Here is a 144,179-nt window from a genome sequence, read left to right as displayed (position 1 = left end):
GTGATGGGCAGCATTAAAATTGGAGTGTGGGGTCATGTGCTCTGGTGTTTTCTCACTGCTGCTTTTTGCTCATTAGTGTCCCTGCCTTGGCATGTGCTGTCCATGGGCCTCAGTCCCTCAGAGGTCACCCCAACTCAGCACTGGTCACCTGCAGACAATCTTTCAGGAGTGTTCTTCCTTTGGAATGCATCTTTTCAAGAGTGCTTTTCCAGCTTGCTGGTATTATCAACAGAAAAATTTCCTGCTATCTAAGGAAAAAAAAGACTGTAAGTGCAAGTAGCATGGATCAGAAGGAGCAGATCTAAAATCCAAAACATTTGGTGTTGGGGATCTGATGTTTACTTTATTTTAGACAATCTATAACTTTGCCCTGTTGACTGAGTGCTCTTTTGCAGCTGGTGTGCATCAGGCGTCCATCTGACTTTATCTCCTATTTCAGTAATGTCTGGAAATGAAGCAGTTTGTGCACACGATGATGTGCAACAAAGAATGGTAACTGGACACAAATATGAGGTTTAATTTAAGAAATTTCCCTTGATCTGAATAAAATTCTTATGTGGATTGTATCCAAGAAGTCCCAAAAGAAAATCAATTACACATAAGTCACATATGGCAGTAACATTTTTTACTGCTTGAAACATGTGCATTGCAGAAAGTCTGAGACCAGTCTTCTTTTATATCACAACTATATATATATATATCTATATTCTTTTTTGTCCAAATTTATTGTCTCAAAGGAGTCTGACTGACTTCACTCTTCCTTGTAAGTATACATCCTTCAGAATACAATGAAATATTGTGTTTGGGAAAAGCACATGAAAAACTATAGTAAGATGAACACAGTTGCCCCAAAACGTCCTATACAGAACTCCACAAATGAAATTCATCAACTGTAATCCCAGTGAATTATAAACAAAGGCCAGGTCCTAATGTAGTGTCAGCTACACAGACTGCTGGATTGTCAGGACGGACAAAAAAGGAAGAAAAGAGAAAAAGGGGGAGAGTTCCTCAAAATGAAGTCTGCAGTGTTACTTACTTTGTCTGTAGAATTGAGAGTACTTGCACAAAATGTGTATTAAGATGCATAATTTAAACCACATATGCAGTGAAACAGCAGTCCTGTCTAAAGTAGGCTGTCATGATCACACACAGAGCTGGTGTAAAGCTACATGCAACAGCTGATTGAAATGCCTTTGATGTTCTGCAAATGTGTTGCTTTTTCTAAAATCTGTTAGTTTGAAACATAACTAATATGGCCTCATGTATCAGGCTGGTTTAGATTGCTATAATTTGCATTTTCTCATTGTCTCGTTGAGATTACTCAGCAGTAACCAAATAAAAGTCAGCATCCTTCAAGAGAGAGTACCTGGGCCCTGAAAGGTGATTCAATGTCAGCTATAATTTACTTCTAATTTGTCTTTAAGTTTCGTCTGGTATTACTCATAATTGCTGTTTGCTGACACTGACAAAATACCTCATAGCTATACAACTTTTTTTTTTTTCCTACACATGCAAGCAGAAAAGAAGGTGTCAGGAGGAAATGATAGTGTTGATACATACATTTTTGTGACAGATCAAAATGTTGATGGCTGTGTTGACTGGTTTGAAAACTGTCACAGTTTATTTGTTACACGTCAGTAATGTCAAGAAACATTTATTAAGAAAGGTACTGGTTTTGAAATAACCTTTAATGGACTTATTTTAAATTTTCATTGTGTACAATGGACATCTAATGAAAAATGTTACCAAAATTATAAAATATTTTCTGTTCTATTATGATGAATCATCTACCATTTTGTGAAACAATGCTTATATTTTTTCTCACTCTCACCATTAAATAGAAGTTATTATTTTTAAAGAATAAAGAATTCAAGGAGCTTTATGGATTTGAAAATAAATCTATATTGAAGTATTTTGGGCTTTATCAGTAAATGGAAAGATAATTACAGACATTTCACATCAATCCCATCTCTTAATGCCTTTTAGTTGTTAAATGAAAGTTGTGCTCTAACTATTATTACTATTTGTATAATTAGTTTTGTTTCCCAAATACAAAGAGAAGCATAAAGTTTATGACTTAAGAGAGATAAGTGAGGCTCATGTCCAATTTAAGGCCATATTTTAATGATAATTTTTTTTTCACTGACCTTTCATTTTCTGTGGCCAATCTCCCAGTAGAAAACAAAAGGACTAGGTAAAATCTAATGCATATTTTTTCCAGCAATGGTTTTTTTCTGTTTTTTTTTTTTCTCCATTTGAGAGATACTTTTCTCTAGTCAACAAATTCTCATCACTGACCTGAAGAAGAACATATATTATAGCTTGAATTCTAGACTCCCTCATTTTTCATCCCAAGAGAAAACTATACGCAGAAGAATGCAAAATAATTTCAGCAGGAAAAAAAAAAAGATAAAGAAGTCTGAAAACCTCCCAAATGCTTGTGCACATATAGTGATTAAAACATACCAATAATCATTTTTTCATGTTCTAAAGCAGTTTACATGCAAGCAGATACTAGCCTCCATCAGAAGATTGCAGATTAGGAAAGCATTTCATCAAGAAATAGAAAAAAGGCCACACTTATTAGGATGTTATTTCAATTACGCAATTGTTGTACTTTCTGTAAGGATATTTCTGTGAAAAATAGCTTTTTTTTTTTTCTTTGTCAGGCCACCCTAATATTCAACTTAATGTTATTAAGCATAACATTTTCATTACCAGTCTCATCTCTGACATTATCTGTCTTCTATTAAACCTAAACCCAAAGTAACCCACGAGTATGAACAACAAAATCAAAACAATGTATTTTTTACAGAAGATATGAATGTAAAAATACCTAACATATGTTTATTTAAAGGCAAATTCCATTTTTTTTGCCTCTCTTCTTCTGGAGATTTATTGAATGCCTTCTTTATTTTTGCATCATCACTACCTGATCATTTTATAGCTTTTATTTAGAAGCCACTCAGCTTTAGTGAGATAAAATGCTGTTTATTTACCCCCTGCTCTTCTCTATGTTTGTGAGGGGATGACAGGACATGTTGTGTTCTGCACTTACAAAACCCACTTATTCTTGGAAATTCAAATGCCTCAAAGATAAATTTATTTATTTCTTTTCCAGAGTGTAGCTGAACTTTATGTTCTTGATCTGAAGAAACATAAACATTTATATTTACTAAATTTTTAAACTCATCCATTTTAAATTTGTTTTTAGATATACTGTTACTGATGTGATTAATTAAGTACAGATGCCCCACATTTTAGGATTCTAAGTTTTGGAGGAAAACTCTGAACTAAATGTATAAATTCTCTGTGTTTCAATGGACAAGAAATCCAGTAATAGATAGTAGCGTGTTAGTAGCAACTACCACTTCTCCAAATAGAAAAGCAGTCTTCTTCTGTTATGTATGTACATATCTTATCCTCTTGCACTACATATAACATTACTCAGCAAATGGGAGAGCCTGATGATAAATGGCCCTAAACCTCACAGTACTTGTAACTTTTGCCAAGAATAAACTCTTAGCAAAATTCAAGATTGTTTTGATTCAGAACTCCTGATTTCTCTTCACTTCCTTTTTTTATTACTGACTGAAAAGTAATACATCTGCCATAAGGGAAAGTGATGAGGGTCAGTTTTCTTCAGCTTTGAAGTGGTCTCTATATTGTATATATCTGAAACTCTTAAGATTTAATGCCATCTATTTAAAAACAATAAATTAAGGTAAAATATGACACTATGTTAGGAAAAATGAATGAGGATAATTAAGTATGTGTCACATGCTGGGGGTAGGAGTGCCAAAAATCTTCTGATTCCATTATAAAAATGCTAGTAACTTATTTGTGGAGATATTTTCATTGGTTTGAATTGCAAATTAATAATTATTCTCTCTTGGAATTCCTCATGTCTTCTGTTTAGAGAAGACCTACTATAACAGTGTAATTTAATCTCTGGATATAAACTGGTAGTCTGAATTCCAGTTGGAGAAGTCTGTTTGCCTTTATTGATTAAGGAAGGCAGGAACTGGAGTTTCACACCAGAATTTGTTCCTTAACCCACAAGATGCAAAATCAGTGACTTTCACTGTAACTTCCTTTCAAAAATCACATCACTAACTTCCTTTCCAAATCACAGAACACTTCTCTGCTCTTGAGGAGATCAATGATGGGTACATGGAGGCTTGGGTGGAATCGGCGATGGAGAGATGGGAACGACTGAGCTGGACCAGAAGACAATTTTATTGAGATTACAAACTTTTTTATAGGGTATAAACAATTCTATTTTTGGTAACAATTTCTCATTGGTTACATGTTCTTAATGATGACAGTTACCTGGTAATCATTAAAATGTTTCACAACATGTCTTTTGGTCACTTCTACTCCAGGGAGTAGTTATCTGTGTCTGTCTCTCCCATGGTTTCTGTTTGATCAAGCCTAAGAGATGGGGGCATCCAAGTTTTATGCTTTAGGGAGGCCCTCAGGCAAATCCCTTGGTTAGGCTACATTTTTCTTTCTACAATGCATAACAGAAATTCCATTCACCCTCCTGGCAATATCAGAGACATTGGTACATCTATCTTTCATTCCATTCATTATACATCTTTGTATCTTGTGCATACATATACATATATATATATAATTGAATTTTCCTCGCTGTGAATTATGTGAGGATTCTGAAGCTGATACAGACAAATACATTTTGTCTTCAGTTAAGTCACCTGTACTAAAGCATGAATCCTTCCTCCATTTATCCCTGTCTGCAAGCAATAGCTGATAGTACAGAGGTCATATATGCCTACACTGGTGTTTTTCAAGGTAAATATATAAATAAGTATTGATTTTTTTTTTCTTTTGATGGAAGAAAGATTGATTTCATACAAAAAAAAATGTTCCTAAGATTCTTAAAATGTTCCTAAGATTCTTAGACTTCTTAGGTCTTTCATATTTATGCTAAGAAGATAAAAAAGGAGGATTTAGTTTATATTTTTCTTTAGGAAAAATAAGTACTTTTTTTTTCATTTTTCAGTAATTTTGGCAGACACTGTATATGGGATTTATATGAATATAGATATAAACACAAATATAAATACTAACATATAAATAAATATATAGAATGTATAACTGGTAAGAGCTGTAAAGAATTATTGATTATGTCGTTGCTGATTTCAAGATGTGCAAATAGTGCGAATCAGCTCTGATTTGTCACAAAACTTATTTACGTAAAATATTTTAAATTTTGTTTTGAATGATTTTTCAAGTGAAATTCTGAAACACTACAAGGAAAGTCCTGGAAGGCTTGCGGCTTCAAATACTGCCAGTGGCATATATGCCTTTGACCTCACTACTGAGACAAACGACACTGGAAAAAGTCCCTAAAAGAACAAAAAGCCAGAACAAAACTGACCAGAACTGGGCCATCTTTGCAACACTGCTGGAATGAAATGCCTCATTTCAAGGTAACAAAAGTACAGCAGCTATCCTCTCATGAGAAGCTACAGCTCATGTGCTAGGCGCACATGTATGCTAGAAGGAGCAAACCTCAAGGAAGAAGCCACATTTTATAAATAAGTTATGCTCAGTAAATTAATTCGCTAAAAACAGGATACAACTGTAGATAACATTTATTTTGAGGAAGTTGAATTAGTTACTTAGATGTATTAATTATTTTTTAAATGTACAATATTTTTTAAACTAAAATTCCTGAGATATATTTGAAATTAAAGCATTCACTTTTTTCTATTTCAAAAAGGTTAAAAATTGCTTTTATCATATTGTGAAAACTTCTTTTCCTAGTTGAAAGGTTGTAATAAAGTTTGTGCTTTTGGTCAGTAATATGTCGTGATGAAATATAATTTTATTACAAAACCTATTTAAAGAAATATCTTCTGTCTTTCTTCAGATATATTTAAGGATGATATAGAAAAAGTGTCTTCAGGTAGGTAAAGTTTTCATTCACTTTTAGAAGCAAAAGCAGGTCAGCTCTCTGGTTCCTGCTGGCTGACCCAAAAAAGGTAATTATTAAATTATTAAAGAATCTTAGTGGCTGGTTGAGGGAATGCTTGAAAGACTATTACTGTAGAATTATTTACATTAAGGTTCAAATTTAGATTTAATCGGATTAACTAATGAGGAAGTCATCTGGTACTACAAAGCCAGGTAAAATAAATTTAATTAAGTTTCTATAAAAGAGCATCTGAAATCAAAACCTTCTATCACTTAAGAATTCAAAAAGAGGAAGAGAATAAAAACTGATTTGAGGAGAAACCATCAGGAAACTGAGGAAATGTCACATTTAACTTAACTGGTGAATCAAAAGTTTAAAGATAAGCAAATCTTAAGCATTCAATCCAGAAAATACATCAGACTCACAATAAAATAACACTGTAAAATATATTAATACTTTATCACAAAAAGCTTAGATATGACACTTATTATTTTATCAATACATATTAGTACAGTGTGACCACATACAAAATGGAACTTTATGGATTCTGGTAAGCAATTTCTTTCTATCCCAAAAAATTCTCCTCAATGTAGATGGAATTTTTAGAAGGAATAGAAAGAAACGAGTTGGACCTCAATAAAGAAGATTACTGAGAAATATCCATTTTCTTCTTCAATACACCAAATATTACTTTATTAATCCATCTCTTTCATACAGATGTTAGTCAAACAATAGCAAAAACCTTAAGAAAGCCTGTTTCAAACTAAAATCAAGAAAACATATTATTTCACTGGTCTTAAAACCCCTATTAAATATATATCATCTACAGCTACAAAATCTTGGAAGAGCTGACATCAGAAAAGATGTCACAGCTACCTTACTTGAACCAAATTCTGTTGCAAAGAATTTAAAAAATACCATGGTTTTGTAAATCATTCCTTCTTGAACTGAAACGTTTGGATTATCTTTTCAGAAACTGAAATTTGGTTATGAAGTTTTCCACAGACATCACCTTCTTTTTTTCTGAGTGGAAACTCATAATAACATTTTAAAAAATTAATAAATTATTAAACTTTTCACCACTATGCTAAACAATCTTTAGTTTGAAACTGAAATTTCACATCTTCCCTCAATTTTTATGTCACTTTCCAGAAGAGTATCAAAATTTTACCAAAAGTATTTTCCTTTCATTGGGAAATATAGTGACATACTCTGTCTCCATTTCACCTCATCTCTTTGAATTAATGGCTGAAAATAATTTACTGGGGGAAAACAAAACTCAAAGTGAATATATTTTATTCAAGACATGATGATGTTTGAGGACTTTATCATCATATTAGTGAATTCCTTAATCTTGTTTCAATTGTTGTTGGATAACTGCCCTCTTTTCTTAGAAGTCTGATGAGCTATAGGTGTCAGGATGATGAAGACTGTAAAACAGAAGAAAAAAAAATGTTTCCTAATTGATCAGTCTCACAAAAGGCTTAGAAGCACAGATTGAAGAGAGCTGAACATTTAATGTGAAAGCACTGGAAAGTGAATAAGGCCCTGGAGACCTGTGTTTCAAGGAAAACAGTCTTAAAAAGTGTACAAATATGGGAACAGGAGGGAGTTTTTGTTGTTTTGCTTTTCTAGTGCATAATTTTATTTTTAGAGAGGAGAAAAATAAGCCTGTAAATCACAAATGGGCAAAATAAGTCACACTGAGTCTTAACAGATGGGCAAATCTTCTAATCCTTCATAGATCCTATGGAACTGTGGATGAGGCCTAATGGCCCCCTCAGTACTGGATTCACTTATCCCTCAGTAGCTGCAGGAGAATATTTTATTTCAACGCTCTCTTTTCTTCAGTACTCTCAGTTTTGTAGCAAAAAATACATTCCTTTCATGGATAATCTAATTCAGTGACATTCTCTAAACATAGTATTGAAAAAATGTTGGGGCCACAATCAGTTTCAGCTTCACCAGTATCCCATGCAGTGAGCTTGGAAAACAGCCTCAGAATTGGGAGTCGCATGTATGCTCTCCAGAATATGAAATTTAGCTGCCTTCACAAACAAACTCATTAGAGAGAATCCTTCAGATGGGAAAACAGGGTAACTCAGAGTGTTCTGTGCTTACAGCCTCTCAGAAGCAGCTATAAAAGTAGTGCAGACCTAGTCAGTTTAATACTGAACAAAGTGAGGTGTTGTGGCTAAGATTTGCCTGAAAGAAGATGAGGAGCTAAGCAGCAGCACTTTCATGCAGATGACATGTCATTATTGCTATGTCAGTGAGAACTAGCAATATTGCTTGGAATAAAAGCATTAAATCATAAACCAAGTTGCTTAGTAATAACTTCAATAAATATCTTTCAAGGATGGAGGTCTTACATTTAAATCAATTAAACTTGATTTCTAGTTCAATTTTGTAATCTCCAACCATTTAAAGCAAAGATAAAGCTGCTGTTTAAATGATGCCTTATGTATAGATTTATGCAACTACAAGAGAAAATTTAAAAAAAAAAAAAAGAGAGGATGAAAAATCTGTTATCAAAAGCAGCTGAAATGTCTCTGGCTGTCAATACATCTAGTTCAGTTGGATAGTTTAAAAAATGTTGTAATTGAAGCATTTATCAGTGATATTACAAGAGGTTCATTTTGTTTTCCAGTCTGAGGAACCAGGACATGATAACTTCTAAAACAGTCCAATAGTGCATTGGTTTGTAAACTTGTTTTCTCACAAAGGGGAAAAATACAGTCCCTAACAATGTAACTGATTCAAAATTTTGCCTCTTATTGAAGTAAAATAAACTAAAGTCATTGGTTTTTATAATAATTCTGGAAATATGTGTTGCACAAGTTTGTTTGCTCCAACTTATTGTATTAACTTGAACAGGTATTAACTAATCATTTTATTTTCTAGATGTAAAAATAATTGGACATATGGATGGGTTTCATTTATATCCCCCAAAACAAGCATAATAGAAAAAATTTCACTTTCTCCTAGAGATAGTCTCCTGACTTGCTTGATGATATCAGTTATTGAACTGGACCAATTCATTTAATTGTGACATGCAAAAATATAAGGACAGGAAGAAATTAATTAAAGTTCATTTCATGTATATGCCTTAGAACCTAATAAATATCAATGGCCAACAAATTACTACTGTTATCATTATTTGGAAAATGATCACTATGAAAAAAAATTGTCAAGAATTTGTATGAATAGCCTCGCTTTTGATTTATAGGATTTTTGACAAAGAAAAGTATGAATTATTTTTATAGCACTGCCTTTCCTGTTTACAAACTGTCTTTATTGATGTTTCCAGATGCACATAGTTTTAAACTCTGGAGCAGTTGTTAATTTGTACTGTCAGATAGATCAGCTTGTTATTGTAGATGACTACATTTGGACACAAGTGCCTAAAAATTTTTCTATACTTTTTAAAAAATATTCTCTGTGTTGCCTTTTAGCTATTCCCCCCCTTTCTTATACTAAAGTAAAATGTACTATTATAGCAGCTTTTTAATGGTTTGAGCTCTCCATGTAAGCAAAAGGCCCAGAACAAATGCCATGTGCCTTCAAACATAGTTCTTTGTTACTTTTTCATGCTGCATTTCTCATAAACATAGAGACTTAGAATACCTATTAAAGACATTTGTTTGACATTTTAATATTTTAGCAATAATTTTACCTTGATTTATTGTTCTTCTTAGCACCAGCTTTCTGGTTAATGCATCAGTTAGGAGACAGCAGAACTACAGTTTCCAGAATGATCTTTTACTTGTTTATCCAACAATGCATGCAGCTGTTATACAAAAGATGAGCTTATCTCCAGCCATATTCTGCTTTATAAACACTGCAACCTATGACATGTCAAGGCAAGCTATGGAAAGTTATACTGCAGTTGTAAACAGTTGTTTCCTGGAATAACCATTTCCATGTTCAGCGGCAGCCAGAAAAGCCAATGAGGTACACAGAATGAACAGGAAAGACATTAGGATGAAAAGATTGAACATTATTTCAAATAAAATACCAGCATCCAGAGATCTGTGTTTATTTCTGCTCTCCTAATTTCAAGAACTTTGAGGAGGGTGTAGAAGAGGTACAGAATAGAACAGCTATACACTGGCGTATGTTGTATGGATGTTGTAATTGACTTAAGAGTAGTGCTTAGCAAAGCTGCAGTTCTTGGAGAGCAGGCTGAGGAGAAATATGGGTAAGATTTAGAAAATCATGAAAGGAGAATAAACATTAACAGTTAGTTGCTAAGGGACAATTTGTGAAACTTGAAGGACATCAGTTTCAGGTATGTAAAGGGCGCCATTTCTCAAAACAGAAGTCAGGAAACACCCGAAATACACTGAACAAAAAAGTGTAGAGGTAGAAAAGGTCTATGAAAAGGACATATCCAAAAATCCAATTAAACGTCTTCCTTCCTTGTGGAGGGCAACTCCAAAACCACATTTCAAGCAGATTTTATTGGGCTTATGTGGCAGGATTTTTGTAGCAGTAGAGGTGGTGGTTACGGAAAGAGATCAGGAGCTGCCCCTGTGTGTAAGAAAGACAGCTCCAGGTGGCTTCAAGACAGATATGCCGCTGGCCAAAGTTGAGCCAATCATCAACTTTAACATACAATAATAACATACTTAACATACAATAATAACACACTTGAGAAAGGGAAAAAAATATACTGGCCTGGAGCTGTATAAGAGAGGAGTGAGAGGAAAAGCCCTGCAGACACCAAGGTCAGCAAAGAAGAAGGGGGAGGAGGTGTTCCAGGTGCCTGCATCCCATGGAGAAAACTGTGGTGAGGTGGGTTGTCCCACTGCAGCCTGTGGAGAGAACCACACCGAAGCAGATACCCGCCCTGCAAGCCATGGAGGTTGCCATGTTGTGGTGGGTGTGCCCTGAAGTAAGCTGAATTCCATAGAGACCCTGTGCAGGAGCACACCTTCAGGCAGAATCTGTAACCTGTGGGAGAGGTTCTTTAAGGAAGGACTTCCCATGGGAAGTACTCCACTCTGTAACAGAGGAATAGCACGAAGAGAAAGGAGCAGCCAAGACAAAGTATTGTGAATTAACCAGAACCCTATCCCATCCCACTGCACCACTCAAGGGTAGCGAGTAGGTGAAAGTCAGGAGTGACACAGATCCTTGGAAGAAGGGGGAGTGGGGAAGAAGGGGTTTTATTTTTGTTCTTATTTCCCATTATATTAGTCCCTTTTTAATCTGCAATAAATGAAATTGATCTTCCCAAAGTAAATTCATTTTTTCCTGTGTCTATAATTTGTGAGTGATCTCCCTGTCTTTAACTTGACCTGTGAGCTCTTTCTCATTATTTTTCTCTGCCTTTGTTGCTGAGCAGTGAGAGTGAGAGCAGCAGATGGATATCTGGAAGCCAGCCAAGGTTAACTTACGACAAGGACTATGCAAGGATATACTTTGTAATGCCCCTATTACAAGAACTCTGGATAGTGGAGAAATACAAAGGGAATGGAGCAAGCCATTATCTTGGCTCATGCTCTTTTCCTTAACAGCTTCCCCTCTTGTCACTCTCTGAGACAGCATATTTAGCTAGATAGATTGACCCAGACAGTCTGACCCAGTAGGATATTTCATATGCTCTGATATCATTGTGTGGTAATGGTAGAAGCACTAGACTTTTACTTTTTTTGGTATTTTAAGCAGTAGACTTACTTACTTTTTTGATGTTTTTATTACCTTTAAAAAAATTCTGGTTATGAAATGAAGCTGACTTGTGTAAATGTGGCATGATGTCAGAAAGACAGATACTGACAAAGATTAGATGTTGATATAGATAAAAAAGGCACAAATAGTCAGAACTTATTCTTCTGGGAGTGTTTTCAGTATGATAGATATAAAAGTGTGCAAACCTGTGCAATTTATACCAATTCACGGCATCAGATGTCAGGAGGTACGATCAGTCATTATTTCAGTCATTATCTTACCTGAACAAAGTGGCAAAATGCTTTGTTCTGCTTGACTTGGAATTAAATAAGGTAAGACTCAAAGGGAGAGGTAATATATTTTGTTCGACTGGGATAACTGAGAAAAATACTTAAATTTTTGTGCACCAAAGGACTTCTATGGCTCTACAAGAGAGTTTAAGTGGATTGCATTGTCTCCTCTTTTCTTATGATCCCCTTATTTACCACATGAGCTGATGTCAAGAGATACAATCTCAGGAAGCAGAGCTGCGTTTCTCTATTTATAAAAAGGACACATTTATTTCTACTGTCAGAGTAGTATTCAAACATTTTCTATGCTATGGAAAATTGATGACCAGAACAGAAGGAAAATTAACCCATTCTTTTCAGTTTCTTCCTTCTTAATGGCAGAGAAGAATGTCAGAAAATTATTGCTTGGAATAATTTATATATATTTTATTTATTTCTAGACAATAGTTCAGAATGGTCACAAACCATGATAAAGTTGAAATTTGAATTTTACATTGTAATGAAAGAATATGGAAATTCCCTTCAGGTTCTTGTGATAATAATATCACAGAGCAGTGAAGAAAGTATAGTCCATCTATCACGACTTTTAAAACAGTTTAAAGTCAAGGCTTTCTTTCTAAACCAGAAGAAAATATTACAAAATTTTATTAAAAAAAAAAATTTGTAACAAACCCATAGATCTTAAATCTGCTACTAGGGTGCTCTTGCCTCATCAGTTCATATTCACCAGTTACCACCACCTGGCTCCACAATGCATTTGTAGATAGATACATGACAAAGAGAAGTAAGCAGTGACTTCTACACTGATTTTCTTTCACTGTATAATCATTCTACTTGACATGAAAATAAAATTGAGCACTTGGTCATCCAGGTTTGGTTTATTAGCAAAACCAGCCAAGCACAAACAAGCAAACAAAATGCGAGCTGAGGTACTAAAATACAGCTGAAGCTTTGAAATGTTTGGCTGCTTGAACTTCTTGTAGAATCAAAACAATATCTCTTGTATATCAGCTTCAGGTTGTAAACCACATTGTTATTTTTGTAGGTGGTTAGAAGTGCCTAGTAATTTTCCTAGAACAAAAAAGAAAAAAAATTGGCAACTCCCCCACTATAACCCTATCGTCTTTCCCATCCCTAAATGCCCAAATAGTCAGCAAATTAACACAAATTCTATGGATGTCACAAAAAAACCCACAAAACAATGGGTTCTCCTTTAGAGGATAACACAGTACTTGCAGGTCAGGTTTAGTTGATATATCACTGTGTATGCAAAGAAAAGGCACTGTCAGTCAGATTGATGCATGTGAGGAAGAGTGGCGGCAGCCTTGATAAGGGTGGGTGGGAAACTGAGCATTACAGTCCTGTAACATGAGTTTGAGTTCTGTCCCTGGGCCAGTATGACAGTGGAAGCATGGCCTCATCACATTGTTTCAGGTCTCTTAAGGCTGCACTTGGGAAGAACCATACAACTTTGTGCAATATATTTTTTACCTTCTATATGATACTTTCAGGTGATTGTCACACTCATTATTTTAATCTAGCTCATAGAATTGGCAATCCAGTGAAAACTAGAGCTCTGCAGGACTCACAGTGGGAGGGGAATGAAAAATGGGAGTGTAAAGAGGGAAAAAAATTCCTTGTTAGCCATTCAATTAAAATAGAATGTATATGCAAATAAGAGAATACAGGTCTTGATATATTGTATTAAAATCAGATTGAGGTCGTCATCTGCACATCACTTAACCTTTATGGCATACTAACTTTGTATCCTATTAAATTTTAAAAAAATCTGTATTAAATACACAGACTTAAACAAAAGTATAGAAGAATGCTGAATTCCTCTTCCCCTCCCCCCCCTTTTATTTTTCTCTGGTTTGTAACTTTTAGTGTGGTTTTATGATCCCACAGCACAAAGTAAAGAAAAAAAAGTATCTTCTTCATACTGTAATTTGCATAGTACATCATATAAAGGATATTTTTAAACCATAAAATTTCCCAGGAGGGCTTTGCTTGAGAGCTTTACAGCATCTCCAGAAAACTGAAAATAATGTAAAACAATTTATATTAAAATCAGTAAAGGATGAAAAATGTTTTTAGGTTTGGTTCAGATATGCATAGAAAAATTGGTGATTTTTTTTAAATGTATCTAAATATAATAACTTTTTAGTTTATGAATCGAGCTGTAAATTAAAAAAAAGTCTCTCATAAAACTTGCATTTCCAACAGTAGTTTCAGCACGCTTGGAAGTCTGATAGTACTTTCTTTCCCTATCATATTTCACTCTTTCTTTTCTGAATAATGAACAAATCCAGACAGTGCAGATAAGTACACATACTGGGGAGGCAGTGGGAGTGGGAAAGCAGAGGAGGAAGTAAAATTTTAAAAACCTCACACATTAGCAATATTTACAGAGCTAATCAAATTTCTCCTTAAGTACTGAAATATCCTTTTAAATATGTGAATTGCCAGACTAATTTAAAGAGTAACTAGACCACAAAGAAGCAAATACATACTAGAAATTCTTAAGAAATTATTCTCTTGGACATAAAACATAGTCCCAGGTGCTAAAGAAAAACCAAAGCAACCTTGAAGTGGTAAAATCAGCTATCTATGACCATGAGAAAATACACATATTATGGCTTTTTGCTTTGTCCACTCTCTTCGCTTTCCACTCTCTATTCTCCATGTGGAAAAAACAATTTTCACTGGTTGCAATTTTGGTAAAAATTCCTTTTCAGCAAAGTGTAATTAGTTGACTTTTCCACCAAATCACAGCGTTTGAACTGTTTGGGAGATTGCTTTCTTACTAATTTTTCACCTTCCAGCTATACTTACTGGGGTCTAATGCAGATCCAAGTGCAAACTTTTATAAAACATGGATGTGGCTAATGTGCTCTTGGGGGTGATGGAATATCCACAAGCCAGTCTGTGTGATTTGACCTGTGACCAGGAAACACTCTGTAGCCCAGGAAGAGTGTGAAGTGTCATGTCCTGAGGAGGAAAGGACAACCTGTGATGGACTGATTGCAGCCCCCATTCCCTGTTCCACTGGAGGGAAAGGAGGTACACAAAGTGAGGAGTAAAACTGAGCCCAGGAAGAAGGGAAGGGTAGAATGCTTTTTAGGGTTGGTTTTATTTCTTATTATCCTAAATTTATTTGATTGGTAGTGAATTTATTTCCCCAAGTCAATTCTGTTTCACCCATGATTTTAATTGATAGTGATCTCTCCTTATCTTGTCCCATGAGTCCTTTGTTATATTTTCTCTCCACAGTCAAATTGTGAATGATGGAATGACTTTAGTGAAGATCTGGTGTTCAGCCAAGGTCAACCCATCACCCCCCTTTCCCTTTCCCTTTCCCTTTCCCTTTCCCTTTCCCTTTCCCTTCCCTTTCCCCTTCCCTTTCCTTCCTGTTCTCACATAAGTGTACTCTGAGGAAAAAAAAAAGCAATGAGTGAAAACAGGATTTCAAGATGAACCAAAAATGTTAACATGCTGAAGAAAATATATGTTCTTCTGCTTTGGTATTGTAGAATGACCAGGAAAAAGGCTTATAGTATTTTTTTTAATTATTATTTTTTAATTTAAAAGAAATTAACTTCTCTGCATAATTGACTTAATAGAATACCATTCTTATAAAGAAAGAGAAGTAAAATAGTCTTGTGCATATAGTTAGACTTTATTCTGACTAGGCTTGCCTATATTTTGTCTTCTTTGGTACCCAATCATAACCAATAATATTGAAAAACCTAATATTTTGTCATCAAGGTAATGCTATGGAAATAGAATTGGAGATAAATTATTCATGAATATTGAAGCATTTATTATTTTTCTCTCATTCATATAACAGAGAAAAAATCCTATATCTCACTGATTTCTGTTTAATTTGGAAATTGTACTTTTATATTTCCTAAGTAGCTTAAAATTCACAAGATTTACGATCCTGAGAAATTAGAGAACTAAAAGTTTTAAAGTTCAAATTTAGTAAGGAAATTTAATTGAGCTAGCACAGGCAGTGATATTTATCTAATTAGATTAGATATTTGCAATTAACAGCCATAGACAATCTCCTTTAAATGACAATGAAGATAAATAATTTTTAAGATGCAATTCATGTTAGCCTTACATCCATATTTTATCAAGTTAATTCATTGATTAAAAAGTGGTCTACTTCTCTATTTATATAGGGAGACTAGAATGCTTTTTTCAGCCCACTGAAGACCTTTAAGAAGGGTGATTCCTCCAAGGGAGTCCTCCCTAAATTGACTAGTTATCAAGCCATTACTCTTACCATATCTAGTGTATGCCAGTTAAATCTACACTTTCAAGGTTTATGGTAACCTCAAAAGATCTGTCGAATGTTCAGATCTATTCTGAATGGCACTACATTAATAAAAAGAGAATTGGGCTGTATCAGTAAACTTAAGTATATGTCTATCATCAGATCAATAATATATTTCAACTTTTTATTTTTATACAAAATATCAGAAATCATAAATCTGAACAGATTGAGAAATATAAGGTTGAGAAATATAACAGATACTGGAAGCTGAATGTCTTATCATAAACATAGAGAAGGCTTGTCCAGTTCAGCATTAGTGTTTGAAATGTCATCAGCTCACTGTGATTTAACCTACTCCTTATATGTTTTGATGTATTATTCTTCTACCTCATCTCCTCTAAACAAACTTGTAAATTGCTGTTTTCACTTTCATAATATTGTATTTTTTTCTGTGCAAAGGTCTGTTTTCATTTGGAATGGTCTGTTTTCTCAGACATTCATATATTAATTCAAAAATTCATTCCAAAATATAAGACTTAAGATTGATTAAAATTCATCACCTCAGCCTTTTCCATCAGCAAATTGCTAACGTAGTAAATCATGATCATTTCTGAAATAAGTCAGGTCCCCAGCTGATATGATTTAGAGTTACACTTTGAGGTGCATTGATCAACACCATTTGAAGATTTAGTTAATTCTTTTTAATGGATGAATGACGAAAGTATACTGCCAGTTTCTGAGGGCTTTTAAATGTCAAAAGGGGTACACAGAACTTGCATTTTCTGAAGAACTATTTATTGTGAGTGTACTCCTATATCATCAGCATCTATCTTGTTATACAAGATGCAAGAAGATTCAATGTAAACAAACTGTAACTAAAATAAATGTCCTGATAAAGTGAAAGTTTTTTCTCTAGTTTTCCCCTGTCAGCATTTTCAGAATAGAGCATAAGTAAATTAATATTAAAAGGTGCTTCTGGAAGATGATTCCGTATGTATGAGTTTTGTATCAATTACTTCTAAGAAGATTTATTTGACTGGTCTTTAGATAACTGGGGTTTTTATTTCTTGTTATATATAATAGATACACAACATAAGCATGAGTACAGCTACTAAGGAGTATATTTTTACAAGAGCTATGTGCAAAAAGACATAGGGTCTTTTTGTTAAAATCTGAAAAAGTCTAGAAAGTTTGATGTCCTCTGTGTCATGTTTATCATGCAGTTATGTTCTGTATGAAGTTCAGTATCCATGAAATCCTGTACTGTGAGAACTACAGCTCTGGTTCATTAAAGTCTCTTAAGCGTCATAGGCTTTTTTAAACATTCATGAATAAATGAAATCTAGGGCTGCTAAGTTGAAATTGTGCTAAATAGCACTTTCTTCTCTCCGGTCTTCTTTGCAAAGTACAAAATCCTCACATGGGTTATGTTAGTCTTTTGGGAAAAGGCAAAACTGACAGCACAGCAGGCTGTGCTGATGACCTAATTCAACATCACTTTCAAGGAATTACTTTTTCAGTACCATTGTTAGAGGATTTCTATAAAAATGGTATTCCTTCCAGAATTATCTTTTGAACAAAATACAAACCAGTGACCTCTCTGGCACTAATATGCATAACACACTGAATTATCTCTGTGAAGATAATTCTCAGCCATGCTTTATATTAAATTTGAATGTGTTCATTCATACTGAATAATCTGACGAGAACTTTTTCTATCTACAATGACCCAGGAACTTTCCTGTGTTTCTGTAACCAATGCTAGGTGACAATAATAATCTTAAAGAAATAATAACATATACATGACAGCAGAAAGGAAGACATCTTTCCTTTTCATTGTGATAATACAGTTGAAGAATAACTGACTTTTATGCAAAAACATATTAAGTTACTTAAGAAGCCTTTTTGATTTCTTTGGTTAATCCCTACTTTTTCTTTATACTTAAAGCAACAGTTAATGTTATACAAGCACTTTTGTTATAGTGCATTTTTTGCTGATCATTAGGGATTATGTAAGGAGCAGGGGAAAAAGAAGTTGCAGAAAAAGATTACCTGCACATTATTCTATTCTTTTAGGTAGGTAAATAGTAGTCTTTTAGGTAGGTAAATACTGAATACTGTCATAAAGGACTAGAAGTTCTCGGCTGGTGCTAGTTAAAGTGAATATTAAAATACAGAGAGAAAGCTTAGGAAAGAACTGATATTCAGTTCTTGAACAATGGACAAGTGGTCTGGCAATGAAGTGTTTTGTTTGCTCACCTTTTGCATAATTTAAAAAACTCTTAACCCTAAGAACAGGTATATTTCTTTCTTCTTTATTATTGAATATGCACTAAATAACTTTACAAACCTCCTCCCTGTTATAACAACGGCAGAAATATTAATATTTTTCTTACTAAGCATCTAGATTTAAAAGGATTTTTACATTGTTTTCCAGTAAAGTGCAGCATCTTCCTAACTTGATTTCCAAGTGCAAACCAAGGGAAAATATGATGAAAAGCATAAAAAATTTATTGAAGTGAAACCTATGAACAAAACCAAAACATATAACCAAATATTCAAAAGTATGACGAATGATGATATAAGGACTGTAAAACAGAGATTAGTACTAATTAGGAAATTTTGCAACTGTTAAGAAGATTTGCCTTTTCTGTTGTAATACTCTTATGTAGAAAAACCCAAAATGAAAGTCAGCTGAGCAGAAGTAACCAGAGAAAATGTCCTGGAACACAGGACTGCATCCTGCAGTTCAATGTCCTTACATTTCAGAGGAATTTAAGTGAACATATGAATTGTCTGCTGTGAGGCACATTAGCAACTCTGTCTCCCTACAGCATACCCCCAAGCATAATAATTTCTTTTAGTCGTTTCTCTGGTGTCCAGACAAGGTAATTGATTCCCTACAATCATTTGAACTCAACTCAAACTAACCCAAAATTGAGTTTTCTTGTAGCATGAAACTCTCCAGCCTTCCCTGTGGATTTTGTGAATGTTTTCCTGGAATTCCTGAGCCAATTCTGCACTAGAATTCATCCAATTCATGTTGCATTAAGAAGTCTCCTGAATATCCATTTCAGTGTAAGTGAAAAAGGCAATATTTTTTTGTGTGGCACATTAATTGAGACATCAGATGAAAGGCAAGGTCCAATTTTTATTTTTATATGAATAACCTAATGCTTGATGCAATTTTATCAACTTCTTTACCTCAAAAGATTCCAGTGATAAATTTTACTGAAATATATTTTCTCATAGCAGGTATTGTTAACTAAGATTATAAAGGTCTATTTCATAAGTCTGAACTATGGCATTTGAACTTAATTTTTAAGATGAAGATTTCATGTAAAACTTAAAAAAACTCACCTTATACTAGAAAACAGATGTCAGGTTTCAAGTCTTTTACAAAGTTTTATTTAACCATGGCTTTCTAGCATAATGAAGCTTGAGATGGTAATCCTATACGCTACCTTTCCCTTTGGATACAGCTACTTTCTAAACTGGAAATTACAGACCATGTTGGCAGCTTGGATCTTAGTTGGATCTGATACTCTTCTACATTATTGGAGAGGATAAAGAAAGTAGGTCACCCGTAATAGTTTACAGCAACAAAGCGCAAGAAAGAAAGCCTTGATTGTCCGAGTGTCTCGGCAGGAACACTTCATCCTGTTATCTTGCAGGAGGGCCAGGTTTGAGTGTTCCCTCTATTGGCTGACAAACAGAACTACCTTATCATCAAACTCAGCTGTCAGCAACTCTGCTCACTTTAAAGGAGAAGAGCGAGATGTAAGAAAATAGGAAAGAAAAGCAGGATCTTCTAAACCAACAAACAAAAGTTTCTTCTGTATCTCAAAGGACAAAGAATAAACATTAATAATTCTGAAATTTTTCATATTACAATGCAAATTTTCTGCAATAATTAAAACAATTCAAAAAATATATTTTATTATTCAAAACATATGACAATATATCTTCATACTGTAAAAGATGTCACATTTTAAATGTATTGCCTATTTAAACACTGAAGATATTTCTTTTCTAGAATAGATTGCAACATGGAAGAAAGTTGAGAGATGGAAGCGTAACACCACCTTCCATTATCAATCTGGCCCGTAATACATGAGAAATTAGTAGCAATGTAGCTGACAAACACAATTTACTTTACAAACCAAGCTTAGTGAAGATTTAGCATGCCATTTAGACACAGCCCAAAGGAAAAAGTGTTGTAGGACTTCACTGGTCTGGGTCAGTGTCCTGCAAGTTTCTGCCTGGAGGGGAGAATTATTTTCCAGAGTCCCAAAGTGTTGCAGACATCTTTTTATGAAAATCCTTTCTTAGGATTTTTTCTTCCTGAGAAGCTGAGAAGCTCCAGGAACAAAATGTAAACAATGGTTATCTGTTGCTGTGGAATGCAAAAGGTGGATCTGTGATTGGTCTCAGTGGATGTTTGGATTTAGTGACCAGTCATGGCAGAGCTGGCTCTCGCACTCTGTCCGAGCCAGCTGCCTTTGTTATCATTCCATTCTATTCTTAGCTTAGCTAGCCTTCTGAGATTAAACCTTTCCTTCTATTCTTTTTAGTATAGGTGTAATGTAATATATATATCATAAAATAATAAATCAAGCCTTCTGAAATATGGAGTCAGATCTACATCTCTTCCCTCATCCTGAAAACCCCTGTGAACACTGTCACACCAAAGTGTACAACTGGTTGGTAAACAGAGAGGTCAGACCATAGTCGTCTTTTTCTTTCTTCATTTTTCTTGCATTCATGAGTAGGAAGCACAATATAATAAGGACATATATGAATGCTTGAGGCTACATTCAGCTCTCTAAATATAAGCATCTGTAAACATTTTATACAGCCTTGGGTATTCTACATGACTCACAATTGCTTCTCCTTAAATTCAGGAGATCCCTTCAAATCATAGAGTCATAGAACTATTTAGATTGGAAAAACCCTCCAAGATCACTGCCCAACTCTTGACCAAACCCTACCATGTCACCTTGATACCGCAGCACTAATTGTCACCTCCCTTTCTTGAGCACTTCCAGGGATAGTGACTCCACCACTTCCCTGGGCAGCCCATTTCAATGCTTAACCACAATTTCAGTGGAGAAATTCTTCCTAGTGTCCAACCTCCCCTAGTGCATCTTAAGGCTATTTCCTCTTGTCCTGTTGATAGTTGCCTGGGATAAGAGACCAAGAGAACTTGAACACCTTCTGTCATTCATGTCAAACTACTTTGAGAGTCCCATTTTTCCCCATATACTCTTTCTCCTGTATCTATCTCTTTCTAACAGGTTTACAAAATGCCATTGATTTATAGATAACTGAAAACTTACAGAACTTTTTGCATGATTTCTGCCTTAGAATCTAGTCTCATGATTCTTTAAAAGGAAGGAAAATGAATATATGTGATCATCTACTCTTACTCGCTGGCTGTCTGAGGAAACAATTATTAGACTCATAGAAACCTACAGGGTTTTCTGTTGTGTTGTCAAGTAGATATTGCAAAGGTGTCTTTTGTTCCCCAAATTGTAGGCACATCTAAAATGGTAAAAGAAGTCAGGATCAGAAACCTTCCTCTGAACTGTTTATTTTAACATTATAGTTGTTGAATACAATTAAATCTAAATATGAAGTCAACCTCTTTAACTCAACCCTTGCTTTTGAATCTCTAGGATAATTTTAGAAGTGTGATTGTTCTCACTGCAGAAAGGTTTATTATTATTACTTTTTAGATGAAGGAATGTTCTAGATGAAGCTTATGTGTTGTCTGTTTCTGAAACATATAATTTTATTTTTATCATTAAATGAAAAAGCACAAAATGCTACCAACACATCTTGATTAATGGCCAGACCTCTTTCTTGGAGAAAATTATCTGTTTTCTTGTCATCTCCATGTGTCATTCTCAACGTTTTAACCTCCACTTTCTTAGTTGTGTCATCCCCACTGACTTCAGGTGTAATGAAAAACATTAAACAAAATAAATATAGGAAATATTTGTAGTTTTTAATAATTTTAAATTATTATACTGATGAAAAATTTGTGCAATTTCAGATTTAGACAAAAATAGTCTTTGACCTGAAATTACTTTTATACATATATACATACATACATTTATATTATTTATATACATATACAGACACCCACATATAAATTTCACAGGTTGCCTTTAGGCTCAGATTAGGATGATGTTGCAATATCCACACTCTGTCACAACAGAATCACTCTAAGAATTGCTAGTTTATACCTGAAAGCCATACAGAGAATGAGGGCAAGGCACAGAAGCTGATAATCCCAGCATTTTAGACTACTCATCACAGAAGCTGATAATCCCAGCATTTTAGACTACTCATGACTTTGTTCTTTTTGATTCTAGGATTACGTCTGGGTGACCTATCACAGGAGTGGCTGTCTGAGTTGCTTATGTATCTATTACATATGGATGAAGTGAAGCACAGAAATGGGCTGTCTAAAATAATATTCTCCAACTTTATAGTATCCTTGAAAGTCTCAGCCAAGTTAAAGACAGCAGTGAAAATATTTTATATTTTAAAGACAAGCACTCTATCTTTTAGCTCAGACTCTTTTGGGGTTTGAAAGTGTGTGAGCAAAAACTATTTATTATCCATTGATCTTATAGTGAACTAAAATGTGTCAGGTATATAATGGTATATTTTGTTTCCTTTTCCATTTACTCCATCTTTTTAATGACTTATAGACAAAATCACTGCTTATAGAACATAAAATGAATAATATTTTATGTAGAATTACAGTTTAGTCTTTGAGTTGAAACTATTGTTGGTAGGACCACAATGTTTAAGATATCCAAGAAGTAAAACCAGAAAGCAGTCTTAACAAAACAACCCCCCCCAAAAAAAAATTTAAATAAAACCATGCTACAGAGATTCCAAGTTGTTGTTGTCTGCATTGTGATTACTTAATAAATTAGATGGATTTTGGAAGTGATAAAATTTAGAAGAGGTTATTTAGTAGCAAGTGATACATTCAGCTGTTCATGAGAAAATATTTATTGAAGAGTGGGCTATATTTTGAAATGAAAAAAAAAAATCTAGCATCCTCTTTATGGGCTCTGTCTAAACCCTAAAGTAATTTTTGTTTTAACTCTTCAAATGCATCTTAATATTATAGTAGCATAGGGCTAATTACTGTATTTTTATCATGAGATGTGATGACATGCAGGGTTTTTAAACTGAATGTGCAAGAGGGCAGAAATATTTGGTTGAATCTTGTGAAATTTATAAGGCTTTTTTGCATCTGCACCACACTCTGTTGCCTATATCGAAGAGACTTAAAAAACTTTCTAATTCTCTTCCTATTCAATGAAGTTCCATTTCCAAATTCAAATCCAACATGTATCTGAAAATAAATCCTCTGACTGATTTAAGGTGAAGCCAATTTTAAATACTTACATCTAAAATTTGAAGAATTGTTTCTGCTACCCATGTAGAAGGCATAACCTAATCACTATCTTTATATACATTATCATCATGCAAATTGTTACTAGAGAAGCATCTGTATCAACAAGTTTGAATTTCTGTACTGCTCAGAGACTGTATTTTCTAGTATATAATTGATTTCATAGGACCACACCCCCACACACCCCTTTCAGTTCAATACTTTTACCATAATACTTATTCAAATCATATGGTGAAGCTGTCTCACTGTTAAGATTAATATTTTCTGGTTCAGAGAATTTCTATCCTTTGTACTTTTACTTTTTCATTAGCTTCATATTATACATCAGAATTGCTTAGGCATATGGTGACCATAACTCTTGGAAATGATGTGATGTTCTCCAGGTGAAGATTATCTCTCTTTGAGACTGGCCTAAATTTTTGTATAGTCTGTCACTATGAGGCTTTTGAATATTCTAAAACATGTCTTAACATTTCTTTTTCCTTCTTTTAAAATTGGGAGATGGTATGAGAGAAGTTGTAATAAAATTGGTATTTTTTGAGAACCCTTTTTCTTCAGATACTTGGTGATTTGTAGGTAATACTTACCATATCTTTATAAACACTTTCTGCTTGTACTTATCACTGAGTAAATTTAGCCTGAAAGCCAAGGCATGGTGATACCTGATTTTGTAGATCAATAGACTGGACTCATGTAATAAATGCTAGCTGAATGCAAACAATAAAACCACTTGGAGGTAAACAGAATCAACAACCCACCTCCATGCTCGCCCCCAAAAAGCCCCGAACCACCCCCTCACCAAAACCCCACCACAATAAAAGTGAAGATCACATTATTTCAAATTCTAAGACCTAATGGATCTATTTTCAGCCCCAGAAGAAAGTTCCCTCCTTTAACACACACAAAATTGCCTATGTAGAACACACATATATGCTCCTATGTAGGGCAATTTACTATTAGACACTAAAAGCACTCAGGATATTCCTGCAGTGCTGTTTGAAGATGGGCCCCAAACTCTTCTGGATATGTTTCAAATGTGCTGCTTGTTATCTATGTTACAAGCTGCAATAATTTATCTTTTAAACTGGATAAATCAGGTAGAGTTGTTTCTACATGTTATACCAACAGCAGATGGGATCCTACAAAGATGCTACTGACGTTTTGATGCCTATCCCTCAAAGCTAAATCCAAACATAATGTTTATCACTTCTAGTGCTGGAGGAGGTTTTACAGTCTGAAATGGTCAAAAAATTGTCTAAAGTTAGTCACTAGAAGTCACAGACTCCAGAAAATGCCTGAATCCCTGTCTCTTTACACAGCTCTTGCACCTCAATCAGATTAGCAGGGCTATATCTTCACCTAAGATAAAGAACACAGACCATTTTTTAATGGTTTTTTTTTTTTTCCTTCAGAAGGATTGATTACAAGATGTTACTCCCTATCTTTTATGTAATAGCCCAGAAACCTTGACAAAAAGTTGACATCAGGATTGTAGAATGTCTAAACCACATCTTAATTAAGAATTAGGACAGACATCTGTCCACTGAGTGTGGACTTTCATACTAAAAAAAGTTTCATTCTGTGCTTATAGATTTGGGTTTTTTGTTTCTCTGTTTATGTTGAGGTTTTTTGTGATGCTTTGGGAAGTTTATGTGAGATTTAATGGCAACTGTATCACTATAAGTATATATTACATACCAATAATCTTTATAATTAAAGGAAGGATTGTTGAAAGATATTTTTTAAATCTTTGTCATATTCCCATCTGTGTGAGGAATGTCATTAATTCATGGCTGATAATACTTATGACCTTGTTTTTTTAGTGAGAAATAGGAGTACAGAACAGTAAAATGCTTGCCAGAATGCAATTTTATTTTCTGCTTCGCTGTGGTTTTGGAATGATATTTTAAACCATTTTCATTATTTCAGACACTTGAAGAGCCATCCATGTGACCTAAAATTAACTATTGTACAGGCATTTGCTCTGATCTGTTTGGCCTGACTTCTTTTATAATTAATAGAAAAATAAGAGGCGTCTTGGTCTTAATTTGTCCAAATTATTTTACAGATCTGTTTTCAGGTGAGATGAATCACTCAATTATGCACACTTACATATATGCCACCCTTGTTTACTCATGTTGTGTGTTCTCCTAAGTATTTACTACTTTTTGCACGCCAGAAGCTTGGGGGTGTTAACTCTTTGCAGCCTAAGACAGATCAGCTAAAACATAAAACAGATTTCTGTATCCTTTTACAATAACTTCACAGAACCTTTAAAAGCATGTCCAGCAGTCCTGGCATCATCTCGTCTAACTCTTTCCACTACTGAAATGATAGGTATCTGATGGGTATCTATGGCAGCATTGGTGATGTTAGAAACAAATAATAGCTAGTTTGGGACTACTTCTGATCAAATAAATTTCTTGTTTTAAAATACATTATTGCCACTAGAATTGTTTTGCTAAACTGCAAACAAGTACAACATCTTCCTCTGTGAATTCAAGCAACCCTATAGCTGTCACTGTGATCATGAAGGTGACTGCTACTTGGGGCTTCTACTTTCTTAGTAAAATTAGTAGTAAAATTACTTCCTTAATAAAATTACTTCCTTAGCAATTAGTTTTAACCAATCACCCACCTTATAGGGGAAAGATGAGAATAGGCAGTATATGATCAGGGCAGTAAATAGATACAATATTTCTTGGTCCCAGAGCCTTGAATGTTCGAGCTCTTCCCATCTCAAGATGGGAAAATAAGTTAAATTTTAGAAACGACAGAAGTCTTCAATTGCTATCAACTGTCACCTAGAAGTACCAAGACTTCAAGATAGACAGAGCTCTGAACCACTTGTCATTCCGCCATAGATCTGTATTCTCATTTTCATTTTTAGCTTAAGATATTTTGTGGTTAGAGGCATATAAAAACATTGCAAGTTATGATCAGCAAATTACCTTTTATTTTCTTACTGACATTTTCTCACTGGGATTAAGAAATACATTTGATGTAACTATGGGTTGCTGTAAATAAGCCCTTGGGGAATTCTTCAGTGTCTCCAAACATGAGCTAACATGCACATACTGAGTTTGTGTCTTCTTCCTTTTATTTGGACATAGTACTATGACACTTTAGTCAATTGCTATTTCAGACTATGTGAGATCTTCCATGGCAATAATGGTAACTCCAACGTGGAAAAAAGTTTTCTTCTGCAAGCAACTGTACTGATTTCTGGTGACAGTGGAATACCCAAATGGACCTGGAGATCACTCAAAATATTTGTTTAAAAATAAGAGGTTATATCAAGACATATATTACTTGGCAAAACACTGTAGCTATCAATATTCAAGATAATGGCAAAACCTGATTTTATTTGTGAAGGCTCTATTTGTCTAGCAATAACAATTTGTTCCTTCTTTTCTGTAACAGTACTGCTAATACTTCATTTATCATGCCTACTATTTATTATATTTCTAGAGAGGAATTTATATTTGTTGATTATTGATTCTATCATCTGCTGGGGTTTTATATCACCAGAAGCTTACCTAAGCCATTTCCTGGAGTATGATTACTGATTAAAGTATCCCTAGGTATCCTTTGCTTCTACAGCCCCTTGTAAATACAAACAAAAGCACTTTTATGTGAAAAATATTTTTGATGGTGTTACTCTGAGTTCACTCTGTTATTCTACTCTTCCCCTAAGCATTTTCTGCTGATCACTGCCAGAGGTACACCTTGGTGGAATTTGATCTGTCTTTATTTGTGGACCAGATTCCTGAAGTGTCAGTTCTAGAGAAGGACGTTCCATATGTTCCATCAGGGCATAAAAACTGGGGCAAGCACCAGCTCCATCACCTTTTCATCCCCCACATTTGATTGACAATAGACTCCAAGAGGAATCAATACCTAAAACAATGAGCAATCATTCACAGAAGAGTTCTCTATGTTTTTGACCTAGTTTTTGAGTATCCTGTTCCTTTTAAAAGAAACACAGAGCCTGCCAGATGGCAAAATAAAATAAAAAACACTATAATAAATACAGAACAAACTAATTATATTTTTGCATCAATTTCAAAATCAGGTCATCTACCAAAATTGCAAAGGCATGCTCAGCAACTTGTATCAGCATTTAAAAATTCTTGGCACTGCTACACGGAAACTAAAGCTGATAAAACTGAACTCAGAAAGCAGCAAAGAAAACAACACAAAAGTTAATGAAAACAAGAGTATGGTGAGAAATTACAGTTAAAACTGAGGGCAGATTTCAGTCCCTACTGGAAGTGGAAAGAGGTGAGGCATAGTGTGGATTTCAAGTGGAGACAGCGTGAAGGACCAGGCATGAGCAAGTCAGCATCATTTGTCTGAAGCACTCTCACTGTTGCAACAGGAGAGTTCTGATTGGAAGAGAGGGTCCCATGGATGTAGGGCAGTGCTGTTCTGAGCTAAATTCCATTTACTTGCTAGAGTCTCAAGTTTGCCTTGAGACTCATGCTCAGTGCAGCTGCATCAAGGGAAGGATCAAGTCCCAGGTGCCTCAAAAAAAGAGGCTTCAGGACCACCACAGACTTCCAGCTTCCCCCAAATAACTTCCTGGAGGGGTCTAAAGGGCAAACTCTGCATGTGTGAACAATATGGCACAAATGGTGCAAAAAATCTTATTTTTCATAAGAGACATATATAAATAAGGTAAGCTGTAAACTGATTGTAAACTTTCTTCTCTCTCTCTTTCTTCCATTGCCTCCAGATCCAGACCATCCATGGCAGCAAGAAGGACATGGGATCTAAGGACTAGTCTTTTTCCTCCTTTCTCTCCTATTCTTTTTCTTATTCTCTTCTCTCTTGTTTTATCCCAGCAAGTGCAGCAATCATCTTCTACTCCTTACTTCATATCTGAACTTTGCTCTGAGAGTTGGGAACTTGGTAAAATTTATTATAACAGCTTAGAGCCTGTTAGCCAGCACTTTTGACACTAAATGGAAGGTTAGTTGCTGGAGCTAAGATAATTTTAGTAAAGAATAGGAGTTCCCTGTCACATGGATTGATGTTTTTGTTCAGCCTGTCAATTATTTATAATGAACATCACACTTGCTTCTGAGTTGTGACAGATGGTGATTGCTAACTTGTAGTGTAAAATAATCTGCATCTTTCACAGTTAGATACTAACACAGAATCATAAAAACTCAGATTGTGTTAAATGGGACTTGAAAGATTATGTAATTCTGATGATCCTGCCACAGACAGGGACACCCTCCCATTAGTCCAGGTTTCTCAGAGCTCCTTCTAACCTGGCCTTCCGGGGATGGAAAATCCATGGCTTCTCTGGGCAACTGGTTGCATCATCTCACCACTCTAACAACAATTAATTTTCTCTTAACATCTAGTCTAAACCTACCCTTTTCTCACTTTAAACCATTACCTCTTGTCCTAACTACATGCACTTGAAAAAAGTCCCTATCCATGTTTCTTGTAGGACTTGGAAGGCTGCAACAAGGTCTCCTCAGAGGCTTCTCTGGGCTGAATAAGCCCAACTCTCTCCGCCTGTCTTCATAGGAGAGAAGTTCTGGCCCTCTGATCATCCTCGTGTCCCTCCTGTGGATTTGCTCCAACAGGTACATGTTCTTCTTCTACTGGGAACCCCAGAGCTGTATGCAGCACTCTGGGGGGGCTCACATAAGGGAAGTAGAGGGGTAGAAACATATCCCTTGTCCTCATGGCCATCCTTCTTTTGATGTATTCCAGGGTGCAGTTGTCTTTCTGGGCTGAAAATGCACATTGCCAGATCATATTGAGCTTCTTGTCAAATATCACCTCTTTCTCCTCAGGGCTGTTCCCATACTCACTCTGATCATCCTGTGTTTGTGCTTGGGATTGCCCTGACCCATGTGTAGCACCTTGTACACTTGCCCTATTGAACTTCATGAGGTTTGCACAGGCACCCCTCTCACACCTGTCAAGGTCCCTCTGGATGGAAAATGTGAACTAGAAAAATCTCACATTAACAAGAAAGACTAAAAGTTATTTAAAAGCCAATTTTCAGTCAAGATGTTTAAAAACATCAAGATGATTGGAAGCAGTCAAATCATAGTGAACATCCTGAAAGCATCTTTGACACTAACAGCTGACCCAAGAAAAATGAGTATATTAACAAGCCTGGACACAGGGAGCTGTGACCCTCTAATTTAGCAAATATGATATTCTCCATGCTACAGGCCACAATACATGATAATACTCTGTGAGACCTTGGGACTAAGCCTGGGTAGGTGTTCTGTGTCTGGTCCTACTTTGGTCTTGGTTGGAACTTTGTTTCAGCTCATTTGGGTGCAGCACCTGTTGCCTAAACCCTGCGACTCTTACTGAACTTCATTAAAACTTTGTTTTGTGAAGCCCCATTGCAGCAATATTCTTAATATAGTGAAATATTAGTATAACTAACATGTAAAAAACACTTATTATGTGTAAAATAAATGCTCTGCAGCCCTAAAATTTAAAAAAGCAGTTTACATAAATGGAAATTTGTGATGACAGCAAATGCCTTGAAACTGTAGGCATGATACCAGAGGTTTGAGAACTCCAAAAACCACTAATAGCCATTGATTTGTTATAAAAGAAGTGTAACCTTGGAAGCTGGGCTAAGCCCCTTTTTTTTTTAGCAGTTACAGAGAACAAGTATCCAAAGTAAATAAACCCCAACATGTATAGTAAATAAAGCTACAATAAGGAATTGTGGCACAAAAGAGAAAGATTAAGGTACAGGCAACATTACAAAGGCATGAAATAACCCCAAGAGAACCTGTGGACAAGAAGCACTTCCAGATAATGCCATATTCTCATGGGAAAGGGATCATAAAGCTGACAACTTGGTGTAACACATCCTCACACCCCCTGAGGGCATCAGGCTTGGGAATCACACAGGCACTGGGTGAGCATAACAGCAGAAGGAAGGAGTAGATGCACAAAATGTAAGCACAGTAATTCTAATAAGATAGTTCAGGAGAAAGGTTTTTTGTCTGGCTTTGGTTGGTTTTGGATTTGCAGTTTATTTTTTCAATTTTATTTGCTTTTCACTAATAACTAGATCTGGATTAAAGATAATTAAACAGTTGAGATTAAAATTAGATCGACCATTAAGTCTTGGGTTTAAGTATAAAGTGTATTTCTTTTGTCCTCATAAATTGAATAACTCACAGTGCAATAAATTGCTGGAGAATACATGCAGGCAAAGATATAATTCAGATGCAGTAAGTCAAAACCAAAACCACAATAGGATCAGATGGGAAATCTCAATATTACCTAGGCTGTCTAGATTATATTGCACTATAAACTTAAACCTTTTAAAATGTTCCTTCAGTAGTGGAGACTGATGACAGTAATTCTGATAAACATATCAAAGCATTTGCACAATGTGGAAAGGCTTTAGTGAGGAAAAAAAGCAATCTAGAACATCTTTAATAGAAGAAAGAATTGGAAGAGGTCAGCTTCATCATCATTAATGATTGAAGATAGTGAGCAAACATCTAAAAGAAAGGGGGAGAATGTTTGGAGAAATGGATTTTGCCTTTACAAGTAGCCATTACATGTGATGGAGCCCTGCTTTTCTGGAGATGGTTGAACTCTTGCCTGGGAAGTCGAGAATTAATTCCTTATTTTACTTTGCCTGTACACATATCTTTTGCTTTACTTATTAAACTGTCTTTCAATACATGAGTTTTTCAGTGACAGATACATCCCATTCATCACTACAGGGAGATGAAAATCAATATTAAACTGCAGTGAAATCCACATGGACCATGAGACACAATTCAACTTCCAAGAACATCATTAACACATATTAGCCACAAACAGTTCACCCTTAAGTCCCCCAGTAAAAAACAACAAAAAAAATTTGTTTCTTTGATATGTAAATGTTAATTACACCTATTTTCCTTAGGGCTGTCTTTCCTTATCTTTCTCAATAGCACAGTGCACTGTGAGAAAAGCTGGAATTGTGTCAAGCTTCAAGAAAATTCATGCATCAGAAGGGTACAAATCCTTCGTGAGAGCTAAGCTCTTTTATCTACTAGCATATTTTCTCTAAGAGTTGAAAGCATTGTAGTATCATGTTCAGAAGGAAATTTGAAAGAAATGTAAATGGTATTTAAGTAGAAAGAGTCAATAGACTCCTCCTCTCTTGATAAATACAAACATCTTTTGTACCTGGTCTTGTGAAGTATTTGCCACTAAGGAATCCAAATAATTTTTGTTAGGCAAATATTTACAAAGTGAATATGAATAGCAGTAGCCTCAACTGACCTCGAAAAAACAGTACATTGTGCTTACTGAGGTTTTATTTGCTAACTTACCCCTTTTCAGTTGTGACTAAGGCTTAGGAAGAGCATTCATGTTCAAGTGTTGAAAGCAAAGAATGGAATCTAAAGTCCATCTACAGATTCTTCTATTGGTCATGGAAACAGCAGGTGTTTTGAAAAGTATGCTCACTGAAGAGCCACTGAGATTGTGAATAGAACACACTGCTTTATATCTAAATCATAAAATAGAAACTAGAGCTAACTGATATGCAATAGCTCAGGTCAATCTAATTCCTTTTCTTAATTTCCTAACACAGGATGGCCTTATCCAAATCAACTGTTGAGAAGAATCCTTGACCCATGTTTTATTCCTGACACCACAGAGTGGTCAGAGAAAGCATACACAGGGCAAGAGTATGTTAAACACAAATGAGTATGTTGAATTTAAGGAGAATGGAAGATTTATTTTATGCTGATGCTCAAGCCTAGTTGACCAGCTCTTGCTTTTTGACTTAGACAGGTTGGGAAGCTGGAATCAATTCCAGAAATTGAATCAACTACTTCTGCTTTTATTTAGCTGCATTCCAGTCACAGCTGTCTCATACCATTTGAGATGCCTAAGGACACAGTGGCTGTCATCCCAGTGCCATACTGAGAGTCTCCAATAGGCTCTATGCCAGATCTCCAACATCAATCTGTTAGATGTCTCAACTAACTCTATGCTTAGGTACATGAGTCAAGCCTCTGATCTCTGCTGACTGTGGTGGAAATTTAAATATCTAACTTATGTGCAGACTGCAGCATATAGGCATTTATGCAAAGTCTAAACACAAACTCCACTACAACTGTAGTTTTGATTTCTTTTCAGAAAAAAATCTTTAAAATGCATATCTCTTATGAACCCTCTCCTCCTATCATAGACTAAGCTTAATATTTCTGTAGTCTGTCAGTCATTTAGAATGTACAGTATTGACAGAATTGCTTGTTTATGTGCATTTTGATACAGACTTTAGTGATCTGTTTATACATTTCATTTGCTATCTAGTTGGAGTTTATACTGTAGTTTACTGATCAGCTATGACTGAAGATTGTTATTCTACTCATTGTTCAATTTGAAATCTCACAATTTATTCAGCTCACATTGTGTGAACACTGCTGTGAACAGAGAATTATGGACTAATGCACCACAAAAACAGTTTTTGCAGGCATCAACTACTTTATATTCACAACAGTGTTAAAAGAAAACTAATGCCATCCCATTTCTACAAAGGACAAACAGAAGCACCAATATTTAAGGTCAAGTTGCCTACCAGTTTTGAATAGCCAAATAAAATTACATGCTCTGGTGGTGTATGGAGCACACAGCAAAATGTATTAACTCTGTGTGCCTTCAAATTTTAAATTCCATTCAAATAATTCCTTCAAATCTTAAATTCCATTGATTTTTCAGTTACAGCTAGAAGTATTCAGTGATTATATAGCTTATGACAATGAGGAAACTCATGGATACAGGAAATTAGGAACACCATGATTAACAAGTCCTCAAATCACTTTTGAACAAATTAGTATATATCACACAGTAAGAAAATCTTTAGCATGAAGAACCTGGCTTAAGAGAGAGGTTGAATTTAGCTACTAAAATTTTCATAACATCTCAGGCCACCCAGTATACAAAGTTTTGCAATTTTCTAAGAATCTAATAATAATAGGGAACTCAAAGAAGAGACTAATTGCATCAGAATTTCCTAAGGGTAAACATTTTGTTGACTCATGGAAAAGTTAGAGTTGTAGTGTCTTGTCTAATTAGTTTTTTTTTTTTTTATTTTGCTTTTCAAAATAGATTAGAGAATTTTCTGAGGTGTGTAAACCTTGAATTTAAGTCCTTTTTCTGTCCCCAGAGTTGTTATTTTTTTCAACAGTGCCCTATTTGTCCAGTCTATGATTTTGGAGAGAATTTGGAGGTACCTCCTGAAATACAGCAGTGGAGATACTTCCCCCACAACAGGGAGATTCTGAGAGTGCATGAGTTTATCTCCACTGACATTTTACTTGCAAATCACCTCATGCAGATGTCACAACTCTACCTTTAAATTAAAAACCCCCTATTTTGTGTCTCAGGTGCCACCCTTTCTATGGTGTATGCATGCAGAGAATTGAAATATAAAGTTAAATAATTAATATTATTAGGACACATCAGATGTAGTAAAACAAAAAGAGCATAAATGCAATGGTTATATAGAAATACAAGTGCCAGTGGCATAATTCAAGTACTTTAAGGATTGATTTATATGTGCACTCATAAAACTTGGATATTTTATCTGTCGGACATATGATATAAAGTGAACTGTGAAAGAGGAAGGCAAGGCTCATCCTTTCACATAGTTCCTGAAGAATCAGAAAATCAAGAATAGGTATAATTTATTTGTTGTCTTTATAGGCTGAGATATGACGGGTTCCCTAAATACATAAATACTGATTAATTGCCATATCAGTAAATGGATGAAGTAGAATAGGAAGATTTTTGGAACAAAAATACAAATAAACAAATTTATTAGAAATCCAATATTTCTTTCTACATAACTTCACAAAGGCTGCTATACAGCAAGCCTCCATTTCTGTCACTTATAGATATATCTGACAGATTTACTAATTTAATAGAGATGACTGAGTCACTTCATTAAACACTGGGATTTAGTTCCAGAAGTGACACATACCTTTGTCATTAATAAGACACTGAATTTTTCCTTTTTGAGAAATAAATTTGGCTTTCTTTCACTTGATTGATAAAGCATAATAAGGGGTGATACCAGAGCTGATTTTTAAAATGCTGTGGGCTGATTCACTTCCTTGTGGGACTAATATGAGCTCCTTTGTAACAAGATGGTAAACAAAAAAGTATTCATTCATGCAGATAATATGGAAGGGTTTAAAATTGATTTTGTTAATGTTCTTTATGGGTTATATCTCTTATAATTTATTTTAAATAGTGAGAAGTTACTACAGGTAACAAATATAGATAGGTTTGACACTAAAAGAAGCAATGCCCATCAGTAAATTAGGGCTTTTGCAGTCATCAGTAACTTTTATACATTGAAGCACTATGAAAACTTATGGAGAATAAAATATTACTGAAAAGTTTGATAATTTTATTTATATTCTTAAGGCCTTAAAAGACAGTATTATCACTTGTACTTCAGGTAGCCACCGAGACACATCTATGAATTTTTTAACAGAAAATCAAATTTCTTTGTCATGAGAAAGTAAGCATTGAAAAAACATTACTTTAAGCAAAGGAATACTTTGTATTGTGTCTTAGCAGCATAATTTGTGTAATACTTTGCCAGTATATTTAAATGGAATATAGAGGCCTTCAGAAATTATTAAACTATCTCTCTAAATAAAGGTAGTGTTTTCTTACTCATCACATGACTGCATTCAGAAAATAATTTCTTCGTGTTTATATCTCATCTGAGGATAAAAACCAAATAAATTTATCATATTGCCAGCTGTAAGCTGTACCTGCATGCATATGCATTTTTTCCAATTTCCTCTTTCCTCAGGTCCTAACTGATCCTTTGCTTATGGCTTCTAAACTCTGGTCTCCTAAATTGAGTGCTAGCATTAACAAATTATATCAATTTAAGGACAGTATAGAGCAAATTAATACAAGTTGGGTAGCCTAATAACCAAAGTCCTTTTATTAAAATAGTGAAATTTTAAATAAAAATGTGTTACATTAAAATTAAAACAACTGTGACATTAGTCTGGTAATTATTATTTCTTTAAATTTGTTTAGAGTACATATAAATATTTACTTTCAGAATTTCTTTGCACTCTGTGTTGTATATAAGAAATTTCCTGGTTTCTTCACATTCTAACAGTACTGAATGTGTTAGAATTCAAATATTTTCACCGCATAGGTCTATTATCTAACTGCACACAATCAAGTCAAAATTTAATATCTTTGACAGATTGTCTAAATGAGTATAAATAATTATTTTTTATTCTTCAAATGTGTGTTATAAGCAATATTATTAAAACATCTAATGAACTTGATTTAGACTCTTATTTCAGAGGTACTAGTTGAAGAGTTTGCCAGAGAAAGAGAAGAAAGGAGTTGCAGCATGAAATTTTTTCTATGGCAAGGTGAGTGCCATATACACTTAGGAAGAAATGTATTTTTATCAAAGATTACTGATAGTTTACTTCAAATGTTTGAAAATAGTTCCATTGAGTTGAGCTGAGAGTTTGCATATCTCTGTGTAGCTCAGTTAAAGTTTTGGGAAGTATAAAATGAAACTCGGGTATATAGAACGAAACAAAGAACAAAAACACAATGAAAAGAAAAAAAAAATGACAGGACAGGTTTTTCTTTCTGCAACTCATGTGAGCATGACATTATTTGCAATAGAATGAACAGATCCTATGGCTCAGGAAAGCAGAAACTTTTTGTTACAGCTGACCTAAATTTCACTACAGATACTCTGATGGAGAGAGAAAGGATATGTTAGAGTCACATTGATATGTCAATTGGACAAAAGACACATAAGGTGCTTCAAGTGCTAAGTTGAATTTTGAAAAACCTAATAATGAAACTTTCATAAGATATTAATTTTCTCAACTTTTCAACAGAACAAAAAAGGATAAGTAGATTCATAGTAAAAAAAAATGGGGGTTTGACATTTAGATAGATCTATTGTTACAGGAATCCCATTACATTGCAAGTTTATTTGCCTTGTAACTGTGTAACTTCTAATATTTTTAAATAAAAATAGCTGGGAGTAGTGTTTCAAAAATAAAACTGAAGACTGGTATGGAAATGTGCATAAGTTAATTAATTTATCTTGATTTCTATTAACATTAACTGAGATTGTGATGAAATAGATGCTTCTACTTCTAAAGAGTGATCCAAATTAAAAAAAAAAGGGCCTATAATTTTTGTTCAAAGATAAAGAATAGTCAGCAAATGTTTTGGTGTCATACCACTGACCTTTTTTTTTCTTTCCTTTTATTTTTTTCCCAGAGATTTTGGTGACTTTTCATGTGTTTGATTCATACACTGTCTTTGACAAATTTTTAAGGCATTTGGCATCTCAGATGGACAGTGTGGAATAAGCTAGGAGAGTCTTCTCATTGCTTTTGGTATGAGGTTCTCTGAAGGAAAAATGAGATGAAGGAAGGATCGAGTTGGTAAATAAGTTGTAGGTTCCTATTCTCAGCTCAAAACTTTAAAGAGGATTTATTTTGCCTGAAAAAAAATTCCGTCTGAAAGGCGCTACAGGCAGGTCCTGCATCTCCCATACCTAAGGAGATACTTAAATAGAACTATTCACCATACAGTATTTTACCAGAATTTTCTTGCCCTTTGGGTTTTCTGTCACTTTCTTAAATTCATGTTGTTGCACATCTTCAAGATTATGCCTATTGTAAAGGTATAATTCTATGACTTAGTTTTGAGTTTGATTTGGGTTTTTTCTGGGGGGATTGTTGGGGTTTTCTTCAAAAATGTGCAAGCTTAGGAAAAGTAATAGCTTTGTGAAGGAAATACAGGTATCTAACATTTCTGTGCCACTTACCTTTATATTTGGCTTACTAAATTTGTGTTTTTACTAGCAGCTTTCAATTGAAATCATCTGAGTCCCTGTAATATTTGGCAAAGTATTCTATCAACTACAAAATGAATCTAAACTATAAGCTGGCCTAGATTTTTTTTTTGCTACTTCTATTATGATAATTCAAATCTGTATTATATCAATTCAAATCTGTATTATATCAATCAAATACACCATTGATTCAACAAGGAGAAAAATAAAATCCTAAGAGTATCGTGACCTACAATAATTAATTTGTGGGATTTAGGATGTATATTTCAGAAAATAATACTGTATGACTAATTTGCCTTTTTCTACATACAGTAAGTCTCATAGCGCTAGATTTCATTTAAATATTAAAACTCTAGTATTTTTCCTAAATTATGATTAATTACTGTTTACATCTTGCATATAAAGAAGAAATTTAGACATCACGTATAATAGAGTGAATTTTTTTTGTAGAATCTTAGCCATTAAAAAACTCTACTATCATAATCATGATATATTATGCTATTTTTCAAAGCAAGAAAACACTAGCAAATTCAGAATTCAAAATATGCAGCTGAAGAATTAGAAAATATGAAATAACTCAGCATTAGAATTAGGAAAAAAAATCTAAAATCTTTAAAGTCAACAGAAACGAAATTAAAAAAATATTCAGAAACAACAACAAGGCAAAACTAAAAGAATTATCTTTTTTTTTTTCAGGAAATCTGAGCTGTGTATTCTGTACCTCTGAATAAAATGCAAATTACTGTGATGACACTGAAAAGATACAGCTAGCCATTATTTCTCTTTCTTTCTCTCACTTCCTATACTCAGCAACCGTGAAAGCAGCTTCCACTCTGAAGTGATGCTGAAAAAAAAAGGAGCAGGTGCAGAGTACCCATGTCTGATCACATCGCCTTTTTTCCTCTCTCCGAGGTAGGACTGTGAGCAAGAGCAGTCAGCTTGCCATATGGCCCTTTGTCCCAGGAGAGCAGGAGAGAATTTAGGTCCTAATTCACTGACCTCTGAAATTACTGGTAGTCATTTCACTGATCTCAATAGGTGCAGGACTGAATCTTTTAATTATGGTCCATCAGTCAGAGGGGAAATTTAAACAGGCAGGATTTTTGTCCTGGCTGATGGCTAAAACATCTTGTCAGCTATATAAAAACCTAGGCACCTGCTCTCTGACTGTTCTTCAATCTTCTATGCTCTGCCTCATATTACCTCTTCTGACACACAATTAAAAGCCTCAGTTAAAGGGTTAGAGGTCTTATTTCAGATGGCAGCATAACATTTTGGTCAAAAAATTATAGTGGCATGAACTCCATAGCTGAAGATGCAAAGCTGAAATAGAGTAATAGTTAAAGCATCATTGAGCAGGAATATGCTCATAGAAACACATAAATCTTTAAAAGTGTAAGCAGCTCAGGCTTTACTTTAGCATGGATCTACATTTCTGTATATAATTTACATAATAGATGTGATTCATTTTAGTTAACTTCCATTACTATATTTTTGGACAATAATTCTTCATATATTATATATTATTATTATAATTATAAATAACATTTTCTTTATAAATTTTCTTCATTTACACGAAGAAGAAAAATGAAGATCTCCAGGGTAAACTCATACTTTATATATGGCTAAATTTAGGTTTAGGGAAACTAATTCTTCCAAATCTATTGAATTCTTATCCTAGATATAGCTCCCATGGACAAATGTGTACGTACTCTGGTGAGCACAAAAAGCAGGCAAACAAAAGTGCACCAGTAATCTACTTTAAGAACTGCACATCTTAGAGTATTTTGCATAGTATTTAAATAAATTATTTAGAAATAAACTATTAGTTATCCTTGATAAAAATACATTTCTTCCTCACTGTGTACAACATTCACCTTGCCAGACAAGAAATTTCATTCTGGAATGCCTGATTCAGCCTCACTAGAAAGAAGAGCCAAGAGTAACCCACAGCTGTGTGAAATTCAGCTGCACAGACTTTGCCCAGACTCATAACCTTCTTTTTGTCTATAACATACCAGTACTGGTGAGGCTGGGCTTACACTGCCTCCTGCCAACATGATTCTGCACCATAGGAAAAATGGTGCATATTGCAGTACTGTGTGCGCCTCCGCTTCTGGCCATCAAAGCTTTTATTTTGTCAACTGTTTTAATAGATCCTATCCCTCAGGGAACCTCTATCCCGCTGAAATGGTCAGCCCATTTTCTTAGCTGAAAATGTGTCACATCTGTCTCAAACACTAAGAGGGATGGCATTTAATCTTGTTACAGTCTCTTGATGAGGATAACCTTCTCAGAAGGATGAAATGGCAAATGAAGAGGAAATGACATAGCTCTCTTCTCTTTGCAGTTATTTGTATCTTTTAGTGAATTAGTCAGTCTTTTGACAAATATTTTTGTGTGTAGATGGAATTGAGAAAGCAGTATTCATGTCAGTCTATAAATAATAGTAAAGCCACTAGCACATTTTTCCTGAATTGTTGCCAGTGTCTTCCCTTTGCACTGAATGTGTTACTCACTTTTGGCAATCACATCTTTTTCACTCTGTGTGGATTTCAGTGACTATTGTTTTCATTAAACCTTAGTTTCATAATGGATTTTTTTTGTAAGCTCATAACTTCCATCATTTGCATTTATTTACATTTATCTGACATATTTTTACTGTGTTTCCTGAAGGGAAGACCCCACAACACATCAAAAAAGACTCCTCTCCCTAAGCAAAGTGAACAAAGATCTTAAAAAGTGGCAAACTGACTAAAAATCCCGTTTTGTCTCCCTGGGCTGTTTGTGAGAAGGAAAGAGGCTGGGGTGGGGGAAAGATATTTCTAAATGTTTATTTAAGTTCTCATTAGCATCTTTTAATTTTGTTAATATTTTGGTTTTTTATATCACTTTTAAACTTTTGGGCCTATTTTGCCCTTCAAATATTTTCTCCTAATCCTCATCTCACACCATAAGTCTTCTTTTCCCTTCATCTGCTTAACTATAGCCAAAAAGAATGAATAAATTGTTTTTATAGGTGCCCTGACATTTGGGGCATCAGCCCATCACAGTTGCGCATGCATAAATAATTAAAATTTTCAAATTAAAAAAATTATTTACACAAGGAAAATATTGTATAAGATACAGAATAAAACACTTCAATTTTATGAACTTTTATTTTTGAAGAAAATTAATTTAGGACCTTAAGCGTTTTTTGAAGTTAAACTTATCTTAAAAGGACCTTTTTCCCACTAAAAATAACTCTGAAATTTACTCTAGATACTTCAAAGTTGTCATCTTATTGCAAGGTTTCTATACTGTTTTCTCCTATCGCAAGAGTTTCATACCTTCTCAGGTATTTTCTCATGGGTTGGTCCTCTGAGCACCAACACTTTCTTCTTCACAAAGCAGCCAACTGACTCCAGTTCCCTTCTGGGCCACTCACCCCACTCTTTTATAGCACTCTGCTTCTCACTGGTTACAGCTGTGGCCTGTTAAAGTTCAGGCCTGCTCCTAATCTTTGATAATTGGCCCAGCTGCCACTCCTTAGGGGTAAGATTACTTTTTACACTATGTTTATTTTCTTATTTCTATCCCACTACACTTAAATGTTTTTAAATATTATATCCTTTTCTCCTTTTTAATTAGCAGAACTTATACAAACTAAAAATGAATGTATATTCTATCTTTTCTTAAAGTCAGTATCCAATTTAGACATCAGCTAATATTCAGCTGTGGTGGGTTGACCCTGGCTGGATGTCAGGCACTCACCAAAACTGCTCTGTCACTAAGTGAATGGGAGAGAGAAAATACAATGAAGGATTCACTGGTTGAGATAAGGATAAGGAGAGATCTCTCACTGATTAGCATCATGGTCAAAACAGACTCAGCTTTGGGATATTAATCTAATTTATTACTAACAAAATCAAGGCGGGATAATGAGAAGTAAAATAAGTCTAAAAAAACACCTTCCTCCCAACCCTCCCTCCTTCCCAAGCAGCTCTACCTCCTACCTCTGAGTGATGCAGGGAGACAGGGAGTGGGGTTTATGGTCTGTTCATCACACATTTCTGCCTCTACTCAGGGAGAGGAGTCCCTGATCCTCTTTGAGGTCCCTCCCATGAGAGACAGATCTCTATGAGCTTCTCCAATGCGAGGCCATCCCATGGACAACAGTTCTGCATGAACTGCTCCAAGTTGGGTCATTCTTCTCTGGGGTGTAGCCCTTCAAGCACAAGCCTGCTCCAGTGTTGAGTTCCCCACAGGGTCACAAGTCCTACCAGCAAACTTGTGCCGGTCTCCCTGCTCCACAGGATTGCAGGTCCTTGCCAGAAACCTGCTCCAGCACAGGTTTCCTAGGGTTCACAAGCCTCCTCTCAGGCATCTGCCTGCTCCATGAGTGTCCTCTGCAAGCTGAAGGAGGATCTGTGCATCCTCATGGAACTTCATGGGCTGCAGGAGCACAATTACTTTACCATTATCTTAACCATGGGCTACAGAGGTATCTCAGCTCTGGAACCTGGATCACTTCCTGCCCCTCCTTCTCCACTGGCCTTGGTGTCTGTAGCGTAGTTCCTCTCATATATTCTCACTCTACTCTTCTCTGGCCACAATTACATATGTTAAATAGCATTTTTGTTCGTTCTTAAATATATCGTACAGAGGTGTTCCTATCATTCCTGATTGGTTCAGCCTTGGCCAGCTGCAGGTCTGTCCTGGAGCTGACTGGCATTGTCTCTGCCAGACACAGGGGAACAAGATTCTAGCAGCTTCCCACAGAAGCCACCCTGTAGCCCAGCCCTGCCACTACCAAAACCACACAAACCTCATATATCAGTAGAGCTTGGATATTAATAGCATATCTGATTTTAAAATTTCAAATTTGTGTAGGTTGAGTAACAGTTGCTTAGGGTGCAGAAATGCATAGCCTGAAATATCCTCATGCAAATGTCTCAAAGCTTTGCAAGTCAAAGACAAAATGTTAAGATAAGAAGATGATAAAATACCCTGCTAATTTTAACATTTTTCTTTATTCCCTCATAGATATATTTTAATCACTGGAAAGATCTCTGCGCTTTGGAAATAAGATGGAACACAATTCATAAGGTAGCTCTTAAAATTTTAGCAAATCATTCTATGAAAGTTTCTGTTTCTCTACTAACAGAAGAAGACCGGAGAACAACGTTTCCTTGCCTGGTAGAAAAGGTAAGATTACACTTGATTATGTATTCTAATTGACTAGCAGTAAATAAAAAGAGCAAACCTGGTATACAGGATGCCCTGTATGTCTCAAAGAGGGGGATATATGATATACATATATGTATATACATATATATATACATATATATAGTTGTTGTTGTCATCATCATCATCATTTACACAGGGAAGTTTGTGATTTTATTTGGCGTGTCTGAGTGCATGGAACCAAAAATATATTAACATGTTCTGATTTACAATAGAAGTGAATCTGTAGAGAGAAATGGTTGTTCCCTATGGTCAACTCTGTGCAGCTTTAGAGGGTTCCCTTATGATGAGTTCGAATCTGATCACATGGACTGGATCATATTTAATCTGAACTAAAACTCTAATCAGACACTTGCAGTGGACACCAGATGACAGCTTCATGTCTGCTATCAACCTCCTGGATGACCTTATCTGAATCATTTTATATCCTGATGCTTCCTTTTTTCTCCCTAAAAGAGTGTTAAGAGCACAAGTAGGTAGAGTATTACCAGCATTACAAGATCTCTGGCAGAGTGGAATTTAGAGTGGAGTGGTAGTAATGTCCATGTGTAGGAGAAAAAAAGGCCAGCTAGCAACAGGTTTTTCCTCATCTCCAGTTTACTTTTATAGTGGTCATACAGGTGGAAGTATATTAGCAATAAATCTGGCAAGTCTAGCAGTTGTGGAAAACGGTTCCATGTGGGAGAAGAGGGTCTTAATGATTGTTTCTGTCCTTATTCATCCTTATGAGAATAAGTCAAAGATTTTCATTAATAAAAATTCAAGACAGAAATTGAATAAATTGACAGATGAAGGCATACAGACTTTAGCAGGGGAGAATTCTGCTTAGATCTCTCAAACAGGCAATTGAATCATCCATCCTCTACTTGGGAAGAAGGATCTTATTCCCTATTATAACCTTATTCAAAATAGTGGGAAAACTCATGGCTCTGCTCCATGGTAAAAAGAGTTATAGATTCATAGGCTTTGTAAAACCAGTCTTTTTTTGCTAAAATGTGTTGGCTCCTATACAGTGCTGCTATAGAGCTCAGGCATCATGACAGAGGGAACAAGGAAGAGCTCAATGTCAGTGAGTAACTCTTCCTGCTGATACCACTTTTTTTGTGGCACACAGCCAGGCATGAGTGATCCATTGCAACAGCAAGAAGCATGTAAAGGCCATGTACCTTCTATGACTCACAGTTTAAATTAGGTAATAGCCACGTTAACCACAGCAGCCTCCTGTTTAGAAAAGACATCAGCTCTGATTCTGCGACAGTTTTTGCCTTTTTTGGAGCTGTGCCTGTGTATTCGTATGTGATGCCTGCTGCTCTGTTCCTCCTGAACATTGCTGCAGACTAGCATGGATAATCTGCACTCAGTTCTGTTTGACTTCAAAATCATGGTAACATCCATGGTTTTGTATCACAGAATCAAAACCACTAATTATCAGGTTTTTTGGCATTCCATATGTTTATGGGAAATATGTAAATCTGACTATTTCCTTTTCCTTATGCTTGTGAAAGAAAGCCAAACAAAATAATCACTTGAGATAAACTTCAGGATATTTTATTTTATTTTTTTGTTTTACTTAGGAAATGGGCTGTGTTCTTTGGAAACATAAGCTTTCACCAGAAACTCCTTCTTGAATCTGCAATCAATTTTTTTTTTTGAGATTTCACATGCATCTAGAGAAACTGAAGAAATTTTATTGAGTTGATAGCTTTTTACATTGAGTGACAAGAGAATCCTTGCAGAATAATTTGCTGAATTTGCTGTACAGCCAAAGAATGTCAAGTGGTTGACCTTTTTTGAGTCTACATCAGTTTACAAAATATACACAAAACCCCCGAGAGTTTTTGCCAGGGGTTGCAGAGAATTTGCCTGGTAAGCCTGCTTTGCACATATTAATTTTGGATATTTGGGAAATCTTATTAAAAGCCTTAAAAACACTGAGTTCAAAGCTTTTTAACTGTTCACTTGCCCCCAGGGGAAAGTATCTACACCAATTCACAGGGGAAAAAAGAGACACTATAATTAAAGAACAAGAACACAGAAATATTCCATATTTTTTGCATAGAGTAATTAGCTGTGTTCCTAGATCTGAAGCTTATCAGTGTATGTTTCTGACAATGTAAACATTCTGCAAGATGTATCATGATTAACTTGAAATATAGGCTAATTATAGTTAAAAAGAAAATTATTCTGTAATTATCTTTGTAATCATATTACAAAATGCCTGCATATAGCCTAATCAAGCAAAATAACAACAGACATTTTAAAATGTTGTGTCTGAACATCTGTTTCTATATTTGTAATCAGGTAATGCAGCATATCTATATAAATATATATATATATGTTTGCTAGTAAATATTGAACAGTGTGGAAAAACCATAAAACATTAATTGAAACTCTGTCAGCTGCTTATGTAATAACCCTGTTAAAAGAGCAAAAGCTTTAAACAAAAAGGAAATTCAGATCACTGTGCTCCTCTTTCTATATCGGTAGATAATTATATACTCTTTAGTGAAATTATTCTCTGTACATATTCAACCCAACAAATGCAAATCTTTGCTTCAACAGGATCAGAAATTCTTACACAGGATTTTAATATTTTTTATTTGTAATTTAATTTCAAATGTCATAGGGAAAATTTGTCCTGCATTTGGTCCCATGATTAAGTTATAAGATATCAACGTGTTTATTTTTTTATATTATAATTTAACATAAAAATTCCTTTAGAAATTAATAATGTATATTTCAATACTCCCTGGTCAGCCCAAGAGGTATTACTATACCTAATTTCTTTCTTACTTGCAAATAACAGAGAAAACAAAGTTAAAATCATCAAAAAATTGTGTGCAGCCAACTTGAAACTATTTTGATGCGCTAATAGAACTGTATATAGTTATTTCCAAACATTTCAGTTTTCCACTATTTTTCAGTCCCAGCCTCCAAATTGACCATGTAGGACATGATAAGAGCCTTATATCCATCTGAGCATTTGAATTCTCTTAAGCCACCAAAGCAAATCTTCCCCTTTGCTGTTCTTTCTGTTCATTTGGCCATTTGCAGCAGTCTCCAGAATCATCAACTGAATCCTTCTTGACTACCCTGACTCAGAAGATATACCATAAGATATGCTTCAGCTGCAGAAGTTTCCAGCTCCCGGGATAAGATCCCACCAAGTGTGGAGTAATACCAGGCAAAGAATACAACATTGTTGTTCAATAACACCAAATATCTGCCAAGCCCAATTATGTTTCACATAGAACGCACTGCCTGTACTGGCAGAAGCAATGAGCCCTCCAGTAAGACAAGCAGTGAAATCTAGACAGATGATCAAACAACAGTGTTCATATTGAGGTGGTAGAAGCAGATTTCCTGTGTTGTTCCCATTTTGGGTTTTGGAATTTTCTTATTTCCAAGCAAACTGCTAATTCACTTGTCAAATCTGAAATTGTAAGCACTTTTCATTTTCTCCTTGTAGTCCTCTACCATATTTGCTACTGAAAATACAACTGCTTCAGTAAGCAAGACAGAAATCATACTTAGAAATAATTCCTTCCCTATGACACTAATTTCTTTTTAGAACACTATTTTGATCTGTGAAGAAATGAACTTCTGGGGAGCGGGAAGTGGCGGGAATTAATAATAATTAAAAAAATAAAAGTAAAATTTTATCTAACTTAGATTTCTTCCTGTGAAAATTGAACATCTACTTCAGTCTGTCTAAAAAAGTATGTCTCATAATGGCAAATGATTCTCTTATTGAAATAACCATAGAGACAACCTATACATCTAGATTAGACTACAAAGCATTATATGGATTAATTTTTAAGAAAAATTTCCAGTCCATATAATCCTATTAGCTGTTAAAAAATAGTTAGAAATTCACCAAGTAAAGAATTAATTATTCATCATAAGCTTTGATTCAAGTGTCTCCAGTTATGAAGTATTTGGTTTTGTTACACTCAGATATTCTTAGTTATGAAAAAACAATACTGCAAAAGATTGTTATATAGTATACTAATGTGAACATTTAGATGCTCAAATACATACGCCAGTTTCTTTATAACTCCAATTTCAAAAAAAATGTGCCAAAGACATTTGCTTGCTTTGGGAAGGATTGTACTTTTTTCCCTTCTAGTCCATTAACGTGTAATATTTAGTTCAACAAACAGTTAAGATTTCATCAAAGATGACAGGATTTTTACATCCTCACAAACAATTGTCTGGTTTATAAAGCTATTAAATAATTCTGATTTTTAGAACCAAAAATGCTATTGTCAATACATAGTAGCTTCTTTATAAGATATATAAAAAAAAATAGGTAACCAGCTTAATCAAAGTGTTTTTTCACCTCCACAGTCTCCTTCCTAGCTCCTGAAACATGCTTTTAAAAAATGTTGAAGTGTTCTGATCTATTTTTTCAGATAAGTTGTCCCACATTTCAAAAAACAGAGAAATCGTGTTACCATGGACTACATCTCCAGCTGCGCTAAAAAGCACTTTGAAGACACATCACTAAGTGGACAAGCCAATATGAAAGAGGCACCCCACCAAAGGTGCTTTAGTCACATAAAAAAAAAAAAAGGTGATCCATCTTCAGTATTCTCACATAGCAGGCAGGACTGATGCACAATAAGAACAGCCATCAGCATGCACAAGGTCAGAACCTGACATTAATGTGTATATTGCCAAGTCAATCATAGATTCAGACTAGTCAAAAATAAATGTAGTCCTGCAGATCTCTTCCTACAGACTTCAAATGGAGACTACATTTTATTAATACATCCTAAGATGAATTTTCATACACTGTAATAGTTGTATAAAATGCCTAGTCCTTTATCTTAGACTGAATGCACACGTAGGAACTGGCTGTGGGAAAATTCTTATGGAAAAATACACATTAAATACATAAACTTAAGATTGATACAGCCAGATGCATGTTCTCTCTAAATACCTTCATATGGGGTGCTTGAGATTATTCTTGTGAAAGGCATTTCCAATAAATCACAGTAGGTTGCTTACACCTTGTCCAAATATTACATGGTTTTGACATGAGATTCGTTTTCTGTTTTCAAAAGCAGAAACAATAGTACAGTACACAGCCATGTTGAATTGGCAATGGGATACTTGCCAAGTAATTTAGCCACACCAATCCATAGGGACTGAAAGTTAAAAATAAAAAAGAACAATTATTCATTGCTTGTTTATGTGGAAACAAACAAAACCCCCACAATTCTATAAGATACAAATGATAGCAAATATAGGAAGAATTAGTATGCTCAGTTAGGAATTCCCTTCTGGCATTTAGCTAGCCTGGCTGACTATAAACAAACTCAAGCTTTTCCAGCTTACCAGTACCCTTCAGCCAAATTCAATGTATTAATTGATTATCTGAAAATGTTTGTTATGTTTGCCTCTTAGATATTCTGCCTACTGACCACCCTCCATAAAGGAATCTTTCTTAAAATCCACTGTGGTTTTTTGTTTTGGTTTTTTTTTTTCCATTTAAGTGAATGTCCTTTACCTTAAAGCAATTTCTTTTATTTGGTACCATAGGATGCAACAGATCACCTAATTCAATATAATATTAATCTTATCTTAAATAAATATTTCTGTCTTTTCAATCAGAAACTTGTGTTGGCATCTAAAATAAATTGTGTTCATATTTTTAGAAAAAACTGTTTCTGTTGACTAAACTTGGAAGTTGTGTTAGGACCTGTTCACTCTTTGAAGAAAGATACAACTAAATTGAAGACGGTAACGGTAAAATGTTTTGAGTGCTCACCTGAATTTTGTTTCTACAGCCACATCTACATGAGTGCACTAAATACTTGGCACTGAAACTAGCTGGCATGGTGCAGTTTGTGCCTAGGCTGGCAATTTTCTCTGCCACGCTTACAATCTCTCTGTACACCTCGTGGCACAGGCCCCAACACGGTACGGCCCCTACTCATTTTACTCACGCATCAGTATAACTCAGCAGCGTGTTGTGCAATACACCCCTCCTTCTCTGTCTCACATGGCACATAGAGCACACTGAGGGATTTAAAGAGGCCCAGTAGCCACATTGTCCTATGAGGAATTACTCTTGGAATTGTCCCTCCACCCTGCTTGTGTTATGCAGGGACAGCAGATACCAGTGTTCTCTTTCTTCTTCATCTCTCTCCCATTTGGAGGAGAGTCTATATTTCTCACAGTCTATATTTTCTGACAGCAAAGACTGAAAACAAGCTTTATGACCACCAGAGCTCTCCCAGGGGCTAACTTTATCCAATCTGATGGCAGTGGTCATGTGGCAAAAAGTGGTCATGTGGCAAAGTGGTCATGTGGCAAAAAGCCTTCTGGCCTGCATTAGGAAAAGCATTTTCTGCAGGGTGAGGTGGGAATTAGTCACATCCTGTGGGGGAGAAGGTGCTCCTTCCCCCTGGTGAAGTCACATTTATTGTGCTGAGTCCAGGTCCAGGCTCTCCAGCAGAAGAGAGACATGGACATCCTCGAGCTGGTTGACTCAGGACTTAGAGATAGTCAATACAGGAGAAATGGAAGTGTTCAGCCTGGAGAGAAGGAGTCTGCAAAAGCACTTGATGAGGGGCAGCAAAGAAATTAAAGCCAGATTCTTCTGACAGGTGACAGGAGAAGAGTCAAGAGAGACAAACTGAAATAGATGAAATTGCATTTCGACATAAGAGCACTTTTACCACAAGGGTGGTCAAAGACTGAATGTGGTGCCTCGAGATGTCATGGAGCCTCTGTCCCTTGAAACCCAACAGGGCAGGGCCTTGAGCCACCTGCAGTGTTTTACCCTGCTCTGAGAAGATGGGATTAGACTGCATCATTTGCAGATGGCCTTTCCCAGCAACAGTAATTCTATGATTCTGGGATTCTACAGTTTCAAGCACTCCATGGTGTCTCCCTCTGCACCCAGATATTCAAAAAGATTTTTCTGAGGGTTGGCAAGTCTGAGGTGGTTCCAAAGGAGAAATCTGTAATCTCCAAATGCAGATGTTAAGCAATGAGGGGTTAGATAGCAGAGCTAAACATAAAAGCAGATATGCTGATCTGTTAAAAGTGAACCCTAATATGTCATTTTTACTTAAAAAAATTAAAATCTCTTTCTCTTCAGTAATTTCTGAGTGCTTTTTTCTCTGCCTGTTGTTTTGCTATTGATAAACTGATAAACCTAGCCAAAGCAAAATCTGCATCCCCAGCACACTTGGCCAATATCCCTGCAGGCTAAAGTGAGGGTGAACAACAAATAGGAGCATAGGAAATAGAAATGCACAAATGCAGTCGTTTGCACAGCAGTTTGTGCAGAGGGGCATATGGAAGGGATCCAGCAGCAAATTAGGACAGCACAGGACTGCTCAACATGTGATGTGCCACAGGGCACAAAACACAAGCCTCAGCAGGCACCATCCCAGCACACTGGAGACTTCCACTCAAAGCCTGACCTCCAGGGCACCCAGAGGTCTCCCACTGAAGCAAGGTGGTGCACTGAAGCAAGATGGTCTCCCACTGAAGCAAAATGGTATACATGCCCAGCATCTGTGCTCTGGCTGAAAAGCTGGGCTGCATAGCAAAAGCAAACAAACAACAACAAAACGACAACAACAACAACAATGAAAACAACCACAACAAAAACAAACAAACAAAAAAAAACCATCTTCTGGAAGAGATGAACAGAATGCAGCACCAGGAGAGATGAAAATGAGGTTGACGGGATCCTTACAGAGTGCCTGAAGAGACATGAACCCAAGTTCCAAGCTGCAGAAGGAGAAATAGCCATTAGATGTTCTAAACCACCAAATCATCTGCATAGAACTGCAGACTGGACAGAAGACTTTTGGTAGACATACATTAATCTGGAGGGGAGAAGCTGAAGACCAGGAAGGCTATTTCGTCAAGTCTGAAATTATTCTAGAGACTGATGTTTGAACAACTGAAGCCTATCTCTGCATTTGCTAGGAGTCTATTGATTTAGGAGCCCTAGAGACACTGGTTTGTTCTCTGCTAGAAACAAAAAGTGTTTACCTTATTCATTTTTTTCACATTTTATCCTAGAAATTGAAAACATAGGTGGAAATTAGGTTTTGAAAAGAAAGAGAATGCAGACTACCATGGTTCCTTAACTGGATCATGTAATCTGTAGATTGCAAATGCTTTTTGTCAAAGACAGAAATTAATCTGATTTCATGTCCATGAGTGGAAGCAGGACTTACTCAAACAAGAAAGGAGAAAAGGGATGAAAACTAGTGGTTTGGTCTTTGAAGTATCTCTTACTATTTGTTTCAAAGCCTATATTCCTAATTTTTCTACTTCTGGATCTTATGATTGGTCTCCTAACATCTCATCCATTCACTGCAGTAAATTATATATCTGTCTTCAGAGTCTTTAGAAATAATAAGAATTTGCTAACATTTTTTAAAATTCTACTTCTGGTTGAGGTATCTATAACAATAAGATATAGCACATTAGCTGGATTTTTTGGTGGTAAAGATTATGGATAATATCTTTATTTACAATTGTCAATAAAATATAACTCAAAGTATCTATCCTAAATTCAGATGTAGATGTTGTTAGTTACTGATATTTACTGCCTGCTGCTGAACAGTTACACAAAATTGCTATAAGAATGGGATTAATATCTAAATTCTACAGACAACTATTGTTGAAGGTCTTAAAAGTTAAAAAGATACTATTTTATCTTGTAGACAACTCACTATAAGGCTTTTTAGCAAGCACACAGTCATTTTGTGAACTGCAGAATATGAAACAGGTTTTTGGGTGTAAAAAGCATGCATCCCTCCAGAAAAGGAACTAAATTTACAGCTTTTGGAAAAGTTTATGACTAATGTGAATATGCCTTTGGAATTATTTTGCAAGGAAAAAAGTGAAAGTACAAGTTAATTATAACAAAATTGTTTTCTAAGGAACAATAATATAGATCCATGAGAATCTTCGGGTAACTGAAACATCTCAAGCTCATTGCAATGAAAGGGAATCTAATTCTCCAGGCTGTGACTTTTAATAAAGTATGGCTTATATTATTATTATATTTATATCATGTTTCTGATATTGCTAAAGGACTAAATTTTATGTGTTTTCCTTACATTAAAATAGATATGTTAAATCCCTGTCTTCAAATAAGAATAATAAAATTCTGGAAGTGATTGTCTCTAATGATACTAGATAAAGTATAGACAACTAGCATAAAGACTTTAAGTCACAAGAGAATATTATTGTAAAGGTAAATATTAAAAAGAATATATTTCTAAATAGTACTTTGAAGAAGCAAAATATTTTCTATTTTTTATGTTAGAATTGAATCTCATTTCAAAGTTTCCCTTTGAACCATTGTTCAAATGCAATTTGATATGTTATTTTTACTTCTGTTTACTTCTTTTGTGGAAAATAAGGAATTCTTCAAGCATTTTCCATTTGTTTTGCAAGCCTCAGGAGTTTGGCAGTGTGTGAAACAGGAAGATAAGTGACAGAACTTGATATGCACGAACCTAATGTACCACAAAACTGAAAGCAGGGAATATTGATAAAGACAGGGAAAAACAAATGGATGCAGTGAAGAAAAAAGTGCAAGAAGAAAGTGTAATTTCTGCTGTAACTAGTGTATTACTTCTACTTAATTAAAAATAACTGGTTATTTTACTTTTAGAAGTAAATGAAAATTTAGGCATGAAATCTATAGGATTTTTGTTTTTTAAAAGGTAGGCATGTGTAAAATTTGGGTTAAAAATAAAAGGTTTTCCAGAGCTGAAAACTTTTAAATGTGTCTGCTCAGAAATTTGGGTGAGCTTGCATCAATGATTAATCTCCAAGTGGAGAGGTTGTGGTACCCCTCAAAGCAGTGTGCATCTTTTTAGTTTGTTTTAACTGCTGAGGTTTTAAACTGTGATAATCTGAATAATAAAAAGCATACTTTTGAAAATTCATGAAGTGAAAAGATAAAAAGAGGGAAACAGCTCCAGTAACACATTAAGTGATACTGTTGTGATATTCCCTGACACCTTATAACTGTGACATGCTAAAAGTGGTCCTTTGCAAACAGTGAGTAAGCTGACCCATGCTGCTCTTACATATCTACTGCATTGGCTGTGTCATACAGACACAAAACTGCTGTATGGATTTCTTTCTAAATTATTGTGCTCCTAGTGCTGGAGGTATCTACAAACACTTTAAACCTTATTGTTGTCTAAGGCACCAAGAACAGTTAGAATTTCTTTCACTCAAGCTATTTTGTATCTCAGTGCCAGCCCCATTAATATTATCAGGTATATCACTAGAAGCCCTATAGAATTTTCCAGTCTTTCAAATGCTGCAGGATTTCCATCTGTCCAATGGACTTCTCTATTTACATTCTTGGAAAAATAAAGGAGTCCAGTCTATTTGCTTTAACAAAGGCCAGGAATCATTTGCTGTGCAATTGTTAGACTCAACTGAAGTGTAACTAAAGCTTCTTCTCAATGATCTCTCAGCACATGTTCTCTATGTATCATTCTCTGTGTATTATTTACTATTTTGTAGCTTTAACTTAGGCATTTCTTACATCCAGATGGTTTCTTATGCTGGTATTAAGTACCTTTGTAAGAGACTAAACTTGGGCTTTCACTTCTAAGGTGTATTAAATAGTTTTCTTTTCGCTGCATACACATACTTCAGGCTGATATTTCAAAACATCTGTCATAATATCTTGGATTTTCTCAAACAGGTGAGATTTCATATATGTGAGTGACAACATAAAACTGGCATTTTCTGAAACAAAATATATGGAAATTTTCAAAATAAAATATAAAAAAATGTATCTGCGTTTGAATAAAAACCCCTATTTTTTAAAGTAATGAGAATAGCAAATATGTAACTGGATGTAGTTTGATTTATATTAATTTGTTTTATTGCCTTATCTTTCTAGCAAAACACAGCAGAATGGTACTAGAGTTTGCTATTTATTGCAAGGGTTTGCTGACAAAATAATTACTGTTTGAAACCTACTGCACACTCAGAATAAATAAAAGGATTCACAGAAGAGCAGGTCCATTAACTAAATATCTGTGAGGAAGCATCATATTTTCACATGGATGAAACAATCTCAATATAATTATTGATCACTTTCTCAGTAGTCTGATTTGAAGATAATTTCCCCCTAATAATTTCACTTCAGCCATGGACTGAATGAACAGCAAGACACTGTTAGATAAAACAATTTAAAAAATGTACTTTTACAAAAAGGTTATAAAAAGGTGACCATAAAGCATATACTTAATTTGTAGACTCTTTGGTGCAATTAGAAAAGAGACAGAATATTTAGGATAGTGATTAAATATAGTTTTTTAATGATCATATCTTTTAAAAATGGAAAAAAAAAATCAAGTCCACTATTGCCCAGGATTTGGCTCTGGATTTGGCTTACAGGATTTTTTTCGTGGCAGACAATCTGGCTGTTTTAGGTTTATGACCAAATCAATGTTGATAGCTTACCAAAGGTTTAGCTACTGTTGAATAGTGCCTGCACAGGGTTAAGGTCTCACTCTGCCCCCAAAAAGTGGGCTGGGGGTTGTCAAGAAGATGAGCAGGAACAGAGCTGGGCCAGCTGACCCCAGCTGGCCAAAAAGATATCTCACAGAACATAACATCATGCCCAGCAATAAACTGGGGGGAGTAACCAGGCAACTGTGTGGGGACTTGCCTGTCAGCTCGAGTCAGCCATCACAATCAAGATTTAGGCAAAAGAAAAATTTCAACAATACTCATATATACATACCTTTAATGAAAAGGTGTGAGACTCATTTATGCTGACACAAGGTTCTGTCTACATCCACGGTGTGCAGTACTCATGTTTGGCCTGAACTGATTTGCTCTATTCTCTGAAGAGTTCACAATTTTATCGGTAGTGATGTCTCCTCTATTATTTTGTAGAATTTCCATTTTCTTAGATGTGTCATATTGAAATATGCTCCCTTCCTGCATTGCATTTTATACAACTGTGTTGCCTAGGGGCCCTTGTCACAGTCTAAGTCTCCCTTGAGCAGTACAAACACTGAACAGAAAGGTGAACTTATCCCACAGACATTTCACAAGGTAAATATAAAAGAAGTTACTGCAGCCTGATATAAGAAGTCTCATTCAGAATACAAAGAAGTGAGAAGGTATTAGTCATGATGTTAGATATTTGCTTTAGTGAATAAGCTCAGCTTTTAACACTTAGCAGTACAAATGGTAAGAACACATCCACAAGATCACGATAGTGTGGAAATGGGAAGAACAAGAAGGATAAAAGAGATAAAAGAGATTCAGTTATTTAGTATGAGTCATAAGGGCCCTATTGTAGCATACTTATTTATAAGTGCAGAAAATTTGAATCAATGGCTGTGACTGGCTCACTCATTTGGACCTCTTTGAAACAAGTAGTCATTTTATAGAGAGGGACTCCTGTGGAGAGGCCAATGGACACACACTGTGCCCCACCCCCATCAAGAATTTTAAAATTCCTGTTGGAATACTGAAGTTCAAAAGAAATTTAATTAATTTTCTATCTCAAAAAATGGCTAAAATACTTATATAAATTATTATATTTATTAAAGTATGCCTAAAAATATCAGGCAGGTCAGGTACTGTACAAACAATATAATCCCAGTTGTGTGTATGTGTGACACATAAGAAGGATGCAGTTTGTTTGATTCTTTCTTTAACTCCATGATAGTTTTATTCTTTTATATATATGGGCTTTAAAACTGTCTGCTTTTCAGATAGAAATATTTTTCTTTTTGCATGCTTATGAGCTAACATGAGGAAATCTCCAATTGCAAATGTCAAAAGGCAAATGCAAATGATATATCTAAACTGGGAAATATGGAATATGTTATGAGTTAAGTACGACTGTCATACTCTTTGCAATTGCCAGACAATTTCACAATGGAAAAAACAAAAAGTCAGGCTTATAAATGCAAGGGACCTTTATTATCTAACACTTCTACCAGGACATGTCACATCAAAAGCATCACCATCACACTCTCTAAATGTGTTGTGAAGGGACAAAAAGTAAGAGGCAACAAATTTGAGCTTCAGTCTTATCTGTGGATTTGAACCTTATGTTAATATTTTTCACACAGTATGACTTAGTAAAAGATCAATTAAAAAGTCCAAGGTCACTCAAAATTACATCTTTTTACTTTTGAAGCTGGTAAGGCTTTGTATTTCTACAAATAAACTGAAAAAGGTTATGAAGTTACATAAAAAAATCATATAGATGAATTTTAAATCAAAATCACACCAGCAGACAAAAAAAAAAGATTTTTTAAATATTTGAAAGAAATAAAAATAATGAAAGGAGGTGGAGTCCATATTATGAAAAGAAAATTCAAAGGAAGAGAATGAAAGTTAATCCAAGTTACTGCCTATCTGCTATTTATATATAAAAAAAAAACTTCAATGAGTGAATTGACTATTTCCTCTTATATCAAAATTGTACTCTTATTATATGATCTAACTTTTTTGCACTAGAAGGTGAAAGTTAAGCACACAAAAAGATGTGTATCAACTGCTTAGTGTGCTTGTATATTGTGTGGTGTTTGCTAAAGTATTTTGTATGAGTTTCCATTTAATTAGAATTACATACAGTCAATTTTTACATCTATAAATTAAATTCATTATGATTCAGCACTTAATATTTTTTACTCTAATATAACCATAATGTCAAGTTCAAATTATAAAAATAAGTCCCATGCTGTTGACTAGGTAATTACCACCTGAGAAAAAATACTTTTCAGATACTATTGCTATTGACATACGTTCTTGTGCACATAAACACACAAAAATTAACACAGAGATATCTGTGGTATTTGCATTTGAATATAATATAAGGAGGTTTAATACAGATTTTTTGTTCATTTGTTTGTTTGCAAACTCTTATCCTAAAAGATACATTGACAAGTTTTATAAAACCTCACTGGCATGAAACTTTTCCCAGGACACATAATTTAGAAGACCTTTTCCATAGTGCCTAAATTTAAGCATAAAAGTCCATCCACACATCCTATTGTGCAGATGATGGATATTAGTTTAGGTAATTCAGAGAAGTATGAATTTTCAATTTTGTTAGTTCAAATATGGGAATGCACAAAGCAATTAGAAATCATGAAAAATCAGAAGAGCAATTAAACTTTTACACATTTTTTTCCAAGTTAATTTTAACTCTGAAACTGAAATCGTACAAAACAGATGATGCTGCATTTTGAAGGTGGTGAATGTATCTGGAAGAGGTAATGCACTCCACTTTTTTTTTTTTTTCCTATTATCATAGTGACTGAGAAATTGTTGGAAGCTAATATAATGTGTCACAACTCTCTCATCTAGCACTGACAGCATGAGCTTGTGGCAGATGGATTACAGCACATGCCTGTTGTGAATGTTCCTAATGTTCTCAGTTCTCCCAGCTGAGACCTGAGGTAGAACTGATCTGTTTCCTATTATTATTAATAAATGAGGTAGATTAGTAGAGGTTATACAAGTCTGAGAATACTATAGAAAGTGGATATACCCGATGAATTTGCATATTTTATAATATAAAACACGATATAATATTTGAAAACTATTAACTAATGCTAACAATTGGAAAATAATATAATGGGGAAAAGATATTATAGCTACCGAAAAACTGATTTGTCACTTTGAAACATTAAAGACAAAATGGGTTTTTTGACTGGTAGGAAAAAAATTCTTTTGCTATAGTAGAGAACAAATGGTTGGGTTAGTAAAACCCATTACAGTGTAAAGTCACAATATCTTTCTTTTTTTTTTTTTTGTAGCTTTCTGTTTAGTCAGGAGGAAATTAATCTCTTACGCTGCTGTGTTTTTTGATTAATTGTTTCTGCAGTATGAATAATTGAAAACAAAGTATGAATTTTGTTACTACCTCTTTTTTAATAAGGGTAGATTGGTCAATGCTTGGAGTCATATCTTTAGAATATTATTGTGGATGGGTTTTATGGAAAAATTCAATCCATACTATATTCACAAGTAGGGCCACAGTCTAAAATTCTCAGCATCTAAGTATTTCTAATGTGACAGGATCTGGAAGATTTAAAAATAAAAAAATAGAAAAACCTTGCAAACCTCAGCCCTTTTCCTGTTGAATTGCTGATGAAGTGTGGTTGCTATACTTGTAAAATTCTTCAAAAATCAGACTAGGAAAAAGAAGACAATGAAAGTGCTTTTGAAGTACCAGTGAAATATGACTTAGGCAATGTAGTAGCTAGTGTACAGAGACAGGACGGACATGTGTCTTGAATTAAGTGAAGCTGAGTATAAAAATTAAGTTTTTCATCTTACGTTTAGAAAAGAAAGGCCTGAATTTCAAGTTACTTTTTAACATTTGCATTGTTTGTGCTTTCTTCCCTCTAAGTTTTCATTACCTTCAAATTCAGCATTTATTTACCACAAGATTTTCTCATTTTGTTGAAATGAAACTTACTTATCAGTAGTTTTGATACACTATAATTTAACGTCCTTTGTGTTTTAATCATTTGGTACAGTTTTACACATAACCAAATTTAGGTAACTATAAATTAGCACTCAGGCTTCTATTCTGTTTGCACAATGAAAAAGTAATTTCTGCTGCTTAGAAGGACGTTGAAAATCCATTCTTCAAATGTGAAGGTGTTAAGGAATGTTGGATTTGTAGCTAGAACATTTAATTTATTTCAACCACAAGCTCCTGAAGGACATGGGATATCTCTGTGCTGTCCATGTCCAGGTTTTTCACAACTTCCAAACCTTGATCATCGCTTAAGGTTTCTTCACCATAAGTGTTTTTCAGATCATGAAAATCAATTAATTGAAGTTCTATTACAAAATATCAAAATTAGTTCAAGAATGAGGGCAAATCTCTACCACTGAATTCAATCTCTTTATTTTTGCTGTGCTTTACAATCATGTGTTTACACATCATGAGTTTTCCTATTTACCCCATGAATACTGACATTGACACAGAATAGAAGAATTCATTTAAGCTATCTATAACCACCTAAAAATAATTCTTTAAATTTGAAGTACCTATCTTCAAAATCAAGATAGATGCTTTAAAAGTGTATTCTGTGAAAAAGAAAGATACTTGAGGCAACGATATTTTTAATTCAGACAACTCAGTTAAACCACAACACACTTCTCTTCATAAAAAAGTTATATTAATGTATTTTAAAATGAATCTTTCTAAATAAATAAGTAAAATCAATTTTTTTCTTCGGTGTTTCTAATGCTTTTTCTAGGAAAATGTAAGACTAAAAAGATGACTAATAATATTTGAAAAGTTTGTCTCTATCTGCTTTAATGAAACCTTCTTTCTACAAATGTTCACATCTTTGTGCCTTCTAATTAAAAGTTGCATAATGTGGACATCACTATGGTGTTAGATAAAGAGAATAATCATATATTGCATTGAATATTTTGATTTATGGATTAGCCTTTATGTAAGAATGTCAGCATACATGAATTATTGTAATTAAAAAAAGTTTATTTCAGGTTTCTGGCAATCAAGCATGCATACTCAAGCCTTACTTCTGTGCTCTGAGATTTCTGTGTGGAGTTGTAGCTCAGTATTTCACTACTTGTTTTCTTTCAGAAGGCAATACAATACTTGTGAAAGCTCTTAGAATCATAATACTGAAAAATTAATCTTTCCAACAACAGAACAGATAGAGCAGGGGCAGTGATGGACTACAGTCTTCAACATGTGGTCTGAGTCACTTTATGTCTTACTTACAACTTCAAGGGCAGCTGTTATAAACTGCTGATAAACTAATAATGAGGAGTGTAGAGGAGTGAAACTGCAAAAGTAATACCATTTTATTTCATCAATAAAGTCTGATTTTGTGAACTTCTCAAACATTCCTCCTAAAAGTATTAAACATAGAGATCAATATTCTTACATCTGTTTATGCAATGCAAAAATAAATAAACAAGCAAGCAAACAAACAAAAAAATCCCATAATCTTTGGTTACAAAAACATAATACTTTCTTATAGCAAGGAAACACTTTTGTACCAAATAAGCTAAATATTAAAAAATGGTATTAAGGTTAAAAAAAAAAACCCGAATATAACAAAAGAAAAAAAAAGAAGAATGTAACAAAAGTTTAGAAGCCTGTTGTTTCTTTATACTTTTGATTACATTCTCCTACATCTGGTAACCTAAAAAAGAATAAGAAACATGAGAAGGTAAGTCATGGCTTCTTTACTGTCATTGTAAAAAGTACAATCCAGAAATTTGGAATGTCCAGCATTTTCCTGGTCTTTTCTTGCATATTAAAATGAGAGAGGTTATTTTGTTTGAAGGAGCATTCCACAATCAGAGCAAAGGGTTACAAATACAAAATCTCTAAGTACAATAAAATCAATTTTGAATTTAAAAATTTGAGAAGTTATTTTAATGACCAGGAGTTCACCTTCTTTAAAAGCTGAGCAGTCCTTTAATTGCCATTATAGTTTCACCATCATTAATAGAAAGGGATGCGTGAGTGGAACTGTGAAACCTTAGGGGAAAAAAGCCGAAGCAAATATGCTACCAATAAAAAGAGGAAAAAAGGAAAACAAATCAAAACAAAAAAAAACCTAAGAAAAAACTGCCCCCCCTAAAAAACCCTAAAATACCCCAAACAAACAACCAACCAACAAAAAAACCCCAACTAACCAACCAACCAACCAACCAACTAAAATTTGAAAGACAGAATAAAGGAATAAAATTACCCAAACTGAGACTGGGACAGTTTAATTCAAATCAATGAGACCTTTAAAAATAAGGAAAAAATCAAGGAATAAATTAATAAATAAGAGGCTGCACATTCAAGTGAGCTTGAGAGGACCTGAAAGTCTTTGCTGTCATTTTTGAAATAAATTATCTGATTTAATAACAATGTCAGACAAGTCACATGGGAATCATTCCATAAACACAAACATCCGTGAAAGAATCTGCAGCATTATCCCTGAAATTGGTTTGATCATTTGGTGGATTGTTCTGTAAATATTTCTGCAAATATGTGACCTTTTAAGATACTGAAATTAGTGTCAGTAACATACTTTTGCATTTAAGGATGCCTGCACTTCTTTCCTCATTTAAATGTCAGCTAATTGGTCACACTTCTTTCTTAAATGAAATTAGAAAAGTAAATTACACTTTCAGGTGCAGGAACTCTACTGGCTATTTCTTCACACCTGCAAGCCAAGGGCCAGTATCTTCTGGAGGAAACAGGCCACATCTATGTTAGGGTGCTGGGCTGCAGCTCTGACATGTAAATATAATATAGGTTTCTTTCACTGAAAAATGTCTGAAATAATAGTACTGAGCAAACACAAGCCTTGTTTTCATAGCAGAAAATTAAGCACATATTTCATATGACGAAGTGATTGTTTATGGGTGCCAGGATGAGTAGAAGGGCTCTGTAGGATTGGGTAGATTTAAAGAATATGTAGAGTTCCAGTTATAAGAATAATATGGAATTTTTATGGTTGTTTTGGTTTTGTTTGTTTGTTTGTTTGTTTTTGTTTTGTGTTTTTTCTTCAACTAGAAGCCTGTTCTTTATCTTAAATATGTAGTCTGGGATTAAATGAACACCCCAGAGTATGAAAAATAAGATGATCTGGGGAGGGAGAGCTAAGGTCTTTGGTGGCACAAATAGATCTTTGGATTTGAGTTCTTTGCCATAAGCATATCTTTGTTGCATTAGTTAGGAACTAAACCTTTGAATAAATAGATCCTAAATGTTAAAAAGTATCAGGCAACGTACGATCTCACTCAGCAATCTCAGACACTATTATATACAAAGCTTTTCTACTTTGAATATTAGCCAAAGAAGAACCCCTATTATTTGTTTTTCAAGTCTTAATGTATTAAGGCTTCCTATAAACCAGCAAAATGTCCTTTTATGTTTACAGTGCAAAAAAGTCCTGTACTGTGACCTTGGGTCTGCTCCAGTTATTTAATTAAATTTTCGTATCACTAGAAAGAGTCTAGGAAAAGCATCAATTCTGTAGCTTTTGTTAAAGCTCTCAGTCCTGTGTTGGGAAACAGGTTCATGTCTTCATCCAGCTGGTGCTCAGCTGGTCATAAACTGTAGAACAATTTCAACAAGAGTACACAGAGAGAGAGAAACCTGCCTAAGAAAACAGATGAGCCTGTTCCTGGACTATATGCTTGAACAGCATGTGCAAATGTTTTTCAAGCATCCAGTTTCATTCTCTAAACCAAGACAGATATAGGGCTAATACATGTATAAACCTTTAAAAATAAGGAAAAAATCTAGAAATAAATTAATAAATAAGAGGCTGCACATTCAAGTGAGCTTGAGAGGACCTAAAAGTCTTTGCTGTCAGTGCAGCAGCTTGCCACTCACTTATAAAAAAACCAAACAGGTTTCTTAAATGTTTTGGTTTTGTTGGTTTTTTGGTTTTTTTTCCATTAAAAACTACCTTAAAACTACAGTTGTTGAAAATAGATGTGATTCTCATTAGCAAAAATAAAGATTTAACTGAAAAAACACCTCTTTTCCAGGGTCAATTTTTTGGTGTCTTCTTGGAGAAGACAACTTGAGCAAATTTGTGTAGAGATTATGTCTTCCTAAAATAATACCAGGCTGTTTTCTTCATTATGGTCTGTGCCAAAAAGCCTAGCAGAGAGTTTCTTGCAAAGGAGTATGATATTATTGACTTGCACAAGGGAAAACAGTCTACGTGCTCTGTCAAAATTAATTGTCTAAAAACCGAAATTATTTATAATTCTGTGCATTGCTGAAATGTTACTGTCTTTCAACTTCCCCTAGAGTTCCTTTTCTTTCAAAATAATTAGATTTCTCTCCATTTTTTTTCATCTAAACTTGACTTTACTATTAATAAATAAAGACATGAGATGCAAATTCTGCTGAAAGAAAGCTGAATATATCAGCAAAAATGGGCATCTGCACATTAAAATTGGATATGTGGTTGCCCAGACACATGAGGAAGTAAACAAGCTTGCAAGAACTGGTATAAAAATAGGTCCGCATAGTTCTTGTTATAGACAAGTAAATAAGTCCACCATTAGCAGTCAAAAAGTCATGAGTTTTGTATTGACCTGACAGTGCAGGCACTCAGGGCTTTCCTGAACTTGCCTTGGCCTAATCTGGCAATTGATATTAGTGTTTATAATAATATGAGAGTATTATTTTTGGGCCTTTTCTATATGAATTAAGACTGTGAAGGATAGTGTTATTGTAACAGGATTTATTATAATTGCTGCATTTTTATCATTCTGTTAAAATATTTATTGGGCTGTCAATAAATTCTTAGGTCCATAAAAGTTAGGTGTTCTTTTTCTCCACAAATAGATTTTGAGGTTACTGCAACAAATATTTATAGACTCTTTTGAAAAATTATTTATTTTAGTGGACTTTAATTGAAGTGGACATTCAAAGAGCACTTAGGTTCAGCCATGATATGGTGCCTGAGATGAGAATTGTACCTCATTCAGTATCATTCATCAGTGCCAGAAGTTTTACTGCACCCTGTCTTAAAAAAAAAGAAATTATAAATGCCACCAGCCCTTCAACAATCATAAATCTTGACAGCTTCTCATATTTCAAATATATTATATAGTCCATCTAAATTCCTAATATTGCTGTATCCGTATCAGAAAAACATATTATCAATTATTTTAATATTCATGTACTTGATGACCTAGAAGCTAAAGATACTTTATTATTTCTCTTTTACAGATGGGTAATTAATGTGCAGAAACAGTAGAGTGGGCTGACAGGGTCAAGTGTGTGAAATGAGATGAACTTCTTATCAAGACTGCATTCCATTGGCTTTTCAATGGGTCATCAAACATATACACAGAAATCAAAAATACATAGTTGCTAAAACTACATCTTATTGCTATCACTCATGGTAATATTTGTTCAATTAAGTATTTGATTAAAAACTGTTCATATCTATTTGTTTTAATTTTAATGTTTTCCAGATCCCTTGCATTCAGGGATCTTCCTTGAGTGCATGTATTTCACTTTAAATGAGAGCAACCATCGTTAAAACAAAAACCTTGCTAGAATACACACTTTAGTATTTGGCTGTTAGGATAGTAGGAAAAAAATTTATCAGAAATTAAATGCCAGAAACTTGAATTTTGTGCATGGTGCTGAAAGGTCACAGAACAAGATCAGTCTTCTAAAATATTTTGAGGGGTTAAAAAAATGATTTTTCTTTCAAACAATGATCTTTTGGGTTTTTTGATTTTTTTTCAGTGGTAGATCCTCTAGACATGGAAAGAGTCCAATAGAAAAAGACGTCTGACTCAGAGATGTACGGTACATTTGTGATTTAAATTAAAGTAACTAAATAATGTTATTAAATTCTGCTAAATTGTTTGACTTTACCTTATTTTGTATGCCAGTGTGTTACTAACCTTTGCACTACTGTATGAAGAAATACATTAAAACCTGTATAAACATACCAAAGAAATCTTACAGACTTGTTCTTGTGTTTACATAAATAGCCACAGAACACTGCCAAGCTATCATTCACTGCTAGATAAAGTTTAATTTTGTTGTAGACATTGGTACTACTGAAATGCTAAGTTCTATATTCTGTGTGTATAAATTTGTTTTGAGGAAATAATTTACCACTAGCATTTATTTCTATGAGAATATTACAGAATCACAGGATGGTTTGAAAGAGACCTTAAAGATAATCTATTTAAAATCCTCCTGCCATGGACAGGGATGCCAGTCACTAGAATAGTTTCCTCAGGGCCCTGTCCAGCCTGACTTTGAACTTTCAAGGATGGGGCATCTGCAGCTTCTCTAGGCAATTCGTTCCAGTGCTTTACCCCCCTCTGAGTAAAGAATTTCCTCTTAATATCTAATCTAAACCTGCTGTCTTTCAGTTTCAAACCATTGCCCTTAATCCTGTCCCTATGCATACTGCACTAACTATAAAGCAGTAAAACATTCTAATTGGGAAGACGGCAAACCACAGATTGGGCCACATTTCAATGGTTATCATCAGCAGATCATGCACACTGTTAGGGGCCTTGAATACCTGACATATTTTGCAGGCACTGGAGGCTCAAAATAGTCTAATAGTTTCCTACCACAGTTTGAAAGAGCTGCTAAGATAGTGCCAAGCAAACTCCTCTTGGTTGTAGCATATGATATAATGATGGATAACGTCTATAGATTCCAGCTTGGACATTTGGACAGTAGAAAAAGACTTTTGCATTAAGAGTTTGGATGAAATCTGAGTATGTTGCCCAAAGAAGTTGCAGAACATTGATCCTTGAAACTTTTCAGGAGCCAACTAGATAAAGCTGAACTGGTCCTGTACTAGCAGTAGTTCCTATATGAGTGGGAAGTTGTTCTCCATTGCCTTTATTTCTGTGATTCTTTATGAACAAAACAAAGCAAACAAAAAATCAAAACCAATCACCTTAAAAACCCAAACAAACCCCACCCTTAAAACCCTAAACCAACCAACCAACCAACCAACCACCCACAGCAACAACAACAACAAAGAGACTCAGATGTCTACCAGTTTCTTTTTTTTTCATTGACAGAATCACCAACAGTAAGCAGATGCCTGGAAATGATCTGAAGTTAACAAAGTCTTAACATTTCTTAGAACAGTATTGGTTAGTCTGGATTTCATTATGTGGACAGATTTATTATTTCATTGTTCATAGAAGAACAAGAATAGCAATTGTATCATTAAGCAATGAGACATGAGCAGAACTGGGCATCAGTACCATTTCACTTTTTTAGTAAAACTTTTTCCACTTTCAGACACACAGGCATTTCATGGGACTTATAAATGAAGGACAGTTCTAATTTTCTGACTGATCAGGCTCACTGACTTTGCTAAAAAAAAACTTATATTAGGACAACCATTCATCCCCAAATCAAGCATTAAGAGCTACAAATCTTCAAAAACAGTGGAGTTAACACTTTGAATATAAACCTACAAGTCCTGATCTTCATAAAACCATCAATGCAAGCAATGAGACGGTATTAAAAGTCTTAAGGAAGATACTGTATTTGAGGAGTTAGTGACCATGAGCAACCCATATCTGGACTATTGAGGCTTGTACTTAGGGCTTGAAAAGCCTGCATAACAGTGTGTGACCAGAGTGCAACTCTCCCCCAATATAAAACAGTAAGGGAATGTGCTGGGACACCCTGGATAACTGTTGTTCCTTTGTGAAATTCATAGATATATGTAGCTAGACATGTTCTAATAGACATAGAAAAGACCAGATTTCTTCTTGTCAAGACAAGATGCATAAATTTTGCTTACATCAGATGTAAGGAGCCATGGCAGGGGTGAAGGTGAACCTCTTCATGGATAGGCTATGCACAGTGTGCTGCAAGAGGATTGATCCAGTGTCCATCTGATGATGCACAAAATCAAGTTCTCAGAATCTGAAGGAAGATAAAATTTGGTAAAATTTACTTAGCCTCCCTATTTTTCTTCCTCTTCCTGTCTTATTATTAAAGTATTTGATTATTTATTTATTTGGGTTGGTTTTTGTTTTGTTTGTTTGGTTTTGTTTTGTTTTTTTACTGTGCTGTTTGGTGCTGTACCTTCCTTCCTGAGAACCAGCAAGGGTGCTGCTCCTTCTTCATAATAGACAGAAGAACAAATAATAGGCATGGACTAATATGTAACTCCTGAAACAGATTTAGAGACCCATATCTCTGAAAAAAAAATAGGCCTATATCCATTTTACCTCAGCAAATATGGTTTCCCCATAACTTAGTCAAACCACCCTAGTTTTTATGTAAATACAAAGTTAGAAAATAAATTACTCTCTTTGCTTTTCACAGGCTTCTTTTTCTATGTCATACGGATTTCAGAATTAAAACAGACGTACATAAGCTAGAGGTCTGGATATTTTACTTACATGGAGAAATAATTCTTGGTCACTTATTACTATAGGCAGCAGCAGCAGGAATAGTATATCTGGATATTAATATAACTCAAATTACAGTTTAAACCTTAAAAGAACAAATCATCATGTTTTTACTTAAAGTTATTACAGATAGGGTTTGGGATTTTTAATTTTTTTTAAAATGTCTTGGACTTTTCTTTAAAGTTTGTCAATTGTAATTTTTTAAGTTTCCTACTGAGAAAGATTGAATTGTATGATAATTTTCTCTGAACTGAAAAAGCAAAATTGCAATGCATTATTCCAAATTCTACAGTTTATTACATCCCTCTGAAAAGGTGTTGATCAAGCTGAAAATATTCAAACACATTTACCTAGAGCCTGAGGTACATATATTTCATTTTTAATTACCACTGGTCAGAAAATTTCTGCTTTATTCCAATGCTGTCTCTCTAAAAACTATTAGAAATAGATAAATCAATTTAAAAATGCTTTTGATGTGCAAAGAAGAATGTTGTGTAATGTGGTATAATTTTGCCAATGTTAGCAGAGGTGATGGCCAGCTCAAACTAATAAAAGCAAGGCCCAGAATTTTATACAAACATCTTGAGATAGACACAGTACATTCTTTCCTCAAGGACTGCCACTTCTTGCCGTTGCAAGACATAGTCCCGTATGCATGAGGCAAAGTTGTTCACAACATCTTACTCCTAGAAATCATTTTTTTTTGAATTATCATATCAGCACTAGTATATATTAATAGTGGTTGTTGTAATGAACTTTGGATTCACCTTCACTTACTTCAGGAAAAAGGTAAATTAATTTTTTATCCATACAGAGATTTTGTTTCTTATATTGTAGCATGAGAAGGGGAAATAATTTTCTGTTTCTTTTCCAAAATTAAAAACTTTCTGAAGCTGCATGTTGCTACTTTCAAACTTGAAAAAACTTTTTCAGTTTTCAGACATCAGCTTTCAGAAACTTTTCTTCTTCTTTTTGATAGATTATATGGCATAAGAATGACTTGTACAGTTTTAGTTTTTCTCCTCTGAAGTTGCCATTCTCTCTTCGTTAATAAAATTATTTTTCTTGTCTCAGTTTGACAGTAAGTTTGACAATCTCAGTAAGATTGTCTTACCAAATAACTTTATTCCCAAATGTACAAAACAAAGCTACTTAAAAATAAAATAATGCAACTTATGCTGCTTCCCAGTTGTATCATATTAAATGAGATATAAAAGATGATTTATAATGAATTATTTATTTGGTACATATGGTAATTGATAAAATTTACTGGAAAATCAAATTCTGTACCCAAAATTACATAGACAGAAAAAATAGTTCCTTTTTGCTAACATCACATCTACCATTACATCTCCACAACATCCTAGCTAAACTCATAAATTAATGTAGGACCCCATAGACACACTATTGGAGTTAAGGGACAGGATAAAACATTGTTCTCTAGACACAAAAAAGGGCTACATTCCATTCTTTAGTATCTTTAAGCTACTGTCACCTTCATCTATTTGGAGAACAATTTCATATTTATGAAAACTACCCTGGACATTGTCTCATGTCAGGACACTATCCACTTTGAGCGGTTGCATCTTCTCCAGCAGCGGCCATTCCCTGCAGTTAATAGCAGCATTTATTATACATTTTGTGACAGCCACATCACAGAACATTTGCAATATCTTTAAGCTTGCAATCTGTCACCTAAAACTCTGGTCATTAAAAAAAAAAAAAAAAAAGGAAAATCAAAAGCAATCCAGCTTTCTGCTGTTTAATGTACTTCAGCATTTCAGAATATTCAAGTGAGGTAACATCCATCTATTCCTTATCATTTAAATCACTGCTCTTGTTAAGTCTTCTATAATATTCATTCAGATGTATCAGAATCACCTTGGCTGTCTTCTTCCTTACTTCCCTTTTCTTTTTCTAGTTTAAACTTGCCTCATCACTGGAGTACAGTTATTATTTAAAAACGGAAATTAGTAGAATGACTGAAAATCATGTCACAGATTTTAAGGACTTCATTTAATAAATCTTTTCTTCTTTCCAGACTGATTTCTAAAAATTTTGATTCAAAAGTATATGGCCCAAATTTAAATACCTGCACTTTGCCATAATATTAGAATCTAGACATTTATAAACGTTACTTTGCATTAATGCCTAGATCCTAAGGGAAGCTTCCAGGAGGCTTTAACAATCCATCAATTTACTGCATATATCTACATTTTTAGTCCCCATTTCCAAGTTTAACCATGTGATCTTGAAGGAATGGACAAATAGTGGAGTTTGGAGCATGAAAACATTAATCTGTCATTCTTCATAACAGATCATCTCTATCTGGCAAGATGATAAAATTGTCATTTTCTATGGCCACAGCTCACAGGAGTCCTTTCTAAAGCTGATTCCAAATAATCAGCATCACTATATCTTCCTTAACACATAATCTTTGAAATAACTGCCATTCATTTTTCCTGCAAAGATAAAGTACTCTTGAATTAACAGAAGCAGCAATAGGGTTGAGTTTATTAATTTGATGGAGAAAATTCTATTTTAGAGAAAATTCTATTCTATTCCTTTTTAAGGCACAATGACTTCCTATCATCTTTTCAATACTTGGAATAATATCTGATTATATCTGAGCAAAATTTGTCAGTAGTCTTTATAGGATCTTATCATTGCAGCAGGCCCCCAGCCAGGTAATAATTAGCATTGACTCTATGATTCACGGAAGGCTGATAAATCTCTTTATTATATTATATCATTGTTAAGAAACCCATTGCTTTTATAGACAGTTACACCTGGATACTACGATTTTGTAGACAATACACCTGGACCTGATTGGTCCTCCAATCCAAACACCATCACCATTGGCTAATTAAGAAACCACCCTTTGGTAAACAAATCTCCATAGCACATTTCACATGTTCACAATACCAGGTGCAGCAAGTGAAGATAATAATTGTTTCTCATTCTTTTCTCTGATCTTCTCACACACTTTGCCCAGAAAGGACTGGGAAAGTTGTGTGCTGATCTCTATGGCCAGAGAGCTGCTGCCACAGGAGCTATCGTTTGAAAACATTGTTTAAAGAATTTAAAATCTTTGGGAAGTTGCCTCTCTTTAGGATAAGTCTAGGGTTTTTTGCCCTTAAAAACAACTGAGCAATATAAGTGTTAGTTGTTTTATTCCATCTCAAACGGATGGAAAACAAAGTCACAAAGGTCTAGCTGTGTCCAAATATATTAATCAATGGATCTCAGCATGAGCTGTCACAATCTACTATTTTTTATCTTGAATGACTAGAAGGGATGTCAGTTACTTCTATGGAAAATAGCTAGGTTTGAATTATAGGAGTACTACAACTCATCCTGATTTCAGACTTGAAGGCAGTCACTGTTGCATGCAGATAAAAGGAAAGTTTCTTGCCTCATTTATTCAAAAAAATGTTTATTTTCAAAAAAAAAAGTGTACTTGCAAATATTTTGAAACATTCCTGAATTAAGAGAGATATCTAAAATATTATCCTGGAAAAGTCTCAAAACAGCAGAGAGGATTTGGTGGGTGTGGGTTGCTTATTTCCCTTGCGTAGGTTACTCATTTAGTGTTAGGCTAATTTAGTCTAATTTTTGGTTTGACTTTTTTTTTTGAGGATTGATGAATGAAAAAAATTCACTCTGTTATTCACTCTGATTTAGCACTGCCACAAGGACATGAAGAAGCCCTGAGATTTGGTCAGTTGGTCAGAGCATGGTGCTCATAATGCCATGGCTGTGAGTTTGATCCCTCTATGGACCATTTACTTTAGAGCAGGACTTCATGATCCTTGTGGGTTCCTTCCAACTCAGTCTAGTCTGTGACTGTGAAATGCAAAGCTCTCAGCTCTATATATCTCTACAAGCTCCTCCAGTTAAACATCTTCAAAAAAGTCAGTTTCAGGAAGACATGCAATTTAATATTCAGGTTGTAGTTTGACCTCTGTTCTTTCTTTCATTATAATATTTATAGGCTTTATTAGAGGTTACCCACTTAGAGACCAAAAAGTCTTCTTAATATTTACTAGTTAATTAATTGGATCTTCTAAGTTTAAAGAGTCACTTGATTTTGAAGCTTTAAAAAGAACTCTTAAGTTGTTCACTTTTGGTGTGAAAATAAAGGATATCTAAGTTGGCAGTTCATTAACATCCTTGAGGCTTTTGTTCTCCTAACAATACTTTTATCACAAACTTTAATGCTCGTGTTTTCAGTGAAGAGAAAACAGTGAATAGATGATGAATTTTCAACAGAATGTGCATACTCCAAGTGAGACAATCAGAACTGCAAACAGGAATGCTACCTGTCCTGCTCAGCACCTTCTCATTCATTCTCAGAAAAAAAAAAACTAAAAAAAAAAAAAACCCTAAAAAAAAAAATATTAATATAATGCATTTATTGAGGAGTCATCTGATTTAAATGCCTGAGTGTCTACCTTGCTTATGCATAAATTGTCTTTAGATGTTTAGATGTCAGGCTTACATGCAGGCACTGCTGTGATGCACCCAGGTGTCTAAGTTTTGGGTTTTTTTAATCACTGGCTGCAAAATCATCTATTCTAGCTGAGACCAGACCACTCAAGTCCAGAGAAAGATTCCATAGAGGCCCTGACACAATGAAATTGTGAAAGTCTGGTGTAAACCTGGAAGTACAGCAACAAAATCTCTGCTACTGAACAAACAAGATGATAAAGAACTTTTATATTTCCTTATAATTTCAGTATTGGCCAAAAGACAGGGCATTCATTTCCCCTGGTTAAAATGTTATTTTCTACTGTAATGGTAACTTGCTAAGGGATATATAGCTTGAAAAAAATTGAGACCAGAAATCTATGTCTGTCTTACAGAACAAGGAATTTTTCATATGGCCAGGAACAGTTCCGAGGAATAGTTCTATTCGAATTTCTGTTTTTTCTTATACAAGTAAAAAGTAATCTTTACATTTGGAGAATAATTTTAAGATACCTCCTGTGTTGCAGTCTAAAAGGCATAATTTAGCATGGTAACCATGGCTGCTGGTCTAAATTGTCTTCTTGAGAAATAAGGTTATGATCAGCAGATGTGTCATTTTGATTTTGTATTTTCGTGTGCTTTAGATTTCTCATCTGAAACGTTTAGGAGTTTAATTCCTTAAAAGGAAACTCCCTGAAAGCCCCCTTTTCATCATAATTGCTCAGTCTTAAATCATTAGACTGCATTTAAACATTGTAGCAAAGCCCTACTACAAGCTTTGATCTTGCTCATTCAAGTGACTGTACTTTCCACAAAAGAAAGAACCAAGAGGCAAGAAGTATGGTAAGAAACACACCACTGCTGTGTTTTCCATTTATTTGTATTTATGTAATATTTATTTTCTCATCTGTTTTCTGCCTTCTGTGTGTAGAACAAAAAGCACAGCTCACTTACTGCTGCTTGCTACATACACATGCAAGCCTTATCCACAGCTGAAACACAAACAGATAGAAACTTTATAGATATATATATTAGTCTTCACTAACAAAAAAAAAAAAAAAAAGCAGCATGCTATTAAAATTATTTGCTTAATTTCTTCTGCTTCTTGAATGACTAAATATTTCATTACAAGCAAAAGTTAGGTAGCACCTGTAGTCATCATAAGAGATAAATTTTGAAAATACAGTACAGCAGAGGAATTGTACATTAAGGAGTTAGTCAGACAAAGAGTTTCTAATGGAATTCACTTAGCTGCAATCCTAACCAGGTTCTGTACATGTCCTTTTTGTTATTTCAATAGTTCCCTGGAACTATACAAAGTGGATTCCACAATGTGGGTGTGGTAATGAAAGTACTTACTTTACCTTTGAGACTTTCAGTACATAGAAAAACGAGTTTGCCTAGCTATGTATTATGAGCTGTATTAGCTATAGCAGTAAGGAGGAGTGTCACAACTCAATCATACATCACAGGGGCAGAGAGATTTATGAAAACAGGAATTAATTCTGTAGGCATGCATACTTCTTCTCATGCCCTGAGCAGGAAATAAGGAGTTCTGAAATACAAGACAACAGGTTTAAGCAACTCCTAAAATTTACTGTGGCAAAAGAGAGCAGAGAGAGTTTAGAGTATGCATTATTTACAATTTCTGGCATTGTTTTTCATATTGAGCAAAAATTTTGCACTCTGCTGTTTACTTCTGAAAAAACACTTAGCCAGCAATTGTATATACTAGGTATATACAAGGGTATATCAGATATAAATATTTCCATTCCAACTCCAAATACTATTAATGTCAATCATAAACTCTTCTTTCTTTTTTTTTTCCTTTCTTCATGATTACACTTTCTGTCATATTTATTATATGCAGTTAACACAAAACTGTGAAGATGTGTCCTTCAGTCACCAACTCAAACAGCTAACTAAAGTAAACTGGTTTAGTCACCAGAAAATTATATTACGAAATGAAGTAATTTGAATTGTAATGCAAAGAGTACAGCTCAAGAAAGCTGTCATCTGAACTACTGAATCGTTAAGTTATTTGAATTCCATCAGATTTTATATTTGTGGGTTTTTTAATTTAATTGTCAGCAGTTATTTAATCCCAATGATAGCTCTTGGATACATCTCTCTGGTACACTATTTACATTTGTGCATATTTCTGCCGTTATCTGAGAAATAGAGATAATTAACTTCTAAAAATTGTAGGTACAGAGTTATATTTCATTCAGTTATCTTTTGATTTGAATTCCATATAATTTGAGGCTGCAAATTATATGGATTCTGCAAAGAATATGTGTATATGTAATTGTTGTTGTAGTTCTTGTACAGATGAAGCTTTCACCCACAAGGTAGGATAAACTTCTGGAATTTTGAAAGTGAGTTTAGACATTTATACCCTCTCTAGAATTTATTGTTATAACATGCTAAACCAGATGTTCAACTTTAGAGCCTCAGTCTCGACCTACTTCTTATTTCAGGAATTGAACTTTTTCTCAAGTAAATCTTTCTTTTACAAAATTTAGGGGCGTGTTAGGTTTCCCCCTCCCCTGATACATTTTTGGGTTTTTTGGTTAGGTTTTTTTTTTTTCCTTTTTTTTTTTTGGGAGTGGTGGGGTTTTCTTTGTTGGGTTGGTTTTTTTTTTTGCACCTTCCCAACATTTTAAACTGATATGAAAGGCCAAATTGCCAAATTTGACATGTTTATTTCTTGGGAAACCACCATGTTGCTCATGATCAGACAAGAACCTAATAATAAACATTGTGTTCTCAGTCTGGATTATGTCTAAAGTAAAATATAAAAAAAGGATTAATTACGCTGAGTAATTCAAGTGAAATAAGTCATTCTTTTTCCCCACCATTTTTTCTGGAAAATAGAATAGTCATGGAGACATTATGGGGATCTTTTAGTCATGTGGGTATCTTAGAATCATAGTTCAAGATACATAACCTGCATTAGGAAGCTGAGACAGACTGACTGCTGAATAATCAGCTTGTCCCTGTTTGTTCATACAGCTGTAGTACAGGCCTTCAAGAAGAGTGCCAATGTCATCTGTAATGCTTTGGGACACTGAGTGGAATGAAACTAGGGGAAAAATATTGGTTCAACCTTTCTGAAGAGTTGTAAGTGTTGGAAAACTTTCCAGACAGGGAATGACATTACTGCAGTTTTGACTCCAATCTTAAGACATTGAGATGAATGAAGAAAATATTTCAAGGCCCTTATGAGGAAGTGAAGCTGGTACATCAAATCTTAAAAAAAGTAGCTCCACTTGTTTAGAAGAACATTCTTTGATAATATAATCCTGAATTATTTTTCAGACAACAGCAGATATTGAGAGAGATCAACATATTTTATGATTTTGTTTGGTTGAGTGCAATTTCTTTGGTCATTCAAGAACACTGTATTTAGTAAATTGTCAAAAGATTGGTGGAAAATGCTGGCATTGCCTTATGCTCCTGAAAAAAACAAAGAGGTATCTGAGACATGAGATCCTAAACATTGTTTCAATTCTGAAAACAGTGGTTGAAAAAGAATTTTCTGAGGTCCAGCATTTTAGATGGTGAAGTGACAGCTGTCATACGTAAGAGGTAGACATAATATCTTTATCATTTATATTCTATAGATTACACCACCTTAAAGAAACTTCCTCTATAGTACTAAATGTTGTCAGCTAAAGGAGGAGGGATAGGTTTATTGTATTGTCAAAAAAGATATGAGGGAAGGCAGTTCAGGGGAACATCTTGTGAGGGGTAGACCTGTGTCCTGTATGACAGCATGTCTGATTACAACTTTGCCTTGAAAAGCATGAAAGAGCCTTTTCCAGAAAATACAGGATGACAGATGTACAGGAATTTGGTGCCAGGTTTGTCTTCAACTTCAGAATGCTCTCTCATGGTGTTTGTAGGTCTGCAGATGCGCACTTCTGGCTGGACAGATGTGCCTGATGTTCCTGTTTCTCTCGTGTTTCTCTGGGGATAAGCATCACCTCCTTCTCAGTAGCTCTACCCTAACATGAACTCCTCTGTCATAAGGATTTAGTTGACTGCAGATCTGTATTTCAAAGTTCCTCAAAATTAAAAATATCTGTTCGAGTTTTTCATAGCATTTTACAGATATAATGTCTCTATAATTATTAATACAACTAATGGGATAATGCAATGAGCCAAGTCTGCATAGATCAACAGTGTTGTCAGAATGGTTTCATATTATATGTTACCTAATGTGTTTAATCACTGGCCTCCTTTACTCTAGACCTACTTTGGTGCATAGCAAACGTAAGGCACATGATTAGATGATTTTATCTCCACAAATGGAGCGCATCAGCATTTTGAGTTTCATACATATTTCAGGTGTGTTTCATCTAGCAGCTTTTTATGGCATCTCAGTAGAGAAAATCCAGATATTAGTAAATTAGAAGTGCAAGTCTCTGCTGAAATTCATATCTGGAGAGCTTTGTGAAAATTCAGAATTATTTTATGCTTCTTAAGAATATTTTGCTGCAAATCAGACAATATTTAATAGAAAACACATGAAAAAAAGGAACTAATTTTGAGAGAGGTAAGGTCTAGTAGTATCCCTATAATTTGACTTAGAGTTTGCAAACATTTCTTCAAATCAATAGAAGGATAGTGTGATTTATCATGCTATAAATAAGATTACTATAATAAATCAGTGCAAGTACATCATAGCATGGTCATTTTTCTCTATGGATTTTGAAGGAGACCTAATATTGCCTGCTCAGACATAGATTTCTAAATTGTAGATATCTGGAATTAGCCAGCAAAGATAGATCACATATCAAGGCTCTGTATTTTAATGCCATTACTATTTGACTCAAGTAATTAGAAAGTTAACAAAAAACAGTTGTGGAGAGATAAGGCCCAAAATACCACCTAGCTACTTGCTCACTCACTCTCTTTAGTGGGACAGGAGGAGAGAATAGGATGAAAAATCTAATGGATTGAGATAAAGGTCATGAGATATCTTAGCAGTCTCAGCTTGACAGACTTAGTTCAATTTATTAGCAGTTAATAAAGGTTTGGGTGGTGTGAAAGAAAGAGAAAAATCAAACCCCCACCTTTCTTTCACCCTTTCCCAGGCACTTCACTCTGCTATTGCCAGATCCTCTCCCCACCTCGAGGAGCGCAGGAACGGACAGGGAGCAATATGGTTGGAACACAGCAGTCTCGCCCTTTGCTATCCTGCTCTGGTGCAGGCTCTTCCCATTGGGTGAGCTTCTTCAGGAGAAAAATCTGCTCCCACGCCAGGTCCCCATGGGCATAATCTCCTTTGGGAAATATCCAACTGCTCCTGTGTGCAATCCTCCACAGGCTGCAGTGATTGTCTCCTCCGTGTGCCCTTCCAAGGGAATATCAGCTCTAGCAGTCTCCTTCACAGGGTAAAGGGGAGGATGCCCTCCTTCAGAGATTTTGCCACAAACTGTAGCTCCCACTCTTTATGTTCTGAGATTGGCGTTCACAGAACAGTTTCTTGCTTTTGTGTTCCATCCTCTTCTGTCTGTGTGGCATCTTCTGATCTTTCTTAAAAATGCTTTCCCTGAGATGCCACGATCTTGGTTGAGGGGCTCGGCTGTGCCCTGGGGTGGCTCAGCTGGGGCCAGCTGGAGCTGGCTCTCTCTGTCACAGACCAGAGCCCATCCTCCTACCCCTGGCAGCCTTGACACACATACAAAACCAACACAGTAGTGTTTCTAATTCAGCTCATGATAACCTTCACATTAAATGTACATGGAACAATAGCTCTGGTATCTTACAGAATTTCAAATCTGTGGGTAACATAGCAATATTTGAGTAATACTAAACTTATATCAAACTGTGTCCCAAATTTTACAAAAGGCAATAAAAATCTAGGGCTGTGGAGTGATAACTAGCTACTTTTGTTTCTCAAGAAAGGGTCACCTCTTAAGGTTTGTGGCTGTTTTATAAAACACAAGCACTTCCAGAAAAGTAGATCTGTTTTGAAGAGGCTTATAGAAAGTTAATTACATCAGCAGTCTAGGACTTCACATTCAGAGAAGCAATCAGGCATCAAATTGTTGAATGGATTTCAAATAAATGACAAGTAAAAATGACATTGGTATGATGGAAATTCTTAAAGAAATTTCATTAGCTACCTCCGGTGATGGTCCAAGGTGAGATGAGATGCACAGAGCAGTGGGGCTGAAGATAAAGCAGGACACCCTATAGTGAATTAATATTAAAATCTCAGAGTGTGGCACACTGCCAGTTTTTCTGAGAGATTTAGCTAATCTAATTAGAAGAGAGAAGTGAGAGGACAAATTCTGTGTCTGGCTGTCAGCACTGAAATAAGAAGGAATACTGAGTAGTAAAATGGCTGTAAACAAATACTCAACACAAAAATGATAACCAAATTGCACATAGTATTCACTACTCTACCAGTACTAAAACTGACTTCATTTTTTTTATAGTAACTCACCATAACTTAGTCAATCATCTTAAAATTTTTGCAATGGTCATAATGGAAGCATATTTTGCATAAAATATACAAAGCAAAATGAGACAAAACAGGCAAATGAGACAAAGAAAAGCTGATCAAAAATGCTTCTAAATAAACTCAGTGCTTTTTTTTTGTGGATTTGTTTCAAAGGTTTGGGTTTTTTCTTTTCTGACATGAAACAACAAGATCAGGATTAATTCTAAATTCATCAACCCTTTACAAACAGAAACACTTGTGTTGAAAATCTTCAGATGATTGAATAAGGTAGTAGAAAGCACTATCCTATGAGATCAGAATAGACCCTGTAATGAAAATATAATTTTATTGACTCATGCTTTACAGAACAATGCTTTGATGGTTTTATGACCAGTGGTATATAATAAGTTATCAATTACATAGTGCATATATATATTCAGTTACAAAATATTACTGATAGTATTTTGGTTTTATTAATGCTTTTGCCTATTTGGCGCTTATGCAAAAAAAAAAAATCCTGTTGTATATAAAAAGAATTTTACCATCAAAGGCTGTGAATAAGCTGTATGTGAGGCTTTTTTTACATCTCAACACTTCAGAAACAACCAGCTTCTATAGTCTTATTCTAGCTACTTCTGATATATACAAAGTGGAAAACTGTTTTGGTGGCAGAACTAGGAAGGTGACACATCTGCATTAGATGGAAAACAATTAATTTATTTCTCTGCAGTTGGTGCACATCTGTGCTCATTAAAATCAAAGCCCAGACTTGCATTTTCTTCAGTGATGTAAGATGAAATAAAAGCTCATTTTAAGTTTAAAGTCTGAGTTATTCCCATCCTCAGAATTAAATATCTCTGTGATTGCTGGGTGTTATGGAGGGGGAAAGAAGCCAAGCTTAATGTCTGTTTTCTGTAATTTATCTGCAAAGTTAACTTTTGTCAGAACTAATAATAACATTTCCGTATGGATTTTTTAGTGTTAAGTACACATTTAGCATTTTCTTAACATACGTTCTTGCAGTAGAGTCAATTCCTTTGGTTAATGTTGTATTACACATATCTAAAGATACAATGCTTTATTTGTTCAGACCCATCTTAATAGGAAAACTAAAAAAAATATTAAATTCACTGTCTCTCAGCTGGCACAAAATATCCTTGTATTAATAAGACTTAATCCTGCAAGAAATCCTAGATTTTCACCAAAGTATCAAGTTAAAAACAAATAGGAAAAAACTAAAGTACTCTAAACAGGAGCGATACCAAAGATTAGATGCAAAGACTGGAGAAGCCTTGATACACGTTCAGCAGTTGTCATGAATGAAAGGTTTAGGCCATTCAAAGAATGTCCAGCAAAGGTATTGGCAGAAGCAGGTTTAATCTATAAGTGAGAGTGTGACAAAGTTCATTGGCAAGATCCATTCTACTACTTACTAGATGGTAAAAGCAAAGAGAAAAACAAATCAGTTTAAAATCTAAAATAAATCAATCTATAATTAAAATCAGTGTGAAATTATCTGTGTGGATGCTGGGGATAGAAAAAGGGCACATATGGGAATATAGAAAGGAAGAAAGGAGGTCCCCTATTGAGTCACCAGTTTCAGAGTGGACTCCCTTGACAAACCTAGCCTCAGATGTGATCAATGGTTTAGGCCTAAAGGTTTTAAGTACTTAAATTTAAGTACTTAAATTTAACAGCACTTAATCCATAGCCTAAGTTAAACAATTTAATAAAAGGTTCTATAGAATTCACGGTAGCCCAGCAGTAACTCACTTACAGTCCTAACTTACTTACAGAGCTAATGTACTTAAGAGTCTAAGACAGCAACATCCATAATGTATTAATGTTTGGACTCACACAGACCCAAAAGATCATGAGCAAGGTATATACTTGGGAAAAATTCCCCTTGAGTTCACTGAAGTACTTACATCAGATGTCTTTGCATCTGCTTAATGGTTGAAGGACTGGGGAGATCAACCTGGGCTCTGCTGTCAGTTGTCCTCTGAGTATAGCAAATTTGAGAATTTGCTCTCTTGAGAGGCAGCTCACTTAGAGGCAGATCCTATAATCATAGACTGTCCATGGTCAGAAGAGACTTTAAAGATCATCTTGAGCACCTCCAGGGGTGCCCCCACATCTTTGGGCAACCCCTTCCATTGCCTCTCCTCTCTGACAGCAAAGAGCTTCGTCTTAACATGTATTCTAAACCTCCTCTCTTTCAGTTTGAATCCATTCCCCTTGTCTTCTGTGGTTATACCAGCACAGTAGGATGTAAACTTGGTATCTCTGCTTAAATATGTAAATTGGGGGAAAAAAATGAGGGTTAGTATTACACATTACAAAATGTTGACGGGGCAGGCAGCAAAATTTTGCAAAATTCCATCAAGTTTTAGGAAACTTGCACTATATTTAATGTCTTTGAGATCTTTACTGATTTCACAAAGGTGATCAATATTTCATTTGCTGGTGAGGGTAATGATCACAAAGACATACAGACAGGAGTATGTCATAAATTTTGTTTCTGTAGGAAATCAGATTAATAAAGAAAGACTCCAAGCTTCTGATTTAACTGTAATTGCAGCAACCTATCATTTCCAAAGAATGAATTTGCCACATCTGCTAGGAAGTAAACAGTAAATGGAAAGATCAGGAACAGCTCAGAGGAAGAGACTCTTGAAGTCTCTTTACAGAAAGAGTGACTAATCTTGGTTCCAGAAAGTTTACGTTTTTTAATTAAGATGTTTTAAACCTCTGTGGAAGAGATGTTGTTCATGGAATTATTTACTTATACTGCCTTATCACAGTGAAAGTAACTGCCCCTTGTATACTTATAATTTTATATACGCAAAAATTTAACACACTTTGCACATGGATATGCAATTTATTGTTAGCTCAGCCAAAATTTTAAATACCAAATATAACTAAAACAGTTATCTTGAGTCCGGTTACAAAAATGTAATCGAATACTGTAACGTTATACAGAAAATTAATATTCTAAAACAAAGTGTCACTCTGGAATAGGTAAAACTAATACTTACCCTTCTCTTTGGTGCTGCACTCATTCTTATAATCTTTCCAGGGGTCCTAACATGATGACAGCCATTTTCCTCAGTAGAAAGGTGGTCTGTTGTGCAAAACATGGATAATATTTCAAGTTCTTTCCTGCAGAACTTGCAGTATTTGTAATGGTGGTTCCTTTTTTCTTGTCTTTGGGTTTGTTTGCATCTTTCTACTTATTACTACAGTCTAATACCTTTTCATGTGTTTCCAATTACCCATTAAAAGTTGCACAACTGCTTCTTCCAATCTCAGTGGACACAAAGTCCACTATAATTTAGACAATAGGATATAAAGAAGTTACAGCATTTGTAAGCATTTGGCACTTCAATTTTATTTCACGTTTTAGAAGATAGAAGGAAATATTTCAGAAGTGGCATCTGTTTTATGTATTTCATCCCCTGACATTATTCCCCTCCTGCTGGTTATTAGAAGGATATTACTTCTGAACATGAGTTTAATTTCATGGTCAAAAAAAAAAATGCAAATAGACATTATCATCATGTTATATAAAATTCAACATAAAAGATACTCTACAAGTTGCTACTCAAATATGCAGTCTGTCATCTTGAAGTAAAATTCAGACGTAATGCGTACGATGAAAAAACATATATGGTGTAGTTCAGAATTAATTATTTAGAACTTTACAGGTTTAACATACAAAGAAAAATGTCACTTTACTTTCTGCTGACAAAGATATAAATCATTTTAGTTTTAAAAAATTCCTCTCCATGATCATGCCTCCCACATACATGGATGAGCAAGGACCAAAACAGGATCACTATCTTTTGTAGAACAGTTAAGAGAAAGTTTTAGCCTTATAGTTTATTGATGTCATCTAATCAGACAATAAAATTTTCTTCTCTGTTGTCAGTTATAATTTCTAAATCATGCCTGGTCATGCAGTAAAATAATGCAGCAAATATTTCCAGAGTGAGAAGAGACATAATCAGTTTTTAGGGAAATAAAACCCCATATTTTCTTATAAGGTGAAGAGAAACTAATACAATATCAGATTGTCTGTCCAAAGGAAATCTTTAAATAACTAGACAAATCATTAGAATATATTTAGATTTTGATAGAAGACTTTATGATATGAGGACTTCTAGAATTAAATATTCATTCTTTGACTAAAATAGAAATGAAAAGACATATCATCGGTAGAACAATCATAAAGAGTTCAAAAATGCAAAAGTATACAGGAAACATTTTGCATTCAACAAATTATTTTGATAACAACTGTCAGAAACTATAATACTAAAGTTTTAAGAGGAACGTAGAAAAGCTAATTCAGCAAGAGATAGGTCAAGGAAAATAAAAGCACTCTGATTATTTGTTTGTTTGTTTGTTTGTTTTTATGATGATTATGATGGTATAGAACAGGGCTGGATTCAAAGGTTTTCTTTGCATCATGATCTGCATCATTGACCTTTATTTCAATAAACCAATGGAAAAAATATATATATAAAGCCTTGGTTTTATTACTTGCTGTCACTGCTATAGTGATGCATTTGCACTCTAAAATCTTGAGTATGTGACTTTTTTGTACAAACCCGTGGAGAAAAATCAATTATGTCATAGTTGTCTTGTTTACAGAGATATATATCTGTGAAGATATGTTATTATTACAATATTACATTGTTGAATATATTATCTAAGAACGTAATATTACATGGTAGCATGTAATTTGTATTTCTCAAAACCACTGGAAATAAAATAAAATTAAAAACTTCAACAGATTTAGTTATTTGAAACAGGAACAAGATTCCTTTTAAGATAAGAGAATAAACCTTAATCTTTCTTTGTAACTCACTTTTTTTCTTTTTTTTTTTTTTTAATTTTCTAACAAGCATCACATCTGGAAGAAACCAAAAATGCACTAATTATATTTCCACTGTATGCCAGTAATGATCAGTGTTTTATATTCCACTGAAGTTTGTATGGAAAGATTAAGTCAAGGTAGAGAGAACAAACAGCAGTCACATGTCCATGCTTTGCTTCTTTTGACAGGTTTAGACCTTACAAAATGTTTTTACAGACCTAAAGATATTTTACAGAATGGACAATCTTTTGGGAATCATTACTGTTAAAAGGCTAATGAATGGAATTGTAAAATTCAGTTGTTATCATAACTCAGAGACATGATTTCATAGTTCACTGTTAATTTGTTATTGACATAAATTACAGCAATACGTGGATCTCCAAAATTTCTTATTTCCTTCTCTTACTCCTTAAGACTAGTGTTTGGACTGAAATCTGTCTGACACTCTTTAAACCAATATTGATGGGGCACAGCAGGGTGCAACCTGCTTGGAAACATTTAAGATGTCTCTTTTGTTTCAAAGACAACAATAAAAGTCTCTTTGTTTCAAAGTGGCATTAAGTTTAACTTAAGAACAACTTATGTTGGTTTGGGCTGAAATAGATTTAATTTTCTTCTTAGTGGACATTTTCTGCTTCCCATCCTGCCAGTGAGTAGGCTGAGGGTGCAGAATTTGGCAGGGGACACAGCTGGGACAGCTGACCCCAAAATACCCAGCAATAAAAGCTGGAGGAAATAAGGAGAAGGGGAGATTATTCAGAGTCATGGTATTTGTTTCTCCAAGTCACTGGAGACGCAGCCCTGCTTTCCTGCAGGTGGCTGAACACCTTCCTGCCCACAGAGCAGTGGGTTAATTCTATGTTTTGTTTCCCTAGCAAGTGCCAGTGGTTGCTGTACCTGTTAAATTGTCTTTATGTCAGCCCATGAATTTTCACACATTTGCCCCTCCTTGTACTGAAAAATCTTATACTTTTTTATATAGTTTTGCTAGCTGAAGTATTTTCTTTATTGTGGTTTTCATAGGTAACACAGGCAGTATGCTATATTAACCACAAAGGGCTGGCCTGAAATGAGTATGTGCTATGTAGTGCAAGTCCTTTAAACATGGCATTGTACACATAAAGAATGCAGTTGTTGCTATTGGAAGAAAAACATGGTGGAAGAAAAGTGAAAACAAAAAATAAATTGGACATGGCAGTTAAGGAGAGTAAAATAGATGATGATGAGTACATTTTTCATGCATAAGATTTCTTATGTTGGTTAGTAGCTAATAACTGTAAAATACAAAATGGAATGGTATATCTTGTAAGAGATGATTTTCCACCAAATTCCTATTTGTTTTGGATGGGTCCATTCTAATTTACTCTTCTGAACTAATTCAACCTTAAATCATCTTATTTCTCTCTGTCTTTGTAGCTCAACTAGGATTTTTCCACATACCTTGTCATAAATCTAGTTGTAGTCTAATAATGTTGCCAGCAGCTGCTGAAAGTTTTGTTCGGGGTGCTCAAATTAAATTCACTTATTAGTAGCACTAGAAAATGCAGGTCAACCTTTTTTTTTTCTTTATTTATGTCTGTGTATACGCAGATTGTGAGTGTTTATGTAGTGAAAGGAGATATAAAACAGATACAATAGCCGTAATAGCCATGTCTCTTTTTCTGTGTAAACAGTTCCAGGCAATCTCACATCCCTAGTTTATGTGTTTTCCTTAGCACTTCCACTTGTGGCAAGAGAACTGCTTTATGTTTTACAAATTTAGACTAAGACTTTTCATACTTGTCATCTAGTTGAAGTGAAATGTGAAGAAGTGCTAAGGGATGCCATGTTGGATTTACTGGACAGCTATGAAAGCCCAATGCTGTCTTTGTGTGTAAACTGTAGCTTCTGGAAAGGAAGCACTCACATTGAACATTTCTTTCCTTTCTGTGCTGGTGAACAGAACATCCTCTGTATCTAAATTATGTGAGAATTTGTAACTAGTGGGATTTCTACAAGCCACACTGGATGAAGAACTGGTTTGTGGTCAGGGCTCAAAATGTAGGGAATAGGACTACATCTGACTGCTAATTTGTCAGCTGCAGCATTGACTCTAGGGCTAGTTCTCTTCAGGATTTTTATCAATGATCTGGGTGCAGAAGTTGGATGCACCATTAAGAAGTTTGCTGCTGCTATTGAGTATTGTCCCTGCACATGGTAGGGAGCATAGGATGGGATGGTATTTGAGGTCCCTTCCAACCCAAACCTTTCTATGGTCCTACAAGAGGTGGGACAAAGTCCCTTGCAGAGGGATTTAGATATATTGGAGCATTGGACAATTAACAGTAATTTAACAAATTGGAATGGCATCTAACTTCACCAGGGATGAACTCATGCCAGGCACAAGTACAAATCGGGAGAGCAATATGTGGAGAGCAGCACTGCAGAAAGGAATGTGACAGGTTGAGTGTGGGACAGATGTGTGCCCTGGCAGCCATCCTGAGATCCATGAAACACAGTGTAACCAGCCAGCAGATTTCAGTGGGCCCAGGGAAAGGCCACAACAAAGGTCTTGAACACCGCTCTTATGAAGAAAAGCTGAGAGGTTTGGGGTTTGGGGCTGTTTAGCATAGAGAAGAGAAAGTGCTTGAAATATCTGATTGCTGCGTTTCAATAGTTTAAAGGGGGCTTACAAAAAAAAAAATGGAGAGAGACTTTCTAGAAAGGCCTGTCATGTCAGTGGAAGGGCCAATGCTTTTAAACTTTAGGAAGGTAGATTTTTAGTGCATGTGAGGAAAAAATTCTTTACAAGGAAGGTGGTGAGATGTCACAACAAGTTGTCCAAAGAAATTGTGGATCCTTCATCACTGGAAGTGTTCACAGTCATATTGGATTGAGCAACCTGACCCAGTGAAAGCCACCAGGGCAATGCAGTTGAACTAGATAATCTTTAATTGTCCCTTCCTACCCAAACCATTTGAGGCTCTGGGATATCTTTAACAGCAATGTGAAAAAGTAGCTTGACGCTTGTCTGAAGCTTTCACCTTTATTGCATTTATAATTCACAGGGAAAAAAAAAAAAAAAAAAAAACCAAACCATAAAAGCCAACATATATATATTTAGAAGCCATGACAGATATGAGGGAAATTTTACCACATGAACTGATAATTATGTTCTGCCTTTATATAATTTACGTCAATAATTAACTTGAATTGAGAACATCCAATGGAAGAAACCATGCATATGTGTATATATAATTCTCATTAGAAATTAATCTCAGATAAGGATCACAGTTCATGTAAATCCATCATAGTGTTGTTATGAGGAAAATGACTGGTAAAATTCTAATGCTTTCAGCATTCTGAGATTTCAAATGATTAAAAGATAAAACCTGAATTTTTCAAGCTATGAAAAGACAAGTGTTAACCTCTCCTGAGTCTTTTTCCAGCCACCTGCCAGTCTCAGTACAAAAACTAACACAAAAATGTAATACACTTTCATGTCCATAGAAAGCCTTTACAAGGATTAAAGCTTTGCACTATCTCTCCTCCATGAAAAAAATCTTTTTTCCCTTAGTGAGATCTTTTATAACTGATTTCTATTGTGTGCTAGATATTTTTTTAATGGATATGATTCAGCTTCTGGTTTCTTCCAATACTCCCCTCCCCCAAATAAGAAGCACAACCTGTTAAAATTGAATAGAGGTGGCTACAAACTGACATCTGTGTCAATGTGAAGAACGAGGGCAAAGTTTCTATGGCTCTCTTTTAAGAACAGAAGGACAGGGTTTTTTTCTAGAATTCTGGAAGTACTCTAAAGGCTTACACATGTAGTCTTCCTTTCTAAATGAAAGATGAAAGGACTGCAGAAAAAAAGAATCAATGTCCTGTAAATTAATAAATAAGTTCTTATTTGGGGAAATATTGAAGACAAAAGCTAGAAGTCTATACACACCCTCTAAGGTTCAATGTTTAATTGTAAGCTTCATATCATACAGGTGTTTTTATACATATATTGCTTACCTTTAAGTAGACATTTTTGTCAGAGATTAAATACCTTTGTGCTAAGTGCTTTTATCTATGTGCTGCAAGCATAAATGCTGCCTATAAATAGATGCTATTCTTAACTTTGTCATCTGAATAGAAAACTTTATACTTGCACTTTAAAGACATGCTGACAAGTGCAGTACTCCATAGGAGTAACCACAACTAGATCATATCTTATTTTTCAGAATGGAGCTACATGAGGCATTACAAAAGGTGAAGTTGTAATTTAAAAACAAAAAAGCTATTTTTCAGTAACAACACATTACAGACATTTAAAAAACAAAGGCTTTTTTGACTGTAAGGCATTAGAAAATAGTATTTTAGATGAGCCTAATTTGCTGAAGTTTGAACCTTAAGTTTACAATAAAGATAATTTAATCCAATGTCAACTAAATACAGACAGTCACATCTAATATAAGAAAATATAGAATATATCAAGTTTCAAATCTATGCTAATCATAATTGTATTGATATTTTCTTTAGTGAAAAGTACATTTCTGCAATCATTTTTCCTATACCATCTTTCATCCAGAAGGTAATTTTTAAGAGTATGAAAATGAATCCCGAGAAAGTTTTTCAACCCACAGTGGGATTGAGCAGTGGGACAGGTTCCCAAGGGAAGATGTCATAGCAGAAAGCCTGACAGAGTTCAAGAAGCATTTGGACAATACTGTCAGGCACAAGGTGTCATTTTTGGGGTGTCCTGTGCAGGGCCATGAACTAGACTCAATGATTCTGATGGGTCTTTTCCAACTCAGCATGCTCTCTGATTTTATGATCACTCCAAACATATTAAAGATAAAAGATAACTCTCTTTGACAGGATGTTATAACACATCCAACACATCCACATTTCTAGCAGATATGATAGAGGAACCTTGAAAAAATGATTAGCCAAACAGAATTGCAGAAATAATTGTTTCTTTCTTTAAATGAATAAAACTCTTGAGAAAAAACCCTTTATATAGGAATGTTTATCTTTTAAATTGCAACATTAAAATATGAAAATTAGTTATCAGTTTCTCTCATTAGGCCATATCAACTTGTGTTTCTTAAGTTTTCTTAGGATAGATTCTCTAGACAGATACTTCTCTCAATAGGTGTAGGATTTCGATGTGACAACCATGAATCTCCTTAAGAATCACTAAAATATTTCATAGACCTAGGCCATAACTATATATGAGAGGAAAAGAGAGTTGAGATGACAAATTCATTGCTGCTTCATAGTTAAATTTGAAAATTAAAGTAAGAAACCTTTGTCTTAGTTAAAATAATTTTTTTTTCTGGCATTTAAATGTATTTATAATCAATTTTCACTATTTTTACAAGAAAAGTAGCATTTGAAGAAATATTAAATCTTGGAGCAATTACATACTGATTTTGCCATGCAAATAAAATCTTGACTTTGTATGCATTTACTAACATTTATTTTAATAGAAACCATCCCCCTCCTGCCCCCCAAGTAACTACATTATTGAATTTCTTTGACCATGTTTGACACCTCAAGATCTGGTACCAAATTTAGTCAAGTCATCTCTGCCTTTCATTACATTAATGTCAGAAGACAGAGTTCAATCATTCTGCTAATAATAGACACCTTTTTTTCATTATTAGAAAATTCACCATCCAAATATGTCTTTCTCTTTTCATAGACAGCAGAAGCAGCCTCTGGAAATCATCTTGGAAGAAGACATTAAAACTTTCAGTTTTCTAAAATTCAGGCAGGTGAAACCTTCCCTAAGCTCCATTCTGAGGTCAACCTACCTGATCTTGAATAGACTTAGTCCTGCCTGGCTGAGAAGTCAAACGGCATCAAACCTTTGGTTTATAATCTTACACAGTACATCAAACGTTATTTCTGAATCTCATTAAATGCCTCTATTTGTTTCAGTTACGCTCTTATTTTTCATTCAAGTTTTTACTTGGCGTGCTTAATTAGAAAAAAATAGTTAGCCAGTAAGTAATTATATTTTCTGTTAGAAAAAAAAGTAAAAAACAAACAACAGGTAAATAACAACCAAAGAAAGCAAACAAAAATCACTAAATCAAAAGGAACTGTTTTGATAATATGATATTGTTCTAGATTATGCCTAATTAGAAAGGTATTTTGTTTAAAAACAAGTCTTCTTTTATTAAGAATCTTTTGGTGTATGAGACATGTTTCTTTTAACAATATTTCTAGTCAAGTATCTCATAAACCAGAATTTTTTTAAATAAGAATTTTTTTAGTTTTGGTAGCAACATCAAATCAGCATGGTATACAAGCAAGGTGTAAGCTGTATGCATTACAAGGTATCTTGGTGAATTGGCATCTAACTATGGTAATTATTAGCACTTTTACCCTTATTGCTCCAGTGCATGGGCATCATGCCAGTTGTCTTTATGTACTGCAGGGCCCTCATTCTGCAAATTGAAAAGCATTCTAAAAAGCATTTATGCATTTATTTCCTAATCTCACTATCCTCAGTTAGTCATTGCCACATCCAGTCGACTTGACATAAATCACATGTCAAACTTAAAAATATTTAACATTTCAAAATATAATGCTCAAGAATATGTGCCATAGCCAGTTTACAATTATTTACTGTTTAACTCAGTCCCATTAAGAAGTCACTCTTCCTTCTATGCGTTCCTGGAGGAAATAAACTGGATAATAGTTTAAGGTGAGAATACTAGACCACAAACAGAACAGAAACAAAGACTGTTTCTGAGATGAGAGACACTCATCTCAATACTTTGCATTCAAACTATTGTCAATAATAATGCGAATGTTATCCAAACTATACTATAGTAACAACAAAGACAGAAAATATCTACAACTTCATAGATTATACAAGTTAAATACCCTCAGGCTTTGGATTTCAACAAAATATGCATAAAAATATGCACTTCAACCATTAAACTAGAAAGGACAAGAAGACCAAATTTATCACAACTTCTGAGAAATTACTCTGTATGTGATAAAGGCCCTTAATGTCAGGAGGGGGATCATGAATCCCGAATGGAGAGAGAAGCTTTTTTCCAGACCAGAATAAAGTGCCTCTCTTTAAGAAATAAAGCATAAGGCCTGCAGCTCTGCTCAGTATTCTCTTCTAGCAAATCATTTCTGCTTATTTCAGCAGCCTGGCTTCATGGATTGCTTTAGGTCTGTATCGGTCCTCAAGCACTTCGAAGGGGTTTGGGCACTGAAAACAGAGTATGTATTCTACTCTGTGGCAAAATATATGGAAGAACAAGAAATTTCCACAACTTAAACCTACCTCCAAACCCAAAGGCTTTATTATCTAATGGCCAAGAGTTTCTTATCAGTTCTGTGTAAACTACTTGTTATCAAATTAGAGAAAATATCACTCTGCCTGGCTGTTCTGCTTTCTGGTATTTTAAATGTATATATAGATAATTAATGAAAGTTGTTTTTTTCTTTTTCTTCTTTATGAGAAATAGGAACTCATAAATCTAATATTGTTTCAAAGTTGTAGCAGTTAAAAAACACTAGTGATCTAATGAGGGATTTTTTGGTATTGGTATAGTTGTTTATTTGTTGGTTGGTGTGTGGGAGTTTTTTTTTGTTGGTTTTTTTTTTTTCTTTAGTAGTATAATCTGGAGTGGTGAATCGTCATGGAATGGAATAAAATTGAATTCAGCTTCTGAATCTGCTAAAGCCAGTAGTTCCTGTGTTTTAAACATCCTCATTCAGAGCAGACACTTCAGAAAGGCAGATTTTAATCTGATATATATCCCTATAAAACCACTGTGTGATTTTATTTTTGCCTATTTTAAAATTGAAAGTACTGCACAGAAACCCATGGAAAAGAAGATTCTTGACTCAGCTGTCATACATGCAGAATTTATGCAGAGATGCATTGAAGTACAAGCTTGAATCTAGCACTTGTGTAACTAACTTGTGTAGTTATGTCTTGGGGTTTCTTTAGTTTTAAGCTGTGGCCTGTGTGGTGGGCTGACCTTGGAGGGATGCCAGACCTTCACCAGCCCCTCACACCCACTCACCTGTTCTCTTACTCCCCCTCCTCAATAGGGCAGGCAGAGAAAATAAGATGAAAAAGCTCATGGGTCAAGATAAAGACACAGCTTGTGTGTTACAGGGGGATGGGGAATGGAGGTTGCAGTCAGTCCATAACAGTTCCTCTTTGATGCTCTCTGCTCATCCTGAAATTGGGAAGTGAAGTAACTGCACCAAAGGTATAATTAATTCTTTTTCAATAAACAATGTCAGTATCATGGCATTGGCCCAAATGCTTTTTATTCCTGCCTCCAGATAGTTATTAAACTATAGTTATTAGTTACATAGTTATATTTATTATTTATATTAAATCTATATAAATTTATGTGAATTTTCATGGTCTTTGTGGTTACACAACAATTGTCGCTTTTCCATCATATCATTCTATTTTTCATTAAAAAAAAATAAATTTTCTGTAGTAAAGAAAGCTAGGTAGAGTCTCCATAAGGTTTCGACATTTTTATAGGAGTTTAATTTAATCACATCCATTAATTACTTCTCATTAAAGCTTCTTTAACAACAAATTTCAACTTTTAAATTCAGTGTAACAAATAAGAGATTTTTGAGCTAAAGGCACTCATTTTGAAAACTGGAAGCAGATATGCTCCAAGATGGGATTGTAATTTGCTTTACTTTTCCAGCTATAACCACTCAGGACAAGACTGTCAACAGAAATTAAACATTTCTAGGGTAAGGAATAGATCTGGTTAACTTTAATGTGTTCACAATCTGATTTATTTTGTTGACTGTATCACAGACTATTCAAGAAGCAGTGAGTATAGAAGAAACCAAGAAGGACTTACACCTAACTTGAAGCAGGAACAATTTTCATAGTTGCATATAAAATACTCTTTTTGGTAAATGCTTCAGATTTTCTTTTGCATTTACATATAAAAGTATTGCTTATTTTCACTTCTTGTAGTCAATATTTTAATTATTGCTACTAAAAAATCTATTATTAAACAGAACAGGATTTTTTTATGTCCAAGTTGGCAATCATAATTTTTATTTTGCATTATTTTTTTTTTCTTGATTTTTTGTCTCTGTTGTGACTATCAGAAGTAAGTTGGTGGACATGGAGTGTTGGCAGTACAAAGCAATACCTGTCTTTCTAACCAGACACAGCTTTCACTGACACTGGACAGATCGAGACTGAATCTTAACAGCTCAGCCAAAGTCAAAAACACAGAGTTCAGCAGGCTTTGGATCAGGCTGAAACGCCCATGTTTTTGCATCTTCATTTTCCTCAGGCAAGCTAGTCCTTGCTTGCAGGAAACCCATCTGGCTCTGTTGTGTAGGAGGTGGCTGCAGGAGGTCAGAATGTGAGGAGCCCAGGCTGGTGCAGAAATGTCTTCTGATCCCCAGGAAGCCCCGGGGCAGCGCAGCCCAGCACAGCACAGCTCTCCCAGTCTCTCATGCGAAGAACTTAAAGCAGCTCTGGGCAGTAGCTGGGCAGCGGTTGGAAAGAAGTACAACTGAATCTTCCTTATTCCTCGTGGATCAGAAAAAGAGAAGTTTATTCAGAGTATGTGCAGGAGAAAGGCTCTGCTGAATGGTATTTTAATGTACTTCTGTCAAAATTGTATTTGCGCATTTTGCAGTTTTATCCGAAATGTTTTTAGTTTTGTTTTGGTTTTTTTTTTTTTAATGTGGATTTCTTTAACATTGTCAAACATTAGCAATTTGTACCATTATTAAGGAGTTTATCAGTAGCAAAGGTATGAATTTAACAGCAATCTGACAGCAAATATTTTTATTGTGGTATAGTCACTAAATGCACTACTAAAATGCCAAAAAAATCATAAAGGACTTGGTGTTCAAGAGTCTTGTTAACAGCTCAGATCAGGTTCAACCAAAGGTAGGTAAAGCTTTGAAGAGAATTTAACTAGTGTTTTTGGGCAATTTCTGTGTTTTATACATGTATTTTGAAATAACAGAAAGAAGAGAAAATACCAAAGCACTTAAATTAAATAGGAAGTAGGTACCTAAATCTAAAATTTTAATGCCTATTCCTCTGTCACTGAAGTGAAAGGAGTTTATACTAATGCAGACTTTACAGATAGTATTACTAAACATTTTCAGGTTAGAAATCCTGAACATCATAGCATCTGCCCAATTATTCCTGAAAATCCTAGTTTAAGAAATAATATGACACAGAAAGTGTAGTTGAGCCTCCTGTATACTTCTATAATGCTTTTGATGAGAGGTTGTGAAATGCCTTTAAACAAACGTGACAGGCTGAAGTATCTTTTTGTACAACGAAAATCTGCGCTTCAGTTTCCCCTACATGCATGAAGGATTGCAAATGTACATTTCTCATGCTCATGACAGTCACTTAAGCACTAAACAGGAGGCTGTCAGTTAGGTAAGAGTAGTAATACTTTAATAAAAATATAGAATGGTTTGTATTAAAGGGCCTTAAAGATCATTCAGTTCCAACCCCCTGTTGTGGGCAGGGACACCTTTCATAAGACCAGGCTGCTCAGAGCTCCACCCAGTGTGGCCTTGAACACCTCCAGGGATGGGACATCACTTCTCCGGATAACCTGTTCCAGGGTCTCACCACCCTCATAGTAAAAATTCTTTCCTATACCTAACCTAAATATATTTTCATATAATTGAAATCCATTCGCCCTTGTCCCATCACTACAAGACCATGGAAAAAGTACCTCTTCTTCTGCACTGTGTAGGAGCCCTTGGTTTCTAACACAGGGTTCTCAATTCCCTTGCATGGATAACTCTGAGCACAGAGGCACCTATGCTTCTTTTCACATCTAATAGTTCACATGTGCTGTACAAACACACATAGTTTCCACAGTGTATGCTCAGGAGTTGGATACAGCTGAGTGATGGGTCAAAAAAGGTAAACTTAATTTTCCCAGATACAAGCCTTCAGAAGACAGGCATACTATTTAGGCACAACTCATTTCACTGTTAAAGAATGTGCTAGGGGGCTCATCACTCTTCATTGACTTTGAAAAATATCCAGCAAAGTTTATATAGACTAAAACGCTAAGTTGTAAACTGTTAATCCATTTTGATTTATGCCTCCATACCCACAAGATGATTAAGCCTTACCATTTAAATCAGCCTTCAAAGTACCCAACCTTGTCATGGTTTGGCCTTTTAATCCTTTAAAACTGAGTCCAGAGCAAAAATTTTCTGAATACATTAATTCAATTTCAAATACACAACTTCAATCCATAATTAGTCTTTTTTTTTTCTATTTTATTCAATCATCCAGGAATTGTTAAAGCATAATGGCCTCTGGCTTTTTGAGGCCCCTTAGGCAAATCATAATGTAGCTATAAAATAAAAATAGTGTAGTTATGCCTACCACTAAAGAGATATTTGATATAATGTGTTATGCATTTTCTTCAAGCTCACCAATGAAAGATACAACATGAAAGCCTGGAAATTATTAGAATGAGATTCCTCTCATTTTAGAGTGAGGGAATTTTGTTACATGTTGCATACACCAAAGAGATACAATATTGAAGTGAATATTAAATGCTCATAATGACTAACTATCACAGTCCATATATATTTTACCTTTTTTTAGTAATTTGAATGTAAATTCAGGCTATTGTACAGATTCAGAAATTTAATTAAAATTTAGATGGCGTTTTCTGAATTATGTGCTATGTAATTTTAGCCAATATGAAGAAAATCAGAAAAAAAATCATATTTAGCTACCTCTTGCTCTATTTTGTTTTAAATTTTAACATTAATACTTATCAAAAAGGAAGCTTTTGCTAGTAACTTTGCTGAAGATTCTAGAATGTTAAATACAGCTGCTTACAAAACTCATGGCATTTAAAAGATTAATTTATATACATCATGGAATACATGCTAATTCAATGTTATATTAAACATATGAATGTAAAATTTAGACTGGTAAGTTAACTATATTGTGGTGTAATGTTCATAGTAATTCGTAATGTCTATAGCAAATCTATTGCAAATGTCTTTATTGTGCCTGCATATGTAAAACTGTAATGAATAGATTCTTTCCATAACTAAAATACAGTTTTTATTTCTAAACCAGAACCAGTATTCCAGTGAATCCTGGGGAGAAAAATGCATCACTTTTCATCAGTTAATAAGATGGGATGTGGTTAATTTTTTTTGCATATTCCACAGAATAAGAAAGGCATTTACTTTTAATATGGGCATCTGTGTTTTAGCACAGATAACTTTGTTGATGCTGACAGTTGTTCTGTAGGCTAGAATCATTCACAAAGTCTCAAGCATGCATTTGACAGCAAATGCTTATATAAAATGATTTAAATAAGATGACAAAACCTATTTAGCAGTACTAATGTCTCTGAAATAATGGAACTGTTTCTAAATTATATGATTCAAGAGACAGATTGTGTCTGTACAGGCAAAACAATGGCAACATGTAAACCACGTGTATTCTGATGAAACAGAATACATCAATACAAGCAGGTGAGATTCTAGCAAATATTCCCATATTCTGTGGAAAGCTATTTGTTCTGGCTGCATTGGGAACAATACTGACTGGAATATCCTGTTACAGATGTTACGAATATAGGAAGGATGAAACATACAGACAGAGAGAAAACAGCAGATATAGTTTGTCATTTATACTCATATTAGTCTGTTGCTACAGGTTAGCAAAAATATAATGCTGTTTGAAGAGCATATTGTCATTAATACAAGTCAATATAATAATCAATGAAGACACTAAAACTCAATCCATGCAAAAAAATTCAGATGATTCACAAGACGTGCAATACGAAGCTTAAATTCAAGATATTCAAGCCACTGGCCAGAGTAACAATTTAAAGCTGAACTGGTCATTCTTGCTTCACCTCAATTCTTTCCTGCTTTCTCCACATCATCCTGGAGAACACAGTGATCTTCAATCTAAACAAGGCCAAGCCATGACATCTCTTCTTGTGGACCAGTTCTTTAGGTTTTCTGCAATTATTCCTCATCTTTCCTAAAGAATGGTGTAAATTTTGTGATCTTTATTATGAAAAATTCATGACACAGTGAGCGTCTCCACACTTGCTGTTGAGCTTGTTCTATGGGCAGAAGAGAAGTTGAAATTCTTTATACCAGGGAAAGAGCAAGTCTGTAACAGTAAAGTGCAGCCTTGAGAGCTGTCAAAGCCTCCTTTACGGTCAGGGGATAATCAGACAATTGAGGCAAGAGAGGCTAGAGGGACGTAGCACGTTAAGAGAAGCACCTACATTTGATTAGCAGACTAGTCTCTTGGCTCCAAGGGTTTTCTTACCTAGCTCTTCACTGACCTTGACAGATGGTTAGACAACTACATTTGGACACTTAAGTCAGTGTCTCTAGTCTAATGCTGCATCAATTTTCATTGATTATTAAAAAAAAAATCTAAAACAATTTTAAAAATTTAAGCTGTGGTGAACTAATAGAAGACAAACAGATGAAGGAGAAACACCCTCCTAAAATTATTTTTTTTAGAATACTCTGTGGCCATAAAACCATTAAGAGTTCCTTATTTCTACAATCTTTAAATTACAGAAAATTGAAGTAAACATACATGTTATTTCTGACTATTCAACATACATACTATTGTGGAGAATAGCTGCAATATTTCCCTTGTTAGTAGCATCAACCCCGAGTGAATTTACCAGACTATGGTCACTGTGCTTGTGTGACCCTTTTGTGTATATGGTGGGAGTGTGTGTCCATTGAATGGAATATGATACATGTTTTCTTTCAATATCTGAAGTCATCTCCACAGTCACTGGGTTGCAGCGTATTCAGAATTGAATGTATTTGGAAATTCCTCCAGGTTAAAAAAAAAAAATTCTTTGTCAACTGACAAATTTGTGCAGCATCAAAAAGTTTTAAAGACTGGAGTTATTTTAGTCAAAGTTTAGATTGTCATTAATAGATATATCTAGTGCTTGTGTAAAGAGTTTTTTAAAAATATGTTATATGCCTATTATTGTTGATGTCTATTGTCCCTTATTATGACTTTCAAGTCATCTGATCTGAATAAAAACACAAAAAATCCCCCACCTTATTGCAATTTTTTCTTTTGTATTAAAAAAAAGGTTTTGATTCTATAAGTCTTTCATCTGGTGAAGTCTAGAGAAAAGAGCTGGGAATTTTGGTAGGTATGAGAAAAGCAAAAACAATGAAAGATTTTAAGGCTAAATGCATATAGATTAAATAGCATTCTATAATATTGTAAAATATCTCAAACTTCTTTTCAAAGTTACACATGCCCTCCCCACTGAAACACAGAAAATGCTCTGACGTGCCTTGTGAACGTCCCTGTATTGTACACTCCTCCCACCTTCAGAACCCAAAGCATTAATAACTTTGCAGTAACTGACTCACAAACCCTAGTTTTTGATCTGTTTTTTCACTTAGAGGAGAATTTCAGATAATTTAATAGAAATGTATAAAGCTTCATGTATCAAATACTATGCGATGTTTTGCCAATGGATCAGTCACAGCTTTTGGAGAATGCAAATTCATTTGGTATAGTTTGCCCCTTTCAGCTTAGGCTGACTCACTTTCCCTCACTTGTCCTTTGCCTTGTTCTAAAAAGTGAGAAACGTACTCCTTCACAAGGAGAAGGAAATGGATCCATTACGCACTTTTTTCCTCTGTGCGGCCTCACATTATTTCTGTGTGTGGTTTTGCTTCTTAATCTTGCCTGAATTAGTCAAAACAATGGCAAAATTGTAAGTATAAATGCATGATTTGCCCGTCAGGCAAATGTGATAGATAACATATTCACTGCAAAGGTAGTTTGGATAATAATATGTGAAAAGGAGAAAGCAGTACACCATTTCTAATAAATATATATGCTTTAATAATTTGCTTTTTATGCTCTTCTGGTATGGCAAATCCACTTAAATATACAGTCCTAGGCTCCAGAGCTTTTTAATAGCATTGCTATTATTTATCCTGTTCCTGTGCCACAGGTTTTTTTCCTTGTCATTGATTTTTTTCCCAATAGAAATATCTGTTTTCTATTTTCTCTTTTTCATAAAGTTTAAACTTAAATCAAATGTTACCAGTTACCAAACCAAATGTTACAGCTACATGAAATGCAGTGCTATAGCATGTGATGAGACAGAAGATAAGTTTGGAGATAGCTATAATTTATATCTATAAAAGCTTGGAGATATGTATATTTTTATATGCATATGTATGTATGTGTCTGTGTGTATAGAAATATATATATACGCCTTCCCTTCAAAGGTGTAGTCAGCTTTTGGTGAATATATTAAGACACTTAAAATTTTAATATAAAGTATATGGTGTCATTACCTTTAAAAGTCCCATAACTTAAGCTCAGTAATATAATTGAGCTTTATATATCAAGCCAGCTTTAACTGTTCAAGTCAGATTATAATGCTGAAGCAATATATGCTATACTGCTTCAACATATGTTATATATGCTTCTATAGTATTTTGCCCAAATTTATTTTTCAAAAGTTGTAATATATTATACTCAATACTTAAAGTTTTGGTTCAGCACATGAAGTACTACAAAGAAAAAAAAAAACCCACCCAGTAATATTAAAAGTCAGTCTTCCAAAATGCTTTGTATTTGAAAAGGCCTCTCATAAAATCATAATCCTAATTCATTGTTTGCCAGGCCATTGGGCAGTCATGCAAATTACATGTTAAATATTTGTTTAGAATTATTTTCTACTCTGTGTACATACTTTAAAATAATTACTCTTTATGAAAAATCTCTACAGAATGAAGCCAAAGTAACACTTGCATTTAATAAATGTCTTATTTTCCTCTATTAGTACTGAAAGGATGAGAGGCAAATGCAGACTTAACGTAGATATTCACATTCAGTGTTTTATTAATATAGTTTAGAAACATAGTAAATGGAAATTGTTTGAGCAACTGGTAAAATTATAGATAATCAGTATGGAAATTAATTTGATCAAATAATCAGGAAACCAGTGACTTAATGACTAATCAGAAGTACGAAAATAATTACAGGAGGGAAAGAATTAAATTGAAGTGACCACAAAATCATGGAAAGCATTTTTACCTCCCAGCAATACACCTTCAGTAATTCCCCTCCAAACCCCATAAATGTTATATTTATAGACTGTCAGTACAATTCTTTTAGGCAGGAAAGAATTTCTACAAATGAGACCCAAGGGACCTGCACTGAATTACCTTTGCAAGGTATTTCCTGTGAACTTGGAAAAGTCCTGACAGCTCTCTGTGAGGATTCTGCCTCATACAGCTTTGGGGAGCTGTGATAAAGGTGTCTACATCACCTGATCTCCTATTATACTCACAAGAGAAAAAAAAAATTTAGAGCAGATTCATCTGATTTACTTTAAATATCTACATTGTGAAGAGACAATGTGTCTTTCTCTCAGCCACAAAAAAAAGACCCTGGGATGAATCCCATTTTACATGTCCTTCTTTTGAGAATTGTAAAATGAAGAATGCGGTCCTGCCTTTCTCCTCGGAAGAATAATGAGTTTTGAATCGGAAGCATTGTGAATTACACTGATTTTAACTAAGATAAATAGGAATATCTGGATGTAGAAATAGTTGATAGATCTAATTATCAACAAATAATGCTGATATATCAATCCACTAATGAATGAGCCATGACAGAATGACTTATATAGCTTAAAGGACAGAGAAAAATGTCAGATTTACAGGACCATATATAAAATGAACCTGAAACTCATTCCCAAAAATAAGTGTTTCCTGAGGTCAGATCTGTTCTTGTTCTTCTACAAATAAATTTAAAGTAAATATACAAAATTAGGTGAAGTACTTAAGTTCACATACTCATTGAATAGTTTAGGTTAGAAGGGACCTCAAAGAACATCTAGTCCGACCTTCCTGTAATAAGCAGGGACATCTTCAACTAGATTAGGTTGCTCAGAGCCCCATCCAATCTGGCTTGGAATCTTTCCTGGGATGGGACACTCTTTTGGTGTTTCACCACCCTCATAGTAAAAAATTCTTCTTTATAGCTAGTCTAAATCTACCCTCTTTTAATTAAAACTCATTACCCCTTGTCCTATCTCAACAGGTCCATGCAAGAGGTTTGTCCCCATGTTTCTTACAAGCTCCCTTTGTACTCCCATGTACTGCAAGACCATGATGAGGTCTTCCTGAGGTCTTCTCCGGGCTGATCAACCCAAACCATCTCAGACTTTTCTCACAGGAGTGATGCTTCAGGCCTATGATCATTTCTGTTGCTCTCCTCTGGACCCACTTCAACAGGTCTACCTCTTTCCTGAGCTGAAGAACCCAGAGCTGGATACAGTACAGGTGGTGTCTCAAAAGAGCAGAGCAGAGGAAGAAAATCTCCTTCATCTACTTGCTGGTGAAGGTTCTCTTATCTTTCTGTCCAGTTTCCATTCACCAGCACCGCCAAGTACTTCTCAGAAGAGCTGCTCCCAGCCCCTTCAACTCCAAGCCTGTTTTGACACTGAGGGTTGTCCTGACCCAGATGCAGCACCTTGCATCATATGGCTTCACCTGAGCCCGCTTTTCCCCTCTTGAAAAGCATCCCGTCCTTCAGGTGTGTCACCTGAACCACTAAACTTGATGTCATTTGCAAAGAGATTGAGGGTGCACTCAATCCAACTATGTCACTGATGAAGACATGAAAGAATACTGATGCAAATATGGACCCCTGAGGGGCACCACTTGCCACTGATTTCCGTCTGAACATTGAGCCATTGAGCATTACCTTCTGGATGTGACTATCCAAGCAATTCCTCATCCACCCCATAAAATCCCCCTGTAAAATCCATCTCTCCCCAGTTTAGAGCATTTGGTGAAGCAATGTTGCCTGTTTCAAACAACTTCCCTGTCCTTTATTATCTTAGCAAAGCTTCTAAGAGGATCTGTTCATGATCTTCCCAGGGTCTTCTGTTTTCTGGCATTTTTAAATGTAGATGCATTGTTTCCCTTGTTCCAGTCACCAGGAATCTTACCTGACTGCCATGACTTTTAAAGTATGAGGGAGAGTGTCTTGGTAGCTACATCAGCTGATCCCCTCAGGACTCTGGGATGCATCTCATAAGGTCCCATAGACTTATGTATGGTCAGTTTCCACAGGTGGTCACAAATCTGAGCTTCTCTATCCTCTGAATGACTATTTTATATTTTACTGACTGACTTTTTCTTTTTAAGATGTTGTCTGCTCTATAAAGATTGGTGTGTGTGGTCTGAGGAACTGTGAGTGTAGGTGTGTGAATGAATGTGTGAGCACCAGTGAAGATCAATCTGCTCTTGATGGTGAGCAGGTGAAGTGGCTTATTAAGTGTGAAAAACAAACAGGGATAGAAAGAACTTTGTTTGTACTGTGTTTGGATGTGGATCAACTTCTTTTGAAATGTTTAAATAAAAAAAAAAATGGCTTGCTTATTCACCAAAACCAGAAATAAGACCTTTAAAATCTTTTTGAAGCATAATGGAAAATGAATTTTCAGATGTGACCTGAAAAACAGAGATGGGGACTGCATGATGTTTTTTGGGTTTTTTTTAAGGAAAGGCATGAGGGACAAACCTGTGGTGGAAGCGTATAGACGTACACATAAATACTTGTGCATATTTTACGCATTTTACACACAAACATTTTTTTTAAATTGCTGTTCACTCATTTTCATTCAGAGGGAAAGTTTACAACAGTACTTGCTTTGAAGGAGAAAGACATCCATCTGTTTGTTACACTAAATGATTTCTAAGCTGAAGATGTGACATGTTATTAAACTTCATCTTCCTAACAATATTGCTGTTCTGCAATCATTACAAAGAAATTGTAGTCTGGAACAATACACAGAGAATATCAGTAAAAAAAAAGATGCATTTTAAATGGTTTTGTGAATACATGCCCCGTGGTTAGACATAACTGTAGAATTGTGTTTGGATGTAACCTGAGGTGACAGTTAAGGGAACACACTAATTTAATAACAGTTGATGAATTAAGAAACTGTATTACTTTTTAAAATCACTTAGGAAGTCTCCTTTCAAACCCCTTAGTAATCTGGCTTATTCTGCTGGACAGCATGTCAAAAAGATTTGGAAACACACAGTCTGTACAAACCACCATGTCTGGTTCAGCTTCTTTTTTCACTTTCTAAAGAAACTTACATCAAAGCTTTGTATTTCCATTTCAATAAATATGCTCTGTTTAAGAGTTTTCTGTTTAGAACAAAATAATGCTGATTATCACAAAATTTATTCTAAACTGGATACATAACCTGTAGCATCCATTGCTTTATATAAATTTCCTTTAAATGGAGAAGACTATGTTAATGAGACAAAGTCCAAGCATTCTTAATGATGATGAACCACTCCTTCATATTTATATGCAACAGAAACCAAACCATCTACACAAATGTAAATTTCCAGGTAAACTCTTAATGTAAACTCTTAATGTAAATTTCCAGCTAAACTCTTAATAGATGGTATAAGTATCTAAAAATTATAGTCAAATATCAGAAACTTTATAAACTCCATGTCACAAAAATATGTATGGCACAATTTGAACTTGGCAGTTGTGGTTTCTAAAATGTTTTCAAAACAGTCAGGGAATGACTATGACTGAAGTAAAAAAGGAACTTACATTCCAAAAGCATAAGGCCCTGTACTCAAGAAGTCCTCAAAGAAAGGCATTTCAGTTACTTTTTAAAATGGATTTAAATATTTTCATAATTACTCTTGAAAAAAGCTGTATGCCTTATGAACTAATGATCTTTCAGAAAGATTATTGTAAATTGTGCTCTTTGGATTAAAATGGTACAGAATATGAAGTGTTCAACCTTCAGTAACTTCTGCTGATGAGAGGTTGTTAAAGGTATAATATAAAAGTCAGTGTGCCTAAATATTGTGTCGGTGCTTAAACCTTAGCCTTTTTATGTTCTTTATATGTCTTATTCAATCCTACTAATGCCATACCTGGCTCTCTACTTCACCAGAAATTTTTGTGAAACTGACTACTCAAACTTTGTTACAGGCAAAAGGGAGCACATCATAAACACAAAGCCAAAAATTTATCGTTATTTCAATTAATGTTTTAGCTGTCCAAATCAACTACTACAGAAAATCCTTGCTAATAGCATGGGTTTATTTTCAAAGCAGGCAGAGGTCCCAGCATCAGTAGTTGGAGGGGCCATAGTGCTCTGGATCTAGTGAGGATCTTGGACCTTGTAATTTTTTCATGTGCCAGGATTTTGTCATTGATAATACATCTAATATTCTATTCTAATAACTACAAACCATAAAGGAAATAGTTGATATGCCATGTTTCTTTCATACAGACAATTCAAACCTTTTATCAAAGATGGAATTACTTGTTGAACTTCCTAAATTTGAAGCTTAATCTGTTGATAGGCCAGCCGAGTTTTGTATTCAAATGCATGTTTAATAGGAATGATTGACAAACAGATGTAATGGCAGCTGGAGTGGAAAAACTGATCCATCAATACAGCAACAGCTTAACAAAGGTTAGTAGGTAAATGGGTAGAAAAACACACAAACCTCTGCCACAGATATGTTAGCAGTGAATCTTTTCCTCTCAAATTTGTGTTTCTGTTTTGCTGGTGGAAAGAGGAAAATATTCTCTTTAGGAAAGTCTCACAGGTAAAGCTAAAGACTTAGGCAGACGATGATGTTTAAATAGAAAATAAGAAATAATTATGTAACATTAATATATGATATAGCTTCCTCTTGCTCCACAGCAATTAGTCTTAAAAAAATTACGCCTATTCCTGCATATCAAGGAAAATTAAGTAGTTTTTTACGACTTAGGTACTTAAGAAGAAAGAAAAAAAAAAAAGGAATTAAAAAAATCAAACCCATCAAAACCTGAGGAAATAGGACAAGATCTTACAGAGAGAATGACTTTATATTTTCCTAAATATATTTTTAAAAAAAGGTGTTTCTCAGTAGTTACTGTTTCATGTCTCTAAACTAGTTAGAACATAATTGCAGTAAAAAATTTTGATCCACCAGTAGAAGCTGTTCCCAGCTGTGGAAATAGGTTCCTTAGCTCTTTCATCTACCATGTGAACATTAAGTATAGGGTACAATTTATCTCCTCCACAATCTCCTTTAGAAGGTTGGAATAAACATCAGCAACTAATCCAAAGGCAGCTCCCGCAGAGGCTTGCGGGGCTGGCAGTCATTTGGTATGAGAGATCCTATCCAGGAATGCATTTTAAGAGTCTGGCACACAAACCTAATAATTTGTATTCTTATACTAAGGTAATGAGAACTGATAATCTCAGATATGCTACACAAATGAGCTGTTGTGTTCTACACACATTAGATCAAATTAAAAAGTTGGAACTTCAAATTTGCTAAGGACTGTAAGAAAACAGGAAGTAAAATATCAAAATATTTATTAAATGTTGTTCATAAACGCATTCATTTTAACGAATAGAAAGCATATGACTCCTAAAGCAAAACATATTTTTCCATCAAGTTGTACTTTGATGGAAAATTCCAAGTCAACTTGAGATGTAATTCTTTTTCTTCCTCTCCTCATATAAATATTTATTTGCTTGTTTGCATTGTGATTTTTTTACACCAAAAGAGAAAGGAACAAAAATAATGAGTTATACACTAGTACGTTTATTGGGACCTTAAGGATCTGTGTTGTTTTAAAAGCTCACTATAGAGATCCTTGGCCAGTGGTGAACAACAAACAGTTGCTACCTAAAACCCCACAACTTAAATTTATCCAGGTTACAAAATTTTACATACATGAAAAAAGAAATTAAAAAAAAGGAAAGAAAATAAAGAACTAAATGAGATGGATGACAAATAAAATGATAAGTTATGCAGAGAACAGTGGATACATACTTGAAATATCTTAATGAATTTTTGTTTTAATTAAAACACAATGTTTTTCAGTCCTCTCTCGGATCTACCTTTTAGACGTGAGACCAGGGATTCACTGCAGTACCAAGAGAATACAACTGTGTATTAAGTCAGGCAAATTCCACAGCTGTGTTGGCTATTTGTTGTCTGAAAAACACACCTTATGTAGGAATAAAAATTTCAAAACTATGTGGCAGTGTATTTACATATTTAGGTAGAAAACAAATACATTTTTTAATTTATGTTCTTTGTCAAAGATTTACCTGATTGGTGTTTAATCTTCTGCTTTTAAACTCTAGGAATAGCAAGTATTTTTTGTTTATTCCTAAAAAACTTTTGAACTCTTATGTTCATGTTTAATCTCAAGCTAGAATTTTTTCTATTGAATATTTTGGATGACTATCTGTGATTAATTCAGTCCTTTGCTTCGTCCACATGTAGCTAAATAATTGGTCTGGTAAGAACATGTCTGTGTATGTACTACCTTTCAGAGGTTTAATTTACAAGATTAATATATAACAGACCTATCAAAAGCATACAAATTATAGCCATTTTTATTAAAAAATACTCTATTAGAAAAGTTAGGAAACCATTTCCAGATATAGGTCTAGTTAGGTCTGAGAAATTTGGTTTTCACAAAGATATACAAGTATGTAATATTTGTACAAGTACATATAACGACCTTATTAACAGCCATCCTAGGACAAATCAAAGACTCATTTAGTGTCCAGTCTTCAAAAATAGCTAACTTAAATAGCTAAAGACTATAAGAAACATGAAAATATAATTGCATAAATACTTGCCCTAAATCTGTATGGAAGTATTGGGTTTTGGGTAGCAGATAACATATCATAGGAGGATTTTAAAAAAGCTGATTACTAAGTAGCATGAAGCACTGCACTTAGACCAAAGACTCTTGTTCCAATTGCTGCTTCATAATTTGAAAGATTTAAAGCAGAATTTTTATGTAAAATAATTTTTAATTTAAAACATACATTACTTATATACTCCTTAATAATTTGTCCTTTTGACAAACAGAACATATTGAATTAAAACCTGGAAGAAATTTTGAAAAACTATGATTGTTACTTTTGAAATGAGTGAAGAATTACACCAGCAGTATGTCATGAAAACAAGAATCATTAATTCTACCAGTACAGAAAGGGACACTCTTCAAGTGTTTCAGATAGTTTCTGTATTTTATTTAGAAATCTGAAGTCATCTATTCTGGAAGAAAGTGCTTTTAATAATAAACTTATATAGCCAGAGTTCACCATCACCAATATACCACTATCAAAGAAGTACTGTTTATTTGATGCAAAATCCAAATGACTGTATCTGCATGTTACAGAAAGAGTTACACGAAAAGCTTTTATTTCATGTCAGTGTTTGGTGACTATTGCCTTTTCCTTAACTTTTTATTCAGGAAGCCTGTGCATAGAAAAGAAAGACTGTAGACTATTTTGCCCTAAAAAATATTTTGCAGAATCATATTAGAACCACAGATATTGTCCCTGGAAGGGACCTCTGGAAGCTGCCTAGTCCAGCCTCCTGCTTCAAGGGTGTGAGGTTCCATGGGTACTTTAGGTACAGTATCTCAATGCTGCAGTAGTGAAGATGGTTTTCTTATTATTCCAATGTACTTCAGGTGTTTATTATTCACATTTACCTTTATAACCCACACTGTGATCTTCTTAACATACTAGGTGTTAGAAAAAATGAGGGGAAGGAACAGACACATGCCTTTTCATTTTTCAGGAGACTGTGTCATGGGAGTATTCAGAATAAATTTTGTAAAGTATTTATTTTAGCATATGGTCAGGCCTTATAGTTAAGAACAGGCTCTGGTTTTGTCTGGTTCCAACTTATGCTGTTTGGAAAACAATAGGAAGCAACAACACCCCAATACTTTTGTAAGTACTTTTTATCTGTATGTATCTGTGCAGACAAAACCATAGACTTCTAAGATGCTTCTGCATTACTCTGTATCTGAAAAACATAATTCCTTTGCTTTAACGGCCCTTGGATCAGGGCATTAATCAAAAATTCAGAGGGGAATCTTTTTCTTTACATAAATGCTTTTATATGGGGAATAATAAAGCTTCTGTATATTCTGCACTCATTTTTATGAATAAAAATAATCAAGGAAGCTGAGAGTGCAAGAACTTCAGATGACATTTTAGTCCTTAGAGCCTATAATAAACAATTACTTTAGAATTTATAAAATATGATTCAGCCTTCATACTATTATGTATGGCACCATGAAAATAGCTATCTTCTGCACAACATTTCCCTTCAGGAAATCCGAATGTGTGAGAGTGATCAGGAATGCCACCTGCCCCCCATCTCTCCAGAAGTGATATATTACTTAAAGACACTTGTGTAACACAAGGCAATTAAAATCTCCAAATATTAATCTTCATTTCATTATTATTTGATGGAAACATTTACCTTTTGTTTAAAATGGCATCTAAATGCTACATTAACACAAGATTTAGTGATGTTTTATGTTCATCCTTAAGTAATGTGATACAACATTGTGGAACACTGAGCACCTCAAGATGAGCAAGAGGAGAAAAGCAATCCAAGTCTTAAACTGTTGCTCAAGAACCTTTCCTCTGTTAAAAATGATAGATGTTTTTCACTGCCCTCCAAGTACCCAAAATTCCAGGGTGTCTGGATTCCAATAAACTATCCCAGAATTTTCAGCCTGGAGTCTTGTTTGTATCAAGCTTGAAACTTCTTGTATCAAGTTTCATAGATATCTGATATCTATGGGGTCTCCTCAAACAACATCTATGGGATTTGATGTAACAAGTATATCTAAAGGATATTTGACACACAAGATCTTAAAATTGCAATGGCAACAGCTTTCCACTGACAAAAATCATGCTTGCATAGACTATTAGTTAGGCCAAATCCTTCTTTTTTGCATGCCATATGAACTGTGTAAACATGATGTGCTGCACGAATGGGAATCCATATATTCTACTCTCCAAAAAGCATATATAACAAAGATACAAAAGAATTTGTCTAGTTTGGTCTCCTTTCCCAGGAAATGTACATTTTAAATTATTATTATTACACAGTACACTACGCCATTTCAGTTGAGAATATGAGGGAAAGTAGTAGATTATATTTGAAAGTTTGTTATTTTTTTGTTAATATGTCTTACAATGGAACTGTTTAACATGCATTCAACCCAAATATGCGTCATTATGGAAGTGTTATGTTGGCTTTGAATTTTGAAAAATGGAAAGATGCTGTGCTGTCTTAATTTAAAACTAAAAATAATGCTAACTTTTAAGAGCTGACAAAACAAATTTCACAGTTTCTTTTAAAAAGCAAGTTTATCCTGGCATACTATAGTATTTCTTCATGTATAAAGGGTTTCAGATTTCTTTCTATTTGAAAAAGTAATTACTCTTCTGTAGTTTATTTGGTAAATAATTAAAACTAGAAGAATTTTAAAACTTCTAAACTTGTAAAAAAATTATCTGAAAATGAAATAGTCTGGATGAATTTTTTAACAAAAACAAACAGCTGAAATTATAATAAATAACATTTCTCCTTGAAGCATGAAACCATATTGTTTCTTCTTTTCCGTATTCCAGCATTCCATTTCATAAACTGTAAGTAAAAATCAAGTAGAAGTAGTCCTTCCAGTAGTAATATTCACATACTGTGAATGTTTTGAAGTTAATGTCTTAGAACATGAAACTTTGGTAAATATTTTATGAAATGTACTGTGTGCGTGTACTCACACTCTTGCATCTTGGTGAAGCTGAATAAATAAAATAAAAATTCTTCATCGCATTTTGCTTTCATAGAGCTGAACAGCATCTGGCCTTTTATGTTCTTCCTCAAGGTTAGCTGCTTTCCATTAGACTGTGGCTCTTTAGAATTTGTTCTGTTGTGTCAAAAAGCCAAGGCTGACTGTTAGGAGATGTGCTGGAAAAAAACCCACCATGCTTTCTCTTTTCATTATGGAAAATATATTGATTCCAGCTACGGTTCACTTCTGTTTTAAGGAACAGAAGGATTTGCTCCTCAAACAATATCAAGAATATCACAAACTTCAGAAAATTGAAAAAGAAAGACAGTTTTTGATTCATAACACAAGATTATCTTCCCTGTCTCAGATCCCCAGTGGTGCACCAATCATCAGGTCCCAGAGGAACTCACCACTGAAGACAATTAAAAAACTCTCCAAGGAGTAGATTTCAATTGCAACAGATTGTAATGTCAGAGGGTAGTCTATGGCTGAGCATGAAATTCATTAATGGAAATGCAGATATTCTGTGTTAGGGAGTACAACAGAAGACAAATGTGCCAGTCTTAAGAAAGTTTCTGATCTTTTGAATTAAGCATTTGATTGATCTTCAATCTCAGGATGATTTCAGTACATCTACATGAAACTTGCAGATTGTTTCGGCATGACTAATAAAGTGTGTTGCTGTAGACATTGACATCCTCAGAATGATAATCCAGAATTCCTTCTGGTGATGACTTTGAGATTCAGTCCCCATTTTTTCCTCTTGCCATTATCACTTTATCCTGTGAAATAATGTCTTATTTGTGATAACTATTATTTTTTATTAACATACAAGAAATGAATCTTTCTAAGGTGCTGTGGTTTCCCATCCTGGCCAAACTTATTTCTTTGGTTTAACACACTATACAATTAGTAATCTCTTTGTAGGTAAGTTAAATGGTACATGGCAAACATCTTCCATTTGGAGTCATACAGGGAACATTTTTGTCTTGCAAAGAGGGGCTGAAAATTGATCCTCAGATTCCAATCAGAGAAACAATGACTGCAAGTTAAAAAGGATCATATTCAAATCTGATAGGTTTGACACATCACTGAAAATAAGTACAAACTAGTTTTCAGTCTGGAATAGATGACAGAAAGGTTGATCTGTCATTCAAATGGAAAAGAACATCTAAAAATATTAGGCCATTTCTGAATAGGCAAATGTCCTAATTGATGTGTACACTTATATTCTTTGTTGGATAGGGTTTTTTAAGTGCAGGGTTGGGTTTTATTTATTTTAAAAAGCTTGGAGAGGCATCACTGCAGGCAATACAATCAAGTGCCAGTGCTAAAAGTTTGTGGGAAATTTACCTGTAGCAGGAAGAAAAAGAAAGAGAAGACAATTGTCTTCTATGAAGTTGAAAATATAAGAACAGTTTAAAACAAAAAAGTGTAATTAATTGTTTTAATATGGTTATTTAGGGAACAGGTCTGTTCAAATGTGAGGTGAAAAATGGTAGTGTTGGTTACCTTGAGGTACCCTAGCAACAACATCATAGCTGCCACTTACACCAGTGTGCTTGACGAAGAACTGTTCTCACACTCAATTACACTCTCATCCTGACAGGAAAAGAATGGATCCACTTTGTTGCACACTGTCAAACATGCTTTGCCTTCCAACCTCCATTATTGTAGCTAAGTAAAAATGTATCAAACTACTTAACTGTGCCTGTCACTGAAGAAAAAAAAAATGACAATAGGGTTTTAACAAGTAAATTTATGAATATTCTTCCCATCTTTCTGCAAACATCAATAACATCAACAACACATTTCCAGTTGTTAGAATATTCCAAGAAACTTCTAGGAATGGATATCACATCCTTCTCTCTTATGTGATGCCGTTCTTATGTCATGATTTTATTTTTATAAGCAGACAATGATTTTCTTTAGCTGAAAAATGATCATATGATGTCAAACCTTTGTCCTTTTTTGTTATGGCATTTTGTACAGTTTCCTTATAGCTGGAAAAATCACTGTCTGAATGTAAGGCAGACCCCTCCCTTCTCATTATAAAGTCTCACTACATGGCAGCCCAGTAGGCAACATGATGGTAGGAAAGTGGACAGTGAGCCACATCCTGGAGATTCCTGAATATTGCCAAACCACTTGCAGTGTTATACAGACTTCCACAGAGCACAGTTGTCCTTATAAAGTGAAAGGCATGACTCTCCCTTCTGAAGGAAAGCTAAATGGTAAAGGTCTCTTTAATCCTGCTGAGCGAGGCTCCCATACAGCTGTGTAACTGACTTGCTTTGACACTAATTTAGCTCACTCTTCCTTCTGATGCTTTGAGACTGCAAGGGAAAAAAATGTTTGCCACACTGTTGTCCTCAACATTCTGCCAAGTAACTGTTAGCAGCTAAGCAAAGTGACATCTGTGCATGTGGCAATTGTCTTTAGTCTGAAGCTATTTCTCTTAAATCTAAGCCGGAGGGCTTGAATCACCATTTCCCCTCATCTTGCCAATTGCAGGGTGTTATTTTTACACACTTTTTTTTTTTTGAAATAACTGCTGAAATCAACGACACTGAAATAATAAACTCTGTTATCAAGTACCATTTACTTTTGTATTCTGATTTTTTCCTTTACTGATTTTTTCTGATTTTTCCTTTATTCTGATTTTTTCTAATTTGAGATATCTGAGAATTTGAAAAAGAACAATTTAACATGTCTGATTCAGCATTCAAAGCTTTCTATTTCCATTAAATAAATTCAATTTTTAACTGTATTTAATTATTCTATGTAATAAATTTATTTGATTCTTTTTACCTGTGTGAAACAAAATTCTTTAAATGGAGACACTTAGTGTCATTTTAATGCTCTAAGCCATCCCATCTGTCCCCCAGTTGCTCCTCCAGATCCAGGCATGGGTTTTCATAGGTTCTATGCTCATGAAACACATTTACATGAACTTGAATATGCAAGTACATCTAAAATAACATCATAGAACTCATTTAATGCAAAGTTATTGCACGCACATTTTCCCTTTTTTCTCACCCCTACCTGCACAAGCAATATTCAATATTGTCTTTCATAATTTGGAATAAAGATAGCAATGGAACAAAATATATTGTTGCCACATTTACTCTTCATAATCTTCCAAAATACACAGGTTGTCTGATTAAATTATTCTCAGATATAGAAAGAAGAAATAATACTTCTCTAATAACTGAAATTTTGATTTATGAAAGCCAGGTTTTACTTCCATAAAAAACTGGTAACACCTCAAAAATATTAATAAGGAAGTTGATTTGTTAACAGAGAAAAAAGATGGTCAGATCCTCAAACTACAGAAATTAGTATAGCACCATAAAAGTTGTTATGTCTATGCAAATTTGAAAGAACTGAGAATCTGACTTTCATATATAATATAGGAAATTTTTGTCAGAAACTTATGTAGAAGAATATGAAGAACTCTAATTTGTATATACAAATAGGTAAGACATGGACAGCATTTTGAACTAAAGAAATATATATCTTTTCACTTTGCGTTTATCAAGATTTCAATGCTAAATTTAGCATACATATCTATACATGTAATAATTAAGCTGATTTTTCACTTTACAAATAGGAATTAGAAAAAAAAAACAAACTCATGCATAGTCAGTTTACAAAAGATTTGCTTGGAGGAAGATAGATGCAGGTCAGAAATTGTGTTTTGGCACCACATCAGTCATGCACAGAAATTGAATGACCTTACTGAACTCAGGATAAGAAGCTTCTGTCCACATGGCAAGAGAATCATTGTGTTTAATTCCCAAGTAGATTTAAACTTGTGCATGCAGAAGTTGCTGCCTTCTTTAAAAAGTAACCTTTAAGAAAAAGACATTTAAAAAACTCTTTATTTCTTTTTCATTAATAGAGAGCAGTTCCTTGATTAGCTTGAAAATTAGCCAGGAGTAAGCTTTTTCTTCTCTTGTGAGTTGGAAAGAAAAAAATACAAAATTATACAGAATAAATAGTAAATATAAATCTAGCGAGAATTCATTGCAAAAATAAACCTGCAGTGTTCTATGTGTTTGTAACCTATTTTTCCCACAACACCTTATTTTATTCTAATTTCAGAAAATATATTTTTATACAAATAGCTATATACTATTATTCCTCCTTATGTGTGTATTGTTGCAGTTTGCAATTCTGTCTGAGCGTTGCTTTTGGTTAGGGTGGAAAAGGACCTGTATATGCACTTGGAAATTCCTAGCCACAGCAAACTCATTTCCTTCAAGAATATTTAAAGCCAGCACAGAAGTTATTTATATACATATGTATATATATATATTTATAAAAAAAAATCAAACTTATTAAACACAGTAACATATTTACAGCTGATTCTCAGTAGCTTTTCAAATTACCCAGGATTATGAGTTGAAACACCAGTGATGCACAATATCTTATAGCAGCAGCTCAAGAAAAGATTGTCCAAACTTAGGTAAAGCTATCAGATAGGGAAAGTAGCAAAAGGCTTGCAGTTTTCTTTGTTGAAGATGTTGGGTAAACATAGATGCATATTTTTCCTTCCACATACTGATACAGAATTCACATAAAGTTCTGTGTAGAATACTTAAATATTTGCAGGCTCTGGGTGAATACACAAAAATATTTTATCTGTTTTCCTTTTGACTGACATTTAGTATAACAACTTTTCAACTCCTTTCATATTTATTGTAAAGGTATGTAAGGTGTAGTTGTAGACAGTGGTCATGTATGCAGTGCATGTACTAACCTAACATATACACTCTAAGGTTATAAATACAAACACAGGTGTTGGAATTTTCTTTTTTTTTCTTTTTTTTTTTTGGTCTTTTTGTTGTTTTAAAGGAATCTAATTAAATGGAGGGAAGAAGGGGTAAAGGAAATGAACTTTTTTTTTTCCATAGGTTGGGAAACAGAGAAGTGAACGGAGAGTGGCATATACACCTTTTCAAAATGATGAGGAATAGTGCAATAAGCAATCTTCCTCACACAGTTCAACCATACTAAATTCTTGCTTAACTTGGGGTTTGACATATTGCCTGCTCACAACCCCATGGCTTCCCACAGTGATCCCTGAGTTTTTTCTTTGCTAGGATTACTGCTGTGCTTAAGTTCTGACTGTTGACATGTTTTTATAAGGCACTTTTATTTACAATGATTCCACCTTAAAGTAAAATCACAGAAATTTAGCCCCAGCCCAATGTATTATCACTTCACGTTTGCTGCTCCAGGACCTCCAGATAGTCAGGCTCAGCATGTAAATTAGCCTTGAGCTCAAAATACTCATTTTTAGTTTGTTCTAGAAAAACCTTTCTTGGCCTGGAGTACATGAGTGTCTCCATAAGCTTCAACTCTTCATGTGTTCCAGGATAACGAACTTCCATGTCAGGCTGGAGCTGGACAATATTTTTTCTTAGGTATTCTGTGATCCCTAGTTGCTGCAGCTCTCTCTCTTTTTCAAGAATGTTTCTATACAAGCAGCTAGCATCCTGAAAAGACAGAAATTCAGCAGATTGATCTGTAGCCTTGTATTTGACATTTGGACCTGTAAGTGGTGAACTGTTCTCTCTTTCCAGGAGACTTCGGCGAAGGTATTTGGAATCATTAGCTTCATTCTCACTTCCCTCCTCCTGCTGCTGCTCGGTGTGCTTGGGGCTGAAGGACGGGCTGTGGTACACCTGAACCATTGGGGTGACTATTCGTTGCTCATAGAGAGTGGCAGCTGGGCGCTCCGTGGTGTGGTGTGTTGTCTTATGCCCATACATGCTGTACTGAAGGTGAACAGGGCTGCTGTCCCTCACTTGTTCATCCACTTGCTTCTTTTTGCATCTCCTGCGCCGGTGCAGGACAAGAACAACTATTCCTGCTGCACAAAACACAATAGTTATAAACACAATGAGCAGTCCTAATATTAGAACAGAAAGTGGGACAGCATCTGTAAGAGACCGCAGGATGGTGTCTGCGGTGTTGGCAGTAGGAGAAGAAGTTGTCACAACTACAAAACTGGCATGGGTTGGTAGGGGAGGGCTGTTTATTAAACCTGGACACAAGACTTCACTCTTTAGGGATTTCAATTCTTTTTTTGCTAAGTGTCCGGGAGATTTACAAAAAATATCACCCATCATGGTATTCTTACTCAATTTTTGTATCCATTTTTGCAGTCCAACTGAATCACAAGTACAGTCCCAAGGGTTGTCTTCAAGTTCAATTTGTACCAGCATATCCAGTTCATCCAAGACATTGCTCACAGGCAAATGAGCAAATTGGTTTGTTTTCAGATTTAGTCTGGTGAGGGGAACACCTGAAAAGATATGGGGTGGCAAAGCCTGCAGAAGGTTGTTATTTAGGTAGAGAACTTTCAGTTTTGGCATTACATTAAATGTCCCTGGCAAAACTTCTTTGATGGCATTATATTCAAGGTACAAGTACTCAAGGTGCTGAAGGCCAAGGAAGAGATTTTGACTTAGCTTTGTAAGATGATTGCCATTGAGATATAGTTTCTGTAGTCTGGTCAGATTCATAAAGGAACCTTCCTCGAGGATCTCAATGCGATTGTTCCCCAGGTGAAGCATTTCCAGGCTGGCATAGTCCACAAGATCTGATTTCAATAGCGTCTGAATAATGTTTCCAGCTAGGATAAGCTTTTTAGGGTTTGGAGGAGGGGGTCCTAAATCAGACAAGCTTTCAATATTTCGCTCCTGGCAGTGCATAAGAACTCCTGAGAGCATATGGCTGGTGCAGTGACAAGGGACAGGACAAGAGATTCCTGGAAATGTAGTAGGCTTGGAAGTATGAAGCACTAAACTTGGTTCTTTAGTAGGAGCTTTCAGGAGAGGAATCACCTTAGTTGATAGATAATTTTCGTTGATAGAGGTGGTTACAACCAAGGGCAGTGACCCTGAAGGATCTTCAAGTTCATTAACAGGATGGGTGGGACAAAGAGATTCTTTTTTCAGCCGGCTTAATATGCTGCCTTTGATAACTGAAGGGCTATTGCATACAACATCACCTATTATGGACTGAGGAGGCATGTTTTCTAGCCATATCTTCAGCTGCAACAAATCACAGTTACAGGCCCATTTATTGTCTTCCAACTGAAGGTCTAGTATTCTTCCAATATGTTCCAAAAAGCCAACATAGGGCAGTGTCTGTAACTGGTTTCCACGCAGATCTAAATGGGTCAATGGCACAAAACGAAATATGTTTGGAGGAAGATACTCAATGGCATTATCATTCAAAATAAGCACTTTAAGCCTGTTGAGCTTGCTAAAGGCACTTGCTTCAATCACTGTGATGAAATTGTTGTCTGCTTGAAGAAACTCCAAATTTTCCAATCCATTAAACGTATCTTCTTTAAGTGTTTCCAAAGAATTGTGATTGATATGAAGTTGCTTAAGAAGGCTGAGACCATTGAAAGCCCCAGGCTCAATATCTGCTATATTGTTAAAACCAAGATGCAGAGAAATAGCATTAACAAGGCCAGCAAAATCATTCACATGTAACATACTCAGACCATTGTTTAACAAATTAAGATGGAAAGGCCGTGATGGTGGGACGTTTATTTCTGATATCATCTTGATGTCTCTTTTGTCACAGTTGATAATCATGGTGTCATCCTTTTCTTCACAGGAACACAGACTCTGACAAGATCCTCTGACTGAAGAAAAAGAAGGCTGTGACTGGAAAGGATCGGATGCAACCACAATTGAGCATAGAACGAAAATCCAAAGCTTCATCTTGTCCAGCAGATTTTACTAAAAAAAAAAAAAAAAAATTAATAATAGAGTCATGATTTCACAGGGTTTGGGTTTTTTGTTTGGGGTTTGTTTGCTTGAGTTGTTTTGGTTTTTTGTTTTTGGTTGGGTTTTTTTTTTCTTTTTGTTTTTCTTTTCCCTGGCATAACAGGAAGAAAAAAACATTCCTAATATTCATCGCTGAGCTACTTCTCCTTCCAAGTGCTATCATATCATGCAAAACAATTGAATTATTTTCTAATTAGAGAATATAAATTTAGTTTGATGTACTGAATGAATAAACAGTCATAAGGGGAAATCTTCAGTACTTTCATGCTGATAGCCAAAGTAGGATGTAATCAGGTGTGTTGGTTTTATTCATATACTGTATAGACTGCCAGTGGAAAACAGTAATAATTTACTGTTCCAAGAAACTTATATCAAAGCTAATATAATATTTTGAACCATTGCTTTCTGTCACTACATAGCACTGCAAATTTTAAGATTACCTTGCTAAGATTAACTTAATGTTACCCAGCTGCTGAAGAGAAATAAGATTTGGTTTGGATCAGTAATGTGTTGTGAGCAAAAGCCCATTCTTGCAGGATACAGGGAATCTGTCTACAGTTCTGCATTATGTATGGAAATCAAAGGGTATTTCCTCTGAAATCCTTGTACCCACAAACTGAAAAGGACATAGACAAAATAATCATCTCTCTTTGCTTAAATTTTCATGCATAAGTTGTAGTCTGTGGGTGAAAGTGGGGCCACAGTACAAAGTAGTGTAACATTTGCATGTAATGTACATACTGAAAAATTTGCATACACAACGTTAAAAAAAGAGAACTGAGAATGCAGTGTGTGCCAGAAAAAACAAGCAAGCAAGGGAAAACTTTTTGAGATAAATATTAGACTCCTCCCAATGATAATAATCATCAATTTCTACAGTGAAATGTATATGGACCTGACTGTGCTTTACAAATTAAAAATTATTACTACTATCAACTATATGTTATGTAATATAATTATCACCTTTCAATCTGATCTTAGACCTTGAAACACTTGATAAATGCATCATTACAATACAGCTATGGAGTTGCAAGTAAAATTTAGATGTTTAAATCAGTCATTTATTATTGGCTTGAATTAAGTTGTCCTATAGTCTATTAGAAGATTCTCTGTTTCTTTCTGTCAAGGCTGCCTAATTAGCAAGACCAATGGTAACTCTTGATACATAAGATAGAGGGAAATCACTGTTTATAATCTTTAGTTAAGTATTTCCACATTACAAAAAAAGTAAATAATAACAAAAAAAATCCCCTAAAATGCAATGGATTATTTAAAAACAGTAATGTTTATGGGGTGTGCTATTTATTTGAGTACTGAACTAAGCAAGACTCTTAAGTAATCCATCTAATAAAGGTCAGAATCTTTCAAACTAGGCTATTGAAAGATGAAGTACAGTCACTACAGCACCAACTGTGTCAGTTTCTGAAAGATTAGAATGTTTACAAGGATCAATTCAACTACATGCATGAACATTTTTATAGTGTGGTCATATGATTTGGCATCTCATCAATGCATACTTTGAATATCATGCACCTTTGTTACTAGAAACACTATTTCTCAAGGCTTCCCTTAGAACAGATTGCAAAGCTTTACACATGCAAGCACTTAAATGCTGTGGCATGAGTATTACACACACACACACAAAGAACAACAGCAAGTGTGTCCACAGTGAATTTTGTTTTTCTCCATGAGTAGCTTCTGATAAGTGAGAGTAGAAATACGAGTTTATAAGTAGTAAGTGCAATTCACAGTGTGAGAAAAAGTGTCCTTAAAAATATGAGCTTTTATCTTTGTTTTAGTAGTTGCAATATAATTTTGTTGCCTCATATAACCCTCCTTGAACTCCAGCTGCCCATGTTTAATATATACATCTTTAAGTCTGTTTTCCCAAGAAGTATTTGATAAGACACATCATGTCAAGATGTTATTTTAAAATATGCAGGATAATTCCAGGATCATATTATGCCAGAGACTTATTCTTGCTTTACATGCATCACTATCCTTTCAGTTACCCAAGGTAAAAAATACAAGCTCTTGACACAGATGCTGGCTTCAAACCTACACTATGACTAATTCAACTTTATTTCTGTACACTTTTTCTCATTAGAAATTCCAGCGTCAATCCGTATCAAATTCAAACAACACTTATAAAGTCCCTGAGCAAAATTAAATGAAAAAAGAAATCTTTAAGACATGTTGCATTCTATTGCATATTGAGAAATTAGGTTACTAAAATGAAAGCCTTCCTCTCAGAGATGAAAGTAACAACATTTGTAACCAATTGGAAAACATTCACATTTTAATCATCGTCATACTTCTGTAAGCAGCATTGCCAGAACTCTCTCACACACACATATATATACCCACACAATAAAAATTAATAGGAGATTTTTATTCTTTTTCCTTTCTCCATTTTTTTTTCTAAACACGCAGAAACATGTAATGAAGTTCTCAGTGGGCTACTATTGTAAAATAAAAACTGCTCTCGTGTAACAGATTAACATTGAACTGAAAGAATTTACAATACAACAAAATGTAATTTGAAAGACTTGAAAAACTGACCTTTTCATGTGGTGAGGTTTTTCAGCAAATTCCACATGGTAACTTAAGTTTTTTTTATCTGCTTTCATGTAAGTCACTGCTGACTGCATTCTGTAACTAAACTCTGTAGGAATTCTAAAAGACTAAAAAATGTCACAGTTTTTTCTGTGAGGCAAAGTTGAATACTTCCAGAAGTAGTCACCTTACAGCAAAGGCATCTCATGATTGCAAAGTAATAATTGATTTGGTTTTGAAACATTGAAATAGCTTCTTTCATTATGCTTGGGGGTTTATTTGTTTGGTTGTCTTAATTAATTATTTAAAAGAAAAAATGACTATGTTGATGATTTTCCAACCCCCAAGCTAAGAATTAGTAATTTCTAAAAGCCTTTGGGATTTTTTATTAAATTCTCATGGGAGTTACAGTCAGATGATGCATTTAAGACCATTTTTGCGCTTGAAATAAAATCAAACACCCATTCTTCTACCTCAAGAGTTAAAGAACAACCCTTAATGCACATATTCTACACAGTAATCAGTTTGAATAAATGTCCCTGCAAACTGTTTAAAATACAATATAAACTGCCATCATTTAACATAAAAATCATACAAAATCATGCAGAAAAAAATGCAACTTTTACTGAGAAGTTAAATTCTCATGTGCTTAGCTAATTAACTAACTGGAGTCTTTCTTACCTGAACAGCAGCAACACTCCCTGGTACACTCAGTAATGCACAGTTGGAGCAGCTGTTTCCATGCAATATAATTTTTTCCCTCTGAAAAATGCACACTTTCTTCTGAGTTTCCCTTTGCTGCAAGCTCCGGTAACACTACAGCTCCATAAAGTTAAAATCCTTGTTCAGAAGACAAAGTACAAAGCATTCGATTGAAAAAATCTTCCAGGCAGCCGTGCACGTCAGACCATCCTGTAAGCAGTTGTCCTTTTTCCTCAATTAAAATTCACAGCATACTTCACAGCTAGGCTGACTTTTCTGCATATAGTTAACTGTTTGCAAGCATTTGGATGCAGTAAACAAACAAGATGCTCAGCAGAGCTTGACTTGATCACTTGGTTTGTCAGAATTTTAGATGCAATCTGCTCCTGTGTTCTCTCTGTTCTTTCTAGTCTTTCTTGTTAGCTCAGTTTGTTATTAGTCAGATTGCCAGAGGCTGGGAGGTAGGCGTAAATAAAGAGACTTCTTGGCTTTTGACTCAGCCTTTAAGCCCTTCCCCACCAGAGAGCTTTAATCTGCCAATGTCATTTAATACAAGATACAGCTCCACCTTGAGACAGATCAGCTCCTCCTCCTGCAATTTCTCTCACCTCTTTTTCCCCTTATCTAAGTGAGCCTCAGAAAGTAAAATTCAGCTAAATATCTTCCAGATTTCTTAACGGCTGTTAATACCCTATTTTGCAAAAAATCAGTAAACATCCACTGCAGCTCTTACAGTTTGTTCTCTTGGGCAGTCCTTGTATTTAGTTTTTATCTGCAAATGCTTGCTTTAGAAACCTGAAAGCATTCCAGCCCAAATAGACTCCACAAAACACACCACAAGGGAAACTTTGTCCTCTGGAAAATATGTCTATGTTGAAGCGCAGAATTATTCAAATATATAAATGAGACTGTAAAGCTGTCAATCCAGTCCACTCAGTGTGAATGGGGTAGGGGTGAGTATGCACAGTTGCACATACTTTATTATGGAAAAATAAAATTATAGTATAGGAATATTAGTGCTTATGTTTGCACAATGACTGCCGTCAGTCCTTTTTAAAACTGCCCATCCTGCTCTGTAGGAAGAAGACTGGGTTGATTGTAATAGTCTGTTTTACAGATGTTAGCACAGTGCTGGTATCTGTCCATGTGAGATTGTATTGCATTTCCATGAAACAATGCTTAGATAAAAAACGGTCTGGTTTGGGGGAGGGCATTTTTGAAGGCATGTATCATGCTTAAGGTATTATTTTCTTTGTGCTCATAAACAAATAATTAGCAGATACAGTACAGCTACAGGAAAATGTTTATTCCATGCAAGGAGGGTTTTCCTTATCCCTCCTGCAGTGCATGGGATGGTTTTATAAGCAGCAAATGCTACTTCCTTGTTCATCCCGCTGCCACAGAGTCACAAAGCCTTTTGTGAGCAACAATAGATGTGGTGCTCCAGCAAATTTGCCCTCTACAGCACAACATTTCTGGTTTGTTTTTCTGTTGCTTGTATTATTATACAGACTGTTTACTAGAGTTTCCAACCAGTCAGATTCCAGTAATTTCTTTTGCACTGATGGATCTCTAGGTGGCCTCATTGACCTCAAAAGGGCTATTGCAATTTACTGTTCCATGTGCTGAAGGCTATCAAGATCTTTTCCTATATTTTTGCTCACACACATATATGCAAACTTTCATATATAAATTTATATCTATATACATTTATGTATTTATATATATTTTATATATAATTTGAAAAAAATTAAAAATAAGAGGAAATATTCCTGAGGAATTGTAACAATTTAGTTACCATCTCTATCAAAACATCACTTTTTTTTTTTTCAATTTGCTACTTTTAATGAACCTCGTCAATCTCAATTTGCAAGCCTTTTACTGTTAAGGCTCAAAGGTTCTCAGCTGTCTGTGACCAGCCAAATAAATAAGTATTTTCTTATTAGTTTTGAATTTATGAATTTTAAGTTATATTATTTCTATTTTTACTGAACATTTTTCAAGTGTTAACACTTGTGCCTGGCTTTTTGAGATAGAGAGTATCTCTAAATATAGATATTCACATTAAAAGTGAAAACAATATCATTATTTGCTTTTGAGTTGACAGCCACAAGAGTAAAACATGATCACAAAAATATTTCGAGAAATTAATTTCTAAAAATAGATCAGAGTTTCCTGACCTAAGCATACAGAATTAAAAACCACTGAGAATGTTTATCAATAGTATTTGTGATTCAAAACCTGCATATTTATCAAGTTATAAAAATGACTAATGTTTGTTTTTCTACCATAATTTTATGAATCATTAAGCAGATTATTATAGAGAATGTGATTCTGCAAGTGCATCTGCATGTCAGCTGAACTGACACAGGGTTTTTACCCTGTACTTCAAGTCTTAATCAATTGCTCCAACAATTTTAAATTTTGTGAACTTTGGATATATAAAGCCTAAAACTGTCAGACTTACATTTACTGCAGGAATATGATTTGCAGATTAGTCTTCAAAATGTTAATCTTCATGGTGACTTGTTAATTTGTAACTTCATTGTTTAAACATAACAGGAGGAATAGACATTTGCATTTGCAATTTCAGAGGATAGAAAATATTTTTTCCCCATCATTCACAACTCATTGTCACTTCTCAGAATGCACACAAGGAGCCATTGATAGCACACAAGATGTAGGAGGTAAATAATATATCCTTCCCTGCTTGCAAGAAGTTTTAAGTCTGTATCAACAACTCTTCACCTATATTTCTTGCAACATGAACCCTTTGAACTCTGCATGAGTACAGGTCTGACAGCTTAATACACGATATTGAAAGGAAGCATTTTCCTGGAACCACTAAGTAGCATCTGACTATTCACACATGAAAGAGCCTGCTGAGGAACTCAAAACTCATGCATATATTATAAATTAAAATTGTATATGGAAGAACTGTCACCAAGGCTAAGACTTAACTAAGAACATGGCATATGCACATACACACAGAACAAAACAAAAAAAAACCCATAATGTAATGTACTATAATTATGGAAGCTAACAGTGCCTACTATATTATGTAATTCAGACACTGAACACCTATTTCCCTCACAGAACTAATGTCTCTTTTTACATATTGGGATAGGTCCTACTCAAAACCTTCTGCTCTGAACACACTGTTTGTGTGGTTTTTTGCAGTCACGAACATATTGCCATTGTGTAAAGAAAGGTAAGGATTCCCCTCTACAAGTGATACACTGGCCTAGCGACTACTCTTTAAGCATTTAGTTTCGTCTTTATATGACTCTTATTGAGAGGCAATTCTTTGAAAAATCTGCTGAAAAAGAGCTTCAAATTGTAAGGAAACAGGTTAAAGAAACAAATTTCTATTATCCTTATGCATTTTCTAGCTAAATTAATTTAGACTCATATTTGTATACTTAATATATAAGTACACCAATCATTAAATCACAGAATCGTAGAATGGTTTATGTTGGAAGGAACCTTAAAGATCATCTAGAGAATCACCTCCCTCGTCCTCCGGGCCACCTATCTTATGCAGCTGAGGACATGGTTGTCTTTCTAGGCTGCACCTACATATATGTGACATTGTATGCGTTGGTATTTACCATCATGCAAAAATCACATATCCTGAAAAAAATAATTTCAAAGAAAGGTGCATTGAATTTAATATTCTTTCTGTTTCATTTTTCAAGTTAAAAAGTCATATGGTACTTTAAATGTTGTACTTGAGTGAAAATGCATTTTATACTGCTATACTTAAGAGCATGATTCCTTACAAAATACTGGATTCTTATTCATTTAATAAAATATGATGCAATGGAAACAGATGAAACCAAGGTATTTTCCCTTACATACCACTTTAGTAATCCTGGTTTTTTGTGTAAGTCAGATCACTGAAAATATGTAAATGTTTCTGAAATTTGTGGTTTCCTTCTTCAGTATCTGTGCAATAGGTCTTGAATCTTCTTTATTTCTTTGTTTGTTTGTTTGGGTTTTTGTTGTTTGTTTGGGATTTTTTGTTGTTTGTTTAACCCCTTGACAGAGAACTTCCAGTTTTCACAACGTAAGAGTTAATTATCAAAGTTAAAATCTCCTATCCAATTCTGAGATCGTTCATCTTGTTCATAAATTTTGGTATTGGAGTGAGAAATATTTCTTGAATCAACCTCTTGGAACAGACAGATTCTCCCTGCCTTTCCTCCTGAATTTGGCGATATTTGAATGTCAATTAAAAAAAAATGCCTAGAGGCGACTGGTCTGTAGAAAATAAAAGTCACCTGAGTATATGCAATCTTCAGTTATGATTAATCAGTTGGATATTTTTCAAAGTGTATTTTGCTTGCCAATGACCCAAGAACATACACACAAAAAATTGAGTCATGGTTTGGCATTATGCAGCATGCCAACAGCACAAAAAGGTCCCTACAAATCAATTTTTTCTTAGTAATTTCTGAAATCTCAGAAGCCTTTTTGTCCATTGACCTTAATAACTGTAGGTTTAGACTGAAGTGATCTTCTCCACTACCATATAGCCATTCAAAACTGTCTTTGAAGCTGAATGGGATAAAGTACCTTTTGTCCATGTACAAGAGAAAAGCCAGTGTGAAACCAATCGAATTTGCCTAGACTTCTATGGACTTTGACTTCTTTTCTGATTACTTTGGGCTTCCAGTCAGTATCCATTTTAAAAATACTTGTAAGTTTATATATATTACTTACCTTTTACTTACTTTTTTCTTTTTAAACAATGTGTTACAGTCAGCCAATTAATTACCATCTGTACCTCTGAGTAGTCAGCTTCAAATTATAGTTACGAATATTCCAATTGTATTACAGTCAGATTTCCTGACTTTCAGGCCTGAGAGAGCAACTGACTGTCTAGCCCTCATAAAACTTAAAAAAAAATCACTTCAGTATCAATAGCTGATGAAGCTCATAGATAAAAGAATTGTGTAAATATTCTCAAATTAGTTATGGAATATTTTTTTCTTCTGTACTGCAAGAGAAGTAGAAATAACTACTGGGGGTGCAGAAATCAATAATCAGAACAGAAGATATGATATGATTTGCATATGTTTACATTTATTTTTTTGGTGTTACAAAACTCCTTTTTTATTCTTTTTCAATAAACATGAGTAAGAAAACATGAAATATTGAAACTGCTGTGTAAAACAATTTTCTTTCCTTTTGCCTATGAATAATGCATTGATATTTAACATTAGTATCCTATTAAACACAAATGAGTTTCTACATGCTGACTATGCCTAAGTCTATTCATGATAATGTGTGCTTGTGCCTAACCTAATTGCACATTACATGCTACTGCTACTCCACCAAATCCAGCTAAAATAGATTATATCAGGCAACTTGGAAAAACACCTTAAGATTAAAGTCTGCAGTAGACAATCAAGTTTGGTATTTGGCTAGATTGCCAATAGCCATAGCAATTAGTTTCTTTCTCTTGAAGGTTCTATATACACAGTAAGATTCACAGACCCAGCACTAATTTAATGAACTAGTGAATTAGTATTTAAGCTCTGCTTTGCAAAAGATTTTATCTTTTTTTTTTTCTGAAAATGTATACCCTTTACAAAGGCACTGTGTCCTGAACTCCAGCTTTGAATGCATCATACAGGAACTGAAGCAAGTAAGCATGCCTGTCAGAGAACACACTGGATCTGTAAAGTATAGGTAGTGTTCAGCAGAGAGTGGATCTTGATGGCTGGCAGCATGCTTCTCACCACTCTGGCTTCCCAATAGAGGATTGATGGGATTCTGAAAGTTCATTAAGTCCAAGTTTGTTGATCTATTGTCCTTTTATTTAATGTATGGGCATATTTAGGTTAATTTGTCTTGTGTGCCTTAAGATGCTAGTCCTTGGGACACACTACTCTGGAAGTCACTAATTCACTGTGATTCTAGAATTTAACTATCTTAAGCTCGCAGATACCAGTGAATGCTGGATAATTTTGGAATGCAGTTGATGTTCAAAGCAGTGTGTATAGTGTCATATTGTAAATTTGTGACTAAACCAGTAACATGTATAACAGTGTTTTTTACTACTTCTGAGAAATACTTGTACCATGTAAAGACTTCCCACTCTTCCAACTTTGCCCCACCATGGGTAGGTTTGGGGTAGGCAAGAAATTGAGAAGGGACACAACCAAGACAGCTCCCCAAACTGACCAAAAGGATACACCCTACCATGTAGTGTGATGCTCAGCAAGAAAATGTAAGGGGAGAGCTGGTTTTGGGAAACTACCAGTTGCTCAGGGAGAAAATGGGCACTGCCCTACTCATGTGAGGCGATGAGGGAGCACTTTTACATACTTTCCCCCCTCTCTTTCCTTCCTTTATTGAACTGTGAGTGTTTCTCTTTTTTCTCTTTTGGTCTTTCTATTCTCTTCCCCATTCCCCTGTGGCTTGGAGGTGAGCAGGCTGTGTGGTGCTTTACTGCTTAGGTGGCTAGCCCACAACACAGAAGTACAAAAAAGCTCCCCATCTCTAAATCCATAATGGCCATTTCCCCTTTTGCACTATATCCAGGAAGCCAGACTTCTCAAGAAGTAGTAGAACTAGAAAAAGAACCCCAAACACCTTATTTTGGCTTTACTTCCCAAAAGTCTGTAGGTAAATTCACTGTTTGCTGATGCAGTTGATGCATGGATGAGTGAAGAGTGCAAGAGTATTGGGCTCTAATTGGAAGTACACAAGCTGTAAAAATCTGAATACACCTGACCACAGATACAACTCAGGAAAGGTGTGACAGATCTGTGCTATTACATGCAGTTACCTCCTCAAGTGTGTTTTCTTAGCTTACTAATCTGCCACATAGCCATACTCCTTGTCCCCACTCACACTATTATCACAGAGCAAATAGAGCACATCAGAGAAATTCCATTTATTAGTTATACAACCCACTTTCAGCCTTTCTGTCAAAGTGGGAAGAAGACACAAACCTACATCTGCCAATAATCTCATTTCTGGCTTCTATTTTCAAACAGACATTTATTTTTAGAAAGCAACTTTAATAAATATAAGGTTCATGTTAGTCACTACAAAAATAAAAACATTATGTAGAAAAAAATACAATCAACAGAGTAAGGAGTATACCATTTCCTAGATTAAAAAAAAATTAGGAGTTTACAGCAATTTTCCATTTATTCAAGAAAGTGTATACTTACACCTAAGCTCATTTGTTCAGAAGATATGTCAGATTTCTCTTCAAAAAATTTGAGGTGTATAAAAAATGCTGAAATGCATAGAGAGGTGTATTTTAATCACTTCAGCATGGTATATCAATAACTTGCATTGTAATTTTGATGGCATGACTTCAGACTCATATGGTTCTCTTTCCAAAGAGGAATGGGCTTTTACAACTTTATTCAGCATTGCTTTTTATTGGGCAGATGTGGACTCCTACTTTGCTTTTATACAATCAGCTAATGCAGACCAAATGAACTTTTGTTTTCACTTTTGAGGTAAGAATAGGAATTTTTATTCATGTAAACTGCATCTTACCTTGAACTGTTGTTTGTGGTTCAGATATTGGGATTTCTTACATGGACCAAGAAGAACATTGGTACAGCAGAATCAAACATTTTCTCTTCTGTAAAAGGGAAGAAAATCCTCTTTAGGCTGAGGAAAGAAAAACTCAATTTAGTGTCCTCAGGGGTGAGGAATAGGTACAGGAGCAAGAATATGTCTGCTGAAAAAAGATGCAGAAAGTAGGTCAGGAAGAGTGAACTTCCTGTTCTTTCTTCTATTTAAGAAGATGAGAATAGGGTAAAGTAGTGACTGTATTGAGAGAGTTCATCTCACCAGCTGTGATCAGGTTGTTGCACACCTTTAGTTTTTCTCAATGGCAATAACAGATACAAAAGGCAGGGACTATATACATTATTTCTGCTTTCAAAAATCTATTGCCCTACACTCTACCTGCTATGTAGCTTTCCTATGAATAAAGTATTTTCTGAGCATTAAACCTTTGCAACAAATTGGCCTCATTTTTACGTGGAATTTTATAGACAAAGCAGCTTTTTCTAGAGCCCATAGTAAGGACAATTTCTGAAAAAAATTTCTGAGTTTTCCATAAATCTTTATGTGATTGAAAGATGTAACAACTGACCAAGTACTGGCACCTGTGAAAAGCCATATGGATTTCACTGAGTCACAGAGCAGCAGCAGGAGTGAGCTTCTCTGTAGGACAGCTACTGAGTCAGTAGCTGGGACTGGTATTCTGCATGACATCAGGGGTAGATTTTTTTCATGACCATCACTTACAGCATGGTAGTCACTATCTCAGTCCAATTAATAACTAAGAATATGGATAGTGAATTAATAAAATGTGCAGTGTAACTGCATAAGTGACTGAATAAGTATGAATTATTTATCCCCCTCTGTTTTCAGGTTGTAGTCAAATTTGTTTTGAAATAACAAGAAAAAGGGTTTCAGAATGAACCATATTTTTGAATTTAGAGAGCTGCTCTTTGTTGCATATAATCTGTCTTAGTTAGGAAAATAAATATCTATATTTATTACTGAAATATTTTGCCTTTTTGGGGTTTTTTCTGTGTAAACAATGGCAATATTTTTACCAAAGCTGAACTTGGTTTTTTTCATTGACATTTTACATCTTTCAGAGGCCTACTATGCACAAAATTGACATCTTGATGTTGCAATGACTTCAAATCATGAAGCAGGTTGCAGAGACAGGTTGTAGGGTCTCCATCTCTAGAGATACACAAGTCCTGATTGGACCTGTTCCTGGTCACGTTTCTGTAGCTGACCCTGCCTGAGCCACAGAGGGTGGACTCTATTATCTAAGCAGATCCCGGCCAGTTTTGGTGGTTCAGTGATTCTGTGAAATGCTTTGGGAATTCAGATTCTGTTGGGTTCAGAATTTTAAGGCACAATACTTTAAAACAATTATTAGAACAGGATTACTATACCTCAAAACAGTATAATTAGTATGTAATTGGTTTTATTCAAAGTCATCTACCATGGTATTGCTTTTACTGTGGAGAGAAATGTAAATAATACTTTAATTATCTTAAAACATAGTGTAAAATCTCTTCAATACCATGTTAAAGTAACACAATTCATACTAATCAAGTCATGTGATATTAGCTTAGAGGAATCCCAGTATATTAAGAAGCTCATTTAATGACAATGATTATAAGTACATGTTCCTTTTTAAATGTATTATTATTCAATCTTGCAGGACTCTAGACCAATCTTTGACTACTTTGTAATATTTATGCATTGTCTGGAGTAAAGCAGACAGCGATTCTGCTGCAATTTAAAATAGTGACCTAATCCAGTTTTGAAAGGTACCTTTTTAGGATGAAAATGTGGGCCATTAATTGTCTTTTACTTGATATTTCTTGTTCCAATCTGTTACAGTTTGACCCCCTCCAGAAACTAAGCACCACACCAGCCACTTGTTCATTCCTTGTTCCAACAGGATGGGGGGAAGAAAATTGGAAAGATAAAAGTGAGAAAAATTGTGGGCTGAGAGAACGGTTTAATTCTTTAAATTAAATATACAGTTATTATTATTATTATTATTATTATTATTATTATTATTATTATTATTATTATTATTATTATTATTATTATTGTTGTTGTTTTGTTGTTGTTGTTGTTGTTATTATTGTTATTATTACAATAGTACATTTTAATGAAAAAAGGGAAAATATAATAATAAAAAAGGGAACCAAATAGACCTGAAGGAAGACAAGTGATGCTAATGAAAACCACTGCTAACCACCTACCAACTGATGCACAGCTGGTCCCTGAACAGAGGGCCCCCCTGGGCAACCTTGCCTTTGGTTTTACCTCCCAGCTTGGCACTGTATGGTATGGAATATACCTTTGGATGGTTTGGGTCAGCTTTCCTGGCTGTGCTCCCTCCCAGCTTCTCATGCACCCCCAGACTCCTCGCTGTTGCAGTGATGTGAGAAGCAGAAAAGGCCTTGGCTCTGTGTAAGTACTGCTCAGCAATAATGAAAACATCACTGTGTTATCAGCACAGTTTCCAGCACAAATCCAAAACACAGGCCTGTACTAGCTACTGTGAAAAAAATTATCTCCATTCTAGTCAAAACCAGTAAAAAACTGTGCAAAACAGGTAATGAAATCCACTGAGATTTGATTATCATCAGTTTATGCTCTTTTAAAAAACTGCCTGCACTTCTGTGACATTTAGTATATAATTTTGGAAATATATTTTATTACTATCAAAGGATGTAACTTTAAAAGCACTGGACACTTTGAATGAACTTCCAGCTAAAACATGGACCAAAGAATAAACATTTATAAAACCTAATTTGAAGATCACAGGTCTTCTACCTAAATTCTAAAGGTCACAGGTCTTCTGCCTAAGTTCTAATTCCAAAATACTCAAGTAATTGTATTTTCTAAAACACAAAACAAGCAAGCATTGAAATTCAAGGTACTGATGCCAGTACATTGGTTATTAAAATATCAATCATCTTTTACAACCAGGCAGCATAAACACAGATTATCCTTTGAATAATCACTAAAGCGCAAACAAATCACTGAAGCTCAAACAAATATATTTAATTAATTCATTTGATTTATTTAATTTTATTATTTAATTTAATTTAATTTGTTTATTTAATTAAAATGCACTACACTATTCTATTCAAACAACACAGAATCAGTGAATCTCTATTGGCTCTTTATTGCAAAAATACAGTGTATTTTTCTATACTAGCAATGCTGCCACATTTTGTTTTCAAACTTTTACATTAACTATTTTTATGTTTCGGTTAACTTTTTTTTATTCTTTTGACACTGTCAGCATTATGCTAATTATTTCATTTCCTATAAATATGAATTGCATTTCTGACCTGCAAGCTTTTAACTGCATCTCTTTTTAATTGTTGAAGTATCAACTGTAGAGAGCTTGAACATTACTGTACTCATTTCTTATTTATGCAGATAGCAAATAAATTATAATAAATAGCAATGAATGTCTGAATTTGAACTTTTGACTGCAGATCAAAATAATGCAATGTGAGTAATTAAAATTATATATAGAGAGAGTATGGTCTACATAGATGTGTTCATATGTTGCAAAGATAAAGAGTGCATTAACTATGTGTTGTCTTGTTGCTGTCCAGTTGTGTCACTTTTATCCAGGTGACATTGATTGAGATTAAGACTAATGCTGAGGTAAACAGGAAAAACCCCCATTGATTTCTACCAAAGCTTTTGTTGACCCTATAGAGTTATTGGAAATAAACCTATATATTGGGATTTTTTGAATAGAAAATTGTTTATAAACAAGAATTGACCAAGGAGTGTCAAGTAATATGTTACCATTAAACATGCTCACTCCTTTCCCAGTACTAGCTTGCAATTTGAATTTCTTTTTCATATTTTATTCTCTGACACTTGACCTACAAAGGAAGAAAAAAACCCAGCAAAACATTGCTACCCAATGTTCTGAATACTAAGAGATTCTCATAGTATGTAAAAATTGCTTTCTTCATCCATTTGTATTTATTACCCCGCATCATAGAGATTAGATATGGAGGAGCAGTTTTAAAGTGCAGATCAGTTACATACAAATGTAAATTCTGCAAAAATCTGTTCATTAGCAGAAAGGACACTGATCAAGTGGCAGAAATCTGATGGCATGATGGCAGATCCTCAGCATGAAGCTGCTGGATCTAAGTTGCAGTATGGTTGACTTGAGAGTCAGGTGGCAGCACAGAGCAAATGTCTCTCCTGGTTGTAAACACAATTCCATGATACAGAATGTTTTATCAAGCAAAGAATGGGCAGCTGTTAGGAACTACAGTAATAATACTGCTTTCATATTTTAAAGTTTATGTGAGAAATTTGTTATGATTAATTTTGCATCATGTTTTTCACACCACCATAGAAAATCACACTTGTCATTCATAATCTGCAATTCCTTTGTAACTGAATAAGAACTTAAGTGAAAATTATTCAACAGGAAAAGAAAAAAATATAAGAAGAACTTAGATAACTTTTAAATCATTGTGCTCATTACATTTCCTTTTTTATATACATACACACTGATAATATACAATCATACTATTATGACTCATTTCAAATGTTTGTCTTTGGGGTTGGAACGGTGGAAATTCACCAGAGAAATATTTTCATTCTCTATTCATTCTGAAAGTATTAGAGAGTATATAGAGTATATTTGAAAGCGTTAAAATGTCCAGGTCTTCTTTGCCAAAATGGAAAGTTTCTTGTGAAAAATAATGTACCTAAACTCAAGTGAAAACTGAACTTTCAGTGAAGGCAGGCAGGACTGCCTCAGATTTATAGCCCAACACCACCCTCTCCTGGTAGTACATCTCAAACAAAATGCCATCAATCGACCATCTGAAAATTGTAGGAGTCTTTTGATATTGATTTCAAAATATTGAGATAATTTTACTAATTAAACAGTATTTTTAACTTACTGGAGAAGCAAATTGTTTCCTCCTGCTGAGAACTGTAATCCACTAAAATAAAATCTTCTGGTTTTACTAGTTTTCTAGTTTTAGCCCCATGAATCTAAGGTATTTTATTTTAGGTACATTTAAAATATGTACAAACTTCTCCAGCCTTCAGACTGTTCACAGCCCATATGTAGTTAACACTGTTATAATTTATTCACTTAGAAAACTATTATTTATTCCCTCTACTGATTAATCTAGATTTCAAATGGTTAAGGGAAAAGTATCATCAAAGAAAAAATCATACATTTATTAAAGTTTAAAAATAATATGAAAAATTGATGCAAATAGCACTTGAAATACTGGGAAGAGCAATAAGCAATGAAGTAATGTATTTAGATAACCCATTTGGTTTATACCTTGCTGAGGAATAGCAGCTTTTCCTTCCCTCTATATACCTGCAAGTTCTTTGGAACAGCTTCTTTTGCATCTGTATGTTTCCTATCACAATCAGTGTCAAATCCTGACGGAGTCTATTGGCAAAAACCCAACAGCTATCTGAAGAAGTGTATTGCTACTGTAAAAGCAGTAGTCTACCCTGTCACGCAAACTCCAAGAGAAAAAAAGTCATAAAGGTCATCTGGAATCAATCCTGTTCACATCTTAATTATTAGTGATCCCAAAAGTAATAGGCATGTGAGTGTGGAAATTGAAAATTGATGACCCCTGGCATGAATTAGTTTTCAGGGGTCAGCATCTTTTCCATAGAAAATAGGTGTTTGATTTCAAAGCTCAACTTACTTTAAGAGTGGGAAATTTATATCTTTAAACACTGTTTCATCCTAAACCATGTTATCCCACAAATTGATGTGTTTCATTCTTTCAATATAACTATAATCTATGAAACAAGATAAACCACTGGTTATAGGAAAGTTTCATAGAATCATAGAATGCTTTGGGTTGGAAGGGACATTAAAAATCATCTATTTCCACCCCCCTGCTGTAAGCAGGGACACCTTCCAGTAGAACAGGTTGTTTAATGTCCCATCCAACCTGGCCTTGAAAGATAAATGATCATTATCTACTTTTAAACAGCTATGAAGTCTTAAATCATTGAAATGTTGTGAAAAGCTGGCAAAGGACATGCTGTAATATTGCAACAGAATACATGATAAAATACAACTTGGCAGTTTAAATATAAAGTTCAGAGTTATAAACTTTCAATTGCATTATTTTTACCATCCAGTAAGAAAGGCATTGTGAAATACAAGCTTATCTTATGTTTTTCATTATTTAATGTTTTTCAAACTGTTTTTATTTCATTCTATTTTAAATGGTTTCAAACTTTATTGAGTTATTAGCCTTTGATGACCTGCTAGATCTTCTCTTTTACTATCATAAATAACAGTACCAAGTAAATACAGCTGTAGACTACAGTATGGTAATGATAGTTTAAATGTTACTTCTTTATTTTAAGTATCCTATTTTACTCATATGCTATAGTAGCATACTGAATAATCTGAATTCAGGTTAATTCAACAAGAATTTTCCATCCCTTTTCCTATTTTTAGCTGACTGTTGTATATATTTTCTTATATTTTCTAGAAACTGATCAAGGACATTACATATTTTAATTTGTTGTAATAATCTGTGCACAAATTAAAGTACTTGAAAGCCAAAACCTTACATAAAGAGATGCCATCATATATGAGACAGGATTATTTTATTTCCATTAATGAACTTGTACTTATCCAATTTATTATGGGGTGAACAGAAAATAATTCTTGTTCTTTTAGTGAGTATTTAGATGTGCTGGGTGTTCTCAGACTAAAACACACAGAAGATATTTAATCAGATGGTGTCTATCCTAAGACATTTGTTTTCCTTATGACTCTATCTTTTTTTCTCCTTAGGGATTCAGAACGTTGAGTCCCCAAGAACTGTCTTTTTTATCTTGACTATAACATGATCCTGCCCATGATGTAGTAGCTGAATATCTTAATTCAACCACATATTTTCTATTTCTGTGCTTCTACTTCTGGGAAAAGCATTCAGAATCAGAATAAGCACAACAATTTACTCATCCTATAACATGGCTACAAGCTGATGATCTCAAGGACTACATGATGTCTTTCATTCTTACCTTGTTGTTACTTTATGCAATCTTAAAACCTATTTGCTCAGTATGTGAAAAAAAATTGCTTTTCAGGGAAACGATAAATAGAAGCCTTCAAATTAGTCAGCATACATAAATTTATTTTATCTGATTTTAAATATTCTAGAATCACATGTATGTTTTTCTAAGGGATACTTTTACCGTAGAAATCTTGCAGATATCATAATTTATCTTCTCACATTGATTTGCAGTTTTCATTATAGTGTCAGGGCTTTAAGGGCACCACTAAGCTTCAGTGGGTTGCGCCAGTGTTACCTGGAAAACCTTGACAATGAACCCATAAGCGCTTTTCAGCTTAGACCTGGGCATCCATTGCCTCTAACCAGCTCTGGCCCCTGATATTTCTGACTTGCTGATGGAGGTCTTGGATTGACTTCAGCTGTGAATTTTCACTTTGTGTTTTTCTAAGGATCTTTGGACTGTAAGGGAGACCTGTTGCTGACACCAGACCTGCATTTGTCACCCTTTTTTGCTGCTGTGGGGCTGCAATCCCTCAGTAAGGTCAGGGTCTGCACTGGGGTTATCTTGGCTCCATGCTCCTTCTCCTGGGAAGCAAACTCATTCTTTCTGCTCCCTGGCAGATGTCATCAGGTCATTTGGCCAGCTGGCCAAAGATTGATTTGAAACTAACAAAGAGAACAAAGCAATAATATCAAAGATAAGTAAAAGGCACTGTCCATAGTACCATTGCTCGCAATTCAGACGTGCAAACCAGTGATAAAACCAGAGCAAAGATTTATAAGTGCATTTGCAAGCATGCAAGAATAATCCTAACTTAATACTAGGGAAAGGAATAAGGAGCCATCAACATGAAGGTCATACCTTTCTTGACAAAGAACTCCAGAGACTGAAAATGGCAATACCCTGCCAAATGCAGCCTAAATGAAGCCACCAGCCTTAGGACCCTAAGGAGCCCGGGAAGGGTGAGAGTATGAGCAGGAAGACGGGTATAAAAGAAGTGTGTGCACAACAGTTTAACTGCATCATTATTTCTTATTCTTCCACAACAATTAGATGCAGACTAAAACTGATTAGACTCTTAAAATCTTTTTTATATTAACAATAAATTCTTGATTGTACTTATCTGAAAGGTGTGCTTCCTCCTCCTCCTCTATAAACCAGACTTTGAGTGTAACACCAGAGCTGGGCCTGTTGATTGCATTAATTCACATGTCTACCCAGTATATCCTTTGTGGGCTCCAGGTGCTTTCCAAAAGCTGCAACTCTCCTATAATTTGAACATCACAACTGTAAAACCCTTCTGAATTATTCCAACAGGCTAAGTTTTCTCATAAGACATTAAGAGTTTGTGTTCAGGTAACTGAATTAAATCACATCTCTCCACTGAATATTGAAATGGGTCAAGAAAATACATTTTAATGTTTTAAACATTATTGAACTGAATTTCAGCCAGAAAAAACCTGCTTATCTATTATGTCAGCAATATAGAAAATTCACATTTTGCTGTTACTACTTTTACAATTACAAAACGCATTTTAGCATCGTCACCTTAGTTTTATAGACATTATATGAAGACATCTGTAAGATAATATAAGTTAATTAGGTGCATGTTTAAATGTGATTAAAAGGTTATGTTCTTTCCAATGTAGCATGTGATAAAATTTGATTAAGTCAACAAGACACAATGTTAAGTATTTACACATATATTTATATATTTGTATGTATCTAAGTTATTTGGAATTATATGCTACATAAAACTAGTTAGTATAAACATGTTCTTCTAACAATCTATAAATAAGCCATATATAAATTTTCAATACTGTATTTCATTTCAGTAAACATAGAAATCTGTATCAAGTTTTTTTTTCCCCACCCCCGGGACATATGGAAATACTGCTTTCTCTTTTCCCCAGTTAGCATAACTTTTTCCTTTCACAATTGCTTTATCATGCTCATATATTTTCTTCCCATCATCTTGTTCGATTACTGATTGCATGTCTCATCAGTAATTTTGCAATTATCTTATGTCCCTAGTAATTCTTTAAATTATTTTGACTCATATACCTTAATTAATGGTATGCAAATGAATGTTTGAATTTAAATCTGTCTTTCATTCCCTTCTAGTCAGTAGCTAGCTCAGGAGTTCATTTGCAGTCCAAAATCACTAGCTTGTCACAAAAATAGCACTCGCAGAAGGAATTATGGTTAATGTATTTAAAAAGTTATCCGTCTCTGCCCTCTAGTGGTCATGTCGTTTCTCAATCATATCTTCAAAGGAAAAAAACTCAACAGCGCAACTGAGAAATAAAATAATTATTGATTTTCGATTATTTCATCCTAGTTTACTATATTCAGGCAACTTCTTTGTAGAAAATATTTTTGTGCAATTCCTTTAGATTCATGCTTCTATGCTTTCAAAATAAAAACAAATATTTTGTAGACAATCAAATAAGGTGATTTTTCCATGTCCAGTACAGTATAAAGTAGCTTTTAAATTATATTGCTCTGCAGTTTCACTAAATCCATTTAAGATGTTTTCACTTTTGAATCACTGCTGCATGACAGATCATACCCATACTCATTCAGGGCAATTTGCTTGAAATTCTATTTTTTTTTCTTTTTTTCTTTTCTTCTTTTTTCTTTTTTAACAAACTGTAAAAGATAAGAAAAGGGGAAAAAAAGGAAAAATAATTTTAAAAATCAGCACAAAACCAAAAATTGTACTATACTAATTATTTTATTTTAATTAATCTAATAAAGGTATTTTAAAAGGTGTTTTAAAAGGTAAGCCAGTATAATTTCTTCTTTAAAAGAAAACAGTTCCAAGATATGAGCTTAACATCAGTGAGATTCTTCCCTACCTGCAGAGATTTGCTTCTAGGCTTGATGTCAAGGAAGAGTTACTACCTGGCTGGCAGCCAAGTCTAAAAATCCTCTTTTGGCCCTAGGAAGTTCTCTTTCTCCACATCACTGAGACCTGTCTGACAGTTTGTTAATTCTCTCAACATCTCAGCTGAGGTGCAGGTGGAAGCTTCATCTGCTTCATGTTAATTCTGTCTGCTCTGGACTGCTGACTCTCCTTGAACCTTCTCTCAAAGTCCAGTTGCTCTCAGTAGACAGTGGCAGCCTCCTCCATTTGGCAAGTTTCACTTGACTTTCCCTTGCTCTTTGGAGGAGCACAGAATTATAATTCCAGTTCAAAGGGAGCCCTAGAGACATCAGTCCTAGATCAGTAAAAAGAGGACATATTTCAAACCTGAATGTTGTTGTGTAGGGATTTGTCCTTCCACCCTTTCAAATTCTTCAGGGATGAAGAATTCACAGCCTCTCTAGGCAGTCTGTTCCAGTGTTTGATCACTCTCATTGAAAAGATCTTTTGCTGTTTCTTCTTGTCCTATCATTTCATACTCTGGAGGAGTCCTGAGACCAAAATACTGGCTGGCACATGATACTAGCTCCTCAATTAGTTAGTGTCTTATCACTATTGGTATTCACCAGGGCTCAGTATTGGTGCATGTCCTATTTAACATCTTTAATGGTGATTTGGATGAGGGAATTCAGTGTACCTTGGTCAGTTCACAGATGACACCAGGTTAGATGGGTGTGTTGATTTGCTTGAGAGTAGAAAGGCTTTGCAAGAGATCTGGACAGACTGGATTGATTGTCCAAGGACTATTGCATGAGGTTCAGTAAGACAAAATGATGGGTTCTTCACTTGGGTCACAACAAGATGCAGTGCTGTGGTGAAGTGACCCGGCCAATGGAGACACACCCTGGCTAGCTGGCCAGCCCGCCTTCAGCTAGTGTGGACACTCCCCCAACTTCGTTGCTAGGTACAGTGCCTAAGGCAATAAACTGCCTTCAAGGATGCAGCCCAGCAGGACTTCGATCCGCAGGATGAAGAGACGACTCTCTAGTTGGTGGCATGATCGGGTTTTATTGTGCCCCTGGAGAGACCAATTATACCCAAGGAGTCCAAGAACTGGAGAGCCCCGAGGGAGGGGAAACCTCAGGTTTTAAGGAAGGTGGGAGGTAGGGGTGGTAACAACTTAGGGACAAATCAGAGACAGGAAAGGGGTGATATACTGATAACTGACATAACAGGAAAACCAATCACACAAAACTAAGGGAGGGGCCCCGGCCCCTGAACCAACCACCCAACACCCTGGCTAGAAGCTTCTAGAAAAAGAGGCAGGAGTGCCGAGTGACTGGCAGGCAGCCGGGGGTGGGGAATTAAAGGGATACATATAGTAACTGTGGAAACCTGGGGAGGAGTCAGGAGATTGACAAATAACGGGGAAAAGGAGGGAACAACCAGCAGAACCATTAACATAATAGCATGGGGGGAACAGAACATACCAAAACGAACCACAACACTGTGGCCTTGAGGAAGAGTGGCTTGAGAATTGCTTAGCAGAAAGGGACTTGGGGATGCTGGTTGATGCAAAGCTGAACATGAGCCAGTGTGTTCCCAGGTGATGAAGAAGGCCAATGGCATCCTGGACTGTATCAAGGTTAATGCGGCCAGCAGGACCAGGGAAGTGACTGCTCCCCTGTACTCGGCACTGGTGAGGCAACACATTGAGTGTTGTGTTCAATTTTGGGCCACTCACTTCAAAAAGGACATTGAGATGCTGGACTGTGTCCAGAGATGGGCAACAAAGGTGATGAAGGGTCAAAGAAAATATCTTATGGGGAGTGACTGAGGGAACTGGTATTGCTTAGTCTGGAGAAGAGGAGGCCCAGGTGGAACCTCACTGCTCTGTACAATTATCTGAAAGGAGGTTGTCGTGAGGTGGGGTCAGTCTCTTCTGCCATGTCTCAAGTGAAAAGATGAGGAAATGGCCTCAAGTTGCACCCAAGGAGTTTCACATTAGAGATTAGAAAAAAAAAATCACTGAAAGGTTTGTTAGCCATTGGAATTGATACCTCAGGTTTAGATTTTATATTTTTCAGATTCTCTACTGCTTTAGTCTGTATTTCTGAGCTTCATATTAGGGGACAGTAAGCTCTCTTCACAGAGTAGGTAGACAAAACTATTAAAATTCCTTCTCTAGCTGGGGATCAAGGGCCATCAATCCAAATCTCAGGCCCAAGAGCATAAACAGTGGTGGACCAGAGAGAGGAAAATAAGAAGGATGGGAATTCATAACCAAAAGCTATAACTTGACAATTAGCTCCAATATGCTAATGGACCAAAACATAAAAATATGAGAGCCTTGACCGGTCATCCATTTTGTGACAATTTTGGGTTCGCCTTGGGTGTAGCCCTGGCTAGGCTCTTTTACTGCCTGAGGTGTATCAGTTGAAGCCTTCTAATAAATACCTACTTTATTCTTTATCTAGTCTCTGTTCTAGGTCAGTCTTCACAAGGCAATTTGCGCAGGGAGGAAGTGAAGTCACTGTCTCTGGTAGTGCTCGTGAAGTTTCTGAAAGTGGCATTTGGCTGTATAGCTTTAGGGTGGTTATGGTGGTGATAGATTGATGGTTGGGTTGGACTTCCTTGAAGTTCTCTTCTAACCCTGATGGTTCTGTGGTTCTCTGTGTTTCTGTTACTGGCAGACTTCAGCTACGTGCTTCTTTTCCACTGTCTGGCAGAAGCAAGCACATCCCCATATGAAAAACCTTGCTACTGCTCCTTATACTCAGAACCCTATGCTTATCCTTGGTATGCTCAGCATTTACTTTGGTGGTGTCATTAATGCTCACGTGGATGAGCAGCAAGAAGCTTGCCCAAGGCCTCACTAGTTTCTCCACACATCCTGGATGCAAGACCCTGACAAACAGCAAAACCTCTCAGGCAGCTCAGATAGAGAGAAAATGGACCATCACTACTATCCCATCCTCACCCTGCAGCAAGAAGTTTCTAAACAGAATCACAGACTGCCCTGTCTTTGTGTCATATCACACTTGGTTTTCTGATATGCCTTTCCAGAACATCTGCAAGAAGAGAAAGGCCTTTGTCTTGTTGTTGAAAAGCCAGTCTTTCAGCCTGTCCCAACATTGTAGTCTCTAAGCTTTATTGATTCCAGCACAGTCTTAGCTCTCTCCTAACAAAGCAGGGTTGAGGCTGTTGGACTTCCAGGGCATCTACGAAAAACTCATCAATCTTCTTGCTGCTGAGTACTGCTCTGATTTTTTGAACATTATCCATCCTTACTGCAGCCCTTTCAGTAAGTGACTCAGTGCCTAACTGAAGTTTACCTGCATGAGGATTGGGGTGCACAGCTAGCCCAGCTCAGTCCTGGGAAGGCATCCATTGTTCCTTGCACATAGCACTGGGAAACTGTCCTCTCACAGGACTCAGTAGGGTAAAGCCTCCTGATCTGCCCTTGAAGTCTGCTGGTCAGCGCTAGCCAGGACTGTGCCTTATGGTGAATTATTGTTGTGGTTGTGTCAAATTTGGCAGTCTTAGTCTGTCAAATCCCCTTTTTCCTGCCGATGGTTGGTATCATTGCTAGCAAATATTAAATAAGCACTCCATGGTTGTATAATACCTCTCCATGCAGAAAGAACTTGGAGGTGTAGGTCCTCCTTAATCAGGGAAGTCTATCTCTCTGAATAGGCATTGTCCAAAGTGTACAGTTCTTTTTTGCCAGCCCTGTTTGGCTTTCTCAGTATGATGAAGCTGAGGAAGGTGAAAGGACAAAATCACCCTATTGTGCAACAGTCACCTCCACTTCTTGCAACCTGTGGTGTTTTATTTGTATGACTCTATGTATATTATACTACTCTAAAAAGGCAACAGACAAGAAATCTCCCAGGTGAGCAGCACTACAAAGTCTACAAAAATACTGTTGAAAATAAAGATCAAAATGTGATAAAGAAGGAATACCTAGGAACCAGAAGGGATTACCTAAAACCTAACAGAGGAAAAAGGAACTAAATTTCCAGGCAGAAATCAAGCTAGGAACAAAGGACATAAAAGGCAAAAAATCCTTTTTGCTTTATTCTTGTCTCCTCTGAGTTTACTTTTTAAAGTTACATATCCTACCATATATTAAAATGCAATTCTTTTTTTAAATCACTGTATTTTTTTCTCTTTTTTTGATGGTGCTTACCAAAATGATGGCAAAACATTTTTGACAGATATCTTTTAAATGTGTTGTCAAATTAGGTTTTGTACCATAATTCTCCTAGCATTTTGTATTAGTTCCAATGCAGCAATGCAGAAGTCTGCTTCATCTGAACTTCTCAATCAGCTTCTGTCATATCTACATTTTTATGAGACCTTCCCTGAGAGAATCAAGACTTTCCCATGTGATATTTCTATTTATTTAATATGTAAGATTTAGCACCTCCCTAGTATTTGAGAGTAAGAATTTTTGATGGCCTGCTCTGCTCTTTGGTAGTTTAATTTCTGTGATTTAACAGATCCTGGTACATGGCTCCTAGGTTTGCATCTTGGCACATGTTTAGCTCATGCATATGTTGTCACTACTGTGTTTTCTCCTTCCAAGAGCTAACCACCATTCCTTATTCTATCACTAGGACAGAGAAGGTGGTTTAAATCCTCTCAGCCCAGTCCAGTATTCCCTGTAATCTATGACTAGGAAACCATGTTCTCTCACACACCTAATTAAGCAGCACTGCAGCACTTCTGAAAAACTGCCAGCACTTACTTACTGTTGATTTATATATGCAATATTTAACTATTTTTAATTCCTCACATTTTTATTACCAATACAGGAACACAGTAAAGCATTGGCTTTTGAATGCACTCCAAATATATCACTTACTCCCTTCCTCTCTGCTCTGTAGCTGACTAGATGACCAAAAGGCCCTCTCAGGAATTTGATGCAAGAGACAATACAAGGATAATAGAAAGGGGGTTTTAATATGTTCTTTCTTAAAGTACTTCAGTTCTGTGAATTTTATCTCAAACTACATTTTATATGCATATGAGCCACAGTGTTCTGTCAGGCACTGTTAAACTCTCCCCATCAGGGGAGATACCTGGGTGTTCCCACTTGAAGCTGAATGTATATCAACCTGTTGAGCTTTGTGTTTCATGGCCTTCCCCCACTCATAATATATCAACACTGCAACCATGTCTTCTGCCAACAGTGATCTAGCACATTCCAGTCAGGAGGACTATCCTACCACATCTCCATAATCACAATGAGATCCAAGCCCTGTGACTGCACACACATCTGCATTTTCTCCTGTTTGCTCCTAATGCTGCCTGCATTCATGTACAGGGTAAGCTATGAGCTAAGATGCAAAGGTATGAGATCGAAATAATTTATTTTTAACTCCACCAGATGGCACTGTTGAGAGGCGTAATTAAATTCTGACAGAAAAACATCTTGTTAATTATGATGACAATTAAAAACAGAACGAAGGACAGTAAGAAAGAACAAGACTCATTATTTTTTTTTCTGAATTGGTAAACCAAATAATTAAATAACTTTACTACAGTATACAAGTCAGGCTCCTGGAAGAACTTTTTAGTTTAAATGAAAGCTAAATTATAGATTCTCAGTTCTTGTGTTAGGACAAATATTTCTTTCTGGTCTCTAATGTTCTTATATCCCTAAATAGTCATACAGGAATATTTACACATAATTTAAGTAATTTACATATAATTCTTTAAATCACATAATTAAAGGAATGTCTTTTAGCTCTCATCTTTTCTGCAGATGAATTAAAGTTTTACTATTGCTTTTTGCTATGATTTTATTGGTTGGTTGGTTGGTTGGCTGGCATGGGGGATTTTTTGTTTGTTTTGTTTTGGTTGGTTGATTAGTTGGTCGTGGTGTTTTGTTTGGTTGGGGTTTTTTATTTTTTTACATTTGAATGAACACACAATGACATCTGATATAAAAACCAAATATATTTTCAGACTCATGTAAATGCTTGATAAGGTTGATGATATTGGATCCCGTCCTATTGGATTCTAAGTCCTCGATATAGTTGGTAAGACAGAACACATTATATTTGTATGCTATGACTTGTGAATTGCTGAATTATGGTCTTGCCTTCTCAGCATTTCCATTTAAGTAAACCAATAAAGAAGAAAGAGAAGGGAAGTAAGCTCACACACTACCTTCAAGAAGCAACATAAATCTAGTTTAAACTTCCTCAGCCATTTATACCAAGAGGGAAATCTCCAATTATATTAATCAGCTCTTCAGAAACATCTCAAAAGTGTCTCGTCACCCAAAAAGTCATGAATCACACAAATTACTTTCTAGCCTGTCAAGGAGGAAAAATGTTTTCTCCTAAATAGCTTTCAGATTCCAATCAAAGCTGAGGGTTTGGAAGGAGAGGTGGAGAACAGGATGGCCTCTGTTCTTGCTTTTTTATAGTTTGATGTTTTCTTCACTCTGCTTTTGTACAGTGATGACAATGTCTGCAGGTTTAGAGGAGTATGAGTCAATAGATGACCACAGTGATTTGTGAAGGAATTGCAGTACTTGCAAATAGAAGAAAACAGCATCTGCAGACAAAAGGATAGGAGTAGATTGTGGTTGTTACTGCCTGTTGCAGGTGCATTTGACATTTCTGACACTCCCTTGGGAGGATTGATGTTCCTGTACTCAAACTGGTCTTTTGAAAACTTGCTTTTTTTACAAAGAACAAGAAAAAAAAAAGTGGGTGATAAATACTAGGACATACTCCACATCCTTAAGTGCTTCTATAATGTGACTAACCATTACAATAGTGACTAAAACCATATTTTCTAATGGAAGTAGTGATAAGTTATAGCTCCACTTCCCAAGCTTGAGTGACTGCTAAGCCCCAAGTGGATATTCTGGCAATATCCTAAATCAACATCTGAGAGAAACTTAGAGCACCCCAGCTTCTCACCTTCCTTAAGAAACTGAATTTTGGAAATTAAGTCAGTCAGTGATTCCCAGTGCTAAGACTAAGTACTTGGTCAGGAAATTTGGAGGTTCAGGCCTCTACAATATGCAGTGGAGTAACCTACAGTTGGTAAGTTACCTGAACAGAAAAAAAACCCAAACTTTGAAAGTAATGCACACATTGTTTTGATACTTCTACATGAAAATTTTTCCTCGATTCTTCCATCAGCTCTTTAATTACCATATAATTTTTCTACATGTTGACAGTTCCATATAAAGTTCTGTCAATTAAGTAACATCTGAGTAACTGGAATGTGACCTAGCTAATATGCTTGTATTTCCTACATAACTTCATACACTTCTATTTCTTTCAAATGTTTTTTGTAAGCAAAAATGCAAACCATAAGCAGTATCAATAATTATTCAGTGGTTATTCCTTATGTTTTTGCAATTAAATATGTGTTTTCTATATACATAATGAAATAAACTCAGCTATTACTGACATTGTTTTTCCTTCAAAGAAAAATTACTTTTTTTTTCTTGCTTTCAT

At 35.0% G+C, this 144,179-nt stretch overlaps 1 protein-coding gene and 1 long non-coding RNA gene across 2 annotated transcripts; one reads left to right on the top strand and one right to left on the bottom strand.

Moving 5' to 3' along the window:
• The first annotated feature begins 42,407 nt into the window (after positions 1–42,407).
• LOC118692490 (uncharacterized) lies at positions 42,408–116,906 on the top strand. Its single transcript, XR_004981161.2, has 3 exons — positions 42,408–42,699; positions 113,745–113,859; positions 115,798–116,906. It is a non-coding gene; the product is annotated as an uncharacterized LOC118692490 (long non-coding RNA).
• On the bottom strand, positions 112,020–119,712 carry SLITRK6 (SLIT and NTRK like family member 6). The gene is made up of 2 exons (XM_036392348.1): positions 119,208–119,712; positions 112,020–115,922 (listed from the first exon to the last, which is right to left on the bottom strand). Exon 2 carries the CDS (start codon positions 115,902–115,904, stop codon positions 113,382–113,384), a length of 2,523 nt encoding a protein of 840 aa, XP_036248241.1. The 5' UTR covers positions 115,905–115,922; positions 119,208–119,712; the 3' UTR covers positions 112,020–113,381.
• Between the last annotated feature and the right edge of the window lie 24,467 nt (positions 119,713–144,179).

The sequence above is a fragment of the Molothrus ater genome, chromosome 2 (genome assembly GCF_012460135.2).
Source record: "Molothrus ater isolate BHLD 08-10-18 breed brown headed cowbird chromosome 2, BPBGC_Mater_1.1, whole genome shotgun sequence".
Taxonomy (NCBI): Eukaryota; Metazoa; Chordata; class Aves; order Passeriformes; family Icteridae; genus Molothrus; species Molothrus ater.
This window is presented reverse-complemented; position numbering and strand designations above follow the sequence as displayed.

Bases quoted from the DNA above. Each gene is read 5' to 3' on its own strand.
- SLITRK6 (XM_036392348.1), bottom strand. From the start codon at position 115,904: ATGAAGCTTTGGATTTTCGTTCTATGCTCAATTGTGGTTGCATCCGAT.